Source organism: Pararge aegeria, chromosome 24 (genome assembly GCF_905163445.1).
Source record: "Pararge aegeria chromosome 24, ilParAegt1.1, whole genome shotgun sequence".
Taxonomy (NCBI): domain Eukaryota; kingdom Metazoa; phylum Arthropoda; class Insecta; order Lepidoptera; family Nymphalidae; genus Pararge; species Pararge aegeria.
The window spans coordinates 10507675-10623234 of record NC_053203.1 but is presented as its reverse complement, the minus strand read 5'-3'; the positions used below and the strand labels follow the sequence as shown (position 1 = coordinate 10623234).

The 115560-nt window shown below is 34.6% G+C and overlaps 2 protein-coding genes across 22 annotated transcripts; both read left to right on the top strand.

The window, feature by feature from the left end:
- The first annotated feature begins 8798 nt into the window (after nt 1-8798).
- Nucleotides 8799-13188, top strand: LOC120634509 (protein let-653-like). Its single transcript, XM_039905182.1, has 4 exons — nt 8799-8932; nt 9997-10065; nt 10729-10899; nt 12708-13188. Exons 1-4 carry the CDS (start codon nt 8878-8880, stop codon nt 12977-12979), a joined length of 567 nt encoding a protein of 188 aa, XP_039761116.1. The 5' UTR covers nt 8799-8877; the 3' UTR covers nt 12980-13188.
- Nucleotides 13189-15333: 2145 nt separating this feature from the next.
- On the top strand, nt 15334-113336 carry LOC120634428 (calcium-dependent secretion activator). Of its 21 annotated transcripts, none has more exons than XM_039904977.1 (36): nt 15334-15464; nt 33091-33170; nt 39822-39908; nt 40305-40398; nt 43937-44045; nt 47862-48029; nt 54577-54752; nt 58385-58470; nt 62341-62349; nt 64706-64863; nt 68144-68224; nt 68552-68721; nt 71062-71070; nt 74106-74214; nt 74766-74887; nt 75566-75710; nt 78023-78129; nt 79011-79186; nt 82355-82375; nt 82616-82792; nt 83748-83884; nt 85015-85205; nt 88995-89157; nt 89637-89784; nt 90012-90124; nt 91793-91831; nt 95122-95278; nt 96156-96297; nt 97375-97549; nt 98206-98340; nt 103899-104029; nt 108015-108123; nt 109177-109311; nt 110173-110306; nt 110794-110902; nt 113091-113336. In XM_039904977.1, exons 2-36 carry the CDS (start codon nt 33101-33103, stop codon nt 113160-113162), a joined length of 4164 nt encoding a protein of 1387 aa, XP_039760911.1. In that variant the 5' UTR covers nt 15334-15464; nt 33091-33100; the 3' UTR covers nt 113163-113336. The 21 variants fall into 21 exon arrangements, with proteins under 21 accessions (XP_039760911.1, XP_039760908.1, XP_039760904.1 ...); XM_039904974.1 differs by having other exon boundaries at nt 58373-58470; XM_039904970.1 differs by lacking the exon at nt 71062-71070 and having other exon boundaries at nt 43952-44045; nt 74052-74214.
- The last annotated feature ends 2224 nt before the right edge of the window (nt 113337-115560 follow it).

Here is a 115560-nt window from a genome sequence, read left to right as displayed (position 1 = left end):
TAAAATCAGGTTAACAAAAAAATAAAAAATAAAAACTATACATATGCACAAAGGCGGTCTTATCGCTTGAAGCGATCTCCTCCAGACAACCTTTGGTTGAAGAAACATATGAGAGAAAACGGGATAGTGCAATAATTAAATTGTGCTAATTATAAACATTACATACTAATACTACATATATATAGTAAAACATATATTTATATATTTGTATATAAATATCAATATATATATATATATATATATATATCAATATATAAACTTAAATACATATTACTATTTAAACATACACATAAAATACATAGATATTTTGCTACATACTAGATAGGAAATAGTCTTTTAACCGTGATTTAAAGATGCTTAATGATAATGATAAAAAAGAATTATAAAAATCGGTCGAAATTGAACGGAGCTATGAAGTAAAATTGATAAAGATTTCATCCCATTTCCCGGAGGAAACTTATTGTTTATCGGGATAAAAAGTATCCTATATGTTGACCCGGTATATCAGCTACCACTATACCAAATTCTATTTAAATCCGTTCAGTAGTTTTTACGTGATGCCCGGACAGACAGATAGACAGACATACAAAAATTAAATAAAAATCCGTTTTGGACTTAGTGTCGATTATAAAGCAAACCGCGGTGAAAATTTTCAAAATATATTAAATGTACAGAAATCTTCCAGTTACAGTTTTATTGTAAGTATAGATTTATATACTATTAAAAAAAATGGAGAGTACAAGACTGAAACTTAAAAAGTAGGATACAAAAGGCGGCCTTATCGCTTAGTAGCGATCCCTTCCAGGTAACCTTAGGATTGGGAAAACCAAGAGAAAACGATTGGTGGGGTGTAATGTTATTACAAACATACTTTTATCAATATCAAATCCAGATCAAAATTTATTTATGTCAAGTCGGCTTACTCTATAAGCACTTTGGAAACGTCAAGTCTGTCTGTTTGTAGTTATTCTACCACCGGTTTGGAAGGCAGATTCTACCAAGAACAAGTCGCGAGAAACTCAGCAGTTGTTCTTTTACTACATCTGTTCAATACTTGAACAATAAAACATTTAAGTATCGATCCAGTTACTAATTACATCTTTGTCCATAGTCATCCCAGTTGGTGTAAAGATCTATGGCGTCTTATTAATTTACTTATTTTATTTTGTCTATGTTTTTGTCTCTTGTCTACGGCAATTAAAAAAGAAATGTAGCAAAAATAATGTTTGTTGTTACAATTAAAAATAAACGGTTGTGAATTGTGAATTTGGCTCTATAAGTTATTTCAATATATCCACAACCTAACATGTGGTCCTTCGAGCCTACGTCTTTCGAAGTTTTAAACGTTAATCTATATTAACGGAAAGGTGTTGGTGTATCTAAGTAAGACGGAGTATTTCAAACAAAATGTCTGAAAACCGTTTAAAAGAGCTTCGTATGAAGCGTACTACCTTAAAGGGTACTATTACCCGTGTGGAAACTTTTGCAAGAGACCCTTCATTGGACTCAAAAGGTGTGGAGTTGGTGGGGTCTAGAAGAGACAGGTTGATCTCAGCTTTTAAAGCTTATGAAGAGACGCAGCTTGATATACTTGTATGTGATGAAAAGGATAGTGAAGACATTTCAATTGTGGAAGATAAGTATTACAGTGTTTTAGCCTTATTAAACAAGGCAATCAAAGACTCAAAACTATCAGAGACATCCCAATCTAGTAATATTTCAAACTCAAAATTACCAAACATAGAGTTATCAATCTTCTCAGGAAAAGACTTTACTCAATTCAAGCCGTTCATCGAGTTATTTCAAGCATTAATTCACAATAATAAATCTTTGTCTAATGTGCAAAAACTATTTTACTTAAGAAAATATTTATGTGACGAGGCACTTAATATTATAATTAATTTACCAATAATAAATGACTCCTATGACAAAGCCATAGAGTTGTTAAACAAGCGTTATGACAACAAGTCACGTTTGATTAGCAATCATGTAGGCTTGCTCCTTGACCTTCCCGAGGTTCAAAAGGGTACTGCTGCATCAATTCGCTTATTTATCTCTGAAATACAACAGCAGCTGTACGCATTACAAAATTTAGAACAACCAATAGACAAATGGGATATGATCCTAATACCAATATTATGTAGAAAACTTGACTCATATACGCTTAGGGCTTACCAGTTAGATAGGGACTGTGAAGAGCTACCTACAATATCTGGATTCATATCGTTCTTGGAACAGCGTGCTATAGCACTTGAGGATAGCTCACCTCCTAAGTTTGCTCACAAAACTTATAATAAGTCGACAAATAATAAAATTGTTAACATGGTTATAAATCAAAACTGTAAATTTTGTGAAACTTCTTCCCACCAGCTTTATAGTTGTCCCAAGTTTAAGTTGGCTTCAGTTAGTCAGAGACAAACATTTGTCAATAACAATAATCTCTGCCAATTATGTATGAGGAGTCATAACGGAAAATGTAAATTAACATTTAAGTGCAAAGTATGCAAAAAATTGCTTCACAATACTCTTTTATGCAACGGGCAGAAAGGTGAGCAACCATTGCAAGAAAATAACACTACAAATACAGTTGTTGATGTTGAAAATAGCAGCTCCATAGCTAACTTTTGTTCGAATTCAACGTCAAACACTATTTTGATACCTACTGTCAAAGTTAAGATATTTGATAGCTTGGGTAAAATTTCAGTAGCCAAAGCAATGTTTGATACCGGGAGTCAGACTAGTTTTATTACAGACTCACTAGTTAAAAAGTTAGGATTGAGTCCTATGGCTCAGCAGACAAACATTATCAGCATTGGTAATAAAAACAATAAAATTTATAAAGCAGTGAAATTAAACATTCATTCATGTGTTCATGAGAACATAAAATTCAATATTAAATGCCATGTCATTGACACGATAACCACTCTACTTCCTCAAAAATATATAAAATTGAAAAATTTTAGTGTACCAAAGGATATTATACTGGCCGATGATGAGTTTCACATACCATCAACTATTGATCTCTTGTTGGGTGTTGATATTTATTTTAATTCATTGTTGCAAGGAAATATTAAATTAAAAAGTGGCCCAGTATTACAAAATACATTATTTGGGTTTTTAGTTGGGGGAAATGTGTCTATTTTGAATACTAACAATTATGTTAATAACAATTTAGTTATTGGTGATTGCAACAAGTTAGAAAATGTCATGCAACAGTTTTGGTTCTCTGAGGAGTTACCTCATAGTCCAGTTACAGAAAAAAAATCAAGTGAATTTCAAAAAGCTGAAGAGATATTCAGTAATTCTGTTAAACTTCAAGACAATGTTTTTTATGTTGATATGCCTCTTGCTATTGGTTTAGATGACTTGGACCTTGGAGATTCCTTTTCTGCTGCTTTGCAAAGATTTTTATCATTAGAGTTAAAATTTAAAAATAACCAAGAATATTTATTAAAATATAAACAATTTATAGACGAGTATTTGGCTCTAGGCCATGCAAAAAAGGTGGATATTAATTTATATAATATTCACAATGGTCCAGTATATTTTCTATCTTACCATGCAGTCATTAATGAACAGAGTAAAACAACTAAATGTAGAATTGTATTTAATGGTAGCATGAAATCTAGAAATAAAATTAGCCTTAATGATGTCATGCTTAATGGTCCAATAGTACAGAATGATCTATTTAATATTTTATTGCTTTTTAGAACCTTTCTGTACACTTTAATGTCTGATATTCAAAAAATGTTTAGGCAAGTTAAAATTAATGAACATCAAAAATGTCTTCAAAATATACTATGGAGAGATGATCCTTTAGGGCCCATCAGTTGCTTACAGCTCCAAACAGTAACTTATGGTCTTAAAGCATCCACATTTCTTGCTACTCGGTGCCTGATAGAGTTGGCACATCGTTATGGAAAAGAATATCCTCTTGCAGCTGAAGCTATACTTAAACACACATATGTAGATGATGTGATCTATGGTGCTGATGAGGAAGCTCAGTTAGTAGAAATTAAAAATCAACTTCTAACAATCATGGGAAAGGGTGGATTTAGTCTTCATAAGTGGTGTTCCAATTCTGAACAAGCGTTAAATGACATTGACAAGCAAAGGAAATACTTTTCTGATGAGATTCAGATAAATAAAGATCCAGCAGTGAAAACTTTAGGCGTAATATACAAAATAACTTCAGACTCACTTATATATAAATGTCCTGACACAAATGAAAATATTTTTAACACAAAAAGGAACATACTTAGTTTTATTAGCAAAATGTTTGACCCATTAGGTCTCATAGGCCCTATCATTGTGGTGGGAAAATTATTTATGCAAGAATTGTGGAAGATAAAAATTGAATGGGACTCTATCTTGCCCCACCAACAATTAGAAAGTTGGAATAAATTTTTATATAAATTAGTTCAAATGGGAACTATCACTGTTCCTCGTGGAATTTCCGTTCCCAATATTGTTAAAGCAGAATTAGTTGGTTATGCAGATGCATCTATGAAAGCATATGGTGCTTGTCTCTATTTAAGATTAATAGATAGGGATAGTAAAGTTGTAGTCAATTTGCTGTGCTCTAAATCAAGAGTTGCTCCACTTAATAAAGTATTAACTATTCCTAAATTAGAACTGAATAGTGCTCTTTTACTTTCACAGCTTATTAGCAGAGTACAAGAATCCTTAAAAGGTAGGTTTTCTTGTACTCTGCTAATAAGCTGTGAAAGTAAAAGAGCACTATTCAGTTCTAATTTAGGAATAGTTAATACTTTATTAAGTGGAGCAACTCTTGATTTAGAGCACAGCAAATTGACTACAACATCAACAGTTCACATTTTAACATTCATTTCTCTATCTTGTGCGAGATGAGCGCAACATTATCATAAAGAAATTCATAGATTGCATATTAACCTCACTGTAAGAATTATTTTAAACGTTTTCTTTAAACTTATGCATTGGTAGGTCCAAAATTACCTTAGAAATTATATTATAAAAACGTTTGTCTACTCCACAGGTGCCATTGATGTGTATTACGTTAATACTGAAGTTCCAACGACAACAACAACAATCTCGCCTTATACGAGTACAACAAAACAAACAAACGGTAAATATCTGCGTTTAGGTATATGAGTAAAAGAAACATCTTGTCGGTTGCTAGTAGTATGCAGTGGCGTGCAACTTCGTCGACATCAAATATAATTAAAATATTTTTAAGCATTTCTAAACCCGTCGTAACTTCTAAACGATAGGTCCAATTTGAATAATTTAAAGAGGAATTTGCAGGTACATAATCAATTTTAACTATAAAACTATTTATTTGGATAAAGATCTGATAGGAACGTATAAGGGTATTCACAGGGTATGACGACGATATAAAATGAAGAAAATCTCCGGTACGAGTTATAAAAAACTCGAGTATAGGCATTGTAAGAGTTATAAAATGCCTTATCCTTAAGTATTTATAACTAGTACTGGAGATTTTCTTCATTTTATATCATCTGCATGCCCTGTGCCTACCCTCTATGCACGCCACTGGTAGTTTTATAATGTAACCCACATTATTGGTTTTTTTTTTTAGTCAATTATAGCCTGTGCTACTTCTCGATAGTTAGGCTTTTCATTGATGAAAGAATGCTTAAAATGCTTAAAATCGATGAAGTAGTTTCGGAGCTGATTTCGTACCAACAAAGAAGCAATCAAAAATATCGGTTGTCTGAACAGTTGGGTTACGGGCAATAAAGATTTACATAATAATGTCCGTCCGAGTAGAAGAGAAATAGATGCGTCACACGCTTTCTCTATCACTTGTTCCGAGCTCTCGCTTACATGCTCGACTCAGCCGGAACGTGACAATGAGTCATGCTAATTCGTGCGTGCAGCCGGCGTTCATCAACATGATACGTACAGTCCTATACTAAATTTTACAGACAAGCGTCCAGTGTTACAATCCTGTGCTGAAATATTGAATAAAATGTTATCTACAGTTCACTGCAGAACTAAAAGGCATCTCCTAACGGCTTGAGTAATATCTCTTTTAAATTTTGCTCGACTATTTCGAAATGCAATTGACAAAATAATTAACATTTGCTAGCAATGAGGATATAAACACTATGTTTTAACTTTTGCTCAATAATCTATGGTATTGAGCTTAATCGTAGTGTTTTAAAAAGATAAGTTGATATTGTTTGTCATTTAGCACAACAAGAACGGTGACTTAGAGAACATGACGAGTTGAATGTTTCCTTTAGGTAACTAACTGTGCTTGCTTAAATTTAAGACCCTAGGAACTCAACTGAATGGGAGGGATTAACCACCACGCTGCTGGGCAGACGCTGGATAGGTGACATCCTTACTAATATTATAAATTCGTATGTGTGTTTGTTTGTTGGAGTGTCCTTCCTTACGGCTTAACTAAGCATCTTGATTTTTGGCTAGAGTTAGTTGAAAGGACGTTTAGTAATCCCAAAAAGTAATTTTATCCCCATCAGCTAGTAGAATATAAATAAAATTAACGGTTTTTATTTTTTTCAGAAATGTACCAAGGAACTACGAGTATCTTCTTGATATTGATAGTTACACTTGTCGTAATTATTTTGATTCTTGTATACATCCTTGTGGCTGTGTTAATTCGGAAACGTGGTGATGCAGACGCCGTTAATGTTCTGGGGACGAACATTGTGGGAACGTACGCCCGTCGTAGCACTGATAAAGATACGAAAACCTCAGAAGTGGGATATTCAACTACTAATGCAGACGACTTTATCATAAACTGCAATTAAAGTGCACATCGGATTGATAATAATACAAATTATAAATTAAAAACCTATTAAACCCTGTTTTCTATATTGTGTATATTATTCTGCCAGTCAAGCCTTTTCATTTGATACTTACTCCTAATAAGGTAATTATGAAAAATATGTTATGCACAATTTTTAATTCGGAATTACAATTTGTCATCGTGTATAATCTATTAGTCAAACTTCCATTTGATACGTGTGTTTATTGAGGAAGTTGTGAAAATATATATAATCCGCCATTTTGATGTGCGGCTATCATGGGCCGATTTTCGTCATACATTGCTAAGACTACTCCCGACTAATTCATCTTCCAAAGAAAAAAACCAACATCAAAATCTATTTATCTGGGATTTCCCAGGAATTCGCCGTAATGTTTGCGTCGGTAATAAAATTTGGGGGTGAGTGTCTATTGAAGCCTATAGCAATGGGTGTAACTAGCGACATCTAGTTTGCTGATTAGAAGTTGATAAGCCCCTGCGTCTTTGCGACATTTGTGTATTCTTTGTATTTCGTTCGTACAACGCCATCTGTGCTTGAGCATCTGTGCTTGATCCCCGACAATATTTATTTACTTTACAATGAATAATTGTTATGTCAACATCTCCTGAGGATGCTCCGGTTTCGGAGCGAAGCGTGCGTAGAGGGTACATTGCCGGGGATCTGTTTGGTGTGGAGTATAAGGATTGAAGAAATTATAAATTACACCACACAGATTCTCCTGCTTTTCGCGGAGTATAGCGAAATTAAGGGTAATTTTGATAATTTATTATGGATTTCCGCAAAGTAACGCCTGCTTCTACCCAATATGTGCTTGAGATGATAAAATGGCTTTTAGATTTTAGGAGGGCGTGCACCTTCTGAGTGCCCTCGTACCTCATGAGCTCTAGCTATAACCTATTTTTTTGGCGTTGTGGAAAAGCTTTTTTGCTACCTTCGACCCTTACAGGACGGAGGTCATCTGGAACTTCCCCCTCTAAAGGGGGTATACCAAAAATAAAAACCACCAGGGCATGTCCCTCTTGTTCGCTTCGTTTGACGCCCGGGGAACCCGTGGTATCTAGCCTCCTAATTAGCGGTGCAACCCGCAGATGTAGTTGGGAAGAGGCAAAACCTCATTACAAGGCAATTGTGGTGCTAAAACTACAATAAATTATGTCAGGTCTCAGGCTAAAAAGGCTTAAAGAACTAGTAATGTCAAAGTCAGAGTCAAAAATATCTTTATTCAAGTAGGCTCATAGGTGGCACTTTTGATGCATACATAAGAATTACACGGTAGTGAGATGATGGCGATAACCACATTCGTTAACTTAAAACTAAAGCTATGAGGGTGCCAAACGCGTCCTGGTCCAAGAAGAAACCCACAACAAACTTAGCCGGGTGTTTTTTTTTGTTATCACCATCTCACAATGTCATTTTAAATTATTAGAAGAGCAATCTGGTTAGAGCAATAATTGACACCCAAGCTTTTTTATCGATGACGTATTCCTTAATACTATAATAGGACTTTTCTATAAGCTTACGTTTAATACAAACTTTGCTAATGACAGTTATATCGGAATATCTGCTCAGTGCAGACTTCTTCGCACACAATCTGCCTTCCGGACCGTCAATAGATTTACTACAAACAGGCAAATTATAGTCATTATAATAAATAACCAAATTACTTAACAATTATTCATTGTAAAGTCAACATCTCCTGAGGAAACTCCGATTTCGGAGCGAAACGTGCGTACAATGCCGAAGATCTGTTTGGTGTGGAGTATAAGGATTGAAGAAATTATAAATTACACCATACAGATTCTCCTGCTTTCGCGGAGTATAGCAAATTAAGCTTAATTTTCATAATATATTATGGATTTCCGCAAAGTTACGCCTGCTTCTATCCAATAGGTACCTACTTATTTATCGCCAAAACCCGGTATCCTATGATAACACTCCCCCGGTTGTGACAAATCCTGTTTAATCATAGACGTGACGTGACATATATATCATCTCAGTGGGTCAGTTGACCGAACGAAGGAAATCCCGATAGTAACAATTACATATATCTTAATTGTTCATTCGTATTTTGTTGAAAATGTTCTCTCAATGCTTATTATTCTTGATTTTTTTCGGATCGCTTTATATCAGTGGTAAGTATATTTCTTTCTTGTGTTTGTATTTCTGTCATGAAACTTTCGGTAAGGCCCCGGAGTTAGAAAAGCTTATAAGCCTCGATATACGCCTTAATAAGGCCTTATAAGTAACTTTCCATTTTAAGACCAAAGCGCTCACCGGTTTCCTGTCCCGAATATCTGGTGTGGTCTGGTGGAGGGCTTCGGCCGTGGCTAGTTACCATCCTACTGCCATACCGGTACGATGGCACAGAAACCGAGTAGAGTATTAATATTGGCAGTTGCGTATTTAAATGTGATGGTATACGAACATACAAAATGTTGAAATACCATCAACACGTACTCATACGTAGCGTTTTGCTTCTTCCGTTCTGATCCGCACCGCAAAGGCCTGGAATGCCCTCCCATCTTCCGTCTTCCCCGATACCTATAATCTGGGTACCTTCAAATCAAGAGTGAATAGGCATCTTCTAGGCAAGCGCGCCCCATCTTAGGCAGCATCATCAGGTTCAGGTGTAATCACACCTGATGGTAAGTGATGAAGCTGCCGTCAAGCACTTGTCTATACATGTAAACAAAAAGTCAATAAGTGACCAAAGTTCATAAGAGAAAATATTTTTTTCATTTTAAAAGAGAATGTAAATAATATTTTTTTTGTTGCCGTCGAAGATTTGTTTGGTGTGTAGTATATCCCTACTAATATTATAAATGTGAATGTGTTTGTTTGTTACGCTTCCACGCGAAAACTACTGAACCGATCTTAATGAAAATTTTTATACGTATTCTTGGAGGTATTTCTAATAAGAAATAATATAGTACACTTTTCATTGAAAAATTACGTAAGAAAACTGTTTGTGAAAAAAATTCTAAGTCATATAGAATATATGACTATAGGTGTAGACTATGTAGCAGTACGCTGCCTCCCAAAATTACGCGGGCGAAGCCGCAGGGCACATCAAGTATAGTATATAAAGATTGAAGAAATTATAAATTACACCAAACAGATTCTAATGCTTTTCGCGGAGTACAGCAAATTAGGCTTAATTTTCATAACATTTTCGGAAATTTTACTTTATTTTCAGATTCTCTGAGTTATGGATATGATAACGACTATGACTATGATACCTACTCTTACAGATTACACGATTTAGGTAAGAAATTTAATATAAAACCAATTAAGGTAACTAAAGTGGTGGAAGCACTGATAGCCTAGTGGTTAGAGCTTCCGCCTCCCTTTTGGGGGGGGCGTGTTCGACTACGGGCTACTCAACAGTGGCGTGCATACAGGGTATGCACTAAGCGGGCAGATGATATAAAATTTAAAAAAAAACTACAGTAGGTGTTACACCAAACTTTAGGATAGGCATTGTAAGAGTACCCATTGTAGTAGTAGAGTATAAGTATAAGTACCATTAAATATTTATAACTCGTACTGGAGATTTTCTTCATTTTGTACCATCTGCATACCCTGTAAATAGCGTCTATGAACGCCACTGGTGGCGCCACTGGTGACGTGGATAGGGTAGGCAACAAAGCGGACGGAAAAAAATCTCCAGTACCAGTTATAAAAAGCCTAATCTTAAGTTTTGTGTGTGTACAGCGACACTGCTTTCTGAGTCCACGGCTTCGATTCCCACAACTGTGAAATGTTTTTGTGAAGAACATTAATGTTTTTCAGAGTCCTATGCTCTAAAGCTATGGGCTTCTGAAGAATTTTTAAATAACGAAATATATTATGAACCCCTGCTTTACGCTTTGTAGAATGCGGTTTTTTTCGTTTACATAAACAACAATATTCGTTCTCTTTGAAAAAGAATATCCAGATGAAGGTAAAAGCGCTACTAGCCCTTCAACATCAACTTCCACAACGACAACAACGACGACGACGACAACAACAACAACCCCTTCGCCGACAACAACGACAACTTCGACAACTACAACAACACAACAGCCGCCAACAACACCACTACCACAAGGAGTTAACGGTATTTAGTGTTACAGTAATTTTATAAAGTGGGTCCAACCTTTTGATAACTATAAATTCATATTTGCCAGATATTTTATTAAATTGATTAGGATTTTACAAATACTCTAATAAATATTAATTAGTCAATAGATATTTTTCAAGAAACAGTTAAAATTATATTTGATTAATAACAAATGTTTATGATATTTTGTTGGTGGGTATTATGATATAAATGGGGTGCAATATCGTTGCACCTCAGTCCTACATGGACTCGAACGATGCAAAGATACCTCCCGGTGTCTTAGTCGTTTATCAGAAAGAAGTGGTTCGATACAAAAGTCTAACGTGGTGACCTTGTTCGATTTGACTGTCAGCTGAAATGACGATTGTTCTTAGTGACTATTGTTTTCAGACTGTGGCCATCTTTAACGATTGTCTACTAAGCTTTTGGCAAAAGTGGTGCTTGTGCTATTAATCATACGGTGTCAGCAATGTGTCTGTGTGACCTATTTACGAGAAAGTCTATGTGACCATTTACGATAACGTCTCTGTGACTGCGTAATTGCGAGCCGTGCTATATTACCTGCACCATATTTGCCATGCGACTTACCTGCTAAAATATGTCTGTTTGTTATACGTAAAAAGAGCAAGTATTGAGTTTCTTGCCGGTTCTTCTCAGTACAATCAGCATTCCGAATCGGTGGTAAATTCACAGCTTTAGCTTCTCGATAAGAGGCATAGGTACGTTTGCTCAAAATAAAGACGAATATTATTATTTATTTATTTACTCTAACTCATATTTAAGTATTTATGGTATGTTAAAATATGTACAAGTATATTTATTTTTTATATTTATCAATAGTATTGTTGTATTTGTGTAGTCTGGATTATGTAGTTATTCGTATGTATGTTCTAAATAATGTACGCCACCTTTTCGGTTTTCTTTTTAGTTTTCCTAATTCCGTTCCAAAACTAATTACATAATCTTTATCATAAACCGATTGGACGTCCACAGCTTAAAATAGGTATTTTTAGGGATTTCCAAAGTCCACGGTCCTTTGCCGCTTGTTTTCAATTGTTCCCAGTGATATCTCCACCACCACCACCAGTATATAACCAGTTCACTCTTACCCTTAGAAGCGTTAAATAACCTTGTTCCTAAAATGTATGCTTTTTTCTATTTTTTCTACACCCATGCTTCTTTGCATAAAAGATTCTGATATGTTACATTCCATATAGTCCCAATAACCTTAATATGATATAATGTTGTTATCACTTTTGAGCAAAACGGCCGATTTTGGCAGCGAATTGACAGCCGATTGGCGCAGCGGGCGACCCAGCTTTCTGAGCCAAGGCCGTGGGTTCGATTTCCACAACTTGACAATGTTTGTGTAATGAACATGAATGTTTTTCAGTGTCTGTGTGTTTATCTATATATTATATACGTATTTATGTATATTATTCATAAAAATATTCATCAGTCATCTTAGTACCCATAACACAAGCTACGCTTACTTTGGGGCTAGATGGCCATGTGTGTATTGAAAAAAAAAGGTTTTACACAACAGACAGCCACATTCTTACTGCTCGATTGCATTTCAAAAAAAGAACATTGAGAACATTGTCATTCATGCGCGTTTCACTACCAGAACAAAAAAAAAGTACGTTATTCAAATACCCGCCATTTTTATTGTTTTGTTTGCAAAAACATTTCAATTTTTTAAGGCATTAGAGTTACCCAAATTCGTGTTTTAATACCCCTTATTATAAAAAAATTGCATAAATAAGTATTAGGTATCAAACTTAAATTTCATGGTTCTTTTTCAGGAGACGATAATAGAAGGATGTTTTCAATAATCTTAATATTTATATCGGTGGGTGTCTCTTTACTCTTTGTATACGCTGTCGCGGCTGCTTTAACTCGGAAACACGGTGGCGCTGACAGCTTCAATGCTCTGTGGGCGTACATTTGGAGAACTTGCACCCGTCGTGATACTGATCAAGATGAAAAAACTGCAGAAGAGGAATGTACAACTAAGAAGGCAGAAGACGTCGTCTTGAGTTTCAACGAAACTACAGAACAAAATGAACAAAAATAACTTCACTTTGATAACCCGCGAAATTTAAACTACGTTTTTTTTTTCTAAATCTATTTTACAAAGGTGCGGATTATATGTTATCCTCTCCTCAAAGTTTCAATCAAGATTTACCATTAACTGCGAAGTTAATGAAGCTATGTGTAAATTATTGTGACTATTATTTAGAAACAAAATAATTAAACTGAATAATAAAAAAAAACGGAGGAGGATTCTATGTTCGACTGTATATAATATATTTTTGCAGAAATTTAATGTTTGTTGATATTGAAAATTATATTTTATTTAAAAAAAAACTTTTCCTGCGAAAATGCTCGCCGGGTGTTTTTTTTGACAGCCATCATGCCTGATGCTCTCTAAGTTGAGGTGCGCTTGCCGTCTTGAAGGCATTGGTGTGTGTGTGTCATAGCTTCACTTGTGACGTCATATACAAACCCTTCCATCCGATAGATAAGGTGGGGGTAAGAATGTCATAAAACGCTACACTTTTGGTGAATTTTTCACTATTAATTGCATAATCACCATCTCCTAAGGATGCTCCGGAACAAAACGTGCGAAGAGGGTACATTACACGAAGGTCAAACTCCTGTTTGAATGTAAAAGTTTCCGTGTTACAGTAAGAGAATACAATCACTGCCTTGTTCTCAGATAAAGTAGGTAAGGGTTTGGCTTTCCTTTCGTGGAGACAGAGTTCGAGCCTCGGCAAGCACCGCTGACTTTTCGGAGCATTTATACATCACTTGCTTTAAACGGTGAAGGAAAACATCGTGAGGAAACCTGCATGCCTGAGAGTTCTCCATAATGTTCTCAAAGACGTGTGAAGCATACCAATCCGCACTTGGCCAGCGTGGTAGACTACGGCCCTTCGCATTCTTACGGCGTGCACTTCATACATACACAAAGCACTGCCTGCTCTAAAATTGATATATATCTCGTATAGGAGGAGAACAACAAAATTCATTTATTTCAAGTAGTAATATAAGCACTTGTGAAACGACAAGTCTGTGTGTAGTGACTCTACCACCGGTTCGGAAGGCAGATTCTACCGAGAAGAAGCCGGCAAGAAACTAAGCAGTTGCTCTTTTCCAATATCACCAATTTACATTTTAAAATTCATTTTTTGATCTTGTGAGAGATGAAAGCGGAGCCATTTCAAAATGACTCTGAGTATTTTTTTTTTACTAACATAACACAGTGCAACTGGCAACTGATAAACTACTAAAAAAATATAAAATTTTCTTTGATTAGCAAAGTTGATGCAAGGCAAATTTTTCCCCTCAGGTAACACAGATTTGCAATAGGCAACACTCAAACCGGAAACGCGGGTTAATACAAAAACGGTGACCTCGATTCCTAAACATTACCCCGTTTCCACAATGTCACCCGGCATGTGGGCGCAACGTTGATACAACCAAAGATATACACTTCCGAGCGTGACACGACCGTATTTGATTTCAGCTTGTGACGTCTCAATTTGCATTTTATTTGTATTTTTGGATTGTTTTTGAAGCCAATGCTATTTCTAGCCAGGAAAGCTGTATCGTCAGCAAACGTGGCCGTGGTGACACCTTTTACGATGGAGAGATCTGCTGTGTACAATATGTGTTACAATACAATAAAATATTATTTTTAAAAATTAACATTACCAAAATTAATTGTAACGTACTTTGTTGTGGTGTTGTATTTATTATTTTATCGAAAATTTTAATAAGAAAATATAAAAAAATGTCTTCAAATTGTCGCTAGAGGTAAAAGTTACAAAAAATAGGAAAGTGAGACAAATATTTTTTACAACATTTGATTACAAACAGACAGATACCAGGACATTTAGAATTAAAAAAAACAGCGTGCAAGATTAAATAGAATTGGGAAGTCAAAGTAGGCTATAGTTAATGGCTATCGTGAATTTTTTTTTTGTATACCAAGTCGAAATATTGTTAGTAATTCTATTTCTTGTCAAGAAATTCTCACAATATATACAAGTCTGGATCTGGTGGTGTGGTGACGGTCGATCTGAATAAAGTCGCACCCCCTCCTCTTTACGCGTGTGTCGTACGAGGTGACTAAGTTAATATAACGGAGAACGGGCAGCATCGTCCTCTGTGCTACTACTACCAGTTGGAGAGAACGTTCAGCCTTTGGTCTCGGTTATTGATTTATCAGCCGTTAGAACGGCGTGGTGGGTTAGGCCACCTATTCCTCCGTGGGACATTAAAAGGATACTGCTGAACTTGATATCTATTTGTGATATCTCAATGGTGCACAGCCTTCATTCCTTATCATACGGCACTATCGACCCGCCGTAGCAGTGCGCGCATGCGCGGAATATATGCGGACAGTATGACGTTTGCCTGGAACCTAGTCGGCAGTACCACGGTTGCCGCGAACGTGTAAATAGAACTATAAATACTTTGAAAAATCGAACACTCCAAAGGCATTCTGCTATGAACCCGAAACGAGTTTGAATTTCGAATTGAACGAGACAGAGGTAAGTTTAGAAACAAATACGATATTTAGTTCAGAAATAGGACGCGTTTGTTTTTTATTTTTATTTTACAACAAAGTTAAGCCTATTAGGCTTTATGTAATTTATTTTTGTCCTTATATAAGTTAGAAGACGTACTATGACATTGTGTATGCATTTGACATAGGTAGCTTCAATTAAATAAAAAAAAAAAGTTTCCCATTAAAAATGCTTTAAACTTCGATTACTATGAGAGTGTTTTTCAATATCATATTTTTCTTTGTACGAGTAGCGTAAATAAGCCTTCCAAAAATTATTCGGCCGAAACTATAGATAATAACAAACGATGGTATTACGTCATGGTAATACTTGAGTAGCTATCTATGTACCTACTTACTACTTAACATATATGTAAACTTATATAACGATACATATTTGGTTGGTGAAACCTACCTAGCGTGAATTTTTCAAGAGTTACAGTTAGCAAAAGAATCACAGAACGATGCATTTTTTTGCGCCTACTATAATTTTTATTACAATTGCCTTTTATTATTATGGTATTATGAAGCGGTTATAGCGCAGTGGTCCGGACCTTGGTTTTATTTACGGGCAGCCGAGTTCGAGTTTTAAAGACGTATATCGGGTAGGTTAAGGATGCTAAATTTGTTATAGTAGTCAGTTTATTAGTTTACAATATTAATATGATTTGCATACAATTTTCTGTATTATGAAAAACTACAGTTTATATTTATGCAGTTTCATCGTTTTCATCTGTTTATGTAACTTTATGTTAACATTGGGTAGGACTTCGACTTCAATTTTGGGGGGTCGAGTTCGGATCCAACCTCTAACTTTTCAAGTTACGTGCATTTCTTAAGTAATTAAAATATAACTTGCTTTAACGGTGAAGGGAAACATTGTGATGAAACCAGCATGCCTGAGATTTCTCCACAATGTTTTCAAAGGTGTGTGGAGTCCGTCACTGGATTAGTCCAGTGTGGTCGACTACGGCCTTATCCTCTCTCACTGTGGAGGAGACCCGTGCCTTGTAGTAGCCCGTTAATGTATTGATACAATGATGTAACCATTGCAGTTTGTCCTAATAAATAAATAAAAACAGAAATCTTATGATAATTCACCCTGTGTAAAGTGGACATAAACAGTTGACTTACAAGAAATGGTCATAAATTAGTGACATCTGCATATCGTCTGCGTAAGGTACAGAGGTCATTTGTGGGATTGAGTATACGCTTTTATAATATGATTCCTAAGGTGATTTTGGACCTGCCAATGCACAAGTTTTTTTTATTTGTTAAAACACATTTATTACAGCGAGGTTACTATACAATTGATGAATTTTTTATTGACAAGGTTGCTTGGAAGCATCCGGCTCCGCTTTCAGCTCTCACAAAATAGAAATGTAAATTGTGTAAAATGTAATTTGTTGATGTTGGATAAGGGCAACTGCTGAGTTTCTGTCCGGCTTCTTCTCGGTAGAATCTGCCTTCCGAACCGGTGGTAGAATCACTGCAAACAGACAGACTTGACGTTTCAAAAGTGCTTATATTAGGCCTACTTGAAATAAATGAATTTTGAATTTTGATTTTTTTTGAATTTTGTTACCCCATAATAAAAGTAATCTTTCCGCGGAATATATAGTTTTATTCACTTAGAAAAGTTTGGTGCGTGCTGGGATTCGAACTCGCCCCCCCGAAATTAAAGTCGAAGTCCAATCCAATGGGCTACCACCGCTTTACAATAGTTACATAAAAAGATGAAAACTGTAGAATATAAACTGTAGTTGTTCATAATAACGAAAAATGTATGTATATCATACCAATAATAAACAAATAAAGCTGCCAACCGTACTTCAAAAAATTTCAAAGTCAAAGTCAATAGTAGGGCCTACTTGAATAAAGGTGGCACTTTTGATGCGTACATTACACGAGTATTACACGGTAGTAAGATGATGGCGATAAATTTATTCGTAAACTTAAAACTAAAGCTAAGAGGGTTCTAAAAGCGTCCTGGTCTAAGAAGAAACCCACAACGAACTTTGCCGGGTGTTTTTTTTTTGTTATCATCATCTCACATTGTCATTTAAAATTATTAGAAGAGCAACCTGGTAAGAGCAATCATTCACACCCAAGCATTTTTATCGATTACGTAGTCCTTTATACTATAATAGGACTTAACATCCTTACCCGCTACATACATCTTGGAAAAAACGCTGTTTGTTAGACATCATTTGAATATCTATATGTAGCATAAAGGCACTTTTACTAAACCTAGGAATCGCCTTAATCGGATGACTAGGGATTTAGGCGATTCCTAGAGATAAAAATCGTTTAACGATCGCTTAATCATGATAAATGTTAATGTCTATCCTGTGACGCCGTCTAAAGCTACGACACAGATTCGGCGATCTCAAAGTTAAGAGGACTCGTGACAGATGAAAAAAATATAATTGGACTGACACTTGACATATGAAAAAAAAATAATTTCGTTGTCTTTAATAACCCTAAATTTATTATTAGAATCGAAATTTACTCTCACGCCCGTGTTCAAGATAAATATAGGATTATTATTCATCACCATGACTGGCATTTTCCAGTCGTGGGTTCGATTCCCACAACTGGAAAATGTTTGTGTGATGAACGTGAATGTTTTTCAGTGTTAGGGTGTTTATCTGTATATTATAAGGATCATCGACTCAGAAAGTAGGGTCGCTGCCCACTGCGCTAATCGGCCGTCCAATATGGCTTGAAAATAAAGAATTATTAAATCCATACGAAATCTTTAAATACCAGTACAAAATACCAACACCTTGTGGCAAGAATCATAGACAAGTTATATGAGTTACCTAGTGTAAATCGATTGGTAAATTACATACATATGCCTAGGAATCTTCTTTGACTAGAAATTATTTACTTAGGCATTGCCTAGTCCGTCGTTAGTGAAAACAGGCATAAGTGCAATACCTAAAACGTACCTACGGAAAAAGACCATATTTTTCCGCAATCAAATTTACAAGTCGGATACTCGCTTTATAAGTGAGCTGATACTTATATAAAAATGCATCTATGGGATAGAACCAGGCGTTCTTTGCGGAAATCCATGATATATTATGAAAATTAAACTTAATTTGCTAAAATGAAAATTGTTAAGTATACAATTTCATTTAAAACAATTAAACAATTATTCATTGTAAAGTCAACATCTCCTGAGGATGCTCCGGTTTCGGAGCGAAACGTGCGTAGAGGGTACATTTCCGAAGATCTGTTTGGTGTGGAGTACTTATAAGGGTTGAAGAAATTGTAAATTACACTACACAGATTCTCCTGCTTTGCGCGGAATTTAGAAAATTAAGCTTAATTTTCATAACATTTCATCTATAGCCATTACTCGCTGTGTCTTGTGGCTTTTATCTCTACGCATTATATGCTTTATATACCAGCGCAATCGGCCCTCTTATTTCAATGCTGTACCGTTTATTACTTTCATATTAATTGTTTTATGCCTCTTGCACTCGTTAATTAATTTATCCCGTTGTTCACTGATCATTTACAATTCGCTTTGCTGAGATATTAAACATTATTCCGGCTTGGCGGTTCAATGAATGAAACTCTAACACCGCAAAATTGAATGAATCTGGCTGCAAAACCCCAGTTCTATAATGGCGTGCGCAAATCTCTTAAACAATTTGATTGGACTGATCTAAGAATATGCATTTTATTTCTTTATTAATTTTTTTTTAAGCTTAATTTTCATAATATATCATGGATTTCCGCAACGTAACGCCTGCTTCTATCCAATATGATATATATGAAAGCAAAAGAGGTAGAGAACTCCCACTTACCACCTGGCCTAGAACCGTTTCCAATTAAATAAAAACTCTCTCTGAACTCCGTATCAAATGGCGGAGTACCAGGAGGGCCGACCCCAAACAGCGAAAGCGCCAGGAGGATGATGATGAATGATTGAATGAAGAGCTGAATGAATTTAAAAAATTAGGAAAACGGTTGTCCTAAAACCCATCTCTGCAACCTCCCGCTAATTCCATACTTATTTTGTTTTTCGAGCTCAAAAGTCTGATAGAAGTTTCACAAAGAATGTGGTTAAAAATACTTGTTTGATATAAAAACCGGCTAAATATGAGTTGGATTGTTATATGTTGGATGCATGAATATGAAACAACCTTTAAATAATTATTAAATCAGCAATCAACAATTGGAAACAGCGCGATAAATAATTACGCGACTTTAAAAGCGTGCAATTTCTGATTAGCCATTTTTTTCTCATACAAATTCATCTACAATTCGATTACCAACTAAATCCCTCGCGCGCGTTATTCGGTAATACTAGTCGTTCCATCTGACTATTTAATTTTTACTTTTTTTTTTTAATATATACCTAGTCTAGTGCTTGACTGCAATCACACCTGATGATGCAGCCTAAGATGTGGCGCGCTTGCCTAGACGATGCCTATACTATCGATTTGAAGGTACCCAGATTATAGGTATCGGGGAAGACGGAAGGTGGGAGGGCATTCCAGGCCTTTGCGGTGCGGATCAGAAAGGAAGAAGCAAAACGCTTCGTACGTATTGATGGTATTTCAGCAACATCGAAATACCAAGAACGGTATGATATGGTTTAACCATATCTTATTAGACATGGTTAAACCGATATATATATATATATATCCGAATACTCGACTTCGAAGTTGATGATGAAACTTAACTTGCCTTAAATACTTTACCTTTTCGAAGTTGGTTATTTTGGATAACCCATGAAAATAAAGCAATGTTATTGGTCAGTTGTATGTAAAACCCGAGCAACGCAGTCTCGTGGAAAGTCACCTTAAGTGTACACATAATCGCATTCGACTAATCTACTTATGACTGTAAGTGACCAACTTTTGAAAAGCCTATCACCGCTTTGTCGAACATACGATACTTAACCTCATTCGAAAAATCAAGGTTATACTTAGATACTTATTTTTTTAATTTTTAATTATATACTTATTTAATAACTAGCGGACCCAAGCGCCATCTGTCGGGCTGATTTGTGAATCTAAACCATCCAGGGCGCCACCCAAACGCATACCAAAAAAATCATTCAAATCGGTCCAGCCGTTTAGGAGGAGTTCAGTGACATACACACGCACACAAGAAATATATATATAAAGATATAATTGTACGCCCGGCTGTGGGTATACTGTTTTGAATACTTTTCTAGGCCTTGTCAACTGCCTTTCTATGTGTAAACAGTAAACAATAAAATTATATTCTATTCTATTCTAAGTCGCGGGCAACAGCTAAACTCTGACGAAACACCTGAGTACAGCCTGGGTATATTCTTTGGTTCTTTGGGAATTTTTATCCAGTGCAATGCCACCTTTACACTGCCAAAGAGTTTAAGCCAATTAGGAAAATGAAAACCCAGAAGCTCATCCTACATTTAAGCAGCTTATGTATTTAAGTTGGACTTATTTAGAACGTGGCAGAGGAGAACTAAAACATGTCGCTCAAATTGAGTGCTACTAAATGGAGTTGCAAGAACTGAAGCTATTTTTAATCTATGTAAATTCGAAATTCAAAATTTAAATTTGAAATTTCTTTATTCATGTAAGCCTATCACAGGCACTTATGAAGCGTTCATACACATATGTTAACATAATAGTAAAGGGATGGTGATAACTTCGTACGCCAACTTAAACCTTACGAGGGTTCTATACGCGCCCTGGTCTAAGAAGAGCCCACAACAAACTAAGCCGGGTAATTTTTTGTTAGTTATTCACAGTGAAAAAAAAGTGTTTACTTGTAACCTTTACACGCAATTGAAGTTAAACTTTTATTATTCATTGATATTTCATTTTATATTCCATTTAAAATTCATTAATATCACTTTCACATTTTATAAATATTTTCATTTGCTAAATAGAATAATTGAGAGTAGAAAATTGAATTAGATCAGCACATGTCAATATAAATCGTTAGAAAATTTATTAAAAATTTATTTATTACAAAAGTAATAAATAAACAAGGATATTTAGCGATTTTAAAAAACTTTGCAATTTAAATTTTTTTTTTACAACTTGAATTTCTATTCACTTTGCTATTCACAATTGATCCGTTTGAAAATATTGGAAACTAGCGGACCCGCGCGACTTCTTCCGCGAATGAGTAAACATAAAAAAGTAGTTGTTGCGGACTGTTTTATAGAACTTCAAAGAAACAATTCCGATATACTTTTACTACATATTTCCGTCGTTTGGCGTAACGTTTACCGTTCACGCATCACATGCATCGGAATCTCTCAAAAAGTTTTTGCAGTCTTGCAACATTTCTCATTAATGCTGGTAGCCATTGTTCGTAGCGTGATGTTATATAATAGCCTTAATTGATACTACCTATCCAAAAAAAAAAATCGAAGTCAAAACATCTGAGATTAGCGCGTTCAACCAAACAAACTCAATAGCTTGATAATATTTATGCCTATTTAATAACTATGCCTATCTAAAAAATGACAATCTAAAACTCCATTGCGCGGATTTTGAAACACAAATAGTCGCTTAAAAAAGTTTAACTTCAAAAACAACATCAAAATCATTTGCGTAGCTTTAAAGATCTAAGCATATATATGGGCACACAGATAGCCGGAAGCGACTTTGTTTTATACTATGTCGTGATATCACTTTACTTAATTCAATAATCCGTTCAAAAAATTCTCTTTCAATTGGGTGATTACCGTTAGTGACTAACGAGCCGTTATCGCCAGTATCTCGTCTGCCGGTAGGTATTCCGTACTCAATGGGTATACAACACGTTATGACTCCGATAAAGCCTAATTAGCTCGCGTGTCAAGGCTCAATAGGCAATAAGTTTGAAGGAGATTTCGTTAACGAGGTTTAGGTATGTATACCGTCTACAGGCAATGCCGTGCGCCGGGAATCGTGAAAGGTTTTTTTGAAGTTATACTTCTTTTGGCGCGTTAGGGAAAAATGGTGAGAGTAAATTTTTACTCTGCGAGCGCAGACAACAGTCACAAAAAACCGACACCCTGAAGTTAGCCATAAGGTTTGACAGTGGACACTTTCACTTAGGATTTGAACCTTATCTCAGGCTCAGGCTGCGATTGCCAGTCGCAGTTTAAAATCCGAACGTTTCGGAAATTATTTCGTGCATTTTAAAATTTATAAAATTGATAGCTCCTCAAAGTGTAGGTAAAAACACTAATAAGAATTATAAAATTACTACTGAGTAGGTGATGCATTGTGTTTTCCGTATCTACTTGCACATGCACATAATCTTTATCTTATTAGCTTTCGTGTAAGATAATGCAGCTAAAATATATCGATTTTCTCAAAAAGGATACAGCAATCAACATTTCCGGTTATAAAAAAGTACATCAGCACATGCTTGGCACTAAAGAATCGCTTATTAGGGACTTTTTAATTTTTTTTGTCTATATATTCGCTTATTAGGGACCTTTTTAATTTTATTTATATATATATTTTTTTTTTAAATAATTTATACTATTATAAACCACTGACATTTCCAATGTAGCCAATGTAGGTAAGAACACTTTAATTAAAAATTTACAATTTAATTTAAAACTAATGAAGCATTGAAAATACAGTTGTGCAGAATAATAATATTTTTTTATAATGCAGGCATTTTCAGGTAACTAGGTTATTTTAATTTTTTTTAATTTTTTATTTTTTGGGACTTTTATCCAACACGGATATGCCAGTCCATCATCCTTTAGTTAACTAGAAAAAGTGCAAAAAACTTAATTATTATATAAACAACATACTTGAAACCTTTTGTGGTCGGGTGAGAGAGAAGGCACGTTAGAGTACCTACGTCAAATCTGTTGATGTTTTACCTCCGCATAACATCGAGTCGCTCCAAATTGTATCTGCTATATTCCAGGACATCATCTCAAAAACAAATATATTAAATAAAAAAAAAAAATTCAAACACTACCACGTTTTTGACACACACTCACACGCATATTATAAACACTTTTTTAATTATTTTTTTGTAAAATTGTGACAATGTCAGTTCCTTGGCAAAATCTGTGATTATAGAAGTATAGTCTTTGACAATATGATTTGGCACCTGAAAGCCAGAAAAAGCAAAAGAAAAAGAAGCAGAAGTCTTTGACAATAGAACCTTGATAATATTCAAACTAATTCATCATATTGCGACCTACACTATGATGACAATGAGAAGGGGTTAAGGCCGTAGTCCACCACACTGGCCCAGTGCGGATTGGTGGACTCCACACCTTTGAGAACATTACTCAAAGATGTGCAAATTGAGGAGTGGGTAGGAGCTCAACTTCACTTTCGGGGGACCGAGTTCGAACCCCAGCACGCACCTCTAACTTTTCAAAGTCATGTGCGTTTTAAGTAATTATAAATAAATAAATAATAAATAAATATACTACGACAATACACACACCGCCACCTAGTCCCAAAGTAAGCGTAGCTTGTGTTATGGGTACTAAGATAACTGATGAATATTTTTATGAATAATATACATAAATATTTATAATATACATATATACACCCAGATACTGAACAACATTCATGTTCTTCACACAAACATTTTCCAGTTGTGGGAATCGAACCCACGGCCTTGGACTCAGAAAGCAGGGTTGCCACCCACTGCGCTAATCGGCCGTCAGTAATTAAAATATCAGTATTAATTAGAGTTAAATTAAATATGGTGGAATTATGACCAGTGGACGACTATTAGTTAATATTATTACTTTATAATCGTTAACTAAATTTTCCTGGGTTTTCCCAATTTCGCCAGCCGAGTTACCCCACCGGTAATTAATTTTTCGACTTAATTACACTACCCGTGAGTCATGGCGCTTGTAGATTATAACAATAAGAGTTTGTTGTTACGTGAGGTAAATTAGTTTTCCCCTCACCCAAAATGCTGTCGTTTGTCGTGTCGTGTTGTTTGTTTTTCTTTCATTTAATCTCTATTTTGAACGAGACGATCATTCTCATTTTCCGATTGGTTAACGCCGGTAGACGCATAACGGCGGGAACCAATCAAATTGCTTGGATCCTAACTGGACGGCTGTAAGTTTTGGCGGGAGACTTCAGAAGAGTCAGGGAGTGAAATGTGAGGTTGCGAAAAATAAGTTTATATTGTCATAGTATATTAAGTAAATTAATAAATAAATAAATATAAATAAATAAATAAATATACTACGACAATACATACAACGCCATCTAGCCCCAAAGTAAGCGTAGCTTGTGTTATGGGTACTGAGATAGCTGATGAATATTTTTTTATGAATATAATACACATAAATACTTATAATATACAGATAAACATTCATATTCATCACATAAACACTCTCCAGTTGTGGGAATCGAACCCACGGCCTTGGACTCGGAAAGCAGGGTCGCTCCCCACTGCGCCACTCGGCTGTCAATTAGATTAATTTAATGAAGAGATATTTTTATGCTACGTTTATTTCCTCTGGCCTCATCGCTATCCTACAGTTCAAATACGCCATATTACGTGTTGTGACGTCACTACAAGTTTATGCTCGAGGATAAACCTGAGGCGTCAGCGCTGACTACTGAGATGGTCAGGAACTGAGTGCCGAGTGATAGATTTTTTATCTATTCGATCGCGTAAAAGTTAACTAAGCATTCATTCGCATTTATAATATTACTAGCTCTTACTAGTTGTAAAGTTTCTTAGCTAGGACGTGATACAAAGGACAAACATACAAACAGCCAAAAACTTTTGCAAGGATTATCAACTCACTAGCTAGCCTGCGTTCTTTGCCCGCGTTTGTTAAGATTTTTTTAAACTCATGGGAACTGATTATTTTCCTGGCTTATGTTACTCTACGTCCTTTCAACTAACTATATTTTAAAAATATTGTCGTTTGGTTGCTTAGTTAGAACGTAAACCAGGGACAAACAAACATAGAATAGAATATAAAAACTTTATTGCAACGCAATACAATAGGAAAACCACAAGAAAAATTGGCGCAGTGAGCAGGATCCTGCTTTCTGAGTCCAAAGCCGTGGGTTCGATTCCCACAACTGGAAAATGTTTGTGAGATGCACATTAATGTTTTTCAGTGTGTGGGTGTTTATCTATATTTTTATGGGTACTAGTCTTTATGTATATTATTCATAAAAATATTCATCAGTCATCTTAGTACCCACAACACAAGCTACGCTTACTTTGGGGCTAGATGGCGATGTGTGTTTTGCCGTAGTATATTTATTTATTTATTTATTTATTTATTATTTATAACAGTAATAGTACCTACGTAGTGCTATGGTGCAAAGGCATATACTTGCGTATTTGTAGTATAAAAGATTTTAAACTTAGAATACGTGCATACCACGATAATATTTTGTTTTTGTCGATATTTCGAACCAGTTGAATGGATCGTGGTCACGACGATAGTCACGGACAGAATATGACTACTCGCGTGCTTAATCTGACTTCCCGCTAGTCGTCACATAAAGCCCGTAAAATCCAACTTGAAATCTCGTACCTCCGAAGTCCTTTCGTGACCACGACCCACGCAACTGGGTCAAAATATCGACCAATCCCAAAATATTACCCTGGTATGGTACATACCGTTAAACTAAATTTAAAAAATGATGTAATATTAGTATTGATAATACGGGTAAAATATACGGATGGAGTCGTGCAGTGCAGCTATAGGAAAAATAGAGAATTCACTTATACACGCGACTCCGGCCTCATATATTATTCATACGAGTGCAGTCATCCAACTTATTGCGATTGAAATTGGTCGCTTATATATAACATATGTGTGTGCTTTCACGTAGGTATCATTGTAGAGCGCATGCGCGATAGATAACCCTGCCGGTCTGTTAGTGAAAACGGGCAGTAATTAGAGAACAAGGCAATGCATAGCAAGTAACTCCTAAACTAACGATATCCCTACGCATACATTTGACTGTTAGTTATCACCTAAGAGTTGGTGAAACGTTGTTTTTTTTTGTAGACAGCGATTAAATTATTAAGCATTCGATTTAAGCGATTCCTAAGCAAATCGGTCACCTCATTTCTGATTTGATCACTCCTAACACAACTGTTTCCATTGGCCGATGTGACTCTGATTACGTTAGTCATGACTGGCAAAACGCACGGTTCGAAGACTTTGGTCTTTAACAACTGAGGCAAAATCTAGTGTAATTGCACTACATTTTGCCTCTACATCACCATCTAGCCGCAAAGTAAGCGTAGCTTGTGTTATGTTTACTAAGATGACTGATGAATATTTTAATGAATAATATACATAACTTATAATATACATATAAACACCCAGGTACTGAAAAACATTCAAAGTTCATCACACAAACCTTTTTCATTTGTGGTAATCGAACCCACGGCCTTGGACTCAGAAAGAAGGGTCGCTGCTCTCGGATCGGCCGTCAAATATAAATGATGAATTAAGGTAGATTAAACACAACGAGTAGAGAGGTATACTATATTTATATTAAAATCCAACAGAAAGCCTTTGCTATTCGCCAACAACACGTTTAGAAGAGTTCGTATTAAAATATTTACGACCTTTGTCTAAAATAAGAACGAGCGTCGCGTTCCTAGCTCCTTGAAACTTTTAAGTGGACAGGCATGGAGTAGCAAGTGCATTTTATAAAGCTTTTGACACATTTATCTCAGTCTTCGGTAGTAGTAGTAGCTTTTGAGACAGAGCTCGTCCCGGGAAGTATTACCGCCGTGCTTATTTCTGCCAAGCAGCTGTGTTGCAATGCTGTGTTCTGGTCTAAAGGGCGTGGTTGCCAGTGTTATTAATAACTAGATATGAACCGCGTGAATTTCGAATGCAGCGTACTGCTACATCGTCTACACCTATAATCATACATGAGATTTTTGACCAACATTTTTTTATATTCCGTAATAAATATATTTTTTTTATAAAAAGTATCACCATTAAAAAAAAATAGTATTATTATTCGCCAATAGATGTCAGGAAGAGTCATATTTTTCAGTTTAAATTGGGACTACCCAAACGCCACCTTTTTGTTATTATTCTTCCAATAAAAAAAAAAAACACGAATAAAATGACATTTTCTAAAAATTAATCCTAGCTAGATCAATTTATCGCCCCCAAAACAGATTCCAATTATATATATATATATATATATATATATATATATATACAAGAATTGCTCGTTTAAAGATATAAGATAGTAACACTGAGTCGACCGTTATTGTTCTGATCGGCGTTTCAGTCATTGGTCTTCTCGCGAAAAGCTTCGACCAACATCTTAAGAAGCTTTCGCTTGGTTGTTGGATCAAGGGTCGGATACAGAAGGCAGTATTCCTTGAAATGGCGCGTATTGTGAGGAGGTTCCTCACTCTGGAGCCCTGACCGCTGGTTGCTTGGGCATTCAAAAGCCCCGCAAGCGGAGGATGGATGTTTTTTTTTTATAAATTTTTAATAGTGTTTTTTATTTTATTTTTAAGCCTTGTTAAGAATTTAAAAAAATAAAATGATAGAAAATATTTTATAATAATAAATATACTTCGACAATACACACATCGCCATCTAGCCCCAAAGTAAGCGTAGTTGGTGTTATGGGTACTAAGATGACTGATGAATATTTTTATGAATAGGCAATATACATAAAATACTTATAATATACATATAAACTCCCAGACACTGAGAAACATTCATGTTCATCACACAAACATTTTCCAGTTGTGGGAATCGAACCTACATAAATACAGTAATTATAGGCACATATTTTGTTGGACGAGTTCTTTGCATGCCCTACAAACTGTTGTTCTGGTCATAGGCCACGGTTTTCCACTCACCGTCAGGTGGGCCATCGGCTTTGCCCGTCAATTAGTACTAAAAAAAGTGTGTGTCAGCTCCGACGCACGACTGGAGTTTACTCCTTAAGTACGAATGTCGAAACATACACAAAAAGAGTTTATTTAACTGAATAAAGATTAATACCATATGAAAGGGTAAATTAAAAATCCTGTGCAATTTATTCACACTCGGCGGAAGTGTAACTTCTTAAAAGTAGCCTACGAGAGATTGAGGTGAATGTAGATTATCTGAACTATTAGGATTAATGTAATGTTTATTTATTTTATTATTTTTTCCTAACGCCGCTAAAGAAGTATACGTTCAAAAAAAATTTATACTGCCTTGTTGATCCAGTGGCTAGTAGGATGGACTTAGGCCTACGAGGCCCTGGATTCTATACCAGGGCCGGCGAAAAATCTTTAGTTTTTCTGATAAGAAATTCTACATCTGTTAAGAATGTTTCTTCTCTGTTAAGAATATTTCAATTTCTGTCAAGAAAACCATCGGTCCTAGTCATTAAATACATATCAATAATACCCGGACTATTATAGTATGTCTGTATGTTTAATACCTTTATTTAACTCAACCTAAACCTGTCTGCTTCATCTCGGTAGAACCTGCCTTCCAAACTGTTTCTAGAACCACTACAAACAGTTGTCTTGACGTTTCAAAAGTGGTTATATTAAGCCTACTTTATTTGAATGAAATTGAATTCTGAATTTTAAGCTCCGGCTAGTCTAGCTAGTTCAAAACCTAGTGCTATGTACCTATACCTCATTGCATAGCACATTGTACGCTCATGTTTTATTCATGCAGCTATGCAGGCGACCGGGTTATTGAGAATGAAAATTTTCCACATTAATAGCAGCCTACATCACGATAACTATTCTATAACCTATCTACTGGTAGGTTAGAGCTTGAATAGTTTATTTTGGGTTCATCGTCATCATATCAACCCATTAACGGAGCAATATAGGGCACGGGTCTCCTCATATAATGAGAAGGTTTAAGGCCGAGTCCTCCAAGCTGGCCCAGTGCGGATTGGTGGACTCCACACTCCTTTGACAACATTATGGAGAAGTCATGCAGGTTTTCTCACGATGTGCTACTTTACCGTTAACCTAAGTGTTATTATAATTACTTAAAACGCACATAACTCAGAAGAATTAGCCTGCTGGGACTCTAACTCGGCCGAGAGATGCTAAAGTCCTGGGATATCACCGCTTTCTTATTACTGGGGAATTGATAATAATTTTTCGCCCGACCCGGATATAGCTTGTGTTATGGATACTAAGATGACTGATGAATATTTTTTATGAATAATATACATGAATACTTATAGTATACATATAAACACCCAGACACTGAAAAACATTTGTGTTCATCACTTGCACATATTCCATTTGTGGGAATCGAACCCACGGCCTTTGACTCCGAATCACTGGATCTACCTAGGATCAAAAAGGCATTATGACTGGAATAAATGTGTCAAAAGCTATATAAAATGCACTTGCTACTACATGCCCATCCACTTTAAAGTTTCAACTGGAGTTGAGAACGCGACGCTCGTTCTTATTTTAGACAAAGGTCGTAAATATTTTAATACGAACTCTTCTGAACGGTAGCGTGTTGTTGGCAAATAGCAACGAAGGGTTTTAGTTGGATTTTAATATTAATATGATATACCTAAAACCTAAGTTATGTGCGTTTTAAGTAATTAAAAGATCACTTGCATCAACGGTGAAGGTTTCACAACTTCATCGTGAGGTAACCTTTATGCCTGAGAGTTCTACATAATGTTCTCAAAGGTGTGTGGAGTCCACCAATCTGCACTGGGCCAGCCTGGTGGACTACGGCCTCCACCCCTTTTCATTGTAGGAGGAGACCCGTGCTCTGTAGTGAACCGGTAATGGGTAGATGTGATGATAGATAATATATCTCCCTACTCGTTGTATTAGATCTATCTAAAACCATTATTTGCATTGTACTGGATTTTGCCTGCGACTTTGTCCATAACGATTATACGTTATAGACAAAGTAATACATACCTAAAAGTATATACCTCTATCTCCCTCTATACTATTTGTATTCAATCCTCGTAATACGACCTTCCTGGCATATCGGTGAGTGCTGTGTTTTTAAGTCGGAGGTCCCGGGTCCATATCATTTATAATTTCTCAATTTCCTTCACTACTGACAAAGTCGTGCTGATAAGCGATTAAGCGTCCGGCAGGGTGATGACGTATCTTGCGACAGCAATGCGACAGGCGTAAATCTTGCATTCATTGCTGTCAAACGTCACTTTTGTTTATTTATTGTATGGAAAAGTGACGTTTGCCAGCAGTGATTGCAAGATTTACGCCTGTCGCATTGCTGTCGCGAGATACGTAATCACCCTGCCGTTACGATGTCTACTGTTGATTTTAGTTCACGTAGAACTCGGCGCTACGGCGTAGACTGTGTCTACAAGGATTTCGTTCGTCCACTAAGATGGATTACATTACACTATACTTTACAAGTGTAATGACAGGTACATGAGACTTTACATCTACGCCACAGTTTCATGGACACAGGGCAACATTTTGCGGGATGTGTTTCTTGCATGCCTGCGAAGTATTGCTCTGTTTATACACGATGGTTAAAAAGTATTCTCCGTTCTTCCAACTATTAAACTCCTTTGAGGGGTTGAAACTCTTTTACAACATGATTCCTAAGGTAATTCTAGACCTAGCAATGCATACATTAAAATGTGTAAAAACGCATCTAATAACGCGATGGTTAAAAAGTATTCTCCGTTCTTCCAACTATTAAACTCCTTTGTGGGGTTGAAACTCTTTTACAACATGATTCCTAAGGTAGTTCTGGACCTAGCAATGCATACAATTAAATGTGTAAAAACACATCTAATAACGCGATGGTTAAAAAGTATTCTCCGTTCTTCCAACTATTAAACTCCTTTGTGGGGTTGAAACTCTTTTACAACATGATTCCTAAGGTAATTCTGGACCTAGCAATGCATACATTTAAAAAATGTGTAAAAACACATCTAATAACGCGATGGTTAAAAAGTATTCTCCGTTCTTCCAACTATTAAACTCCTTTGTGGGGTTGAAACTCTTTTACAACATGATTCCTAAGGTAATTCTAGACCTAGCAATGCATACATTAAAATGTGTAAAAACACATCTAATAACGCGATGGTTAAAAAGTATTCTCCGTTCTTCCAACTATTAAACTCCTTTGTGGGGTTGAAACTCTTTTACAACATGATTCCTAAGGTAGTTCTGGACCTAGCAATGCATACATTAAAATGTGTAAAAACACATCTAATAACGCGATGGTTAAAAAGTATTCTCCGTTCTTCCAACTATTAAACTCCTTTGTGGGGTTGAAACTCTTTTACAACATGATTCCTAAGGTAGTTCTGGACCTTGCAATGCATACATTTAAAAAATGTGTAAAAACACATCTAATAACGCGATGGTTAAAAAGTATTCTCCGTTCTTCCAACTATTAAACTCCTTTGTGGGGTTGAAACTCTTTTACAACATGATTCCTAAGGTAATTCTGGACCTAGCAATGCATACATTTAAAAAATGTGTAAAAACACATCTAATAACGCGATGGTTAAAAAGTATTCTCCGTTCTTCCAACTATTAAACTCCTTTGTGGGGTTGAAACTCTTTTACAACATGATTCCTAAGGTAATTCTAGACCTAGCAATGCATACATTAAAATGTGTAAAAACACATCTAATAACGCGATGGTTAAAAAGTATTCTCCGTTCTTCCAACTATTAAACTCCTTTGTGGGGTTAAAACTCTTTTACAACATGATTCCTAAGGTAATTCTAGACCTAGCAATGCATACATTTAAAAAATGTGTAAAAACACATCTAATAACGCGATGGTTAAAAAGTATTCTCCGTTCTTCCAACTATTAAACTCCTTTGTGGGGTTGAAACTCTTTTACAACATGATTCCTAAGGTAGTTCTGGACCTAGCAATGCATACATTTAAAAAACACATCTAATAACGCGATGGTTAAAAAGTATTCTCCGTTCTTCCAACTATTAAACTCCTTTGTGGGGTTGAATCTCTTTTACAACATGATTCCTAAGGTAATTCTGGACCTAGCAATGCATACATTTAAAAAATGTGTAAAAACACATCTAATAACGCGATGGTTATTAGATGCGCGCGCGCGCTTCATCTTAGGCTGCAGTCAAGCACTTGTCTAAATATTAAAAATAGAAATGTTGGAAGAAAGCAACTACTGAGTTTCTTGATAATATCTCCTTTCCGAACCGGTGGTAGAGTCACAACAAACAGACATACTTGACGTTTCAAAAGTGCTTTTTTTTTTAATTAAAAGAGGCACCAATGACGCTCGCCCTTTTCATCCTTAATGTCATAGCATTTTATTTTATTTATGTATTTATCAAAGAGATTTGTATTATTGCGCTCTATGTGAATTCCCATGTTATTGGTTATGGTAATAGGAAATAGGTAAAAGTATATTAAGATTTATAAAAGCTACACTATCGCATTTTAAGTATTCTGTAATGATTCTTGTTCTCTAGTATTTCGGAGTTATGTGCGTTTTTAATTTATGCGGTTAAATATCACATACTTTCATGGTTAAGGAAAACGCATCGTCAGGTTTTTGGAGTTTTTTTCGTTTGAGGCGGAAAAAATCCTTTCCGACTTTTGCCTAATGGCAATGTGTATCTACCTGATCTACCTGATGATGAGGTAATGAACAAATATTGTTTCAGAAGCGGCAAAATGATCGACCCGAGCTCATCCGAAGAGGACAGTGATGATGAACACAAGAAACAACCGACTAAACTACCAGGTATTGTACTTTTTTTTTTTGGCCCAATGGAAAATCTTTATTGCTACCTCTGACCCTTGGGCAGGATGGAGGTTATGAGGGAATCCCCCCTCTAAAGGGTTATAACTAAACTAAAAACCACCACAACGGCATGGCCCTATTATTGGCTTTGTTATACGCCCGGGGAACTTGTTGTAGGTATTATGTTTCACTCTTTTGTTTTTATTATTTACCAGCGTCTGCCCGCGATTTACCCCGCGTTTGGTTTTTTGTTTTTTAAAAGCTTCCCGTAGAACAGTTTATTTGAGAGACTTCTTAATCAAGTGAATCCCTATAAAAAAGTGTTTTATAAATTTATTTTTTTATTTTTTTATTTGTGTAATTTGTTTTGTTTTAAATTACACTACCTGCAGTCTGTTATCCTCATGTTATGATCGCTACTAAGCGATAAGGCCGCCTTTTGTATACTAGTTCCGTCTGGTTTTTTTTTTGTAGTTTTCAAATAAAGAGTATAAATAAATAAAAAAAATCGAAACCGACAGGATTTCAACCCGTGACTCTCTGGCAATCAAGAACTGATGCAAATAATGTTTTTATAAAAATGGAACATGATACTTTTTTAAATAAAATAATAAAAATTGATGGAAATATACTAGGTATGTTTATTTATATTTTATTTAAACTCTTTATTTGTACACCACAACACAGTTAGGAATATAAAGGGCGAATAGAGAGAAACACATACGCATGTCACGGATAGCGGAGACCAATGGCTCAGCGTGTGTGGCGTTCACCAATATTTCTTCAAAATCGCTCCTAAATCGCCCGACACGCTGTGTTCCGTGGCCAGCACGTTGACTTATCTGTCATTATGAAATAATAAATAAATAAATACACTACGATAATACACACATCGCCATCTAGCGCAAAGTAAGCGTAGCTTGCGTTATGGGTACTAAGATTACTTAATATTTTTGTGAATAATATACATAAATATTTATAATATACAGACAAACAACCAGACACTGAAAAACATTCATTTTATCACACAAACCTTTTCCAGTAGTGGAAATCGAACCCACGGCACTGGACTCAAAAAGCAGGGTCGCTGCCAACTGCGCCAGTCGGCCGTCAAAATATAGACTAATAAAACAAATATTGGATAGAAGCAGGCGTTACTTTGCGGAAATCCATGATATATTATGAAAATTAAAAATTAAACCGGATCATCCTCAGGAGATGTTGACTTAACAATTATTCATTGTAACAATTATTCATTGTAACAATTATTCATTGTAAAGTGAACATCTCCTGAGGATGTTACGGTTTCGGAGTGAAACGTGCGTAGAGGGTACATTGCGGAGGATCTGTTTGGTGTGCAGTATACGGATTGAAGTAATTATAAATTACACCATACAGTTTCTCCTGCTGTTCGCGGAGTATAAGTAAATTAAGCTTAATTTTCTTAATAATTTTGCCTCGAAGAAATCGCTATGTAGCGATAACAAATTGTACTCTCTTGATATGTATTTATATCTCTGTAACTACTTTTTTTCTTTGGTGTACAATAAAAGTGTATTCATTAATTCATTCATAATTTTCATAATAAAACAAAAACAAAGTCCTTCTGTCGTTTAACAAAAAAAATGTAATATGAGAGCGGACAGTTCTTTATGCAGGTATGCAAGTTTTTCTATATCACATTTTTTCTCTATACATCACATATCTGCGAGACAATAGGCTTTTGTTCGACGTCGACCTATCGGTATATCGTGGGGCTTCATATCAGTCTACGAGTCTAAGGAGTTGATAGGGCTGGCAATTATTATCTGATTGGCATAGCATCTGAAGAGGTTTCTGAGGGTTTTAACCAACTTTGTATACCTACGAGTCACTGAGAACTGCTGAGAGTAATATTCATTTTCTTCGAGATTTAGTGGACACTATCGGAGTTCGGTAGTAATGAAAACAAAATATATGAAGTATCGTTATAATTTGTTCTTAGGTAAGTTACAAAATTATATGTCCAAGCAAATCAATAATGTTAACTTAAAGGCGCGGCGTGGAGTGCGAGTTACCGTGATGCGTACCCGTGTTCCATCTGGGGCAGAGTCTCGAACACACTGGCGAATCCCGACAGCCAAACTGGAATAGCTCAAAGGCTTCTTTTTATCCCAGAAAAGCAAACAGCTTCTACAGGATGACATTTTTTTCCACATTTGTCTTTAAAAATCAGCGCCACAGAGTTTTAAATTGACGTGTTTTTTGGATAGGTATAATTGAAATATTACTAATACTAATCTCAGAAAATGCTGTTTTTTTTTTTTTTGGATTGGTAGTAACAATTATGGCTATACAACATCACGCTACGACCTATGGCTACTATCGTTAATGAGAAATGTTGCAATAACTGCAAAAAATATCCTTTTTGAGAGATTCGGATGCGTGCTATGCGTGAACGGTAAACGTTACGCCAAACGACGGAAGTATGAAGTAAATACATCGGAATTGTTGTTTCTTTAAAGTATTATAAAACAGTCCGCGGCAACATACGACTATTTTTTTAAGTCGATTCATTCGCGGGCGAAGTCGCGCGGGTCCGCTAGTAAATAATATGTACCGGAGCTATGGTGATACGCTCGACCGTAACAATAGGAAGATCTTCCTCCGAGAGGATGATCATGCTCGGGGACCGAGGTCCGAACATTCATCTTTGGAAGTTGTTTATATAGTCAGTTTTTAACACTTCGCTAGTTCGATTGCTACAAATATAAAGCATAAAGACAAGCAATAGATACTTTGCGGAACTCAACGATATCCGAGTATTATGAAAATTAAGCTTAATTTGCTACACTCCTCGAAAAGCATGAGAATCAGTACGGTGCAATTTTTAATATATTTTGTTGAATTATGAGACGAGAAGATGCACTAGATATTATCTCAATGATTTTATTAATGTTTGGGAAGACACTGGTCCCTATGATACGGGATTACCTAGTTTCCAATTCAAAGGTCACAATTCCAAAGAGTTTTTCTAATAAATATTTTCTATTTCTATTACTATATTTTCACACCAAACAAGGCAATGTACTCTCTGCGCACGTTTCGCTCCTCAGGAGATGTTGGCTTTAAAATGAATAATTGTAAAGTCAAAATATAGTATGGGAAATTAAGCTTAATACATAATAAAGCAAATAGAAATCAATAACCCAAACTTGGACATTAAATAATTTAATACTTTTCTAAAAACATCCCCTATTCAACCCTTCGTGGGTGGAACTACAAAAAGAAAGGGAACTCACTTTATTTATAACTGAAAGACGATTTTTGATGGATAATATCTAGACAAATTATGGGCATTTATACATACTTAAATTTCATATTTGACGCAAGTTTGAGAATTATTTTGAAAAACTGTGAAACACGTGTAACGTATCTTATTTTGTCACCAAAATCACAAATAGAAAACTCCATAGATATCTTTAAAAATTCCACACTTCCACACAAACTAACTAACCCCGTTTTTCAAAGGAGTAACCGTTAGTTGTAGAATGAAAAAAATATTAGCTTATACCTCTACGAGTAGTCTCACAAATTTAAAACTTTCACGGTCAGCAAAACGACAACACATTATTAGGAATACCAATTTTATGAAAACAGATACTTTTAGTAATTGTCTCAGTCATTTATTACAACGATAAAATAATATTGTAATGTCTAATGGCCGCGCTGGCCTAGTGCGGATTGGTAGACTTCACGCGCTTTCGGGAACTCTCAGGAATGCAGGTTTCACGTTTTCCCTCGATATACAATTGCTTTAATTAAAATCGACATAATAAAGTCAAAGTCAAAGTCAAAAATATCTTTATTCAAGTACAGGTTAAGTTAAGGCCCATAGGTGGTTAACTTTAGATGCGTACATAAGAATTACACGGTAGTGAAATGATAGCGATAACCACATTCGTAAACTTAAAACTAAAGCTACGAGGGTTCCAAACACGTCATGGTCAAAGAAGAAGCCCACAACAAACTTATCCGGGTGTTTTTTTTTGTTATCACCATCTCACAATGTAATTTTAAATTATTAGAAGAGCAACCTGTTTAGAGCAATTATTCACACCCAAGCTAATAAATGAAGCAAGATAAAATTATGTATTCATCCACTTGTTAAATTAAAATCATGCAATACCACGTATCAGTTTAAAATCTAATCTCGCTAATAGACTCTAAAGTATATTAAGTAAAGTACGAGAACGTGTATTAAAGAAACCGTATATACGTGCCATTTAGTAGATTGTTCCTGACGTAAACGTTTCCGCTGGCGTACTGCCAAATCAGTAGTGAAAATCTTTGCTAAAAGAATGTAATACGGGCAGAAAATACTAAACAGTGAAGTTTCGTAGAATCATTCAAGACTGGTTAATACGCGGGGATTTACTGTTTTCCCGCGGCGCAAAAACCAATTTTCCGGGATAAAAAGTACCTATTCTATGTCCACGAATGCTTAAATGAAAAAAAATATATAATTTGAAGGAAATGTAAAAGAATTTTTTTTAACCAACAGTGTCAAAAATACCACTGTTTGATAAAGATTGTCTAACTATTAAAATTTAGATTAAGTTGTTAAATATTCGTACAGTAGATATATACTTGCGAACTCGCCATCCTCGCGATAAACGCAAAGTATCTAAGAGGATGGCTAATGTTATTGGAAAATGTTTGTTAAAATTTAATTTGAACAATAAAAAAAAAGTGACGGCTTATTTTCATATACTATAGTAGGTTCTTACTTTTAAATTCAACAAAATGGTTATCAGCATCATCGTCATCCTATTACCGGCCCACTAAAGGGTCTCATTAGGGGATAGCCATTATTCCTCTGTAAGATACTTAGAATCAAGAACATACAGAACCCTTGGAACCTCTGGAATGCCCTTCCAGCTTCCATTTTCCCCAGTGAATACAATATGAGTACGTTCAAATCAAGAGTGAATAATATATAATAATAATAATGAATAGGCGTCTTCTAGGCAAGCGCGCACCACCTTAAGCTGCATCGCTTACCATCATGTGTGATTGCAGTCAAGCGCTCGTGTATAAACATAAACATACAGAACCCTTATTCAGCCATTATTGCATGTAGTGCGTTGCGTGCAAAAACAGTGGAAACGCCCCGCGCACGTCTCGTTTAACACCCGCGAAAGGTTACTAGCTCACAAACTTTACTCATTTTCCCCATTTTATGTTTAACGTTTAGAACATAATTACTGTCAACTGCTAAATTGCTAAATGGAGTGACCGCCTGTTCGAGAAACATGACTAAAGTGGAGTGGTTTTGATGCTTCAATGTTAGTCGTGTACACGGTTTCTGTATGTTCTAAATTCTGTGTTAAGATACCTAGATACGTGAAAAAGTATAGTAGATTATGTAAGTTTGTTTGTTCTACCATTACACCTAAATGCCTGAAAAGACTTGGATGTATGAGGTTTCGTTAGAATCCATATAGCATCCCACCGGCTAGAAAGTTTTTTTTAATAAACTCAATATGGCGAATCTTCTAAATCCTTCTGCCGAGAGATGTGATGGTGATGATGATGAATGATTAATTTGAATGTGAGGGTGAAGACAGATTCTATGAGAATCAGCCTAATATAATCAAATAAATAAATAAATATACTAAGACATTACACACACCGCCATCCAGCCCTAAAGTAAGCGTAGCTTGTGTTATGGGTACTAGATGTCTGATGAATATTATTATGAATAATATACACCAGCTAACCCGTGCAACTTCGTCTGCACCAAATCAAACGAATAAAATGACATTTTCTAAAAATGAATCCTAGCTAGATCGATTTATCGCCCCCGAAACCCCCTGTACACAAAATTTCCTGAAAATCGTTGGAGCCGATTCCGAGATTCCAATTATATATATATATACAAGAATTGCTCGTTTAAAGATATAAGATAAATACTTAGAATATACATATAAACATCCAGGACACTGAGAAACATTCTTGTTCATCACACAAACATTTTCCAGTTGTGGGAATCGAATGTGTCGTGTTATTATAAAAATTAAGCTTAATTTGCTATACTCCGCGAACAGCAGGAGAATCTGTATTGTGTAATTTATAATTACTTCAATCCGTATACTCCACACCAAACTGATCCTCGGCAATGTACCCTCTACGCACGTTTCGCTCCGAAACCGGAACATCCTCAAAAGATATTGACTTTACAATGAATAATTGTTAAAACGGTTTTTAAGTGCGGTTTTACGTGCGTAGAGGATACATTGCCGAAGATCTGTTTGGTGTGGAGTATATCGAATTGAAATATTCATAAATAACACCATACAGATTCTCCTGCTGTTTGCGGAGTATAGCAAATTAAGCTTAATTTTCATAATATATTATGGAATTCCGCAAAGTAACGCCTATCCAATATTTTTAAACGGTGAAGGAAAACATCGTGAGGAAACCTGCATGCCTGAGAGTTCTCCATAATGTTCTCAAAGGTGTATGGAGTCCACCAATCCGCACTTGGCCAGCGTGGTGGACTACGGCCTAAAGCCTTCTCATTTGGAGAGGAGACAAGAGGAGATGGTTTGATGATGATGATCAAATAAGTAAATAAGGGTTAACTAACAAAAGCTTTTCCTTCCACAGTTGTACCCCCAGGCGGACTCGCTGGGGGTAGACCTTCAGTTAGAGGGAAACCCGAACTACCAAGAGGTTCTACAGCTGGCCTTGCAGGTAAAAATAATTGATGTTACAACCCGCCATACCACATTAGAGCAGCATGGTGGGTACTTGATGCATATAAATTTATCTTTATTCCTAACTAGCTGTCCCGGCGAACTTCGTACCACGTATTATTGTGTACCATCATGTGTATACCATGTGTATGTGTTAAGATTACCTGGCAGAGATCACTTTTAGTGATAAGGTCGCCTTTTGCTTTAAATAATAATTTGCAATAAAGATGTTTAAATAAATAAAATAGATATAGATTATAATCTGGAATTCGTATCTGTTAAAACTTTAGTTTCTTAAAAAATATATTTTTTTGGTATATTAGATATTTCCGAACATCATAGGCCAGTTTTTCAACATTATTCGTCATGACTGTTATGCGTTTTTTTCCCGCAGGGGCGAGCCCTTTGACGACCGCGCCGCTCGCTGCACCCCTCCACCCCGCGACCCGACAAAGGGAGGCAGCCGCTCTTGCACCCCCACAACACGCGTGAGTACTGCGGCAACACTATGAAACACTTTTCGGATCATTTTCCAACAAGCTCTTATGCCCGCTTTCACCAACGACAAAAAGGCGATGCCTAGGTAAGTATCGCCTAGAAGATTGCTAGGCATGCGTTTACTGGAAGCAGCATTTTCTGTGCTACTACTACCATCTATTGCGATCACCAACCGGTCTGCCAAGTGTTTTGATTATATGGGCACAACTCTCCCGTTCGGAAAGGCCTTTAGTCCAGCTTTGGACTATTATGGGCAAAATTAACGGTAACCGAACTGAATTCGTTTTTCGTTTTAGTTTTCCTAATCCTAAGGTTGCCTGGTAGAGGTCGTTACTTAGCGATAAGGCCGCCTTTTGTATCCTACTACATTGTCGAAGTGTTTGTTCTTTTTGACGTGACAAGGTCTTATAATTCGATGGAGCCGGCTGCACGCACGAAAAAACATGACTCATGCGGCGTTACCACGCTCTTAGGCGTTCTATGTAAGGAAGCTTGAAGTGCAAGCGAGAGCGCGGAACGAGCGACAGAGAGAGCACAGTCGGCCTCCGCAGCGTTTGGCAGCGTGCCTCTTTCCTACTTGAGTGGGCGATGCGTCCGCGTGGACAGCTGCTATACAATAATACATTTACATGTTTTCGTCAAGTTTGACATCTTGGAGATGTCTCTTAAAAAGTTCAAAGTTTGTATTAAACGTAAGCTTATAGAAAAGTCCTATTATAGTATAAAGGACTACGTAAACGATAAAAAAGCTTGGGTGTAAATTATTGCTCTAACCAGGTTGCTCTTCTAATAATTTAAAATGACATTGTGGTGACAAATGAGATGGTGATAACAAAAAAAAAAACACCCGGCTAAGTTTGTTGTGGGCTTCTTCTTAGACCAGGACGCGTTTGGAACCCTCGTAGCTTTAGTTTTAAGTTTACGAATGTGGTTATCGCCATCATCTCACTACCGTGTAATTCTTATGTACGCATCATAAGTGCCACCTATGGGCCTACTTGAATAAAGATTTTTTTGACTTTGACTTTGACTATGAAGTGCAGTCAAAAGTGTAAAAAAAATTACATAATCGTATTTATGCGTACAAATAAATGTAACTTAATCAATTCAATTGTGATTTCCAATTACCTCCTTCTCTATATCAATACAAAATATCTATCAAACAAATAAAATTAAAATTTTCTTTTGAAAAATGCAACTATTCCATCAGTATTTTCTTATGACTTTGTCACGTTCAACTATAGTCAGTAAACCGATTTTACAGACAACAAATTTTTTTTTTGTTTTTTTGAATGATCATGTGTACAAAGAAAGAGTTTAAATAAATAATAAAAATATAAATGTACGACAAAATTGGTGACATTTCACTTAGGTACTTTATAATAATATATTTAAAACGAAGTTATCGTGCGACAGATCGACAAACGATTTACCGCGTAAGGGTTGCTTATTGGACGATAATGATCCGAAAGGTGTTTCGCATAAACTATTGATATTTTTTTCCAAGTTCTAGCTCATGTCCATTTCGTCTCATGAAACATTAAAGAGATTTGAGCTAAACTTCAAACATAGTTCGTAGTTAGACTTTAGTTTGTATAATAAAAAGTATTATTATATTAGATTAAGGGGTCTTACAAATAAATAATAACATAATAAACAAAATAATAAATTCGGAAAAATTTCGCAGGGTTTGGTCACACTTCAAAAGAGACCACCTTTCAAATGTCAGAGCATGATATAGTACCTAATAGATGAGCTTTTTTGCGACAGAGGTCGTCCGGTAAAGTACTACCACCGTAGTTGCCCGTGGAGGACTAATGTGGAAGGATTTTTATCCAAGAAAAAATTCAAGGAATTTTTAAAAGGGGTAATAAACGCGGTTTATAACAAACAATTGCTGGTTTAAAAAAAAAGAAAAAAATAATAACTAAACACTGAATAACTATTCCAACTATTCCAACGTTGTTCCACATTTACTTGTGAGACCCTTTAAAGTCTCGGAAACTTACGCTAGGGGCTCTTAAATTGCGCCCCTAGCGTAAGTTTCCAAATGAACAAACGTAAAAGACATCTTTATTACCAACTAAATACAAATACTTATGGCAAGATAGTTAAATTGAGAGATTTCGGTCTAAAGCTATGTTCAAATTGAAACGACTTCTGCGCAGGTATTGCAATTCGCTCTCTCGAATAGCCTCTAAACCAATCTCAAACTCCTTTGAATTTCCGCATGTTCTTGACTTCTTTAGACTAGGAATGCAGAAACCTAGTGTAAAAAGAGTCACACAATTTAAATTAAAGATTTTAAAAGTAGTCAAATCCGCGAGAAAAGTTTAAATTAAAATTCAAATTCAAAATGTATTTATTGCAAGTAGGCAAAAGTCATAAGTAAACCTCTAGTCTGTCCCATTGTAGTGACTATACCACTAGTTAGGAAGGCAAATTCGACCGGGAAGAAACCAGCAAAAAAACTTAGTTGTAGCTCTTTTTCATTTTAATACCCATTTTTCCATCTGGTGAAAGATGAAAGCCAAGCCGGAAACTTCCAAGAAACTTGATATTTTCGAAATTTTGCCCATCGGGGCGTTACCCATTTATGTATTTCAATGACTAAAATGAGTAATTCTATAGTTACAAGCATTAGCAGTAATGATTCTTTAGTTACGTAAGTAAGTAGGCTATAGAAGCTTCTAGATTCATAACATAACCATATGTTAACATGAGCTGACAGAATTCAGAACATAGAAGCAATACACTAATTATTGCATTTGCGGATTTTCGCAAAAATAACTTTGGAGTAAACGTCAATGCAAACCAAGCGCAAACTTTTCACCCATGGATCCTCCATGGATAATTAAATAACGTCCTTTGGTCCAAGCATTAAAGCCTATACCCACTAAAACGCGTTTTTCTGTTACCCGCCATCTTCATTTCTAAGTCACATTTTCCCTTTACGCGCCATATTTATTTCTAATACATTGAACACGTGGGTGTGATTATAGTATTTTTTTAAAGTTATTTCAGATTAACCTCAGTTTTTGAGTGTGAATGTAAATTATTAAATTAAAAATCAATTAATTGTAAAAATTAAAAGGCGAAAATATGAAAACCTGGATAGCAGTTTAATTTTTGTGCCTTTTGGAGTAGAGACTTTCGGACCGCGGGGTCCGGAGGCACGAGCTCTTTTTGAAGAATTATCGAGAAGGGTTATCGAGTCTACCGGTGGGTGGTGGTGGGGTCAAAAGGCAATGCTGCCAGCTTCTTAGGAACTGTGCCTCGCTGCGGTGGTTTCGTAGACGTTTTAGATTTTATTTAGTTTTACATAGATTATTTAAGGTTATATTTATAAAACAAATAAATTAAAATACACACACACATTTTTTTTATGATCATATATGTTAATTGTTGGAATGGTCAAGTTTGCTGCTTGGTTTGCGCGTCACGTTACCAGGGTCCAAGAACACGGGAGGAGTCAGTTTGTGTCAACTAATACCACTTTCATTGACGCCGTAATGCCTGCGCGTTTAGATCCTTCTTGCGCAGGACGTCCACGGGAAGCGCCAGCTCCGGGGAAGCACCTGCCCCGTCACCCAGCCCCTCGGGTACTAGCCACTCGGATAAGGACCAAGATCCCCAGGTAACAAACCTTTTTATTTCTGGCTTTTCACAGATTAGCCAATGTCAGGTGTAACAAACCTTTACCATTGAATGCTTAAGTTCTATACTTATGATGACCTTCGCACACCATATCAACACTCGACGACTTATTTCACTATGAGTTAGCCCTTGACTGCATTTTCACCCAGTGAAGAGTGATGATGCAGTAGGGTGATCAAAAAAAAATATTTTTTTACCCAAACAGGCTTTTTGAGCCTGTTTGGGTAAAAAAATAGTTTCTTTTGGGTGTAAAAAAAAATCTGTAAAAAGATGAGCCCTTAATATTAATATTAAGATTCTCCTCATCGCATGTTTTTAACTCCCATAAGAATATTATGGGAAATATTTTTTTTGCTTCTTCTGATTTTTGTTAAGTTCAAACGACTAATTGACTTTTAAATCGCTGTTTAAATCTTTATAAAGAATTGAACGCTCTACAAAAAAGGTTTGATAACATTTTTTGATTTGTCCACGCGTTCAAAAGTTATTAAAGTACTTTACATTACAGTTATTGTAATAAGACATTGCCAAGCGAGAGGTATTTATAAAAATGAAATCACATTACAACCCTTATGGTTAATGGATTTCAGTACAACATTACAACCCCGCCAAGTGTTTTGAATGTAATGAATTACAATACAGTTCTTTTAACCTGTCTAGGAGTATTAGGACGCCGGCACGTACAAATAATAGTACCAAACTAAGAAATATTCAAGCGAGAGGTATTTTTAAAATCAGTAGCCTTAGTACAATATTTGCTTGCTCGCAATTTATAATTCATCTTCGAAATTCTTTAATATTAGAGTGAATTGGATCTTATTTGCATGTAGCTAAAGCTCAAATTTGCCTACAAGTTTTTAGCTCGGGCTTTCCACAGAAAGTTTGTAAAACTAAAATTAGAAGTGCAGGATTTCCGACTCTAAATGGCGTTTCATAAGGTCCATTTTACTTTGACGATAGACGGTATGATATGCGATAACGACCCCTCGATTGCGAGCCAGCAAATTTTTGTACTAAGGCTACAGTGCTAAAGCAAGGTATTGAAGTTTCGAAGCCTTTGTCTCTTTGTGACCATTATTGGCATCGCAGTCCGACAAAAGAATGGCTTCTATCGATTCATCGTATAAACTAACGATGTCGCAAATTAAAACCCCATTTTCAGATTTATATTGCTTTTAAGGTTGCGGTTGGGTATTATTCCGCACCAGAAAGATTATATTATTATTAATACGAATAAGTTTTTTTTGTTTGTTTGCTAAAACCTTGGGGTCCCAAAGAGCTGGCGTGGCAACCTCGCGAAGGTAAATGCGGCGTTAGTAGACACCATACGAGGTGGACGGATGACATCAATCCGTGTTATTTTGAACTACAAGAGACCTATGTACAGCAGTGGACGTCCTTTGGTTGACATGATGATGATTGTTTATTTGTCCTTACAATATTTGTCGATTATTTGTCAACATGATATTTGGCAAAGAGTTAACAAATAATTAAATAACATAGGCTTCATTTAATTCCAGGGGAACAAACGGTTCCCACGGGATTTGTGAAATATCGTGATAAATGCGAACGAAGAATGTAGGAAACAGTAGAGTATATTTCTCAGACCAGGGTCGACCTTCCTGGATCAATGGTTTTGTTAGTGGGAGGTCCCGGGTTCATACCTTGGCAAGGGCAATAGAATAGAATAGATAGAACTTTATTGCCACCTAATGATAAACTCTTAAAGGTTGCAATTTCAAGGGCCTATCTATGGCAAAGAAAGATTCGAGATAGAGATGAAAATGAATAAAGAAATAAGCAGTAGTAATTTAAGTATAATAATGTTAGAGGAATCATCCAGAAACTTGTTTTTAGAATATTGTAGGAAAATAGCTGAAAAAGTAATAAAAAAGAAACAAATAGAAATAAAAGTAAACCTTAAAATTAGTGAACCTTAAAATAGTTTAAAAGTATATAAAAAACTTCAACGCTCACATTTAAATTTAATGACACCAAGTCTCTGACCACCATGTCAGAGAAAACAAATAGTAAAATTTATAAAAAAAAAAAAAATTTCAAGGGCAATTTGGGAAATTATAAAACAGAATTTTCACTGTTCTGGTTCGGTGGGAGGTTTCGATTTTTTCCCGTTTATTGATATATATACAATGTTTTACGGAATGACAAAATGTGGTGCATAAGTATATTTCATAACGAATCTTCCTGTTAAAAATATTAAATCAAACGAAGAATATTTGTTTTTCCATAATAAAATACTTCAAAACATTCTAAGCGTTTACATATTGAAGCCCTACTAATATTATAAATGTCAATGTAAGTTTGTTTGTTACGCTTTCACGCAAAAACTACTTAACCGTTCCACATGAAACTTTGTACACATATTCTTGTAAGTGTTAGAAGTAATATAGGATACTTTTTATCCCGACATTAAGCTCGGTTCCTTTCGGAGGGGGGATGAAAGTGTTTGACGATTTTACACCATAACTCCCGACAAATTATAACCGATTTAAATAATTGTTTTTGTACTATAGAGGTTATAATATGTGTTTAATTTTGCCAAAAGTTTGTGCAGACGTGATGAATGTAGTTGGAGATAGAGGACAGAACCCCTCAGTGGACAGCTGCAAACCCCTCAGGCTCCCTCAGAAAACCCCTCGGCTTAGCGATACTGAATACTTGAATGCCAATTGAATGCCACATCAAAAATCAAAATTAAACGCAGACGAAGTCGCGGGCAACAGCTAGTTGAACATAAACGCGACGCGTACTTAATATAGTGACAGGAGTCATTTGATTTTACTTTTGCATTTATTAGTTTATTTAGTAATTTAGTAAAAACTATGGCAATGGTTTACTCAGAAACTAAGCAATTCGGTTTCACTAATAAGTTTAAGAGACAGTAAATAATGTACCTCAAAAGCCTCCGAAGTATTATTTCGGTTTTTATTTACTCGTTGTATTTTTTTCTTCTCTACAATTTATAGTTTATCATAATATATATTAGTTTATTATTTTTATATTTATTTCTTTAAAATTTTTTTTTTGTTCAATTTTTGTGAATTTGTATGTAGTTATTTGAAAGCTGATTTATAATAATTTCAAACCGCCTATTTGTTCTCCCTCATGTTGTTCTAATCATAAGGTTGCCTGGCAGAGATCGCTTCTAAGCGATAAGGCCGCCTTTTGTATTCAACTCCAGTCTTTGTGTTTCTCTCTATTCGTCCTTCATTTTCCTTACAGTGTAGTGGTGTACAAATAAAGAGTTTAAATAAAAAAAAACACAGAACAGAAGTCAGATGTGGCATACTGAAAAAATAAAGCATTACAATCATAGTGTGATTTTGCTTTCTTTGTAGGAGGCTGCATACTTTCACTTTATTTACTTTCACATTATAGATGGTCAGACGTATTTCATTGTTAAAAATATTTTTATAAGTAAAACACTGGCTATCCTCACATTTGTAATGTAGTAAACAATACTGTATACAATATACACACTTCTACGTGTAGTACATAGCGTGGCGATCAGTAGTGTGCACTTCATATATGCACAAAAGCCCTGCCTACCCAAAAATTTATATGTGGTTCGGACAGGAGGAGGATTTTTGGCATTTTATGCAATTTTCCTGCTGTATGCATACCCTGGTGAGAAACTCTGTGAACGCCACTGGGGGCGATGCGTCGCCACGGCCTGTACCGCCACGACAATAATCAGGTTCACCCTCGCCAATAGATGTTTCACATCAACAAATAAATAGATTTGCATTGATGATTTTCTTTTTTCTTTGTACAGGAGAAGATAGAGAAACTGGAAGAAGATAAGAAGAGACGCCTGCAGCTCTATGTGTTTGTATCAAGATGTGTAGCGCATCCGTTCAACGCCAAGCAACCTACGGACATGACAAGGCGGCATACAAAACTGACGCCCAACCAACTCGAAACTATACAGGCTAGGTTTCAGGTATGTATAGGATTACGAAAACTGATATATATGATTTAAATATTTGATAGGCCAAGCAGATGGCCCACCCATTTAAAGTGGAAAACCATCGCCTATAAATAGAGCAACACTTTGCAGAGCATGCAGTGGCATGCACTTGATGCACAAAAGCACTGCCTACCCTATATTTTATATATAGCTCGTGTAGGAGGAGGATTTTCACCATTTTATGCAATTTTCCTGCTGTATGCATACCCTGGTAGGAAAGCTAGTGCACGCCACTGAGGGCAAGCAACATTTCCTAGTTTAGGGGTCAGGATTCCTAAAAATTTATTGTACTGAGTTTAAAAAAAATATTTAAAAAAATGTTGACGAGCTCTGTCAACAGAAGCTCAGCTCACTGCTACTAAATAATGGCAAACCTAACACCCTCAACACTGAAACACTCAACTGAATCCCGAACCAACTTACAGGCTAGGTTTCCGGTATGTGTAGTTACGAAAACGCCATTTTTGATTGACCAAGACGATGGACCGCCGGTTGTTAAGTGGAAAACCGTTGCCTATAAAAAGGGCAAAATTTATTAGAGCATGCTAGCAACACGTTCTATAAAGTGCCAGATTGAAATTCGGAAGCTCAAAAACTTCAGGACGGTTTTAAATTAGAACGAGAGAAACCTACATCTTCGAATACAAAGTGACGTTGTCAGTGTAGTATGTCTAACAGTTCGTGAAATACCGACAATAAGAACACAAAAGCGTCACCGAAACCGACATCTCGTACCTCCGCAGTCCCGTCGTGACCACGATCCATGCAACTGGGTCTAAATATCGAAAGATACCAAAATATGATCGTGATACGTTTAATTATATTCAAGAAATGTTGTTTAACCCCGAAAATCTTAGTTTAAAATCATTCGTTTGCCACCCTGTGTGCATATACCTGTGGCGTAGGAGTTAAGCCTCTTGTATCTGTAATTACACACACAATCACGTCCTTCACACCTGCACACAGCATTGCAAAAATGCTGCTTGGCTGCAGAAATAAGCATGGCGATAGTATTTACGCGGACGAGCTCTTTCCCGAGAAGTTCAGCTCACTACTACTCAAAATGGCATACTTAAAAAGCGACAAGCATGACCTGGTGGCATACTCAACTGACGACCGAACCAACTCGAAACTATACACGATATGTTTCAGGTATAATACGTATACCTTACAACCAACAGACATGACCAGGCGGCGTATTTTTTTTAACAATGGGCCAGGTGAAGTCTGCATGTTTAAAGCATTCAGGAGGATTTTGTCCGTCCAGGAAAAAAAAGTGTATGTCAGCTCCGACGCACGACTGGAGTTTACTCCTTAAGTACGATTGTCGAAACATACACAAAACGAGTTTATTTAACTGAATAAAGATTAATACCATATGAAAGGGTAAATTAAAAATCCTGTGCAATTTTTTCACACACGGCGGAAGTGTAACTTCTTAAAAGTAGCCTACGAGAGATTGAGGTGGATGTAGAGTATCAGAACTATTAGGATAAATGTAATGTTTATTTTTTAGTTTCCATGGTAACAAGAATAAGAAAAAAAATGTATAATGTTTTCTATCTCACTCTGTCCCATATATTTATGTGTTTGTTTCTTTACCTAGATAATATTCGGTTTCCTTGGTAACTTAAATAGGAAATATAGGTTAATTAAACGAAAGCGACGTTGCATGTTTGCGCATGCAACGTCGCAAAGCGATAACGTAACGAGGTCATTCATCAGTAGATTTTACTCCTCACATTTTTCTCATACCGGGCGCCTTATATATGATAATCGATTCTTAAGAAGAAAAAAATGTCAAGGCACATGGAACTGACAACGAATCTACTCGAAACTATAGAGGCTAGTTTACAGGTACAAATAGCGTCACGAAAATTCACCTACATCTGAGAGACATGACCAGGTGGCGTATGAACCTGACGCCGTAACAATTCTAAACTGTACAGGCTAGGTTGAAGTAGACATAATGTTAAAATTTTGAATCGTTAAACTGGTAGATCATAAATTAATAATATGATGTTTGGAACTGTACATGCTAGCTTGGAGTACGAACAGGGTAACAAAAAAGTCTACCTTACAACTGACCAATACTAGGTATAAAAATGTAAAATGATCATACGGGTATCTTATAAACGAAAATGTACCTCTATAAACAACCCATAAAAATAACATCATATTTCCATTAAGGTTAGCGAAAGCTTATCTGAAACTGTAGACACGGATTCAATTAAAATTTTAATTAAAATACACCTGTCCAAATTAAAATGCCTCTGCCACTTCGCAATAAAAATAAATATGTTTACCTAATGCTAGACCTCCACTTGCGTTAAAATCTCGTCGATTAAAGCCTCGGTGGCATGCAAGGTTTAGGACTATAATAATCAAAAAATGGTGAGAGACAGAGTTATTTAGGCTGAAATTATAACTTTAAATCCTTTTAAAAATACACACAAACTTTCATCCAAACGATCCAGCTGTATAGGGGAAATTGGATGACAAACAAACGTTCTGATGATTAATTAAAAATAAGATACAACACAAAAAATGTGTTTGTAATGTTATAAATAATAAATAAATATACAACGACAATACACACATCGCCATCTAGCCCCAAAGTAAGCGTAGCTTTTGTTATGGGTACTAAGATGCCTGATGATTTTTTTATGAATTATATACATAAATACTTAGAATATATACATATAAACACCCAGCACTGAAAAGCATTCATGCTCATCACACAAACACTTTCCAGTAGTGGAAATCGAACCCACGGCCTTGGGCTCAGAAAGCAGGGTCGCTGCAAACTGCACCAATCGGCCGTCAACATGTTTCTACCTATGGCTATGAAACCTTGCAACCGATATGCCCCAGACTGGTTTTATTTGGATGAATATAGTCTTTCTAAGCCCGCGATGCAAAAAGGTGACCGCGGTCGCAAAATTGCGGATTACCAATTTTAACAGCGATTGTTTTTTTCTTTACTCCCTAAATATGGATATCAAAACAATGACTTGACTAGTAAAATACTATACACTACATCAAAAGGGTATGGGATTAAGGGGATTATGTGTCGGAGATTTTTAATTTAATTTTTTTTTAATTTATGTTAAGTATTTCGCGTAACACGCGCCGGGTACTCGCTAGTTAAACTTGAAACAGCTTAACTTTTGTAATCTGCGAAGTGCGATTGTGTAAGCAAATCGTATTTATTTGACAGATTAACACGTAAGGTTTCATTTGTCAAACGTCTAATTCGATTCGTGTTTGGATATATGTTTCACGATTCATTTCATTGATTAAAGCGATGAGTGTAAAAAGTGTTTCTATCTAAACATTAAATTACATATGAAGAAAAAAAAACATCAATGATGATGAATGAACCAAATTAAAAAAAAACAAGCATTAAAAATATATATATATATACAATTAAAATAAAGGAGAAAAGGTACAATATGATCTTCTTATATTTTTGTTTTATTTTTCTTTTGTTCTCGTTTCATTTTGTATAATTTAATCTACTATATATGTAATTAGTGTAATTGGTGTTAACCGAAATGATGGGGTTAAAAAATAAAAAAAAAATACAAAATACAAAAAAAAACTTTTTTGGTTAACCCATTTTTCGTTAAAAATCGATGTAAAAAGCACCTGATATTTATTAGAAATTAAGTCGATTTTTTGGTGCCGTGTGGTGATGGCAGATAAGAATATGTCATCACCCCCTTCTGCCCGCGGGTGTCGTACATGTAATAAGATTACTTACGGAAGTTGGACTGTGGGCAAACCCTACCGATGCTTCGGGCAGGTTTAATCCAGCTATGGACTGTCATAGTCTATTGATTGATTGAAGACGGTTTTTCGCAATCATAGTCGTGCCATAGTTCCCCTTTCCAAATGATTTTGTACATATGTATTAACGATCGCTCAAAACATTCCACAAAACTTTTCTTATAACGTTACAAAAAAGTGTGAAAAAAGGCATCGCAGAAAGAGAATTAAACTCAAGGAACAATTCGACACAATCGAAATTGTTTCTGAAGACATTCGACAAGAAGAAAACAAACAAATAATGTCACGGAGCAGAACCAATATAGCACTGCTAGCAGACATAGCCACAGGACATTACATATAAATAGACACCTAACAATAATGAGAATTACAACAAATGTATGTATTGAGAATTATAGAACATCTGTGAGGGAGCTATTGTGAGGGAGCAATATATTAAAACACATTTAACAAATCGTGGTTACTACACGATTGAAGAATTCCTTAACGACAAGGCTGCTTGGAAGTAGGCCACTCCGCTCTCATCTCTCACAAAACAGACAAATCTAAATTCATCATTCATCTTTGGAAGTTATATATATGGTCAATAATTGTAAACACTTCGTTAACGCGATGCAGGATCTTCGTAGCGCCATCTAGTTTTGGTAATTTGGAGACCGCTACAGATTCATCCTGTCCAGAGTAAGGTGGAAATCAGCTTTCACTTCATAACTGGGTGCTCTATTTGCGCGCTGGTGAGATGGGAGGTGAGGATAGAATAAGTGAAGAAGACCTAGCAAACCTCTCCATAGGAGATATTGTTAGGTTCATCAAAGGGACTGGTAGGTTTATTTATTTATTTATTTATACTCTTTATTTGCACACAAATAAAAATACAAAAAAAGAATAAAAGAAAACACAGACAGAAGAAGTATACAAAAGGCGGCCTTATCGCTTTGTAGCGATCTCTCCCAGGCAACCTTAGGATAAGTAAAACAAAAGGATAGCATACTGCAGGTTGTGCATATTAAAAAAAAAATACATACTAATAACTACATACTAATACTTAAACTAGATTACACAAATAAAATAATACATAATATATTAAATATTAAAAAATAAAAAATAATAATAAACTAATATATACTATAACATATCATAAATACATTAACAACAGTAAACACTATTACAAGTGAGATTTCAGGGGGAAATGCTGCCGGGATACTAGTAAAACCTCTGTGTCAAACATGGGGAATAGTGTGGAATGGTCCTTACATAGGAGATTACTCGTCTGGCAATGGCACGCGTCCCGGCAAATACAAACTTCTCCTTAAACTTTTTGCGGTCTACAATAAAGTGTAAAACATAAATACTTCCCAAATGTTACTCAGCAACATCGACAGCAAAAAGTTATTTAATGTTCATATATGTTGGCGTGTTAGTATGCTATGGTAGCGTGGTTGTATGGACGCGAAGAGTAACAATCAACAAAAAGGTAACAAGTAGCCACAAAAGTTACAGATAGTTACCTAATGTTACCTGGTTGCGCCGTGTTGCTCCACAAAAGTTAACTGCGGTGTGGAACGGATATATACTCTTAAAAGTCGACTTACAAGAAGTGACATCTGCATATCGTCTGCGAAAGGAGCAGAAGTCATTTGTGGGATTGAGTATACGCTTTTATAATATGATACCTAAGGTAATTTTGGACCTACCAATGCATAAGTTTAAAGAATGTGTTAAAACACATTTATTACAGCGAGGTTATTATACAATTGATGAATTTCTTAATGACAAGGTTGCTTGGAAGTATAAGAAGAAGAAATGTAAATTGTTGATGTTGGAAAAGAGCAACTGCTGAGTTTCTTGCCGGCTTCTTCTCGGTAGAATCTGCCTTCCGATCAGGTGGTAGAGTCACTACACACAGACAGACTTGACGTTTCAAAAGTGCTTATATTAGGCCTACTTGAAATGTCCTCGACACAAGTAGTATCAGTGTAGCAGTACAGCCGTTTGTGACAGAGCTCGTCCGGGGAACTATTGCTTTGATTTTTACTGGCAAGGTACATTGCTTCCTTTAAGTCAGAAGGGCGTGATGGCCGGTGTAATTACAGGCACATGAGCTTAACGCCTTCGCCTCAGGAGGATGGGCATGGCAGCAGTTTGTAGGACGTGTTGCTCTGTTTATAAAAGATCGTTTTAAACCTTCATCAAGTGAGTGGGTGGGCCATCAGTTTGGTCCGGCTATTACAAATATAAAAAATAACAAGATCGGTAAAAGGTAACAAAAACGAAAACTTAGCGTATTTTTTTTCATCTAGCTTGAAGTCCCTGGGGCACCGAAGAAATGTTAGCTCACTTTGTGTGTTCTTTCCACTCTATAATGGAGAGTGTTCCGAAGAGTTGTTTGCGTTGATACCTCCTTCCCTGTTCTCTGACCGCGCCTCACGCCGTAGATATAAATTCCACCCTCATCATCTGGATGCCTGGTATTCTTCTACTGTTCGAAATACCAGATCATTTCTACCGCGCACTTGCAAATTATGGAACAATCTCCCATCTGATGTGTTTCCTCAAAAATACAATCTAGAGTTATTCTTAAAAGCCGGCAACGCATCGGTGGCTCCTCTGGTGCTGCAGATGTTTATGGGCGGCGGTAATCACTTATCATCAGGTGACCCACTTGCTCGTTTGCCCGCTATTAATATTTAAAAAAAAAAATCTACAATTAATGTCTTTTTATGTCCAGGCTTTCCTAAAAGGGGAGACGCAGATCCTAGCAGACGAGGCCTTCCAAAACGCAGTACAATCTTACTACGACATATTCCTTAAGAGTGAAAGAGTTGAACAGATGGTGAAGGCAGGCGCCTGCTCACACCATGACTTCCGCGAGGTCTTCAGGAACAACATCGAAAAACGTGTCAGGTTGGATTGACATTAACACAAAAGCTTTAGGTGTATTTGGTTTTAATTTAACGCTTTTCACAAATGGACCTGTTGTATTGACAATAAAATGCAAATCCTAGCTTATTATCACGATAAGGAAATAACGGTAGGTATATTTTTATAAGCTCTTCTTACATAATCATTAATTTATTTATTAGAACAAACTACAGTGGTTGTTATAAACATATGAAAACGATGAGCCTGCATAAGTATTACTGTGTTGCAGTAACCATCGCCCTCCTAAAAATAAAAACCGAGTTTCAGATAGACAACAAAACAACATTTAGCAAAACTAGTTGACGAAAGAAATAAAACAATGACTAAGAGAGATTAATATTATGCTCATGAGAATTGTGTGTGTGTGTCTGTAAGTGTGTGTGTGTGTTTATGAGTGTGAGTGCGCGCTGCGTGTGTGTGTGTGTGTGTGTGTGTGTGCGCGTGGATGCTTAGTACGTTTATGTGCGCGTGTGTGTGTGTGAGCGTATGTTGCGTATATACGATCCGTATGAAAGGCTTTAGAAGTTAGTCCGTTTCAACATAAGTTAAAGTTAAAAGTCACTACATTTGATAGCAGTTTTTCAATCTTCTAATATTATTATTATTTTGAAAAATAGCATGATATTCTTATACCGTTATTTTCTTATCGTCAAGCATAACAAGCCCTTTTAATCATTACAATCTACAGTGACTCAAAAAAATTTGGGTGTACTACAAAAGTCCTTATAATTAACACATTAATTTCTTAATTTGGAAGCAGAATCGAATTAAGTTTCGAAGTACTTTTTGATGCATGAAACGACCACAATTGATTGAATCGATACCGACGCCGCTCCGCGCCGTTGGCATTTGATACAGAATGATTCTTAAGACCAACCTATTCTATTAATTATATAATTTTTTTAACCAATGAATGATTTTAGTTATATATTGAACTGATTAACAGAGCCACTAAAGTCTGCGTGTTAACTCCTTAACAAAAATTCTTCCACGAGTTACTATTTACATACCTATAATAAAATATTGACATTGAGTTATATTATTAGAGAAGACAAGGCGTATCGCTACTATACCTCCGATCCCAACACTAACCGTCTGGTACTCTCATTTGACAAAACGAATTTTTTCGGTGACTCTTCCTTTTAAGGTCGTGGAATAATCTGTGGATATCCGTAAAAGTGATTCCCTTCCCTTTTAAAGTGTCTTCTTTAGAGACTACCATCCATCTTTGAAAGATGAAATTTTATCTACCTACTATCTACACTTTTGTTTATTTATTTATTTTATTATTTTATTTTATTTATTAATTTTACTAAACAAACTACCAAAATTAATACCTTTCGCGTCCTGGAACTCGCATGTGTTTCACGATCCAAATGCAGTTTTATGTGTGCAGCATGCTATATTTATTGCACTATCCCATTCCCTTGCCTCAGGTTCTCTATATAAAAGGTTGACTTTAAAAGATTGCTTCAAGCAATAAAGCAGCCTTTGCCTACAATTTTATTTATTTTTGCTAATTTATTTTCCGTATAATTTTTAGTTTGTGTGCAGAGAAGTTACTTCTTTCTTTCTCTTCCTCTTTGTTCCTCTGTGTTCCATAATTGCATGCTGTTACTTAGTTGCATGCTGGTTCTTCCTCTATACTAATATTATACATGCGAATGTTTGGATGGATGTTTCTATTTTCTTGCATATTAGTAGTTCGGGGCTAGAGAATAGCATATCCGTACATATCGAAATCGCGTTTAACAACGAGTGATCCATTATTAATGTCCACATACAAACATTATCTTGAGCATGTGAAAGCTGGTGATTGCTTAAAACAAAAAGATGTACAAATTCATTAAATATGTTTGTTAAGATTTGAACTAAAAAGAAAACGAACCGAGATAACTTTGCCTATAACTATCCCCAGTGCTGACTGCAACGTTTTGTTGGGAATGGTCTAACGCTTCTATATTTATAACTCAATGCTAATTTACAACTTTTTCTTACTCTCTATGTTATCTTAATTGGAATGATTCTCTGTTATTATAATAATATAGAACGTGTAATGGAATTACGAAATACTAACGGGTGCATAAGTATATTTCATAAGAGATCACTCTGTAAAAATATTAAATCAAGAGAAGCAAATTTATTTCTTTTAAAAATAAAAGACCGACACGTGCATAGTACCTACGCTACATGACGCGTACCTAATAAAGTGGCAGAAGTAACTTGATTTTACTTTTGCATGTGATGTTAGGGCTTTATCTGATTTCTTTCAGTAAAAACTATGGCAATTATTTACTCAAAAACTGTTAGCGTTTAGGTTACACAGAACAGTTTCATAGATAGTAAATAATGTACTTCTAAAGCCTCGGAAGTATTATTTCGGATTTCATTTACACGTTGTATATTTTAATGTGACTGTTTTCTATGACTTCTTAAACTTTACAAACTTAGTTTTGAAACAATGCGATTTAGAGTTCCGTACCTAAAGGGTAAAACCTTTTTACTAAGACTCCGCGGTCCGTCTGTCTGTCTGTCTGTCCGTCCGCGTGCGTGTCATCAGGCTGTATCAACCTTGATAGTTGCACAGCTGAAATTTTCACAGATGATTGATTTCTTTTGTCACTATTAAAACCAATAATAAAAAAACAGAATTAAATATTTAAATTTTACATCTTTACGTTTGGCCATACAGCAGATATGATTTTTTTGCTGTATTTATAGATGATGGTACGGAACCCGTCTTGCGTAAGTCTGACTTGCACTTTGCGGTTTTATTTAAATATAATATAGTACTGGATATCCATTGATCTTTGTATCACCTAAAGAACGACATCAATTGAAAGTAACGACATCAGAATGTCTAGAAATTCATTTATAAAATAACTAAATTTTCGACTTAACTTCCTCCATGGCGCAGTAGCGAGCGCTGGTTTTAAGAGGTCAAGGGTTCGATTCCCAGGAAGGGCAATTCTGGAATATATAATTTCTGAACTTTCTCTGATCTGGCCTTGGGAAAAGCTTTGGTAATGGCTAGTTTCCACCCTACCGACAAAGGTTTGCCGCCAAGCAATTCAGCGTTACGGTGCGATGTCGCGTAGAAACCGATTAGGGTTATGGGATTAATAAAACTGCCATAACCCTAGATGAGATTGTAGTCAACGGTTAACTTTTAGTTGACTAAAAAAGGGGAAACTACCCTAGTATAGGTGCGAATGTACCGAATCAAATAGGTCGAGCCATTCTCCAGTTTTGCGAAACACATACACGGCAATACGTTTATATATGTATATGTCTAATGTACCTATATATATACATTATACTCTGGCGGAGATCTTTACCCTCAAATTTGCTATAAAAAGTGAACTTTTTTTTATAATTAGTTGCCTATCTTTTTCTTTCATTATGAAATTAGAAACTTTAGTAACAATCGTTAACTTACTATCTGTTGCTTTACTATGTAACTTTTATTAAAAGTAAAAATTAACAGGGTTTTTTAATTTTATTTTCTTTTTGTTTCCTTACACTAGATAATAAGTCCTGTATTATAAGAATGAGATATATAGAAGAAAGATTTTCTAATATTTTACCTCAAAATTTTCAAGTAAACTTTCCAGGTCTTTACCGGAAATCGATGGACTTAGCAAGGAGACAGTTTTGACCACTTGGCTAGCGAAACTGGATTGTATCATGAAAGGAACTGGTGAGTTGAGAATCAACATAAATTTGATGTATACGATATATGGGAGCTAAAATGATATGCTATGTTTTGATTTTACTGACTCAAAAATCGGATGTGGTGACGGCAGATCAGAATACCGATGCCACCACCCCTCCTTTTCCCGCGGGTGTCGTACGAGGCGACTAAGGGCAAATAACGGAGAACTGTCAGCAGCCTCCTCTGTGCTACTACAACCATCTACTGCGATCACCCGTCTGCATAGCGTAGTTATTATGAGCAAACCCTTTCTTTTAGTCGTAAAGGTTATTCGTAATGATTCCTCAAAAGTTACATCTAACGGTATTTCTTTTTTTTTTTTAATAATCCAAGCATCAAAACGTTACGCGGGTTTTTTGTAAAATCGCGATTTTTCGGATAGGATACTTAAAACTTCAGAGGTAAAACTAAATTTCAATCTTTCAAACGTATTCGTTATCAGGATAATTGTGTAGAGCCATCTCCCAGAATTTTGAATTGCAATTACGATACGGAGTAGTAAAAAATGCGAAAATTATTATCTTTTCCTATATTTTTACAGCGCTCTTATTGCTATATTAATCGCAAAGGTTAAAAAATATTACTAAAGTAACGTGCAAAAAAAGTAAATTTATCTATCTATCTTTTAGCTCCTATATAAATCGTTTTAGAGGAATGTAACTTGGGTTCAGCATGCCGCAATGTGTGCAAAGCATCGAGTGACAAAAAAATGCTTGACTCTGCAAAAGCCTATGAATGTGTGTGACTATTTTAGAATTTACTACTCGAGTTACTGATGATTGTGGATAAATACTTCTGTACCCACGCCCGATGTTTGTTGGTGTATGCCCGACCGACCGATGGAGTTACGAGCGTAACTTCGCTAAGCGTGTAATATTTTATAAAAAATTATCTGTCAAGCTTTCAAGTTAGTCTGATGTAAACAAATTTTTTGACAATGCAACTTCTATTTTGATTGTTTGGCGTTTGACATATAAATAAAAATTAATATACGAAATAGTAAACGATCAATCCAACTATATTTACGGACTTTAAAATTCCTTTTTTTTACTTATTTATACTTTTACGAGTGTACATAGCTGAATTACTTGTATATTAAATAGATTATTGTCGGATATACACCAACCACAAATCTGCCATGAGTACAGCAGTTTTTATTTATTATTGTGTTTGTCTACGTATTCAGTTTGCTCATTCGTCACTTACACTCCTTCCAAAAGCCATGTTTAGTAAACTAATATTAACAAAGTTTACTAAAATTATGTTAACAAAGTTTACTAAACGAATGTTAACAAAATTTACACAATGTTAACATGATTTACTAATGTTGACCAAATGAACTAAACGAGTGTTCACAAAATTTACTAACCAATGTTAACAAAGTTTACTGCAAGTCTGCGATAAGCTGAAATTTAAACAAGGATTTAACATTTTTCATATTTTCAGTTGTATGAGGTACGTTTACATCAATACAGGAAAGTGATAAGAAAAAACATTTTACAGAACAAAATATTATAACATCCCAACTTACACCAAGAGCTAGCTGTAAGAGTAAAAGCTTTACATGAGCTGTATAATGGCTATAGAGCATACGACAAGCTTTACAATAGTGATATAACCAGAAAACAAACACGAACATATACATATATACACTCATTCATTAAGTCTGATTTTATATAGGTATTTAGGGGTTCATGACATATGTTACACACACAATGCATCTTAACAATGATAATATATCTTTTAAACTAAAAATAATAATTTATGGTAAGATATAATTGTTAAGCCCAAAGTGGGCTTTCATATTTTAAATTTTATCGTGAAATTTACCTAAAATTTATTATTATAAATTGTATCAACATGCGAATTGGTTAGGAAACTAGAAGTTATTCTATAACCATAAGACACGCAATGCTCTTGTACAGCATGTGGGACACTATGGCTATTATACAGCTCTTGTTGCGTTTTAACTCTTATTATGAACTCTTTGTGCTATATCTTTCAAATACACTGTGTGTTTCATTAACCATTATCTAGTGTGAACCCTGTGTGTTGCCTGAACTACACTTGTAATGATTTGTCCTGTAAATTTCATAACAGAAATGGGATTGCTGTAGGTTCAACGTCAGTCGTAACAGTAGTTTGTTTGATTACTTGAACCCGATTATGTCAGGAACTACAGGTCCAGTTTAAAAATTATTTCAGTGTTGGATAGCCCGATCGAGGAAGAATCGAGGAAGAAGATTCAAACCAGCTTTGAAGAAATGGCTCTTACAAAATTGATTTTATTAATTCAACGAATTTTTAGTGCACAAAAATATTTGACTAGATATGTTAACCTAATTACCTATACTGACATCATACTATGCTTTTTAATTTACCTCAATATTTGAACGTCGATGTGAACGACAAAATGTGCGTGAAACCCAAATGATAACGTGTTTAGTACCTACCATATTTTTTCCAAATAAAGAATTTCAATTTGAATAGGCTTTATAGCATCATGCTAAGACATGCTAAGACCAAAAGGAGCATAGCACCAATGAATAATGTTTTAAAATCGGGTTTTTTTTAATCGGAACTTAGCTGGCCTGAGAATTGTAGTTACGGTTTTGAGGTTTTGGCGTTTGAAGCCTCGTTGTAGAACTTGACTGATTATGGCCATATTATTTGAAATAAACACGGTGTATTACGAGAAGTATTGAACAAACAACTAAAGTAACTTTTAAATAACGAAATTTCTTCGACTACGCAATCTCATTTCAAATTATTAAAAATGTAATGATTATGTACAAAAATTATAAACAAAATTTATTAAACTTAAAAATACGAATGAATGCTAACAGACCCATTGGTATTTCAATTATTAAAATAAAACATAATCATTAATACTTAATAGTTTATAACACTGTTGCATAATAGGTGTTATAAACGCAAGAATGTGTCAAAATAGTGTCACATAAGTGTTTTATTGCCCAGTTATGTGCAGTATTATACACTACTTTATAAAATACACTCACATCTTAAAATCCTTAGAGGTGTTTTTTCAAGTATTCTTATTAAAATATCAGTAAAAATGGTTATAAAAATAAAATTCAATATAGAGAAAGTTCTCAGTAATGGCTACATGATTTAGTATTTTGATTTTATCCAAATTTTTGATTATCGCCGAATGACTCCGAATATGAATTATTTATTAATTAATTTAAAACGTTATTTACTAATGACGGTTAATAATTTGAAAATCAGAATTTTAAGATGTGGGTGTGGACATAATTAATAAAAGTTATGAATTATGGAGAATATTTGTAAAGCAAAATGAAAATTATACTGAAAAGCAAACAATATGAACATTCTTCAGTGCAAACGATTAACTTATATTTAAAAATCTAAATGTTATAATCTATATATATACCGATAGAGTTGTCAAAATCTTATTGTGTACAGTTACAAAACCGTAATTTTTTTTTAATTTAAAATTTTAAAGAAAATGACAAATTGTTTGCTGTTTCGGAGGGAATATAGCCAGCAAAAAATTTCCAACCAAAGAAACTGACACATCTGAAGGTGCATTCAAATTAAACAATAAACAATGCGATAGCCTCGCTTAGCTCGACTGGAGCTCTGAAGATGTTATTTTAATTTTACATTTCTAGTTAAAATTATGTTAATCTAACCTCATTTTTAACGTAATTTTAATTCAATAGAGATCTTACAACTTATTATAATAGGGGTAATTATTGCTGACTCTATACCATAAATGAATAAATTTCATTGGATGTGACACTAACCAAAATATATGTGTGGCTTGCATCTGTCTCACGTCTGTGTTTCTCTCCCTTTCACACCTCCCAGGAATAACAGGTATCGCTTGTGAACGGTTCATATTCCTTATTTCTACCAACTCAGCTTTTGTCTTGTGATATTGCTTGTGTTTTGATGTTATCGACGTTGTAGAATTTAAGGTGCATTTAAACTAGCCACTGTGCACTGACAAAGTCATAATCTCGAATACATATGGTATGACTTTGACACACTTTGACACACCGTAGTGACGTAGATGCGCTGCCATCACTGGACACGTGGTGGTATATTTAAATGCACCCTAAGTGCGTGTTCTTAAATAACTAGCGGAAGCGAAAGCCACGGTTTTATATACGATGTCAAATTTGTATATTATGACGATTCGAGTGCATACACATATAATACACAGGGTAACGTTTTGAGACGGGCATCGTATGGTAAAAATTCAGTTTTGTATGATTCATTACGTATTTATTTTCCTTAACAAAAATATAGAAAACTTGCAGGTTTTTCTCCAATGATACACATAGAAATGATAAAACCGAATTAAAAATTAATATTCAAGACAAAAAAAAAACCTAAAATATTTATACTATAATGTTTAAGTTAAGTTATACTACATATAAGTGCTCTATGCACCCCGCTGGTTGGGTCCACCATCGCCCGTTCACTGTTGTAGGATCGGGAATAGTGCGGCAGTTCTTTACGATTGTGATTTTTTGTGTGAGACGCGTTTATTCTACGGTAAGTTGAAATCAAATAGATGCTCTAGCTCTCCTTTGAATTAAAATGTGTTTTTGTCGGTTTAAAATATCTGCCATACTGCATCGAAAATAATGTTAGATGCGTTACATACCGTAATTATTAATAAAAAATACACTTTGAAAACATAAAAATTTAATTTAATATGTCATAGGTACGAGTATTATTAAAGAGTAACATAAGAAACGAAGTGACTAATTAAGTGACAGTCGTAAATAGAATTCAGTTGAAATACTGACACACCACTAGCAGCCAGTTTATTCACAAGAATTACACGCAAATCGGCCAAGAAACTGCGAAGAAATCGGTGTAAATAAAGTACCTATTTTCTTTTTAGCTTCACAATTCTATTTCAATAAACATCGAAATACGCACTGGAACAGCGTGGTGGACTACGGCCTTAACCCTTTCTCATTGTGGGAGGAGACCCGTGCTCTCTAGTGGGCCGTTAATGGGTTGATATGATGATGATGATCTGCCATCTGCTAACGTAAATAATTCCCATAAAAATGAATGCCACACACCGCCCGTTTCAAACAATCACCTTAAATACTATCGTTTGTAAGTAGAGGTCGCTGCCGCAAGTCACTAAGAACAGGCATTTGCAGTAGGATTTTAAGTTTGCACCTTTTGCCGACACAAGCTATGCATTGCGTCGCTTGTCATCAAGCTGGACATTACTTACTGTGATGTTATTTTACTCACATTCATAACTAACATAATATATTACATATGTACATATTTGATATTTCACTAACACTTTATTCAATTCTACTACACTTATATTATCAAAAATATCAAGTCAGTTGATAAAATCATTTCACATTTAGGTAAATAAATATATATTTATTTTATCAGCGATTTTACGTCACGTTTTGCTTGATTATTATAAAAGAAAGCTTGTAGACTATTTGTATTTTTGCAATATCTTTCCAATTAGGAAATATCTAACGACTGGTAACACGATACCTTGCTCGAGTTGATTTCCAGAAACTTTCCAAACAAATTTCACAACCAACTTTTTAACGCCAAAGATTTATTTCTAAATAATTGGTAAATTGTAAACTGAGTTACGTTACGATTTAGTTAGTTAAAAGTTTGCGAAATATTTCTCCATTTCTACGAGAGGGTTGAAAAGTTTATTGTTTACGAAACTATTGCACTGATTGCCAGTTACATATTGTAACCTACTAAGGAGATAAGTTATTTCATCTCTATGGGTATTTATTATATCCCCATAAAATAAAATGAGACTAAACCATTAATTTCAGAAACATTGAATCAATGTGATTGGGAAAAGAAAACAATAATTTATGATATAAAATACAATAAAAATGCCATTGAGAACGAAAACTCATTAATTGAAGTGTGATTTGAACCTGATAAATTATAACTTTCTTATTTCTGATGGGGACATACCCCATAAAATAAAGAGACTAATTATAAATTTTAGAAACAGTGATTCATTGGCTCTTTGACCATTTGAAGAAGATAAAGATGCTCCATTGCATTTCATGAGAACGAAAACCCATTAATTGAATTGAAAACCTGATAAAGAATAAATTTGTGAAAGAAACAAATTTGGAATTGGAAAATGATCAAGATTAAAAATATAAAAATAACATTTTATTAATTGATTCTTTTGTTATATTAGGTATACCTGGAGACGATGAAACAAAGCGACCATCTCGCGCACAACAGCAGAGCTTAAATGCTGAATGCATTCTGAGCAAGGAGCAACTTTACGATATGTTCCAGCAAATACTGGGCGTTAAGAAGTTCGAACATCAACTCTTATTCAACGCACTATTGGTAAGTTACTTTACGCAAGTATTAAAAGGATCATATATAATAGGTTTGAATGTGTGTCTCTCTAATTCTGATATTTTACATTATTTTTTAATAACAATCATCCACATTTTCACACATCGAAACCTCTTTACAAAGTTTTGTTATTCTTATTTCAGTGTCCACAAACAACAATGTTTGTGCTCATGGCATTAAATTAATAAAACCTCTAATCAATTAACCTTACCAGCTTTCGCATTTATTTCTCATATTTGATCGAGATACCACGGCATTCCCGGAGAAATTCCTCTTGCCAAAACTTTTTTATTTGGTACCCCTCAAAACTCCATTGCTTTGGATATAATAAATTACGAATATCAAAATTTATATACTATTATTTTATATACGAATATCAAAATTTATATACTTAAGCAATTTTTAAACATCAAGTTTGTCTGGTACTGACTCTACGGTCTACCGCCGTTTAGGAAGTCAGAGTCCAACAAAAAGAAGGCAGCAAACTCAGCAGTTGCTCTTTTCTAACCTCAACATTTGACAATTTAACATTCACTTGAAGAGATGAAAAAAGAGAAAGCTGCTCTCCGGCTACTATCTTGTCTTTAAGAACCTTATCATTATTTTAACTTATAAAATCGTTATTTCCGAAATTATTTGACGAACTATATAAAAATTACTGTTATTTTACCAAACTTAAAAGAATCCCTATCCCTATTAATATTACAAATGTCAATGTAAGTTTGTTTGTTACGCTTTCACGCAAAAACTACTTGACCGATCCTCATGAAACTTTGTACACATATCCTTGGAAGTGTTAGAAGTAATAAAAGATACTTTTTATCACGACATTAAGCTCGGTTCCTTTGGGAGAGGGGATGAAAGTGTTTGACGATTTTACACCATAACTCCGACAAATTATAACCGATTTAAATAATTATTTTTGTACTGTAGAGGTTATAATAATATGTGTTTAATTTTGCCCAAACTGTGGTTGGAGATATAGGACAGAACTCCTCAGCGGACAGCAGCAAACCCCTCATTTAAGGCTTAGTGATACTAAATAGTTTGAATTTTTTTAGAACTCCAATTAAATTTAATGCCACATCAAAAAACAAAATCAAACGCAGACGAAGTCGCGAGCAACAGCTAGTAATTTTACAAAACCATGATAACAAAAGCAAATCTTTATCTAGATCTGATATTATCATGGTTCATAAAATTATTCTCTCTCTCTCTTATAAAATTAGTTTGATTAACAAGTGTGTCTCGTTCATATTTAAATATAGTCCTCTCTAAAGTCTAGTCTTTATAAAGTATAACCCAATTGTTTATTTTATACTCTATGATATTATAATTAAATAAATAACAATTTTCAGAAAGGTATTCACAGTAAATACTTATGTTTATTTTAATCAACAGTGTTCAGGTACAGTAATAAATATTAAATTCTACGTAGCATTTGTTGTTATGGCCTTGAGAAACTCATTATTTTCCCTGCTACAATTTCTATTGTTCACTTAAAGAAATAAACGTTTAAATCGTATAATATTAGCTTTCATGAAATGAAATACGAACCAAGAGCTTGGGTCGCTTTTCGTTTTTCATCGAATCTACAATGGGAGTATTTGAAGAGTTATTTTTGTTATTACCACCCTTTTGAGGCCTGGTTTCCTTCTACATCCCGTTTTAACGAATAATTTTTGAAACCAGTTTGCATCCACCGTGCCCTAGATTATCATTTGAATTTAGTTCAAGAATTAATAAATTTCTCCACAAAAACGTTGCTTGGAAGCACAGCAACAGACAGAATAATATTTGTAAAAATGCTGATGTTGGAAAATAGCAACTGCTGAGTTTCGTGTTGAATTTTTCTAGTAGCATCTATCTTCCCATTAGTTGGTAGAGCCACTACAGATAGACTTGACATTTCAATAATACATACTTTAAATAAATGAATTGATTTTTTTTTAAGAATAATTAACTAAATAGTTTCGTTAAAGCACACACAACACAATACACACACTATATAATACAATACACTAAAAAATAACAAAACACAACACAAATAGTAGACATACTTATCTCATGGTGCGCATTAGCCCACTGAATTAAAACCTTGCTTTTTAATGTGGCTGTAAGGCTAAACTACGAGGCCAGTGTTACGATAATTTCCTAACTCCAGGCAAATAATCCCTTGGCACAATAACCAAATACGTGACAATTGTGGACCCAAGACCTTGTGATCCGAAGTCATACAAAGGTGCGGCGTGCTAATATAAACGTGCTAGAAGCGGATGGTGCATAAAGTAAAAAAAAAAAAAAGTTAAAATTAAGTAAAATTAAAATAAGCATAAATTATTATTTTCAAATATTTGGATACTACTTTGTTAGGTGTTACTAATATTGTTTGTATTACTTACACATCAAAGCTAATGCAATATTTAAACTATAAAGCAAGAAACCATTATCATTGCAAAAACCTAGGAGAAATTTATTTGAATTTAAAAATTCAATAGAAATGGAACTATATATACTCTGAGAACGCTTAGAGCGTGAACAAAAGAATATAAAGTTTAATTCGCCGGGAAGCAAAACTTCTAATAAAATAATATTAAATTTTCCTCAAGAAGGTTTCCTGCCAGTTTGTTGTTCATAAACTTTTATTACTACGAGAATCTCTGTGAAAACTCTGTGAAAATTTCCTCGAACATTATTTATTGTTCCAAGTCCTTTAACTTCTATCGGATACTCTTTTATTGCAGTTTTAATATTTTTCTCGTTCGGAAAATATTCTTAATAATAATGCGAAGCGAAGCGGTGATAGCCGAGTGGGTAGGATTTCGGCTTTACTTACGTGAAGACCGAGTTCGAGCCCCGGCACGCACCACTGACTTTTTTAGTTTTCTTTTTTTTTTCTATACTTAGACAATACACACATAACCATCTAGCCCCAAAGTAAGCGTAGCTTGTGTCATGGGTACTAAGGTGACTGATGAATATTTTTATGAATAACTAGCGGACCCGCGCGACTTCGTCCGCGAATGAGTCGACTTAAAAAATAGTCGTCTATCTTTTTGTTTGCAAATATATGGTATATATGTATATGTATGTACAGTGGCGGGCACTGGGCTTCTTACCAGGGTATGCAGACAGCGGGAATATTGCGTAAAACGGCAAGAATCCTCCTCTTATGCAAGTTATATATAAACTGCCTACCCCCAAGAATAGGTAGTGCTTTTGAGCATGTATGAAGCGCCACTGTAATTTTGTACTTCTTACCTTATAGCTGGACTCAGCTGATGAGCAAGCGGCTGCTATTCGAAGAGAACTAGATGGGAGGATGCAGAAGGTCAACGAAATGGAGAAGGTAAATCCCTTGATGATGTCACTAGGCTCAAAACAAATGAAATATACAATACTGGCCTACTACTGTTTTCTTTTGCATCAGAAGCGGGATTGTTAACCATTTGATATTTATACAACAAGTGTGGCAGTGCTCTCACTCACTTAAGAATATAATTATGTGCCTATTTATAAGTGCAGAAGTTTTTCTTCTTCCTATTTATCGATAAAATTTATCTAACCACAGATTGCTGTAACAATTGCTTAGATCATTTAACTGATAACTAATGTGTTTTTGTATTGTACTTGTTTCTTTGTGCCCAATAAAGTATATCATTATTATTATATCTAGAACCGGAAGCTCATGCCCAAGTTCGTGCTGAAAGAAATGGAGTCGCTGTACATCGAAGAGCTGAAGTCTTCCATCAATCTGCTGATGGCAAACCTGGAGTCGCTGCCCGTGTCCAAGGGCGGCGCGGACTCCAAATACGGCCTTCATAAGATCAAGCGGTATAATCACAGGTCAGTGGAAAAAAGGAAGAAATATCTACCTTAAATATAAGATAATCTTGACTAAGTTTTAAGTAAGTCGTGTCACTAGAAAAGAGCACTGATTTTAACAGTTACAAGCGATATCGTGATATTATTTATTCAGACTTGAGGTTTAAAAAAGGGTGATTATATAATATCTATTTTGTATATTTATATTTTATATTGTATATAGCAAGATAACAAGCCTATCAAGGTAATTCAAGAAGGCGTGTTAGCTTCATAAATATAACACAATAAATTCATTATTCATTTAATAGTGATTTTCGAATTTTTGATTTACGTTGTCAAGTAAATATATTAAAGACTCTTCGTGACACATTATCATCGGATACACTCAGTGGCGTGCATAGAGGTGATGCACAGGGTATGCAAATACCCTGTGCATTCCCTCAAAACATGAAGAATCCCCTGATACAAAATGAAGAAAATCTCCAGTATGAGCTATAAAATAAATTAGGGATAGGCATTGTAAGAGTTATAAAAAGCCTATCCTTAAGTATTTATAACTCGTATTGGAGATTTCTTCATTTTGTATCATCTGAATACCCTGTGCATACCCTCTATGCATGCTACTGAATACACTCCTGGGCTACATTAGAGGAGCGAAACGTGCGGGATTTGTGTGATTATTAAAATATAAGCCGCTACACAGTTCTTTGTCTGGTTGTCTAGAATAATAGCAACAGAGATTGTTTGGAGCTCATTGCATATCATGAAATTCCTAAGGCAACGCATATTCTAACAAAACAGACTTCTGCCCAGCGATGTGCCATCAATTGACTCAGGATGATGACACTAAATAAAAATTACTCCCACTCTTTTGCTTGTGGCTGTATAAATTCTACGTTTCGCAAGTGCATTTCAGTGCTCTTTTTCTGTGACATCTTTTAAAAATTCTAACAGAGCCTCGCATGTAACTTTGTGTGCAAAACTAGTCATTTGAGTAGTAATCAAGTCAAGTTAGTATTAGTGGATTAAAAAAATTTTGAAGTTAGAACAGAGCCAACGTTAGGTTTTTTGTTTTTCTTCACAGTAAAAAAAGTTTCGGACCATGTAACTTTAAAAAAAAAGAGTAGTATATAAACAATAGACTTACTCTAAATAAAAAATTTTAAACACACCGAAATACTAACTAAAAAAATGTACCCAGGCCCACAAGGGCCTGGGTACATTTTTTTATCACTTGATATCAGAGGTAGTATTAGATTAAACTTTGTATAAGTTTAAACAATGTTTCAAAACACATTTAATACATTGAGATTACTATACAATTGATAATTTTTTAATGACAAGGTTGCTTGGAAGCAGGTTGCGTCATCTCACAATAGGTAGAAAATGATTGTAAATTGTAAAATTATGTTGAAAAAGAGCAACTGGTGAGTTTTTGCCGGCTTCTACGCATATCTGCCTTCCGAGTGGTGGTAGAGTCACTACAAACAGCCATATTTGACAATTCTAAAGAGCTTATAATATCAAGTGCTACTTAAATGAATGAACTTTGCTTTTTTTTAAACCGAAATAAAACTTACACACGAGGCTCTGGTGACAAATAATTAAAATTTACTTTTAAATTACATAGTTCTAAGAAAAATTATAATATTAATTATTGACTTGATTTTAGAAATACATATTTTGAATTGTTGAACTAACGCGGGACTTGTACCTACAACCTTTTGGTTAATTTAAATCAATTCAGCCTTAATTAATGTATTTCTAAAATTGAAGAATTTAAGAATTTTTTCAAAATTACAAAATAGTTTACGCATTTGCAAGATACAGTATATTATATACAGATATACTAATTAAGAATTTATGATTCTTGATTTATTTTTTTGTTTTATGAGTTGAACTATCAAAAACGATTCGAAACAAGCATATACTACACTGAAATTTTTCAAAACAAGTCTGCAAATTTCTGCAAAGATAAAACAGATAAAATATGTTACTTTTGTTTATTCCTGTTTAACAACTTTATCCCTTCTTACAGGTACAGGATTTATTAACAAAACCTTTATTTTTAACACTTATGTAACCAGTTCATCATCTTTTGTTTTACTTCTAAATCTAATAACTTCTAAAATCTTTAATATTTATTAAACCAATTGACATAATTTACCCATCAAAATATTACGTATATTATTACCATCAAAAGTGTTCGTTCTATTCGTTATTTATTTAAAAAATTATAGATGATTCTGGTTACATGATTAAAAGTGAACTATCTAAATGTCTCTAAAACCTCTATCCACTTTTTCATTTCCAATTTTGGTTTCTTTCTCTGTCCCTGGCACAAAACTGGACGGTAAAAAGGAAGTACAAGTAATGACTCCATCATATGATAATCCGCACGTGTCTTGTGTGTAGGAACCCAACACCTGCCTGACACTAACGATTTTGATGATCCTACCGTTGTCACCGTTTAGACCACTGTAGATATAGCTCGAATAGACAGTAGTGATAGTTTAGTTAGATTCAACTAATGAAGATGCAATTTTTGACAATGAACAAAATTCCACTGACGCAATTAAAAATCCTTACCTAACGCAACTGTTTATTTGCTAAACTGTGATAGCACCAAAACGACTGTCGCAAATTTTGTATTAAAACGAAGGCGTTCTAGCTTCTACACTCAACTAGGTATACTTTTTGTATGACTATCTTAGTTGCAATGTTGCCTAAAACTAATTAAAAACTTGAATACGCGAGTGTAGCGTGGAATCTTTTGGAGATATACGAGTATTATCATTAGTATTAGTATTGAATTTCATCATGACAGTATTTTGCAAGGAACATTAGTAAGCTAAAAAATTATCAATTTGATCGTGCAGTTTTACCAGATTTTTGCAAATTATAGCAAAAAAAACTATATATTTATTGTGTATCATGACATTCGCAAAATTTTTCCTTCTTCTGTTCAATACTCTATCATAGCATAGGCAAAAACAGCAGACAACGTCAATAGATTATTGCCATCTGCAATAAGTCACCGGTACATCATAGTTTCTCACCTAATACCAAGGTCAAGATCAATGAAATACGTCTCCTATTTATGGGAATATAAAGTGGAATCCGTGTATTGCTGCTTTCGAAGACTCATCGGCAACCAAATTTTAGTCAATACACAATTGAAAAGTATATAAATAGAATATTCTCGTAAGGTCTGTTTTCATTCGTAGGCTATACATAGTACTACGTGTTGCAGCAATTGTAACCGCAGTAATACTTAATCTATATACATCCACTTCTAGACATAGGCCTGTTTTAAGCAGCCCCAACTCTTCCTATTTCTACCCTTTCGTATTCAGTCGATGTCTGCCACTTTTAGATATTACCAATGCGATGATCGTATAGTGTTATCACAAGTTTATCAATACAGCTGTAGTTAACGTATTTACTAGTATTGTTACCCACACAATAAAAATCACACAAAATTTACCATTGGTTAGATAACTGAAACAATTGTCGCACCCAACTCTTGTTTCTTCATCGGTTAAAGTTTTGAATAAACAATGCAAGTTATTCATAAACATTTAAATGATACGCACAACGCATGTGGTCGGACAAAAGGTTTTAACAAATGACAACAAAGGAAAGTAATGCTTTCGAAACATCGAGACAATTTTCATACGCTTTGTGATTTTCTTAGGGTTTGAAGTATTTATCTAATGATAGCTAGTGAAGTAAATCAAAAGCTTTACACTAGAGTAATTTTAGTGAGAAACAGTAGGAGCGTTTGGTAACCATGCAATTATTTCGACATAACTTAGGCTTACTACGATAAATAACACGGCTTTGGACTTTATTTTTTCGTTTCACTTATTTTATATTCTTCTTTTACTATTTCTTTTCTTGTATATTCACATACCAAATAGGAATAAAATTAATAACCCACACAAGTAATGACAAATATTGTTATGAACTCATCACTTTGCTTCCAAACGCAATTTAATCAGCTCCACCAATCAGTAATCTTCACCATCTCTCATTCAAAGAGACCTTTGCGAGTATCAATTAACTTTAACGTCAAAATAAAATTGACCTAGTATGCATAATTTTAGAGAAATAATTCCTAAGCAATAATTTATTTAGATATGTTCACGAGTGAATAAGGTTTATTTTACTCTGGAATTAAAGTTCCTTGATAGCAAAAATGATTTAAAAATTGCAAGCATAAAATCTAATACTATGCATACTATTAAAAGGGAACGTGATTCGTTACACGAGTATTTTGCTTTCGCTCTTCGTGGAACCTACAATTTGCCTTTGGACTCACTGTGACACTTCATAACAATGCTTGGAAATACACGTATTATATTACCAAGGCTAAGTAATATTATAAACGCTTAATGCTTAAGCGCTTCGCTTACTACACATCCCATTTTATTATTCCCATCTTCAATTACTACCTTGAATCCTCCTTTAGGGTCAATGCAGATTGAGTGACTATTCGTGACAGTTGATCAAAGAATGATGCCATCGGATAATATAATAACATCCTTATTACAGTTGAAGTAGAGTTTAAAATAGTTCAAGATAAAAAACCAGATTTATATTGTTATAGTCAAATTATTGTCTATCATTTGTTCCTACAAATGAACAAAACAAAAGTTGTTAGTAAAATATAGGAAGAAATGATCTTGCTTCTTTCATTTTACTCACAACTCTATTTCGGAGACAAAAATAATATTTATTTGTAAACGAGCATGCTCGAGTAATATGTCACTCGGTCAGCACTGGCACTAACAAAAAAACAATAATTTGTTCGCTCTAGAAAATATTTAACACTTTCTATTTGCTATGCTTAATCATTCTTGGTATCGGTGATGGTTCCATTGTACCACCCACCACGGGGCTGTGAATTTTATCATAAATACCTTTCACATGTTTGTTTGTAAATGTAAATTCGCTTCAAACATGCTAACTTAAATATTGTCTTTATAACTAACAATGCATTCTATCTTATCTTATACTTCAATATTAATATTAACTATATCTGTTTAATTGTCTTTACCTGCTACTATAATATTATCAACAATTTTACAAATCATTGATATTAATCAATTTATTAACTTTAATTGATACCTTTATTAATAAAATTTTATCCATTTCAAATTTTAATCCTAACTACATCAATATAATGGCACTTATCTACTATTACAAAATTGATTTTTGAAAAATCATTTTTATCAATCAATGGCACTTTATTGAACTTCAAAATTTGTTTTAAATTATATGGTAACGTTATAAATTTGCAAAAGTCATGGCTTTTTCGTATGATTGGTGGTGGATTGTGTGAATAGATCGAACGCTGGACCAGATCCGAGTCCAAGGTTGAGTAAGCAGCTATGTTTCAGATCGCAAGGATCTCTAGCAAACAAGCTAACGGGTGGTGGTGAGGCAGATGGGGGTGACGTTGACACACAGCTCACAAAAATGGATGTAGTTCTTACGTTCCAGATAGAGGTAATAGTGAAATCTTAGGAAAAATTACGGAATTGAAATAAGTTATTGAACACGCCCTGTTACGGACTCCTTTGAAAATTTGTTTAAAATAATAACAAAAACAATTGTTAATAGTTTGCTTGTTAATTAAAATGTAAAATAGATTCTATTTGTTGTACTATCTGATGTTATTTTAATTATTTAGTATAAAACTTACCACCATGCTATGTGGATTGAATGTTAATATGCAAAGAAAGAAAATATTAAGATGCAAAAAATAGTAATAGAAATTTTTATATTATTTACAGTAGAATATCTCGTGTCGTTGCAGATTTACTTTGTATGTTTACTTTAAAGTAACTTTTCGAAGAAGAATTTCGCTCAAGGTGTATTTCTTCTTATTATTTTCTCAATTTTATTACGTTGAGTCAATATATATAACCAATAACAGTAGCAGAATCATTAGTACTCATGTATCAATTTTATTCATTAATTTTAAAGTAACGCAATATGTACTTATTTGCAATATAATGCGAGATGAGATGATATTCATATGCTAGAACCGATTCTAGGTGGTTGTAATGGAAGTCAAAGGATTGAAGTCGTTAGCTCCTAATAGGATAGTCTACTGTACGATGGAAGTTGAAGGGGGTGACAAACTGCAGACAGACCAAGCGGAAGCGTCGAAACCCATGTAAGTGTTTATTCTCTTTCTAATTAAGATATTTTTTTTTTAGTTCGCAATACTGGCAATCAACTGCTTACTCTAATATAAACTATATCACTATTTGGCATGTGTATACAATTGTGCCTTCTCGATGCGAACATAGCATGCAAATCCGTTGGGTACATAAGGCTGTTGCAAACAGCTAAAAAAAAATATAAATTACTTTTATTTTATTCAATAAACCATTTTAATAATGATTATTTGAAAACGTCTTATCGAACGAAACGGTTGGAGCTGAAAATCAAAAAAATCTAATAACTCAGACAACAATAATTACCTTTAATTCAACCTATTGGTATCTAAATAATTATGCAGAAATGTATAAAAAAAACTTATGTTCATCAAAAGCAGGAACCCAGGAGATTTATCTGATACATACAATACATTTACTACGTGATTAATTCTGATCTTTCTTATTGTATACATTTAAATGCCTAGTTTTAACAATTTGGTCTTAAAAATATTTTCCGTTTTCATAAAAGCTTTGTTATATAGAAATGCTATGTTTTGTAAACATTTCAAATCAATTCATCAGCTACTTTTACAGTTCTGCGAACACAAACATATGGTAAAAGTTCATATATATGGATATATGATAAAAAATACGGTGCATCTTAAATCTATAATCTTAATCTTGCATCTTAGGTGGGACACCCAAGGTGATTTCAGTACTACGCAATCTTTACCAGCTGTGAAAGTGAAGTTATATACCGAAAACCCTGGAGTCCTAGCACTTGAAGATAAAGAGTTAGGAAAAGTTGTCCTCAGGCCTACACCACTATCTAGCAAGGTAAGTTCGAATGGAGATGGATTAACGTAATATACCGACAGTTTTCGACATTTATTTATTTATTCATAAGACACACCAGCAATTAATTGTAACTACATTCATAAAAAAAAAAAAAAATATGTGTTAGAATTACGAAGTCTGGCTAGTGCCATTACAATAATCCCTACTAATATTATAAATGTCAATGTAAGTTTGTTTGTTACGCTTTCACGCAAAAACTACTGAACCGATCATCATTAAACTTTTGAAACATATTCTTGGAGGTAATAGAAGTAATATAGGGTTCTTATTATTCCGAAATTAAGCTCAGTTCCTTTGGGAGAGGTGATGAAAAAGTTTGACGATTTTACACACTATATAAAAAATGATAGAAATGTTCTTCGTTAACCTTTAGCATATAAATCAACTAACAATGCGATTTCGATCGTCCTATAACGATTACTATTTTTTGTAAGTGATACGAGGAGCTAAGACTGGTCAGACAGTTCTTTTCAGATATTGTTTATACGAATATTTTTTTTTTTTGTATAAGAATACACAACTTAAAAATTTCAGTACAACTACACCTAAATTTAATATGCATGTGTCTCAAAAAACAAAAACAAACGCAGACGAAGTCGCGGGCAGCAGCTAGTCAATTATAAGTGTATACAGCATTATCTTGTTATCTCCGGTCACAATTTAAAAACTTAAATGAGTATTTAACTAAAGATTATTGAAAATAATAATATAAATATGAATTAAGCTATTATAATAGATTGATTAGAAATATGAAATTAAAATTTTTAATTAAGATTATTTATATTTAATTTACATACAATTTTCTTCCTGAAACTTTCTAGGGTATCGTGAAAGATATCAATGTCAGGGTCGATCAGGTTGTTGTAATTATTTACTAGTCGATTAATTGGAGCGAATCTGCCTAGATAACTTTTTGAAAAATTCGGACATATTAAAATCCCTTTTACAAACTCCGACTAGCTTAACTACAGTATTGAAAAGATCTCTTCATGTAGAATAATTATAACTATGGCGACTTATCCGGACATTATTTAAAGTTTTTTTTTATAGTAATAATTGACGGACCAAAGCAGTTGGCACATCTAATGTTGAGTTGAAAAACATCGCCTATAAGCAGAGCAATACTTTGCAAGGCATGTAAGAAACACGTACTGCACCGTGCCGCCCTGTGTCCATAAGGCAGTGGTCCGACCGCCGACGATGAAGGAGAAACGAGTAGAACTAAAAACTACAAACGAGTTGGCAAATAACGGGACGCGAGTGCGTAGTTTCGATAGTTTTGTCGTCGGGCTATATTTATTTATTTATACACTTTATTTGTACACCACAAATAGGAAAAAAAAAACAATGGACACAACAAAACTAAACTTAAAAAGTAGGATACAAAAGGCGGCCTTATCGCTTAGTAGCGATCTCTTCCAGGCAACCTTAGGGTTAGGAAAACCAAGGGAAACCGATTGGTGGGGTGTATTATTATTATATACATACTTACGAACAATTACACACATAAAATACACATAATAATAAATATAAAAAATAAGCAAGTGTGCAAGTGTGACGAGCGATTACTCGCGCCATTCATACGTTATTGCTATCCATATGTCTACTTTCAATGCCGCATTATAAAGAAATGATCAAGCGAGAAAGCATCGCTGAACAAGTATGGCTGAGAGAGTTAATTGCTGAAAGCTCGCTCAGCGACATAACAAGTAAAGCGAGTCGTCGCCGGAAGTGTGAACAGTCAGAGAGCAACTTTTAATGTATGCATCTCTTTCACGGAACACGGAATGTACATTTATTGTGCGTTTATTGAGAGAGAATATCGCCGATAGTTAGGCGTTTTTTCGCCGGCGGTCGGACCACTGCCTAAAACTGGGGCGAAATGTTAAGCCTTATGTGTCAACACAGCATTGCAACAATGCTACTTAGCGGCAGTTTTTTTTTTTTTTTTTCGGCATGGTGATAGTACTTCCCCGGACAAGCCCTGTCACAAAAAGCTCTGCTACTACTAGAACTTCTACAATTTTAAAATGAACGTCATTTTCATAAAAATAAAATCTATTGACCTCACAATTTAATTATTTGAATTTTTAATAATTTTTTTATTATTTTCTTTCACTCTAATTTATTTATTTTATGAGGAAAAACTCTAAAATAATTGACAAAAACATAACCTAATTTCCATAAAAATCAGGTTCATTAAGTTCATTATTTTGAAACTGTTAGTTGTTTAATCCATTGTTATTGGTACAGTGGTATTATATATATCCATTATTGGTACATTGGTACAGGCACCAGAATGGCATCGCATGACGGTACCCAAGAACCTGCCGGATCAGGACCTGAGGATAAAGATCGCTTGTCGTATGGACAAACCTTTGAACATGAAACATTGTGGGTAAGTGAAGTTACGCAATACATCTTAAATCTTTATATATATATATTTCTTTTGTGCGTGTGTATGTCACTGAACTCCTCCTAGACGGCTGGACCGTTTTGGATGAATTTTTCGGTATGCGTTTGGGTGGCACCCTGGATGGTTTAGATTCACAAATCAGCCCGACAGATGGCGCTGGGAACAGCTAGTACTAAGATATAAATCTTATCCTAAAATACAACGTTAAAATAAAAACTGCAATTATAATTCGCAGGCTTTAGAGACACATTATTTATCTGTGAATCCGAAACGCTAATAGTTTTTAAGTAAACCACTGCAACAGTTATTACTGAAAACAATAGATACAGCCCTTATTTAATCTTTTGTAACGGTGCGCGTCGCGTAGCGTAGGTACTATGCGCGTGTCGGTCTTTAATCTTCAATAGGTTTGTCATAAGTTAAAACTTAAAATGTTTTGAATTTATTTGTATGGAAAAATATGTTTTTATTAATCGAAATGGAAATTTTTTCCATTTTATACCATCGGCCAGCTAAATGGATACCCTGGATGCCATAGAATGTTCTTAATTATGCATGTGCTAAAAAAATATTATATTTTCAAAGCACTATGGATATACTATCAATGAGTATACAAACTATGGTTCTTTGATATTTTTATTATATAATCATCGGGTTTATCAAAGATATAGTGCTGAAATTCCCCATTTCCTAACACATGCCACTGGTTAGGGTATGGCATTTATTATTACCCCTAATCGGTTTCTTCGCGACATCGTATCGGAATGGATGGGAACAACAACAGCAGGTTTTTACTCAAATACCTGACAAATAATTTAATTGATGAATTGAGAGTTAACTTTTTTTTTAATAACTACCCACAGTTACCTCCACGTGATCGGTAAGGCGGTATGGCGGAAGTGGAAGCGAAGGTATATGGTGCTGGTTCAAGTGAGCCAGTACACCTTCGCTCTGTGCTCTTACAAAGACAAGAAGTCGGAGCCAGCGGAGATGATGCAACTGGATGGCTTCACAGTCGACTACATTGAACTGGCCAGTGGTAAGTAAAAATAGTTGGAAAATCCAAAAGTGCACGCCTCATAATCTCATTCATTACAATAAAATTGAGATTATTTGTAAATAATAATTAAACTACATCTAATTGTACCGTGAAAAGTAATAGGCTTCTATTCCTCATAATACGCCTCTAAAAAAACCAACTTGATAAGTGAAGTATTTCGCTCGCTATCGAGACCACAAGATACGGGATCCGCACATACAGACACACGGACGTCAAAGACAGAACTTTTTTAAACAATTTTTTAATTAGTTTAAATAATAAAATATATATATATAATAGTGTTTTTTCTTAACATTTGTCTATTTATATTCACTTATAAAAGCAATAAAGAATAAAAAAGTGACATTTTAAGTTAGAGAATCACTCGGTGTGCGTAAACTGACAGTAATACGCACCTCAACGCTTCGCTTATGAGGCTTGCAAAATAAACATGGACACTGCAACTCTTCAGACACGTCTTCCGAAGAGATAATCCTTAGAACGCCTTATGGTGCAGAGGAACCATAAGGCGTTCTAAGGAACGATGGATCGATCCAATGTTATCTGGAATTTGTGGTCGCTTTTTTACTTTATAGTAATAGACGTTAACATGTTAAATGTATAAACGCTTCATAAGTGCCTGTGATAAGGTCTACATGAATAAAACATTTTTGTTTTTGAAGTGAAACTTCTTTATCGGGGTTGGAAAAAAATTTAGTGTAACATTTTTCAGTTACGCGTCACATTTTTTCGTTACGCGCCGTCTTTTTCTTGTCCCAACCACGGTTGGTTCGAGTTTATTCGAACTTCATATGCATTGCAAAATTTAAACGGCTGAAGACGTAAGCATATATCATAATACTAATGATGTTGTTAACATTGTAACTTCATCGATAGATTTTTCTGTTCATTCTCCTGACTTATGTATGGCTGAATGCCAAATGGAAAATAGGATGAATATTGTTTGATTGTTGCACTTTATATATCTCCAAATCAGAAGTTGGACGATATTATAAATTTTTTTCTTCCTCCTCCCTCTTCGTGCCTCTTTACTCGGTTGCAATAATGATAAAAAACCGATCTGCATCAGAAAAATCTTTGAAGCTAGTTGAATTTTTGAAAGATTATTTGAATTTTATATATTATTAAAAAAAAGTCAACACTCAAACATTAACAACAAGATCCGGCACTAAAATTGCTGGAGTTTTTATGGAATGTAAACAATATTTGACGGCCGACTGGAGCAGTGGGCAGCGACCCTGCTTTCTGAGTCCAAGGCCGTGAGTTCGATTCCCACAACGGGAAAATGTTTGTGTGATAAACATAAGTGTTTTTCAGTGTCTGGGTGTTTATATAAAATAAATAAATAAATAAATATACTACGACAATACACACATCGCCATCTAGCCCCAAAGTAAGCGTAGCTTGTGTTATGGGTACTGAGATAGCTGATAATTTTTTTTTTTTTTTTTTATGAATATAATACACATAAATACTTATAATATACAGATACACACCCAGACACTGAAAAACATTCATGTTCACACAAACACTCTATTATATATGAATATTATAAGTATTTTATTTATATTACCTATTCATAAAAATATTCTTCAGTCATCTTAGTACGCATAACACAAGCTTACTTTGGGGCTAGATGGCGATGTGTGTATTGTCGTAGTATATTTATTTATTTATATTTATATTTCATATTTCAGTTACCATAAGCCATAATTATAATATTACAATTAAATTAAAGCTGTAATAATCTTAGTAGTAATAAAGTAAAATGACATAATTGTATTATTTGTATTCATGTCCATGATAATAAAAGCCTTTTGTTAAACTCAATCTAATTTAACTTTATTTAACCAGTTTCTGTAAAGTTGCAGAAGATCATTTTTCGAAAAATAAGGTCTTTAAGAAGTTTCACTTTTTACGTGTGTACACTAGTACACGCACACATTTTATTTTTTTAACTGATTGTAAATGGAAAACCGTCGCCTATTAACAGGGCATGCATGGATCACGTCCCACGACATGCCGCCCTGTGCCCATGAATTTGAGGCGTAGGTGTTAAGCCACGTCTGCCTTTAATTACACCAGCAACCACGCCCTTCAGACAGGACCACAGCATTGCAACAATGTTGCTTAGCGGCAGAAATAACCGGACGAGATCTGTCACCAAAAGCTCTCCCACTACTAAAATTGTATTAGTTATTTTCTTAAGAGTCCCAGTGTTTTTAGAAGCCATCAGTGGTTATTGCTCCGACAAAAAGTAACCTCGGAATTTATAGTTACATCTCATACATGAAGCATTGTTTGAAATATGTGTGCATCTCGTGCAACCGATTACTTAAAACTTCAAACTTGAACGTCGGAGTTTCTTGCTTAACTAACTTTTAACTATGTGGTAGGGAAATATTATGGAGGCATTTAAATACTTAAGTTTTCACTAACAATGTTTAGCTCTGAATATCAAATTACAGAGTTGTTTTACTTACAAAGATCCAAGAGGTTCACTAAACTTCGGCGTACACACTGCTGTATACAAAACTTGAAGATTTAGTTCTGAAGGTTTGAAACCACCTTTGTTCTTTAGTTAGTAGCTTTGTGTCATTAACACACGGCAAAATTTAGTTTCCTCTCGTGTGCTTAGATAAAACACGGAGAAAGTTGATCGATTTTTTTTCTCTTTACTGTTCTTGATATTCTAAGTTATATTCGATTCAATATAAGGTTTTTTGTAAATAACTAATCTACAAAAACGTAATTATTCTACGTCCATATTATTTATGATCGGAAAAATTATATATTATATATTTATAACAATATAGTATTTGTAAGACAAAACATTACTGTTTGTAAACGAAAAGTGGATATAAACATCAGCCTTACTCGAAATGGACATAGTTAGTGACATCTGCATATCGTTTTGCGAAAGGTAAAGAAGTCATTTGTGGGATTGAGTATATGCTTTTATAATCTGATTCTCAAGCTAATTTTGGACCTGCCTTGTTTTAAAACACATTTAATAAATCGTAGTTACTATACGATTGATGAATTTCTTAACGACAAGGCTGCTTGGAAGCAGGCTCCGATCTTATCTCTCTCATTATTGAAAATTATTGTTTTTATTGTAAATTAATCAATGTTTTCGTTTTACAGCCCAGCTGATGGTTGGACAAGGTACGTTTTTAGTAGAAAAACTTGGGTATTACATTTTTAATTTTAGGAATCTAAATGTTATTATAAACATCTCTATTTTAATGCAAATAATCAAACTAAATATATTCTTAGTTGATCTTTTTTTTACTTGTATCAAGGAATATTATTATTACCAGATATCTTGCTTTTTGTACCAGCATTATATTTACAATTGAATTTTTCTTTTTGAAAGAGAAGTATAATAAGATACGTTCTTACCAGAACTGGAAGGAGCGAAGTACTTTATGAACGCGGTGCGTGACGGCGAATCTGTTCTCATGGGGGTCGGCGACGAGAACGAATGTCATTTGTGGGTGATGGCGCTGTACCGAGCCACGGGGCAAAGTCACAAGCCAACACCTCCCACTACTTCGGACACGCATATTAAAATTATGGGAGGTAAGTTTTTTTAGAAATAGCTACGGGAGGATCAGTCTTTTAAGATGGGATCATCATCAGAACGAATGAAATAATGGGAGGTAAGTTACTTCCTGAATATATCCGGCTAAGCTACGTACATATGCATTCTACACTTCCAACTATTGCGGCCATGCGCACAGGAAAACTAGTCTGTTCTTACGGGGTCAGTTTAATTACGATTGTCATAATTATATGGGTGATGGAGTTTACCTGAATGTACATCTTAACATTTAGGAAATTGACTTCAGATAAATTAGTTTTGTAGTAGGGCTAGCGGGGCTTCAGACTTATGAAAACACCAGTGGTTTCACAATAACTAATCGTTACAGTAGCGTACACGTGACAAGAGAGAGAAAGAAGTACAGAGAAAGCGGTGTAGTTAGGCGATCGCGCTTGGCACATTGCTCACTAACGGTACCGTATTTATCAGATAGGATCGAGGGTGTTCAGCTGAGAACCAAAGCGCCGTTAATGCAATATCTGATTCTGTGATCCGATGAAAAACAATTTTTCATTTTTGGATGGACACTTGCCGATAACCACCTGAGGGGTTGCTACGACGTCACCGGTGGAGTGGGGTGAGCGCGAAAGCTCGCCATGAGAAGAACCCCAGAGCTCGACGACAACGAGGGGGGGAGAAAATAAACGAAATAATAGGCAAGGCTCTTATACATGTACAGTCGATAGCGCGATCTTAAAAACTATCAACAACTACTAAAGCCATCCAGCGGTATATTAGGGAACTAAAACTAGCCAATTGGTTCTCACAGTCCCCGCGTCTTATACATTTGGAGTTGTACAGTCGATAGCGTGATCTTAGAATCTATAATGGAGTACTAACGCCATCCAGAGGTATATTTGAGAATGAATTGTAAGCCTTTGGTAGTGGCATACTTATAATCTAAAACTCTCGTATTTTATATTATTTCCTCAGATGCAGATAAGGCCCGCAAACATGGCATGGAGGACTACATTCAGGCGGACCCCTGCCAGTTCGATCATCATCAGCTGTTTACGCTTCTCCAATCCTTCACCTTGAAATACAGACTTCAAGACCCTTACTGCTCTTTGGTAATTGTTTTTATTGATCATGAAAATTAAACTTAATTTACTATACTCCGCGAACAGCAGGAGAATCTGTATTGTGTAATTTATAATCTCCGGCAATGTACCCTCTACGCACTTTTCGCTCCGAAACCGGAGCATCTTCAGGAGATGTTGACCTTACAATGAATAATTGTCAAGTCTTTATATTGAATCTAATCAATGTCTCTTTTGCATAAAAAAACTACATTGTGTTGTGCATATAAGGATAGTGGACTGTATTTTATATGTTGAATTTAAAATAAACTGATTGCTGGTTAAACAGGATATTTATTTTGCTACGATTAATGTAGTGAGTGCACTGAGACCACCGATGCGTGAGTGCGGGTCTGCGCCACGTATGTTGCACTCCCGGGCTCCCTGCGGACCGGTTTCGATGGATAAAAGTGTACATCGAACACATTACAATTCTATGATTTTTTTATTTATTCATTAATCTTCGAAAGTTAACACGTAAATAATGTGTCAAAATAGTGCAACAAAAATCAGAGTGGGCCACTATGTTATTACATAGATAAAAAAGGCAGGTGCATATTTTTAAAAACTGAATTATTATAAATAAATAAATATACTACGACAATACACACATCGCAATCTAGCCCCAAAGTAAGCTCAGCTTGTGTTATCAGTACTAAGATAACTGATGAATATTTTTATGAACAGTATACATAAATACTAATAAAATACAGATAAACACCCAGACACTAAAAACAATTCGTGTTCATCGCAGAAACATTTTCAAGTTATGGGAATCCAACCCACGGCCTTCGACTCAGGAAGTAGGGTCGCTGCCCACTGCTCCAATCGGCCTTGAAAATAGTATTTAAGTATTTAAACCCACGTGGCATTATTTGAGGGCACGTACCTATTTGACGGTAACTAGCCACGGACTGGTGGGACAATGCAGAAATTATAAATTTCCAAAATGCTCCCACCGCGGATTTACCACTTCTAAACCGTACCATCCAGGATTACACCCGAGACCTCCCACTTGTAAACGTAGTGTTAACAACGACGGCGGGTCTCCAAAGGTTCACTCACTCAGAATTATTAATGCAGTGACAGGATTGGCTGACTTTGATTACCTCCATCCCCAGGGCTGGTTTTCCCCTGGCCAAGTGTTCGTGCTGGACGAGTACTGCGCGCGCTACGGCGTGCGAGGCTGCTACCGCCACCTCTGCTACCTCTCCGACCTTCTGGACGTGGCTGAGAGTGGCCAGCAGACAGTCGACCCCACTCTCATGCACTACTCCTTCGCCTTCTGCGCCAGTCACGTCCACGGCAACAGGTACGTGACAACTGAGATTTTTAAATATCGTCGCTTAGCCAATTCCACATGTGGTGCTTAAAATTACAAGAAGGCTATCAACCACCTGTATTAAGAGAATTCTCGAGTACTTCGGTCACATTGCCAGAAGAGATGGAGACAATCTTGAAAAGATAGTCTTCACTGGCAAAGTGGAAGGAAAGAGACCTCGAGGACGTAGCCCGATTCCTTGGTCGGATCAAATCCGCACTGCTCTCGACACCAAAGTGCATACTGCTTTAAACGTTGCTCAAAGCCGAGTCAAATGGCACAAAATCGTCCAGAAGGTTGTAAGTGGAAGGGGTCACGACCCTCAGCAATGAGGACCACGACGTAGAGAGAGAGCCAATTCCGCACAAGTAAAATTACCAAGTCTCACCAAGTGGTTAGGACTTCAGCCTCACTTTCGGGGGGGACTGAGCTAGGTCCCCAGCGCGGCTAGCTTTATTATTAACACAATAGACAGATTTATCATACGATGTTTGTACAAAATGATAAGAGAGCGGTTTATTTAACAAAAAAACTATACTAATTTGACTTATGCGATATAGTTAGCTTAGCGACGATATTTAAAGTAATGTTTACAAGTGGTGGGTTATTGAAACTTATACTGATTTATTTGGCTTTGAGCCATAGACTTTTATAAGTGTAAACATCAACAGCAAGTTTTGTAAGTGTCCACAGCATGTTCGTATAGTCCAACAGCACAAACTTAAATTTAATGTATTAAAAAAGCATGCCAGAAAAATTTATTGAAACTTTAAAAGTATATTCTTATAAAAGTGAACTACTATTCTAAACACGACTGCTGAACACTGCTGCTTATTTCTGCTGGAAATCAATGTGTTCCGGCCTAAAGGGTGTGGTTGCTGTTGTAATTAGAGGAACGTGGTTGCTTAGGAAGCGGTGATAACGCATTAGGTAAAAGCTCGACTTCACTTTCGGGGGGCTAAGTTCGACTCCCAGCACTCTAACTTTTCTAAGTTATGTGCGTTTTAAGTAATTAAAATATCACTTGCTTCAACGGTGAACGAAAACATTGTGAGGAAACCTGCATGCCTGTTAGATACATAATGTTCTCAAAGGTGTGTGGAGTCCACCAATCTGCACTGGGCCACCGTGGTGGACTACGGCCTTATCACCTTCTCATTGTGGGAGGAGACCCGTGCTCTGTAGTGGTCCGGTAATGGGTTGATGTGATGAGGCCCAGGTTGATGGCCACAGGGCGGCATATTGCAGAACGCGTTCCTCGCAATCCATGCTTAGTGTTGCCAAGTTAATAGGCGACCATTTTAACTTACCATCAGGTGGGCTTGGTCCGTCAACTAGTACTATAAAAAAACACTGCACGAACTCTGTCATTTGAAAGAGGTCCAACATTATTTTTACTAAATAGTTTTTACTGTTTACATTATTCTCTTACCGAATTCCTTTGAGAACCTTGTGGCAACCTTTAGCCAAGTAGGTTTATTCTATAGCAAAATGTAGCCCTTTAAGACCTAAATAAATATAAATTAAAAATTAAAAGAAAGTTTAAACAAAACAATGTAGCTACTTAATCCAGGCAGTCGTGTTAAAAGTTGAAAGATGTTAAGAAATATGATGAAGAAGATTTATACATAATGTCTGTAGATTTACTTCAAGCTTTCGATGTTTTAGTTAGTTACAACTTGAACAAACCTATAAAACAAGCCGTGTACTCGTGGGATGTTTGCAAGAATGCTGGTGGCATTTCCCCACTGATAAATACTGTGTCATTTGTAGAGCAATGTTGGGGAAGTCCGTGCCATGTGTTTCCCAATATCCCTAAGTCTATAAATAGGAAAATCTTAAAACCTTATGAATCATAAACATTATTGCTAATGCACATTGTTAGAAAAAGAAGCTTAAGTAGAATTTCATCGTTGAACCTAAAAATAATCACGCAAACTATAAATATTTGAGCGTAACGCAAAACTCTGTTTTATTAAACTTGGTTTCCAACGAACGGTGCGATCAATCTTACACCCACACAGCGGATAAAAGAAGAGCTATACCCAGTTTTCTCCGTGATCAAATCGAAAACCTGTAGAAAAACTATATCTACCAATATAGCTTAACAAGTTGCAAAGTATTCTTTAGCAGAAAGCATAGAATAGTTTCGAGGCTGGCCGACCATTTACCAGTAAACGCAATGTTTCTAGACCCCATAGTGTGTGTGTGCAACTAATACCACCGATGAATGAATGAATGAACGAATTCACTGTACACGAAAGAAATAATTAGTGATGGAGATATACAAACATAGATCGAGAAAGTACAACCGATTGAATAAGCACGGCATAATAAGTGATTCTTTTAATTGAACTAATCTATATGTTAGTAGGTTCTAGTATTTAACATAATATATTGTAATCGGTTTCCCAGTTTTTCAAAAAGTTGAAAAAAACTTCGTCTAAACCCCTGAGAAGTTTCCCGTACAAACTTTCAACATCTACACAATAAACCCCGACTCGTCACCTCGGCCATTTGCCTTCCTCTTAAATGGGGTCACCAATCATCAATGCAAAAAGGTTTTTTAAATCAGACCGATATTTCCTAACTTCAGTGGTCTAATTAATAAATTTTCATCCCCTTTAGATGTCAAATATTTTTTTAATTCTGAAACATTTGATTTTTAATCTTCAACCTAATTACACTGATATAACTTGCAATATTACAAATAAACTTTCATCCCCTATTTAACCCCTTTGGGTATGAAATTGAAAGTTACAATTACATTGAAAGAATAGAAATGCAAGAAAAGATTTTTCAAATCTGACTGTTAGTGCCAGATATTAGAGCGGTGACACAAAGAAACTATCCCACTTCTATATTAGGATGCTATTTTTTTTTTTCTAATATATTGATTAACATAGATTGATCTATGCAATGGCACAGTATTTAACAAAATGCACATTCCATTTAAATAGTAGATCTTGGATGCTCGAAACTATCTTATTATCTTGCTAGAACTGGTGTTATACCTTTTCCTATAACCTATCACTGTATTCTATGTTTCTAACTATCTGCCCGTACTAATCTATCTAATGGAGATCGCAATATTGAAATTGAGATCAATTGTATTTGATGTTTTTTTTCTGTAAAATTTGATTCAAAAGCGCGATGCAAATGGCCCAATCGATGATCATAGCTAACGGTTAAAAGCAAACCGCCTGACTGTCTGATTTTTATGAAATTGGAAAAAAAAAAAAAAGTTTTAGGATAGGCAGAGCTTTTTGCTTATGTAACGTGCTACTCCAGTTGCTTATGGAAGACGTGGTAAGAGCAGCAAAATTGACTGATAAGATGCAATTTAAATAAAATGGCAATTTTTCTTCTTCGTGTATCACCAAATATGGCACAGAATAAATCTGAGAAATATTCAGACAAAGAGTAGAAAAAGGGGTCACTCATAAGTTTTGCCTCTTCCTCAATAGAAATAGCTAAGGAAAATCTAGTGATCGTGTGCATTGATAAAAGTTAAAAAGGAAGAAGAATAGATATCACGATAATGAAAATTAGGATTCCAGCAAATTATTAATAATAAATAATTTATTCTACTACGATTCGAATAACATTGGTCAATTGAAAAAAATCTTGATTCCTAAGTTTGCAGAGGTCATGAGCATCGCTATTTTCAAAATTAGAAATTTGTCAAAAACATTTTTATAAAAATTGAAAAGTATTGCGTACTCCAACCCTTATTTCCTGCTTCAACCCTGCTAGTGTGAGCCAGTAACCCTTTCACAGTACGGCCACGTTGCCTGGCAGGCCAGACGGGGTGGGCAGCATCACAGTTCAAGAGAAAGAAAAGTTCGCAGAGATCAAGGAACGGCTGAAGACATTGCTGCAGCATCAGATCACAAACTTCAGATACGCGTTCCCGTTCGGCCGACCTGAAGGTGCTCTGAAGGTAATGAAATATTATAAATTAACTTAAAGTAAGACATTAATTTATTTTATTTTATTGATTAATGAAAACCTATAGCTAATAATAGAAGACACAAAAACAAGTAATGGTTTCACAAATATTGAAAATATAATATGAAAAATGCTTACGTGGAAGTAGTTAAAAACTAGAAGTATAAAAAAGTTACGAAAGGGTAAACCAATATTTATATTATTAGTGTTCCCTCAACTAATAAAAATAACTGGACCCACATTGATAGTTCCATACCTTAGAGAGTAACTTATAAAGAGCTACTTTGCCACACAATTATTCTAAAAAAATCAATCAATAGCATTTATAATGACCTCTATACATAAAAGTTTGGGATGAAATTGCACCATCGTATTCGTTTTCACCATCTTGATTACAAAACCGTTATGAAGTAAATTCTAAACGTAGGGAACTGTAGCTTAAAAATATAACTAAACCTATTACTGTTTCAGGCAACTTTGTCTCTATTAGAGAGGGTGCTAATGAAAGACGTAGTTACACCGGTGGCTCCTGAAGAGGTTCGATCAATGATTCAAACCAGCTTAGAAAATGCAGCGCTCCTTAACTACACTCAGCTAAGCCAGAAAGCTAATATCGAAGGTTTGTTTCCTTTTACATGCATTTACGAGTCATGAAATTTTAAAAATTTAGCACATTCATGATCTGACATAAGCAAAAACGTTTGTTTTTCAATTCCTTAACCGACCTGGTATTTTTCAAATATTTCACCATGGCGCAATCCTAGTTTAATTTTAATATTTAATGTTTTTGTTATCAAATAATATTTAAAAAAAGGTGAAATAACGAGACAAATATTTTTTATACAGAGGATCTCCGAGGTGAAACCATGGTGACACCGGCGAAGAAACTAGAAGACCTCATACATCTAGCTGAACTTTGCGTAGATCTGCTCCAACAAAATGAAGAACACTACGCAGAGGTAATAGGGGATTTAATTTAGGAAAGCGTATTTGATAGAAGATGTTTGATTAATGGTGCATACATAAATACTACTAAATATGATGAGGTAACGTTACTATTTTCTGTAGTGATAAAAATTAAGTATAAACATTTTAATATGTAGTAAGATTTAAATTTAAAATCAAATAATCATGTTTTATAAGCTCATGAATCGATAAATAATAGATCAGCTCAAAAACAAAGTTTAGACCTTTTAAATACTTCTTATTTATTATCAAAATTCAAATTTGCCGAATGCCGCAGGTTCATTGATTGAAATGTTTAAAAAGGCATATGATACATATTAATGAAGATATTTAGGAGTTCACTTATAAAGTATATAGAAAAACAAAAAGTAAAAAAACATTAAATAACTGATCATTTTGACCATCATTTTTAGTTTATATTAGTTTTAATTGAAAACTATTCATCAAACAAATCGAATGAAGAAGCGCAACTCAATCCAATGATAATGAAAGAGAATGAAATGATATGATCTGATTATAATGAAAAATTTGAATAGAATATTTCAATGTACACATAAATAGTAAAAAATCTGACTTGCCGGAGTTGCACATTCTATGGTAGAATAAGAATGCGTATCTAAATGTCGTGATTTCCAATGGTAAAACTTTTTAAACTTTCAACTTAAAGATATATTCTTGTTCATATAACAGTAAAATTGAATAGTCCAAATGCAATAACAAGATATCAATCTTCTAAACCTAAAAATCGAAGTATGGTTAAATATAATTTTTGACAGACTATGGTTATTACGCTATAAATAAATCATGTGGCAAAGATTATTTTGAGAAGTTTTACTATTACTTGTCAGTGTTTGCTGAAATAGCACCCAGTTCTCCTGTCGCTATTAGTATGGGGAATGTCAGGCCGTAAATTAATAAAAAGACAGTACTGAAAATATCGCAATAATCAAATATAACAAATATTATCAAAAATTTGGTCAACAATAATTTAAGATGTTGATCATAAAATTAGCAATAAATACATTAAATAAGTTGATCACCAATAAAATTAATTTTACCTTTTTTATAAATGTACCTAATCCATTATAAATATTTTCAGTTCTGTTAGTACACTACAAAATCTAACTTCAATCTTGATTATCACAGAAAATGTTTAAAATTTGTTTAATGGTTTGTTGTGTACTAAATGCGATAGACTTAGCTGCATAATTTATATGATAAATAAGAGTATGTATGTTCTTTTAATTCAGAAAATCTTTAGGAAATGTGTAATTTATTTATAAGTCTATCGTATCAATAGAAATGAGGTGTGATAGTTTATGTTCGTGGGTTATGTATTTATATTTTTTATTGCCGCTTTGTCCTCAAGCAGATTTAATTGTATTCCATTTATTAGTTTATTTAACAAAAATAACGTTTACTGCATATAAAAAAACATTGATTTGAGAATTTGTCTTTAAAATTCCCATAATTGAATTATACACAAAAAGCTTAAGTACACTAAATTATATATTTAAAGATATTGCTTTTCCTTTCAACAAAGAATATTATAAATAGGATGGCATTAAAATTATTCGAAATTTTCTTGGGGACATATTCGCAAAGAATTATAATTGTAACTTTTATAGTCCACTTCTACTTTATTTTTTATTTCTCCGCAGGTTTATAACACAAAACCGGACTCTAGCGGTCAACAAAATGTAACTACTCATTTGTTTGAATGCTCGCAAAAATCAATTGTCAATTCGTTCACTGGATCTTGATCATTCTCACTATGATTTGATCACAGATTTTTGAAAAGTAGTCACATTTATTATTAAATTCACTCGCTTGGACAGCGTAGAATATGTCATAGAAGTTAAAATAAACTATGCATGGAAATTGAAAACATGCAATTTCAAATTTCATAAGCCTAGAGGAGAGACCTAGTGCTTCATTTAGACAAGTAGCAGCTACAACTAGATTAAACTTGAATTCTGTAATGGTTTTAAACGTAGTTAAAAAAAAATCACGTTTCCATATTATTTATATCGATATCTATTTTCAAATTGTGCTGTGTATCAAAAGATTCACCATTCAATTTTTATTAATTCATGTTCCAAAAAGAAAATGGGTGGTGATGAAGAAGTCATGATGAATAATATAATATTGCCTTTATAATATTATATGTGTTTATGTATAGTGTAGGGGTTTCATCATAATTAGCATTACCAAAAATAATATTGTAGTGGATACATGCCTCCTTTCCCATAGGAACTTGGCTTATTTTATAAACTCTTAGCAAACGATTCACATCAGGTATAACAAGAGTGATATTTTTGGGACTAGACAATTACCACGCACAAAATTAAAGGCCACCTTCGGACCTCTGAAATTGTATACCCAAGAATTTGGATGGTTTAAAAAACATAATAAATATTTCTGACATTCAAATTTAAATTCTTTTCCAACATCAACATTAACAATCTTTTTTCTATCTTGCGGGAGATGAGAGCGAGGCTGGCTGCTTCCAATCTACCTTGTCATTAAGGAACTTGCTGTTGTAACAATTATCCAAACATTCATCCGTAATACCGAAGACGCTGTAGCTGGCGTTACTGGATTGCCATTGGGATACTAAAAGATCCCTTTTAGGGGTTACGATAATTAGGAAAGATGCGTGGATCAGTTTCTGGAAGATAGATATCGATACTTATATTAGTTTTACTTCTTAACTGAAATTTAGTTGACGCTGCTTTGATTCGTAGCCTTGTTGAACTTTTCATTCTAGGCTAATGAAACCCAAAATTAATTAACCATTTACAAAATTCCTTTCAAGCTAATTTTATTCAACTTTATTCCATGATTGGCGAGCTATTAACAATCACAATGTCTGAAATGAAAAGTATTTATACAATACAATTTTATACAATTCACGTGCAGACGTAACATACATTTGACATGCCACTAAACTCATTACATCACTACACGATTATGATTCTATCGGTCCCTGATTCCCTATCACCCGATATTGATAACGTATCAATAAATCTAATCATGAAATCAATAACAGATTTATGCATATCAATAGATCAATCTCAGTCCATGAATTAATTTCAATAACATTTCTGATTTTTTTCGTATATCATTAAATTAGAAATTTTGGATTTGATACATTATTAATTTCGGGACAAAGACATTCAAATCTCGAAAAGCAATCGCAACTGCACTGTGGAGTCAATCTTGACCATTCATATAGTAACAATCAAAATTGACATCACAAAACGCGGTAATTACGACTGTGTTCAAATTTGAAAGTCATACAGAATCAGGGCCTTGGACTTTATACGCTTCTGTAGAAAACCATTTAGGTTCCGCTGCTTCTCACCCTTTTTAGATTTGGGGCAAATTGTGGTTTAAGAAATAAATGTGAATGGCGAAGACGTGGCGTGGACATATATTATTCATGAACTTTCCACGAGCCTAAATTAATTTCAACTACTGCTTAGTATACACTTTGGAGGTACATAAAAAAATATGAAACCAATATTGGATCATTTTGTTTCATAATATTGTTAACTCCATAATAAAATTTTGCTAATGTACGATGCCACGTCTCACCAGTCACCAATTTTTAAAAAATCGCACCAACAACGGGTAATAAATACGTCACAGACGTATTCCTCACTTTTCACGTACAGTTTGCCATTCAAACTCATTGTAACCTTTATACTAAACATTTTTGGCAAATGCGCTGAGCAGATGTGATTCGGGCAGTTTGCTGGCTTATGCAAACTCGAGGACAAAAGAGCATTATTTTTGCAAGATCATATAATAAAACAAAATTTTAATAAAGTTTTAAAGTAAATTTGCTATCTTTTTAGGGTTGAACTATCAGTAATCAAATATATTAACGACTAAACTCAGAACTTCTCTTACCTTTATAATTAACTTAAAGTTGCAGATGAATTTGAATGGCGATCTGTGTACTTTTCTGTGAGGAGAATGGCGTTGATTTGAATCTCCTAATGTGCACATACATTTTAAAATATTCCATCACTAACATTGTATTTTGTATTAGTGCCTTTAATGATTCAAAATATTAGACTTTATTAATGCACCCCTAGTCTGATTACTGAAAACTAATGTTAATAGAATCAGATGTTATGATTTCCCAATTTATCAAAAAAAAAATTATCTTTAAGTTCACCTCCAGGGAAGAAGTAAGAACGTTTTGGTAAACGAATGAATGGGTAATTAATTAAAATTTGTTTAGGAGAACTTATGACAAAATCTAGCCATTTTTCACATGTCTATTGAACAACAAGATTTCCCAAGTCCTACTAAAGAAGCCATCATATAAAACTATTGATTGCGGAGAATTCTACTTCACATTCAGAATACTAAATATGCAAAAGCATTACAACTACTACTTTTCCAGACTTCTCTTACTTTATCCTCTTCTCTAAATCTTTCATTTTTTCTGCACTTATCTTTTTTTTACAAGTCCTTATATAATTATATAAGAGAAATTTCAAGAATGTAAAAACTATTCTCCAAGTTTTTATCACTTCCTCTATCTACCAAATGTTTCACGTTTATTTTGTTTTAATATTTTTGATCTTCCACTTTATTTATTACCTTTCATTTTATTTTACTAATGGCCACCAGTACTAATGGTTATATTTTTATGCAAGAAAGTTGAACGGTTCATGAGTGCAGGACTTTATATTTCCCGAGAACACTCACCAAAGCATCTCCTGTAAAAACCAATAAAACTGATGTGCAGGTGGAAAAATGTACCAGGAAAACAGATTCCTGAGAAACACGATATGAAATTGAGCAATAACAAACAACCAAGACATCAAAAGCAATCACATCGCACAACCTCTTGGATATGCCGGTATCTGTATTGGAGTACGGTGAAAATACTGCCGTGCCATACCCGGTCAAAAGCCTTAATGTCGTTGAAACTTTTTCATGTCTCTCAATTATATATTTATCTGTGCAGGCTTTTGCGTGGTTTTCTGAGCTACTCGTGGAGCACGCAGAGATCTTCTGGGCGCTGTTTGCAGTAGACATGGATCGAGTGCTCTCTGAACAACCCCCGGATACATGGGACTCCTTCCCACTGTTCCAGATTTTGAATGACTATTTAAGAAACGATGGTAAGATTTTTAAGCTATAGCTTTAGATTTGGACTAGTGTAAAGTAATTTTAAAATGTCGCATTAAACCAAGCATTTTAAGTCTTGCGATCTTACTGAATTTGGAAAACTCCAACAAGAGACATATATCTGAAAAAAGTGAATCAAAAACTGTTATTAAACTAAGTAGTCATAACTACAAAGTTTATTTCTACAGAACCTCATCATGAGTTTGTTTCCCTGTCACAAAATTTTAAGTTTACAAAGGCTGACCTTCAAATTATTGCTTATACAAAATCTGTACTTTAAAATTATTAACGTAACTGGCATAACCTGACATTTGACAACCTTACAGTCGAAGATGGTAACGGGCTAACCTGTTAGGAGTATTGCAGTTATATTAAACCTAATCAGTTGACTGACGTCGGTGGAATGACGGCCGACTGGCGCCATGGGCAGCGTCCCTGCTTGCTGAGCCCAAGGCCGTGGGTTCGATTCCCACTACTGAAAAGTGTTTGTGTGATGAGCATGAATGTTTTTCAGTGTCTGGGTGTTTATATGTATTTTCTAAGTATTTATGAATAATACCCATAACACAAGCTACGCTTACTTTGGGGCTAGATGGCGATGTGTGTATTGTCGTAGTATATTTATTTATTTTATAACCGATATATTTTGGCACATAAAAGTGGTGTTACGATGAATTCATATCGCAAAAGGCAGCCCTATTCATCTGATATTTTTGAAATAATAATCTTTTGTTGTGCTGTCTTAAACTATTGTAAGTTTATGGTACCAATCGTCTTACTCATTCTTTATTTAAACTTCTACACGAAATCCTTGTAAATTATTTACGTTCGTACGTAACGTACACAAACGAATGTTTTTTTTATTTACAGACAACTTAAGAAACGGGAGATTCCACGAACATTTACGTGATACTTTTGCTCCTCTTGTGGTCCGATACGTTGACCTCATGGAGTCCTCCATAGCGCAGTCTCTTCACAAAGGATTTGAGAAGGAGCGCTGGGAGATCAAGGGGTGAGTAAGTTTTAATTAGAGAAGCGAAAAATAAGATGGTTAGTTTTATTCGCCTTTGTGCATCAAGGAGATATATAACATGCAATTGAAAACCGACATAATACATCAAAGGTTTTACAAAGTTAAGTCTCAGAGACGTTAATAACATACCTCACATTATTTACTGTCTCTAAAACCGAAACGCTAATAGTTTTTAAGTAAACTATTGCCACATGCAAAAGTAAAATCAAGTGACTCCTGTCACTTTATTAGGTACGTGTCGCGTAGCGTAGGTACTATGCACGTGTCGATCTTGTATCTTCAATAGTGTTGTCAAACATAATTTCATTAAATTATGAAATTCATATTTCTGGTCCTTTTCAGCTATAAACTGCGCCTGTTTATAGCGTTATAAAAAGTTTATAGCGATCCTGCTTTCTGAGTCCAAGGCCGTGGGTTCGATGCCCACAACTGGAAAAAGTTTCTGTGATAAACATGAAAGTTTTTCAGTGCCTGGGTGTTCTGTATATTACAAGTATTTATGTATATACTCATACCAAAATATTCACAGTCATCTTATTACCCATAACACAAGCTACGCTTACTTTGGGGCTAGAAGGCGATGTGTGTATTGTAGTAATACATTTATTTATTTATATTTATTTATAAGACTGTGTCAGTGAGCCTTCGTTTATTTTAGTTTGTCCCGTTCTTTTCATCATTTGTGGCGTGATAAAGTCAGAGTCAGAGTCAAAAATATCTTTATTCAAACAGGTTAGAGCAAAAATTCACACCCAATCTTTTTTATCGATTACGTAGTCCTTTATACTATAATAGGACTTCTCTTTAAGCTTACGTTTAATACAAACTTTGAACTTTTTAAGAGACATCTCCAAGATGTCAATGGGTAGTTTATTGTAGAATTGTATGCAACTTCCTTTAAACGAATTATGAATTTTACGTAACCAAGTATATTGCACTGTAAGTTTATTCCTTCTTCTAATGTTTCAATTATTGCAGTCACATTTTTCTTAAATTTAGAAATGTTTTTATGAACAAATACAATACATACAAATTTTTAATTGAAACTTTCTATAGCAACGGCTGTTCAACGAGCGAAGAATTGTTCTGGAAACTGGATGCGCTGCAATCCTTCATCAAAGACCTGCATTGGCCTGAGGCAGAGTTCAGAACACATCTCGAGCAGCGACTCAAACTAATGGCCAGCGACATGATGGAGACCTGCATCCAGAAAACTGAGGCTTCTTTCCAGGTAAGCTTTATTTCATTGGTTAAGTGCACGTGAGTCATAAGCTAAGCCATAATCCTTATATAAAATAATACCCGTTTTCACTCACAAAGAAAAAGGCATTACCTAAGTAAGTAACACGGAATATAAGGATATTCCTAGGCATCCATTTACCTTACACCAATTGATATTCACTAGGCAACTTATATAACTTAACTTGTCTATTCAATAGTCTCGTAACTTGTCTGAAAAACCTCTCTCTATAAATCTCTCTATGATTCTTACAAGTTGTCGTAATTAGTGTTTGTATCGTCATATTGTTAAGTTTTCGTATAGATTTAAGGTCGTTAAAAAAAAGGATTTAAATTTACTTCACCTGTCAATTGTCGTTTACAAATTCACACACACACACACAAACACACACACACACACACACACACACGCACGCACACACACACACACACACACAATTTGTATTTTTTATGTATATAATGTATTTTTTAGTTATTTGTAATATTTACATTTTCTTTGTTTTAGTCTTTTGTATTTAAGAAAACCCGGAGGTGGGCTTTAATATATTATAAGAATCACTTGTAAATGAGACACAATAAAGACGATAATTATATTATTATTATTTTACTTATAACATCAGCTACACTACTGGTTCTTCGCTCTTTCAGGCGTGGCTGAAGAAGAGTGTATCCTTCATTTCGACGGACTACATCTTACCAGCGGAGATCTGCGCGATGGTGAACGTCGCTCTGGATGCTAAGAACCAGGCCCTGAAGCTGTGCGCTGTTGAAGGAGTCGACATCGTAAGTTTGCTCCATTACCTTCACCCGTCATCATTCATCACTGCAACCAAAGCGACATCAACTAAATTCGGTTAAGTCTAAAATCAGACATTGATTGCATGTCTAAAATTTGACATTAAACCAAAAATTTTATAAAAGATATTTCGAAAATACCATCACGAATTAGATGTGAAATATTAAACGAAATAGATATTATCGCCTCTTTGATTAAGTTAACGTCACGACCAAATTGTATGTACTTAATGACATTTAAAATAATGCAATTATCATACTCTCACAATAATTTGATTATAATCCATACCAATAGTAACTGCGACTCAGTCTTGCACTATAGCAGTATTATCGAATTTGGGTTTCATGATACACATTACCTTATGTTCGCCTTATTCTTATACTATTTTTAATTTACTGTGTCAGTTACACAGTAAATTAAAAATAGTATAAGACAGTTCAGTTTTATAACTTCTGTCTGTCTTATACTAAAAATAGTATAAGAGCTAGTTGTTATTATAATTATGGTTTGTTTAACACGCCTTTAAAGCAGGAGAAGTAGATTTGTTTTGTTATTTTTAAATAAATCTTCATAATTAAAAACAATTAATACCATAAATTACCGTAATTTCTAAGCAATCTAATGCGTTTTCAGAAAATATCTTCGATATTACTGACTTTATATGATTTTCTATACACTCGAGATTATTTTGAAATGAAGAATAAATCTTCTTAATAAAAATAAATTAACACCGTATTGATTTTTAAGCAATCGAATGCGTGTTTAGAAAATAAGTATATGGCATTTTCGATATCACTAACTATTATGATATTCTATACAGAGTATCAAAGAAATGTTATGAAAAAACTATAAACTTAAGAGTTGTTAACTCTAAATATATTTATCTTTAACGTAAATAATACATTCTTTGGTAGCTTCAATTAGATTGCATCGATAATAATGGACACAGCAAATTTTGCACAATTGTCAGTTTTGCTTATGATAACAAATAGTAAAAATGTATCGGTATATGTCTATTTTGAATAAAGAAAAAAAATGATCATTAATTTGCGAAGACGGTGAAAGTTTATGTAATCCACTTCTTTGTCTGCCCATCTTACAATAAACTGTATAAAATAAAATTTATAAATCGAGAGTGAACTATATCATATGACAATCTCGCGTTTATATTAATAAGAAATTTTCTTTTCTATGTTATTTCAAAATTACTTTGCTTCATGTTGTAATAAAATAATGTTCGATAATCATGACTATGTGTAATATTTAAAACTATATAAGCTCATAATGTCCCAATTTTTATGTTTTTTTGAGTTCAAACCGAGAAACATGGCCGGTTGTCATATCTTTTAAACATACGAAATTAAGTTAGGATATGCACTTCTTCATGGCATGGCCAGCGCATGCATGGCATGACTCAAATTACATCATATCTTAGCATGATTTGCATCAAACATAAACACGACAGATGAAGTACACGAACGCTGTGTTAGGCTTAGTTCTTTTATCATCATTATCATCACCTTAATCGATAAACGTCCACTGTTGAACATAGGTATTTTATAGGGAGTTCAGAAATCCATGTTCCTGTGCCACTTGTTTCCAGCGGTCATCTGTCCACCACTTTGGGGGTCGACTTACGCTACGTTTAGCGGTGTGGGGTTGCTATTCAAAGACCTTGGGTCCCCAACGTTCATCGGTTCTTTATGACACTCACATCTGAACGCATTCGTAAAACCAATTTGCGGTATTAAATTTGTGAATGCTTGCATTTAATGTCAAATTAAACGTTGTGACGAATTATTTTACATTTTTGACTGACAGTCATCAGAATGGTTTTACAATGTGATAGCTTTTTTAATGACCTAGAGAAGTGAGTAACCTTTATGACATTTGCTAACTTGGTGAAATAAGAGTCATCTCTTAGATAATAACCGTATTATAGTTTAAGCGCACCCAAACGCACTTTAAGGATCCGTCATGCATGATTTGCAGAATTTATGACATTAGTGGCATCCTTCTTAGTATTTCCTTAGCTGTGATTGTTATAGCATTTTGCATGAACTTTTTATAACACAAATTGCATTTTTTTTTCTTTTCATTTGACTGGACCCTGATTCTCTACTACATTATCTTAACACGATCTTGACAAAATGTGACGTAAAAATTGGCAGCATTTGTACAATTACGTGTGAATATTTACGTCACAAAATACATGGAAGCAAGCTTAATTTTCGTTTGTCTGTGGTACAATAAACATTAAGCTTAATTTGCTATAAACCGCGACAATCGGACATTAGGCCTTTATCTGCTTTCCGAGGTACGGTTATAAACACCACCAACTCCATAACTCCACTGCCTAATTAAGACTACTTGAATCTCTATGGACTCCACTCCTGTGGGTGCCCCAGAGCCCCAAGAGTTAGTCTGCATTTATATTCTAGGGTACTATCTGCCATTAGTAATTCTACATTTGAAAGAAGAAGACAGAACATTTAAACTTTTTAATTGCACAACCAACAAAACTTAATGCTGTAGCATTTACTAATTATGCAACATTTACTAGTAAAGCATTTATATGACGTGAAAAACGCTGAGTCCTATGAAATCTTTACGAGATCGATGTTTCGTATTCCACCATTTACCTACTCATCCAAAATTGAACCGATTCTATTATTTGTGACGTGAAAACTTGAAAAAAGATTGACGTGAAAACGTGCATCTAGGTTTCTCAGAGTAAGATATAGTTAATTATTACAGAATCTTTAATTATTTTTCATATTTATCTTAAACAGGCGTCATTTTGGAGCGTCACATTTTCTTAAGTAATGACGAAATGTAGGAAAAGAGCTGACATGTCATAGAAGTCATGACACTTTAATGATATAATTATTATTATTTCCCAAGAGCCACAATCCAGGTAAGCATATTACCTGGATTATGTCTCTAGGGTAATGGAATTCCCGCCTATATTTTCTTCTTAAAAGGCCGCGTTAAAATATAAATCATTTAACAATCGCATCTTCTACCGCACTGCAACCTAATTGTTAATTGTATTTAGCAGATTACATTTCGTGTACACTCCATATTTCTTACATGTCTGATTAATTATTTAAACAATCTTTCAATTTGCGTTGCGTTTCGTAAATATTTATAAAAAATAATAAACGCAAATTCATAATTCATATAGTCAAAATCTCTTTTGTATTTAATTTATTGATCTTTATCCTATTTTTAAATCATACTTAAATTTAAAAAGCAATGAAAAGATTGTTTTTTATAAGAAGACAAGTTATAAAAAATAAAGTACACCTACTGTAAAAATTGTAAAAGTAGAAATCAGTTGTCCGTCTTTAGTTTATTCTGCACAATTCTGCAAGTCGTGCATGGCGGTACCTTGTTGCCTGTCCGTTTTCCGCAAGCTCCAAGTTCCAGCTTTAACCTAAAACCTCAATAGTTCAACGGCTTACCCTGGTTACCGGAAGGACGCAGCTTCAATCCCGTTGGATTATTGACGTATCCTAGCGAAAGCTAAGACTGCCTTTTCACTTACAAAAGATGAATGTGTATCTTACCGATAGGTAATCGCTCCATTTTCATTGCATTATCCAATTCTCTCTGGATCTATCTAGTGATAAAACACACTTTATCCAGAAATAACTTAATATTATGTAGCACTACTCTATAGCAGTGGTTGCCAACTTTATTAGGCCAGCGTAGCACTTACAAGTTAATTTTGTCACTAACCTAACCTAGCTAGTTAAAATAGATAGGTACTTGTTAGTTAGGCAGATAGGCGCAAATATCAAACATCTTCATTATGAAACTAATGAAACGATAATAAATACCTAATCAATTTTAAGAACGAATTAAGAAAGATTAAGCTACTCCAACAGAAGGATGACTGAGCTTGACGATCTCCTTCAAAGTGTGAAACAAGCCCTTGCCACCGAAGCACAAAAAAAAAAAATTTTATTCATTTTTTTATGTACAGAAGGAGCACCTCCCTCTGTACTTTCTTCGGCAGCTAGTTTGGGAAGCCCTGCTCTAAACTAATATAATTATAAATGAAAGAGATTATTGGTCTAACAATCACGCCAGAACGGCTGAACTGAACTAAAAGAAATTAAACTCAGAGATAGGTAGTCTTTAATAGCAAATAGGCTTTTTATCCTAGAAAAATGTTCGGTTTTTTTTTCGGTTCCACAGAGCTATTTTTTTTTTGTATTGTGGTACTTTAGGGGTCAGAAAATAACATACAGCAAACTTTTTATGCGTACAACTAGTATTAATTATATACGAAAATACAAAAGTATCATTGTCCCGATCCGAATATATATATATCTGTTCGCGTTTCATTAACGCGTAGGGGTACAAATTATACGTAGTTATGAGACGCGGACGCGACTTACCGCTTTAAATAACACGCGAGACGACCCATTCCATGTTAAGTCAGTTTTTGTCTGCTTACTGAGAAGAGAACTGACACGAAACCGGGCAATTTGATACTTGATCTTGATACGTAAAACTGAATAAAATAACGTACGACCCTAGAAACTGTATAAATTATACGGTGATCTGGATACCGTTTTCAAATCTGACAAAGGAGACATATAAGAACCTGTTTTTACGCTAAATGCATATACCGTCTTAGTAAGACGCTAGTTAAAAATGAAGCGATACTATTTATTTATGGGTTTTTTCACTAATTATGGTCAAAAGGCAGCCTTATTCGATAGGAGTGAAAATGGGGATATAAGTTATGTTAACAGGAGATGTCAGGTAAAAAGAGCGCTGATAGACGACCTGTTATTTATGTCATATTTCTATCCGATAATCATTTACAGGATATCTCTGAAAATAACAGCTTTAGAGGTTAAGCCATTTTTGGATTACTTAAAACCAATTAATTATATAGCCCCCAAATATTGAAATCAATTAAAGTTATACTTTTTTTTAAAAGGTTTTCACACAGTTAAAAACATAACATAACTATATTACATACATTTCTTTGTAACTAGCTTTGGGCTGACGAAGAAACTACAAATGTCATTGTAATTTTATAAAGATTTACAATAACATTTGAAGTTTCTTCATTAATTAATTAAATTATAAGATGGAAGTCTGACAGGTGATCAATATTGTAATTTCTTCCTAGAAAACTATGGGATAATAGGTACATAAAAACAATTAAATTTGATTTAGTTTTATTTGTTTGTTTCTTATCTTAGTATCGGGGTTTAATATTTATTTTTCCTTTTAATTTAATAACGGATTAAATCCCCTTGTAAATTGGTCCCCGACCAGATTTTAATTTTTTTATTAATATTTTTTATTTATTTATTATGATAGTCAGCGCTCTTTTTCCGGGCCACGGCATATAGCATATCTTATAGTCCTTACTGGAAAATAAATTGAAGATTGCGGACTCACGGCACCCCACGGTGCGAAGATCCGAACGATAATTGCATTGCTACTGAAAGGTAAAGACAATACAAGGGTAGGAATGCTTGACGCTTTCAATGTTAACACCGGCAATCTCTCGCAGTACCAGTACCATGCTAAAATGGATGCCCAGATCGAGGCGTGCCTGCAAGCGATGTCTACGGGTATGACCACGCGGCTGGCGGCGGTGCTGGAGTCAACGCTGGCGAAGGTCGGCCGCTTCGACGAAGGCAGGTGAGTCGTCACGTCGCCTCATCCACCACCCATCGACTGCATCGACCGAATGGATGATCAAGTTTTAAGTGAGAAATTTCCAATTTTTTAACTCGCGTAATTGGGTAAAAATTTTCGGAAAAATTCACTGTACGGAATTTTAGACAATATAGTTTTTTTTTCGTTTTAGCATGGAGGCGAATTAATGATTGGGTATTAAGTGAGAAATATCGGATAAATTCAATTTTTGGAATGTATACTTATTTTCCGTAGCATGGCTCCGCGTGCACTACAATTGAGATGCTTATCGAGAAGTTTCGGATAAATTCAAAATTCGGAATATAAGACCCTTTTTTTCGTAAACCGGATGGATTATCGGGTATTTTGTGTGAAAATTGTGAAAAATTCAATGTTAGACCCCATATTGATTTTTTTTGAAAAATTCAATGTTCTTTATATTAGAAACCTGCAGCAATTTTTTTGGTTACTATAAAATTGATTAGTTTTTTAATGACATAACGTACAGACATTCAATGAGACAAAGCGTCTTAGATCGGGTCAGCCGGTTCCTAATAAAATAGAAAATTCTATAACTAAAAGTATTTTCTAGAAATATTATCCGAACAACCTATCTCGATGCTTGGCCATTCTCTTTTACAGGAGACAGAGTTTGAGCGAGAACGATATTGATGCCATCGTTCAAATAACCAAATCACAGACATTTCAATTTATTTGCCAGACTGTCTGTTGTCGGGATATATAGGGGCGGGTAGCAGATTAATTATACCTCTAGGCTCATTTATATTCTGGAAATCCACACCTAATTGGGTAAATGGGGTTTTGGTGAGGTTATTGTCTTGTACATACAGCGGAGAAGTTCTGTCTCGTTTCTGTCTTCTATTGCTTCTCTTTTTTCTCTCTTTTTTCGTACGAGTTAAGCTTGATTTGAATACAAAATTTATGAAAATCAAAAAATTTACTCCTACTGTTACACACCCTTAAAAATATTCCCACCTATATCTATGTTATATCTTAAACAGTAAATTAATTTTTTATTTAGCAATACAATAGCAATTATAGAAATATATAGATTATAATATCGATTACCATATCGATGTTGTTATCGATTAGGATATCGATTACATTATCGATTTTAATATCGATTATAACATCGATTACGATATCGATTACGTTATCGATTACAGTTATTAATTACGTTATCGATTACAGTTATTGATTACGATATCGATTTCGATATTGATTACCATACCGATTATAATATCGAATACCATATCGATTTTAATATCGACTAAGATATCGATTACGATATCGATTTTAATATCGATTACAACATCCATTACGATATCGATTACCATATCGATTATAGTATCGATTACCATACCGATAATTAATCATTATAATATCATAAATTATGATATCAGAATTAATAAAGTACAAGTCAGAAATAATGAAGACCGATGCGAAATCCATACCGTTTTTGCATTTTCATACCCTTTTAGTTCGGACAATTGTGAGTGCTGACCCGAAGTCTATTTCACATAGCGTCAGTGTCGTTTTAGTATAAATTTTCCAACCAGAACAATGTAAACCATTAATTTTATAAATAAGATTGATTTTATACCTGTCTGTAAATTATTCAACCGGGACCTATATATCGTTTAGAAGTTTTCTGGTAAAATAATAAAAGTAGGAAAAATGCGCAATCGGACCTTAGGCAATTGGCAGTCCATTATTTAGATACAAATTTTACAATTTAATTGTAATTCATTAAGATTCTAAAGTGGAAATAATTGGTTGGTTTTTTGACTGTACCCAATAGACTCCGAAACTACTGGACCGATTTCAACCATTTTTTACCAACAGAAAAGCGGTGTAGAGTCCACCAATTTGCACTGTGCCAGCGTGGTGGAATACAACCTTAGCCCCTTCTCATTGTGGGAGGAGACCCGTGCCGTGTAGTGGGCTGATGTGATGATGTTTATGATTCCAATTTGAATGTAATAATAATAAACTTTAATAAACAGACTAAACTTAGTCTTTAATTAATTTGAAAGTTCTTACTTACTACTCAACTTGATAACACACATTTGCTTCTACAACTTATCATACCTATACTCATTTTATCATTTTGTCGAATCATTTTAACCAAATCTTCAACAGTTTACACATTATAATTAAAAATATATAAAACGAATTGAGCACAAAGAACCATCAACAATTTGATGAAAAGTAAATTAATATTGTTGTTAATATACCAAACCTCTCTTTAACGGATTTGCTAGTTAAGTATTCACAAAAATCTTTAAAAGAACTTACGCCGTCAACTAAAGTCGCGGCTTTTTTATCTGCCTTATTCGTAAACGAAACATCGAATGCGGTCAATAAACCCAGTCAACATTTACTTATGTAACCTACTCATTAATTAATAGTTTACTTTTGTACGAACGAAACTATACAATGTCTTTTGCTCCCAAACCGGCGAAGCCTGACTGTGGAAGAGATTAATATGGCTCAATCGACAATCGACTTTTCAATTTTATATATTTTTCATTATAGATAGTTTGCGACAGTAACTTGTTTGGTGTAGTAGACATATTTTTGTCAGATAGGAAGTTAACCGCCCCATCATCAAAGCAGTACCGCTTAACTAACAAACTGATATGGAGTTATTATCTGAGTAGTAGTAAAGCTCTTGCGGTGAAATACTGCCGCTATCCTTTTTCCGCCGCCAAGTAGCATGGTTGTGTTCCAGTCTGAAAAATAACTGTTAACTGATGGTATATCAGTTACCAGATTAGCTTCTATCTTACACCGTCATCACTAATCATAAAATGAGATTAAAGTCAACAGCTAACTTTTTAGAACGCTATAACATAATTCACATACGATTCTTACATATCGCATGCATACATCACAGTACCCATTACGCAAACCACACAAATAATAATATTTGTAATTCTTTCACAGATACAACTTGTTCTTTTTCTACTTCTTTCAATATCTCTTGTGTTGTCTTTTGTGGTGTTCTCTTCTTTTCTGATCTTAAACATAGCACGTTTTAGAGCTTCGATAAATAATATAATGGATATTCTGTCAATAAGTGTTATAAATAAGTTCACACTCACAAATTGGTAACCTATTTCTAGCTATTGCTTATTAGAATTTCGTTTCGTGTGTTCACAGTCCCTAAAAGCAATAAAAATGGCGGAATATCTTATTTTAATCGAAACTATAGTTTTAATTATTATAAGTTAAATTCGATATTGTATGCACACTGCCGGGACCAAACTCTGCTATTACAATTGTGTCTTAGCGATCGATGAATAACAAAATAAAAATTGAACACCAAAAAAAGTTTGTTATTGATTAATGTGAATAAAATCATATACATTGGAAAAAAAACTGGTTGATACTGAGCGGATCTATGAAAACTGTGAATAAAGGTAACCTAGGAACAGTCCCCGGTTACCTTTACTCACATTTTTCACACTTTCTTCATATGTTTAGGTAAGCATAAAGGTAAGGTTAAGCATTGAAGAAATTATAAATTACGCCATACAGATTCTCCTGCTTTTCGCGGAGTATAGCAAATTAAACTTAATTTTCATAATATATCAAGGATTTCCGCAAAGTAACGCCTGATTATTTCCAAGTTATTTTTAATTTAATGAATTATACGAGGGAAAAGAAAGTGTCTAGACGCTAAACCGATCGTGGCGCAAGAGAGCGAGGTTTGCCATGCGATCTTAAATGTTGTCAGTATTAATTTCAGGGGACCATATTTTATGATTCTTTTTATTTATTTCTAAACATTGATCAACTGCTGACACATAATTGTAATAATAGCAGATTTCGGGCCAAAGTTAAAGTAGATAATAAATCAAAACTTGACATATAATCCGTTATATTTTGGATCGGACTGCATTACATATGGACATATGGAGTTTTTATTAATATATTAATTGTGTTTAACAAATGTTCGCAGTTTGATAGGCTCGTTCTTGAATATCGCAAACGTTTCGAGTTCCGGCAAGGACATCGGCCAGGGTTATGTCAACTTCATGAGAAACTCTATGGACCAAATCAGATCTAAGGTAAAAACAAGCTTTTATCATAATCCATAATTACAAAGTGGAGTGGCTATAGCCTAGTGGGCAGGATTTCGACTACACTCCTAGTTCGAGTCGCAGCACGCACCTCTAACTTTTCTAAGTTACGTGTGTTTAAGCGATTAAAAGATCACTTGTTTCAACGAAAAAGTATATAAAACAACTGAGCACAAAGAACCATCAAAAGTTTACTGCGAATAAATTTCATTAAAAGTAAATTACTTTTGGAACGCTATATCAAACCTCTCTTACGGATTTCTTGCGCGTTAAGGATTCACAAAAATCTATAAAAGAATTTACGTCGTTATTTAAAGCTGCGGCTCATATATCTGCCGCATTCGTGTACGAAACATCGAATGCGGTCAATCAACCCAGTGAACATTCACTAATGTAAGCCACTCATTAATTAGTAGTTTACTTTTGTAGTAGTAGTATTAGTTTACGTTTCAGTCCATATATAGACTCCTTTATTTATAATAAAAATATCAGTATTTGTGGCATTAAACATTGCTACTTAAAACAGGCGAAAGCAAAAATTAAATAAATAAATAAATATACTACGACAATTCACACATGGCCATCTAGCCCCAAAGTAAGCTTAGCTTGTGTTATGGGTACTTTGATGACTGATGACTATTTTTATGAATAATATACATAATTACTTATAATATACATATAAACGCCCAGACATTGAAAAGCATTCATGTGCATCACACAAAAAAATTCTAGCTGTGGGAATCGAACGCACGGCTTTGGACTCAGAAAGCAGGGCCGCTGCCTACTGCACCATCGGCCGTCATAAATAAAAAGTACTAGAAAAATAACTAGAAAATGCAACTTTATCAATAAGTAATTAATAAATTAATCGAAGACTGTAATTCGAGTGACAACATAAACTTAAGCTGTTAAATTGTAAATAGGCACCCACGAAGAAATTTTTTTTGTATCGTCCCTATATAAAAGCTGATATATGGGTTTATATGCCTCTAATAAAAAACTTAATCAGTATAACTAAAAAGACACCTAATAATATTCCAGGTGACAGACGAGCTGTGGATTCTACAGCTGTTCGAGCAGTGGTACGGCGTGCAGATCAACCTCATCAACACCTGGCTGGCGGAGCGGCCAGCACTGCATCCGCAGCAGGTGGCCTGCCTCTCCATCGTTCTCAAGGTACAGACTTGGATTCCAGCTGGCAGGACCGTAATACGATAGTAAGGGCCGAGTGGCGTGCACTGGGTTTCTTACCAGGGTATGGATACAGCAGGAAAATTGCATAAAACGGCAAAAATCCTCCTCCTATACGAGTTATACATAAATTTTAGGGTAGGCAGTTATTTTGTGCATGTATGAAGTGCACGACACTGCAAGGGCCACATAAAATGCCACGGGCCCTGGTCGTAAAGATCCCTCGGACCGTCAGGGCCGAGAAATGGGAGGCTAAAAGATCTTTGCATTCAATCAATCAACCAATAGCTTATATCAGTCCACTGATGGACTAAAGCCCAGCGGGAGGGTTTTCCCTATACACCGACGGAGTAAAATGGATCTTATATGGAATGTATTGTAGCTCAAATTTGCCTACAATTCAAGCTCGGATTTTGACACTACGTTTGTAAAAAATTAAAAGTAATAATAATAATAATAATAAAATCTTTTATTATTATTAAATAATAATAATAATACTACTACTCACGAGTACTGGATTTGTGACTCTAAAGCGAGTGACATTAGGTCTTTTTTACTTTGACAGCATAAAGTTTGATATGCGAAATCACCACCTTGATTGTGAGCGAGCAAATCCTGCCATTCATACTATTAGTATTCCAGTTGCCTTGACAGCGTTCATCTTGGATTTCAAAAGGTTACTCAGGTAGGGTCACATTGTACCTATAAAAAACAGCCCAAAATCGATAACTCTTAACCCGGAGTTTGAAAATTGGAGGCTGAATCGGAGGCTTACCTCGGAGATAGCACGTTAAGCTATCCGTCCTATAGCATGTTGACGATAAACAATCATGTGTTTGTTCACAGAAAATGTACAGTGACTTCGAGCTCCAGGGTGTCATCGACGATAAACTCAATTCCAAGGCTTACCAGACCGTGGCAGGACGAATGCACACCGAGGAGGCCACGTGCAGTTTACTTCTCGCTCAGCAGGACCAAGGGTACATAAACAACTTTAAATTTACGAATCTAGTTATCGCCATCATCTCACTAACATATACAACAGTGGCGTAGCGTGCCTTGGATGGGCCCTGTATCGAAATTAGTTTGTGGGGCCCAAATTAAGTTTTGGGCCCCACCACCTAAACCAGTTAAGATTTCTTACAAAAGAGAGAAAAATTTTATCATTGAAGTAAAATAAATATTTATTGATTAGGTATAAGTTACTTACGTGCGTGTTACGTACACGTAAAAATTACTTACGTGGAAGCGATAACTATCATAAGTTAAAAAGTTTCGCCGATTGGCGAAACCGTACAGATTCGCCTTCTCTTGGCAGCAAATAGCTAATTAAATTTAATGTTCCTTTTATATCATGAAATTCCGCAAAGTGACGTTGCTTCTATCCAATAACTATTATGTACATATGTTTCAATAATTTACGCGCCATTAGTTGCTGAAAATAAACTAGGTATATTACTGTTACAGGAGTGGCGATGATGGTGGTTCCGAAGATGGCGCGAAAGGCGGCAAATCTAAATTAGAATCTCTCACAGAAGAAGCAAAATTGGGCAATGTTACAGCTGTTGTTGGAAAGGTACTAATCTTTTTATAAATTACTATGGATCCATAGAAACACACAGAAAAAAAAATAGTTCAAAAACTAGGAAAACACGCTTGCTATAAAACACCTTGATAGTTTATTCACAAAAGAATTTAAAATTAACATCATTCCGGTCTTATTGACTTTGGATGAAAATCATATAAATTAACAAAAATCTTATTTTTCAAATTGAAAATTGGAATGTTCTTAACAAATTAGTGTATTGCCATCGGCCCTAGATATTTCTACAAAGTTTGAACGAAATCAGACCGTTTGAAGAGGGTCAAAATCGAGTCCAAGGAAGTCGGTTACAAACATAAAAACAAACATACAGTTGAAGCTAATCCCTACTAATATTATAAATGTGAATGTAAGTTTGTTTGTTACGCTTTCACGCGAAAACTACTTAACCGATTTTCATAAAACTTTTTACACATATTCTTGGAAGTGTTAGAAGTAATAGAGGATACTTTTTATCCCGACATTAAGCTCGGTTCCTTTGGGAGAGGGGATGAAAGTGTTTGACGATTTTACACCATAACTCCGACAAATTATAACAGATTTAAATTTTTATTTTTGTACTACAGAGGTTATAATATGTGTTTAATTATGGCCAAACTGTGGTTGGAGATAGAGGACAGAACTCCTCAGCGGACATCAGCAAACCCTTCATTTAAGGCTTAGCTATACTGAATACTTTAATTTTTTTTAGATCTACAACTAAATTTAATGCCACATCAAAAACAAAATCAAACGCAGACGAAGTCGCGGGCAACAGCTAGTAACTAATAAATCAATTAAGTTATTTTATTAACACCTCTGTTTATAATTTTGTTCCGCTACTGCGTACTAGATGGCGCTACGTATATATGTTTCGAAATAAATTCAATTCAAGATTGGCTGTCTAGGTTTTCATTAAAGCGCCATCTATTTTTGACATCCAAATAAAGCTAATGTCATCTATCGCGACAGACAAACTAGATTATGATTCTACCAGCATTCAAGAGATGGCGCTACGCGTATACAGATTATCTGTTTTTTGGTATATTTAAAGATACTTTGAGGGGGTGAGGGGGTATGTCTATTGAATAAAAATCATTCAAAAATACTATTATTATTATAACAGCTTAAGCAACGAGCAGCTTTGATTAAAACGAATTAAGATGGATAACTTAGTTACTAAGGTTTAAAAATTTAAAGAAACACAAGATATTGGATCTCAAGTAGTAATGTTACCAGTTATATCTCGTAGATAATTTTAGTGTAAATTGCCTCGTTGCTTCAATAGTTAGCATGTTCAATACCGATCACAAGGTAAAAGTTTTGACAAACGATTGGAGCCAATCTTTAAAAAAACTTTCCATTGAAAATCGCAATAACAGAATTAAATTATTGTAGTTTACCGCGCCTCAGAGAACGCGTTCAAAATTCAAAATTCATTTAATTTTATGGAGGACTTGTTTAAAGACTTATGAAATGTCCAGTCTGCCTGTCACTCTAGTCACTTCAGTACCGGCTACCATTAATATTGATTATGTACTTATCTGCAAACTCTTCTTTAAATTATTCAAATTGGACCTATCTTTTAAAAGTTACGACGGGTATAGAAATGCTGAAAACAAGAAAAATGCAGAGGGCCGCCTGCCCTGTCGCGAATTATAGTATAGTTTGGAAATAAAACTGGACCCGGTAGGTGGCGCTTCAATTAGGTTCTTGGTCTTTTAAGATATTAAAACCGATAATAACCGATTTGATGCAGACGAAGTTGCGCGGGTCAGCTAGTATATATATAACCACCCAGCCACTGAAAATATCCATGTTCATCACACAAATATTTTCCAGTTATGGGAATCGAACCCACGGCCTTGGAGTCAGAAAGCAGGGTCGCTGGCCATTGCGCTAACGCCCGCCAAAACTTTGAAGGGATAACGTTCTGGACAACAACCGCAAGCTGGGTGATATCAAGAAATATTACTGTTGCTCACTGAGTTCCTATTACTATTTTATTTTAATACTTGCTTCGTGTTTATTCTATTGTTTTTAATTTGATTTGTGCTTCTTTTTAATGTTGTTGTTTTTTGTTAATGTTTTAAAATTTTAAGTATATGGGCTATGCCTGAAATAAAATTTATTATGATTATTACAATACATAGTCGTTAAAAATGGTTTTCATATTTTTCAGATGGGTAACATGTTTGGGCGTGGAATAGGTGAACTATCAACCAAATTAGGCGGCGCGTCGTCATGGTTTTAAAGCTTCAAACGGACAACTTTATCGATACCGTACCTTCTCTTCATACTAATTTACTTAATATCGATGTAATATTATGAGGTTACGAAATGCTTCTGTTAATCTTTCTACCTGGAACTAATGTGATGTCGATAAATTTAAATATTTAAATGTTTTAATAAAAATAGAAGACATAGTATACCTACTTGTTTTTAAATTAGTATTCTGTGGAAATTTCAACTAGCTACCGAAATTACGGATCAAGCTGTAACTAGATCCCTGTGACAGACAGACGGTGAGAAGAACATGTGAAATAGGTTTGTAATAGGCCATTTAGTGACGGATTTTTTTAAACATTTACATTTTTTTGTTGCGATTAAGGGTTGCCAGATTTATTTTAACTAAATGAAGAATGCCCCAGTTAACAATATTATTATTATTTAATATGTGCAGCAGGTAAAATAGCAAAGGTTATTAAAGTTATAAAATTAACTTAATAGGTAAGGAATGCAAAAAAATCATAAACCCTATATTTATATTATAATGCAATGCCGATGGGAAAAAGGTATTTTAAATGGCAGCCCTCAGTCCAATAGTCCAACCATAACGTCATCAGCAAGAGTAAAAATCAAGATGGCGTCTATTTAAATATAAGCAAGCATAGCATAGTAAAAACTAGTGTAAACGAAGTCTAGATTTTATTTTATAAAAAAAGCTTTATGTACAGTTAGTCACATTACTCGTTTGGAGCAAAATGAACATGTATTTTAATCTGTTTTTATAGAAACTAAATTTGACAAGTGTAACAGGAATAAGATTTTTTTTGTTTTATATGTTTTTTTTTCAGATAGTCCATAAACAATTAGGTCAGTATAATTTTAACGTTCCAATAAGGATAAAGGTGTGATCACAGACTAAAAAATCAAATAGATATAATTTATAATATCTTTTAACGAGGAATTCCCCGTTCGTGCAGTATGCAGAAATCCACCTAGTTTATTAGTGTTGCTATACGTAAAAAAAAGTTGAGTTGGAGGTTAATTACTTAGAAAACCTTTAGTTAACTGATTACTTAGTTAAATATATAATAACAATTTGAAGTTATTCGATAATTTAGCTTCTATTGAAACAGACATTAGGTGTGAATATTAAGATTAGTATTTGATAACACGATTGATATAAAGAAAAATAATATATAGAAAAAAGCGTAGCGTACATATAAACACGATGCTACAATAAGGAAACATATCGCTTTGTGCAAGTATTATGTAATTGAAACAACATATATAATGAAAATTATTTACAAAGTATGTTAACACACTGATGTTATGTAATCGAATATAGTAGAGAAATGTAAAACAGAAAACAGTTTCGGTAATTTTTTATACTTTCTAGTGAAGGTACTGTACCTATCTCTGCGGCGTTGACAAATGTTTTTATCTTTCTTTAAAATAGAGGCTTAATCATTTCTATTATTTCTGTGATATAAGTCTCGGACGTTTAACTTTAATAAATATTAAAAAAAAAACAATTACTTTTTTCAAGTGATGGAATTCGAATTATTTAAACTTGTCTTCTCTACCTTTTAGCTTTTTAACTAAGATTTTTGAAATGATGAAATGATAATAATGACCATTTACGTTAAAAAAAAACGTGTTTAAGCTCCATTTCCCTTCCGTAATAAATCTAGTTTCTTAGTGCAGTTTTCAATGCAACTTTTTCTAAACTAAAAAGGCAATATTTTTCTAATATTAATAACGTTACTCAAATCATGAGTTCTTAATTCTAGCGTCTTTACCTTAATCTATCGTTATGCACGCATTTTTGTAAAAAAAAAAAAAACTAAAACCTGTGTGGCAGAAAATAAATGCATTAACAAATGTTGCTAGCATGCGGAATGTCCTGTATACCTATGTATTTTCTTACAAAAATGTTGACAGTACACGGATAACTTTGACGAGGATAGTTATTAGGTCTGCGTTGTAATGAGATCAATTTGCATTAATACTCAAAATTACAGATGAAATTTATTAACATTGCAGAAGAAATCAACGCCCAACCTCACACACAAAGTTATTCGTATAAAGCTCTAAAAATCTATTTAGAAACTGTAATGACGTAGCATAATAAATTATATAGTTTGAATGCTCTCTAGATTCTAATAAAGATCTATTCGACATTAAAATTATAACTTTACCTCGAAATAGTCGTCAAATATTTATCTTATATAAAAAAATCTCTTATAACTATATGTAATATGTATATTTGTTAACAAAAAGTATTCTTCTATGCTAATAATTGACATACAGTTTTTTGAAAGCTTGTTGAATATTAAATAAAAACTTAAATACATAATTATTATGCTGACTCGCTTTAAAAGCAGATAGATGGCTTATGAGGTATTTTTAGGTATTACTTAATT

Bases quoted from the DNA above. Each gene is read 5' to 3' on its own strand.
- LOC120634509 (XM_039905182.1), top strand. From the start codon at position 8,878: ATGTTCTCTCAATGCTTATTATTCTTGATTTTTTTCGGATCGCTTTAT. The intron at 10,066-10,728 runs GTAAGAAATTTA...TCTTTGAAAAAG, and splicing joins TTACAGATTACACGATTTAG to AATATCCAGATGAAGGTAAA. The intron at 10,900-12,707 runs GTATTTAGTGTT...GTTCTTTTTCAG, and splicing joins ACTACCACAAGGAGTTAACG to GAGACGATAATAGAAGGATG.
- LOC120634428 (XM_039904963.1), top strand. From the start codon at position 33,101: ATGATCGACCCGAGCTCATCCGAAGAGGACAGTGATGATGAACACAAG. The intron at 54,753-58,372 runs GTTGGATTGACA...AAAATTTTCAAG, and splicing joins AACATCGAAAAACGTGTCAG to TAAACTTTCCAGGTCTTTAC. The intron at 89,785-90,011 runs GTTTGTTTCCTT...TTTTTTATACAG, and splicing joins CCAGAAAGCTAATATCGAAG to AGGATCTCCGAGGTGAAACC.